This window comes from Xyrauchen texanus, chromosome 22 (assembly GCF_025860055.1).
Source record: "Xyrauchen texanus isolate HMW12.3.18 chromosome 22, RBS_HiC_50CHRs, whole genome shotgun sequence".
NCBI classification, from domain to species: domain Eukaryota; kingdom Metazoa; phylum Chordata; class Actinopteri; order Cypriniformes; family Catostomidae; genus Xyrauchen; species Xyrauchen texanus.
This window is the reverse complement of record NC_068297.1, coordinates 22,167,365-22,311,543: the sequence shown is the minus strand read 5'-3', so window position 1 is coordinate 22,311,543 and position 144,179 is coordinate 22,167,365. Positions and strand designations below refer to the sequence as shown.

General features: G+C 39.5%; 3 protein-coding genes across 3 annotated transcripts; 2 read left to right on the top strand and 1 right to left on the bottom strand.

The window, feature by feature from the left end:
* The first annotated feature begins 31,945 nt into the window (after positions 1-31,945).
* LOC127662632 (tyrosine-protein kinase receptor-like) lies at positions 31,946-112,153 on the top strand. Its single transcript, XM_052153912.1, has 29 exons — positions 31,946-32,133; positions 53,285-53,380; positions 54,211-54,360; positions 54,483-54,708; positions 59,507-59,646; positions 59,835-59,975; positions 62,638-62,787; positions 70,790-70,890; positions 71,914-72,074; positions 72,836-72,930; positions 82,356-82,451; positions 82,623-82,797; positions 88,530-88,680; positions 89,936-90,067; positions 90,306-90,462; positions 92,320-92,502; positions 94,511-94,609; positions 96,139-96,291; positions 96,628-96,744; positions 99,904-100,090; positions 100,698-100,788; positions 100,962-101,026; positions 103,565-103,694; positions 104,757-104,854; positions 105,010-105,102; positions 106,886-106,987; positions 107,170-107,304; positions 107,461-107,551; positions 107,956-112,153. The coding sequence occupies exons 1-29, from the start codon at positions 32,079-32,081 to the stop codon at positions 108,943-108,945; spliced, it is 4,560 nt and encodes a 1,519-aa protein (XP_052009872.1). The 5' UTR covers positions 31,946-32,078; the 3' UTR covers positions 108,946-112,153.
* Positions 112,154-112,223: 70 nt separating this feature from the next.
* On the bottom strand, positions 112,224-132,808 carry LOC127662641 (inositol-trisphosphate 3-kinase A-like). Its single transcript, XM_052153921.1, is given in 8 exon segments — positions 112,224-116,156; positions 116,366-116,437; positions 117,222-117,320; positions 118,551-118,755; positions 125,084-125,297; positions 126,497-126,596; positions 130,868-131,241; positions 131,244-132,808. Coding segments are annotated over 8 exon segments (1,341 nt in total). The 5' UTR covers positions 131,317-132,808; the 3' UTR covers positions 112,224-115,952.
* A 970-nt stretch (positions 132,809-133,778) lies between these two features.
* Positions 133,779-142,418, top strand: LOC127662642 (isovaleryl-CoA dehydrogenase, mitochondrial-like). Its single transcript, XM_052153922.1, has 12 exons — positions 133,779-134,042; positions 135,504-135,593; positions 135,710-135,761; positions 136,244-136,413; positions 137,023-137,116; positions 137,265-137,395; positions 137,537-137,633; positions 137,739-137,832; positions 137,952-138,033; positions 140,982-141,086; positions 141,208-141,280; positions 141,578-142,418. The coding sequence occupies exons 1-12, from the start codon at positions 133,914-133,916 to the stop codon at positions 141,709-141,711; spliced, it is 1,251 nt and encodes a 416-aa protein (XP_052009882.1). The 5' UTR covers positions 133,779-133,913; the 3' UTR covers positions 141,712-142,418.
* Positions 142,419-144,179: the final 1,761 nt, after the last annotated feature.

The following is a 144,179-nucleotide window of genomic DNA, read 5'->3' as shown; positions in this document are numbered from 1 at the left end:
GATTTCACCCCACTCTTTAGATGCTAATGCTAGGCCGCCAAGTGACCTTCTAAATTACATTAATTCTCCTCATTTGTCAACTAGAACATGAATTAATCCAAACTCTGAGTTACACTGATAGTGTAACTCAGATAGACGGGGCAATACTAACAGTATTCATATAAAAAGGCCTTGATATTTTAGACCTCAGAGGAATATCTGAAACATCTATTTTACTTAAATATACCAGCTAATTAACTAAATAATTATGTTGTTCAGAATTGGTTATGTTGATAAATTCCTTTTGAAAGTTTAACTCTTGGGGCTACCGATGGCTCACAGATCAAATACATGAAGCATCATGCTGGCTATATTGATGTTTTTTTTCATTAAACACATTTTTAACAGGTCACTGCACTGAATAACATGCTCTAAACAGCTAATTAGCAACCATTGATGTAATTATCTGACTTAGTTAAAAGGATGTTAAGAGATGGAAAAGCTGAACACATATCCATCAATCACTGGCCATTTCCACCAGAACATTGTGAATGTTAATTACCACAGGTCACAGGTTTATTTAGTACATAAAAAATATTAGGGGGAGAGAGAGGGGATGGCATTTGTTTCAAAGGTGGGCATGAACCAAAAAAATTTAGGACCACTGGCTTATGCTGTTACTGTTAGACGTTTGATTCTAGACTGATATACTGGCAAAACTGAGCAGAATATGTGATACTGTCGAAATTGTTATTAATAGGATCTTTAATTAGGAGAAAAATGAATGGGAGATTAAACTAAAGTTTCAATTTGCCATCCATTTATCTTCATTGCTCTCTAGGATGAAAAATTTAAATCATTTGTAATTTGATTACTCACCTTTTTCTGCATGTATTATTTAGAAATATATTATTGAATTAGAAGTCTAGTTAAATAGTGATAATGGAATAAATAAACAGTATTTACAGCACTGCTGTAAAGTATTTCAGTACAAGGCGATCAACACGTGAATTATCACTTGTGTAATCTTCCATAAACTAGTGGATTGTATGAATTCAACCTGGGCAGTGTCATTCTAGAGAGTTGTTTAAATAGTTTAAAACGTGATTTCTTTGGCATTCAAAGCAAGCTATTCATTTTGAAAAGAACATATAGGCAGTCTTCCATGCACATCAGCTGCAGATTCATTGCTGCGTGTGGCAGAATGTTTGTTTGCATTTAAAAAAAAACTTTATGTTCTAGGTATGTGGAGAATGTCTTTGAATTTGATGGATTTGTCTAAGGAAACTATAATTCAACATTATAAAAGTATCTGCATGAGTTTGCAAAGTGCTGAATAAAGTATGTGTGACTTTGTAATGTGCTGAGTAAAGCATGAGGATGAGCTTGTAAGGTCAATCAATGTGGAGGGACACATATCTGAGGAGACGTGGACACATTTCCACAGACAGCTACCCATGAGTTCTACATTTAATTATTCATAAAGAGCCAAACTGACAAAGACATCCTCTAAAACCTGGAACAGGACCGCCTGCCTAATTAATTACAGTATCTGTGAGATGTTAAAATATTAGTATCTATATTAGTATAGTATTAGTATCTTTGCAATAATCAATCATTGCCACTATGTCCAATATTCTACTCACACATTACAGGAACATTTGGGTTAAAACACGTTGCTCTATCAACTGCATGGAAATCTATTGGGCAACTTTTGGACACTTACCCCATAGACTTCCATTAAAAATGCATAACTGACTATGCTTATATTTTTTATTTTTTTACAAGGTTCAGGTTGAAGTTACTTTCTGTGGTATTTGACACCAAATCACAGCAGACTGAACTCACAAAAAATTGGAGACAATCATTGGAAGAGGATAATATCTGAGCTGGGAGTAAATGAATCAGTATTATTAAAAACAATCTGTATCATTCAAAATTCTTACTGCTGAATACTTTAGCATAGAGTTAAAATAAGAATATAGAATATGATTGTCATCTGAATTTTCTAGGAGGTGTGACATATTGAAAAACCAGATGGATGACATCAGTTTAATTAAACTTTGATGTCCTGTCATTAGGGCTGGGCTCAGCTTAAAACCTCAAGATGTCCAACACATCTGAGTGAACTTTAACTTATTTATAGACCTATATTTCAGGGTTTGAAAAATAACCTCAAAAATGTCATTTATGCATTGCCATCTTACTCCAGGGCAGATTTCAAAACACAAATTCCCATCTCAAATAGTCCAAAAACGTCTTTCAAATATAGCCTGACAGAGATAAAGAAAAGGAGTTACTGTTAGTTTTATTTAGCAAAGAACGGTTTCGTTAAATATTCCATACAGTCATAAACTGTCACTAATCATCTAGGTTTATCTGGGAAGACAGTTATCAAAACTCTTTCTCAGAGCCAAGTGACTAGTAAATTAATGGCACAGTATATAGGATCTTTATTTATACACCAACAGTATCACATAGCTTAATGTGATTTACCCAAGTGGGACCTGTTCCTGGATCAACAACCAATCATTTATCACTTATTTTAGGGGCAGATTAGGGTTTGGCTAAGGCCTAGGTTTGGGCTATGATTGTTTAAAGGGGTCCTGATAAGCCTTATTATTATTTTAACATGTTCCTCGAGGTTCATTTATTATATTGGTAAAGTTTCTTGCCCCAAAAAACAGTAATATCATTCTTACCCTCTATCAGAAACACTCTGTTTTGCAGAGGTGGGTTGCTAGACTAAATGAAGAAAATGACTTGACATGACATGTGAACGAGCAACTCGAGATTTGACTTGAAATGCATGACTCGACAATGACTTGAATATTTTTTTTTATTATTATTTTTAATACCTTATTATAAACAGTAATGAAAAGTGTTTGAAAAATATTGCGAGACCAATTCATTAATATTAATTAAAGCCTGCCAGCACCACTGATCTGCATCTGTGCAGTTAACGCTGGGCTCACAACATGCCAAAATGACAAATGACTCTCAAGTTCCCAAAATAATCTCCTTTGGATATAAAGATTTCGAATTGGACCATGTGAATAAAAAAAGTATGAAAATATGCAATGCAGAAATATCCAATAAAACCACAAGGAAATTACCCAACATTGCCTCTAAATGTGTGTGTGCCTTTTCTAAACCTTCTCAACAGTCAAATATACCATAACCAATTGTTGGCAATATAAAAACATAACAGGCAGTTTTTTTTTGCCCATAGACTACTCAAAAACAAACAAATATGCAAACATTAATAGGGAACATGTTGCAATATGGAATTGAGTACACGTATTTGTGCAGGTGTCCATAAAATGACTTATTTTACAATTGTTCATGAAAAATATTTTAATAATCATCACATTTAAAATATCAGGATATTCGATTATATGGTGAATATTTTTGCTTGATTGATTTTGCTTTAAAAATGTAATTAATTTATTGAAACACGAAAAACTTCATATTGCACTTTTGAAATGAAAAAATAATTTAAATAATGAAGTGATTAAAGAATCTTATATATAACCATCTCCCTAAATCCAAACATTTACCGTCTCCAACGACCCCATTTACCATCACGCACGCATCAGTCACCAACACCAGGTGCAAAATGACTAATAGCCTACAAATTAAGAACTAAAGACAATTACAACTGTAAAGATAATTATAATAATCATCATAATAAATAAGCCTAATAAATTCCCTTGTGGTCCCAAAAACTGCTGCCAACTGCTGTGTTTGGTAATACAGTTAATGTTGCCTAAAGAAAGTAAAAGAGAACTTAATTTTCTTGTCATGAGTCACTCCAAGACGTCTTACAGGTCATCCACCTGTTGCGGGTAGATGAGCAAAATTACTTGCGCATGAAATACATTTGGAGCTCGTGAACTGGATTGAGCCTCGTCGCATTTTGCGAGTGGCATTTTCCTGGGTGCACATAAAAAATAACGAACATTCATAAAATCGCGCATAGAAAATGCTCTTAACAGCTAAGATCAATAGTTATTGGGAAATGAGGCCCAGAATAATATTAATGTGTGTGTTTTGGAGAAGCGCTTTCATTGCACTCGTGAACAGTGGAGCTCACCGCGCACACATATCAAATCAGACATGCATCGGCAGCTTTTCTTTCGTCTGTTTGTTTTGTCAATCACTATTCATCAAGCACACATCTTTGTGTCTAATTTCTTGTAATATATCACTCCGAGAAGTCTTACAGGTCACCTTCCACAGTGGCTGGTACATCAGCAAAATACTCTGCATGAAAAAGCCGCGTTTGCCGGGTGTTCATTTCAAACCTTGTTCACCAGGAGTAGGCTGTAAAATTCGGGAGAAAGGAAACCATTGTCATTGACTTATCTCTAAATTATCTCTAGAATGTTTTAAAGGTCCATGTGTTGGTGAATGGTGAGACACCCGGAGAGCCACTTGATTTTTTACAAAGAGCTACTTGTGGCTCACGAGCCATAGGTCCCCGTCCCATGGTATAATGCCTAATCAAGTATAGTTTATAAACGCAGGCTGCGTTACCAGAGTAACAGCTATATTTCTGCTGTATAAGCGCTGTCAGAGAGCGAATTTGCATGTTCATTCAGCCCGTCTGATTTTTGTTAGATCAATGTACCAATCTGACCGCATTTTTACACAGCGTACACGCATTGTTATACATTTTAACTCGGATAATAAGATATCTAAATGTATTCACAGTATTTTTAAGTGCCCACGTTACTAAGTTTAAGTAACACATTACTGTTATGCAATTCCTATAAAAAAAATTTTTTTATGTAAACATATGTATATAAGTTCATCTTTTCAGAGCAAAATTAAATATTTATTTAAAAAATGAACCTTTTTATTTTAGTACTGTGGCTTGACTCGACTTGACTTGAAACTCATCAGGACTCGACTAGACTTGCTTGAGGTGAGTCACTGACTTGACTTGGTTGATTTGTCTGTACTGCACTTGAGACTTGACACGAGACTTGATGGTTAAGACTTGAGACTTGCTTGTGACTTGAACATGTGTGACTTGATCCCACCTCTGGTGTTTTGTGCCGCTTCTCCTTTAAGATCTGACAGTTAATGCCCATTGTTATGATTGGCTCTCTGCTCTTGACTGACCTGCTCTCTCTCCTTGTCATCTCACTGCTCACCGCTACTGGGCGGGGCTACAGAAGTGACAAGGAAAACTAGGTGTTGACATGTTGTTGTGGAGGTGGTGAGATGTAAATGTCTACCACAGTGTGATCTCACAATGTTGAGGAAGTAGTGGAAAAGACGTTTGGCAGCTTGGTTTCAACAATTGCTCTTTTTGCAGTGTTTTGAGTTCTGAAACTTACAGTATGTTTTTATAGTACGATGAACTCTTATATGTTAAAAGATCGAGGAAAATCTGATTTCTCATGTCATGACCCCTTTAATAGGAATATTGTTTCAAGATGTTGAGGATTGCATAACATTTCATGGATGGTAATACAGAGGAATACATTTTGTCTAGGATTTTTCAGAGAAGATCATTCAGTCAGCTACATGAAAGCATTAACAATAAACCCTGCTCAAAGTCAAGTCTTGCTGGCTTACTTAGGTCAAATATTAAAGCTGCACTATGAAAAAAAAATAAATAGTTGTTGCAGTTAGCAAAAGTTAATTATTGAGTGAGTATATCAAAATCCATTGTGACAGGGTGGCGGGCGGGGCCGGGTTGTGATTATACACACCCTGTCCCTTATCAGGCTAATTAAGCCTCTGAGAGGGATAAAGACCGACTGCAGAAGGTGGTGTGACGAGAGAGAGAACGTTTACGGTCAGCTGACCATCATGTGTGTTTGTGTCTTGTTTAAGTTTATCATTAAATCTATTAATTATATTGTCAAGCCGGTTCTCGCCTCCTCCTTTCCATTACATCTCTTTACATCCATGTTTAGAACCCTTTCCTTGACTTACCCCTATTCACTACAGTAAGCCTACAATAATTTTTTTTATTTAGAGCTGTTGGGACGGATTTGGCACAAAACCGGCAAAGTTGTTTACCTGCTATAATTGCTTGGATATGTTTTCTGGGAGGGTTGTTGAAGTGTATATTGGTAGTCATGCTTTAATAAATTCAACAATACTCAAGTGTGTACTGATTGCGATGTGCTGTGTGTACTGAGGATTTTATAACTTTGCTGCAGTTTTGAGATTCCCAAAGTGTGTGTGTGCATCACTGTTTTTATGCAATTTTTTTCTACCTCTCTCACAGAAATTCACAAGTTGTTGTCAAAGACCAAATGGTCTAAACAATGCAAGCAAGTGTAAGCAAATAAAGTTGTTTTTGAGCAATAAATCAGTATGCTGACACTTACAATTTGTTTTCCTTTTAACAGATCTAAAAGCCACTATAGGTACAATGTTGTTCCCCGTGAATGTATGCTCATCTCAAGTTGTTTATAAAGTACCAATTTCATAGCACAGTAATGTATATTCATTTGTTTAGTGTGTAGTCATCTCTCTATTATAACTTTACCTCCAAAGAAATTTTAATGTTTGTTATTTTAATTGTTACATTGCATATTTCTGCATATTATTTTCATGTTCAACAAAGTATATCTCATCATTATTAAATTCTCATTTTACGATTTTGTATAACAGTGTTATTGTGTGCAGTGCATAGACTACTATTGTAGTATTACGGTTCACTTGCATTGTCCACTTAGGCTGTATTTTGTAATATAAAATAAAAATAAGTGTATTGAATTGAACTGATTTCAGTCATATCACAACTCACGTAAAATGTTCCTCCGCATGTAACTTACGGTTTTATGCTTCAACCGCTAGAGGGCCAAAAGTAAATCTAATATACAGCATAATAGAATATAAAGCTTTTGCAGCTGCACGCTTTGAATTTTGCTATTTGTTTTTGTTCATAACATTATAAACATTATGAATTAAGGAGAGGTCTGAAAGCCTTATTTTTTCTTTTGGAAAATCTCTCCTTGAGCACTTAATAACTAAATGGCTTGAAGAGGGTCACGTGTGCTTTCAGCAGATATTATACTGCACACACGATACCTCTGAAGCACATTACTGGTGTTATGAGTGAGCTGTTTAATGTCTTTGAAAAGGCACTATGATTTAATCTTCCACATGATGATGAATGCTGAATGTGGAACCATATGTTAACTTTGCACTTTTAATTATGAATTCTGTCAAATTCTACGTGAATTCTATGAATCACATTGTTCGAAAAGCAGGAATGCACACACATTAGGCCTGTCTTAAGCCATGTACTGTATATACGTTTATTGAGGACAAACAATAGATCTAAGAAGCTTTCATGTTATCTATTATTTGTAATTTTCATTTATTATATGCATTTTCTGTGTTATTTGATGTTTTGATCCTGCAGATCCATTTACTTTGTAGTAAGATTATAAGAGACATTTTTAGAAAAAGAAGTCTCAGCCTCAGTTGACAATTTCTGGGAGTCTTTTCCCCCCTGTAAAACTCAGAGATGACCACAGAGTTATTTAATTAATATTTTTCACACCAACCTATTTCAGATAAACCCGCCCCTAAACAGCATGTAAACACAAAAACTGTGGTTGGTCGCTTTACTGTACATGTCAGATCTTATCCTATCTAATGCCGAGTTTACACTACACGATTTTAGGCCCGATTTTCCCTCACTGACAGTTTTGTGGAGATCGCAGACAAAAGCCTGAAATCATTGGCAAATCAGAGCTTGCTCCCGTGAGCGACAAATGCAATGTATGAACTATCAAAGACACGACCTGAGAGAAGTTCCGACGCGTCGCCGATGCCAGTGAGATATCTAGGATTTTAAACATCTGGACCCGTCTGCGATTCCAAATCGTGCAATGTGAAATGTGTTTTGACTGAATACAACTGACCTACAGCCAATGAGAGAACATTTGTAATGTGTTCACCCCTGTCGCCGATTCCTCGTGTAATTTGAAAACCCTACGACTTCCATTACAAGAAAGACAGATGTGTAATATCAACGGTTCCACAATCCGACGTCTTTGAAAGGAGGCATAAGTAGGCAGTTCTTGGCCAGAATTTTTGCCAGATAGTAAAAGGTGTGGCTATATGAGATGAGGGACTAAGCATATTGGGATAAACCTTCTCTATTTCTCACATTCAGGTGACATTACAAGGTGTACTGAATAACCAGGTGCAAGCAGAAGCATTTGTTACCAAATCTAAATACAATTCTTCCACTTAGGAGCCCCTTAAACAACAGCTTTGGTTTCTGTGTACTCCTTTACTGTTTTCTCCATTATCTGCTGAAATAAATAAGACTAAAATAATTTTTCCATTGTTTTTAATATATAATTTCCTAAATATAGATTATAGAGTATACAGACTTCATCGGTAATGGACTGGAGAGCCATTCCATGGATCTCCTGTATTCTCTAATCATAACGGCTCTGTTATTCTGTTGGGTTGCCTTTTTAAAATTTGTATTGTTGAGCTCTATAATTTCTTGGAATTATGCCATCCAACATCAAACCATAGACCTCAGTAGACATGGGTTGAACTACTGGCAGACACTCATTTTCAATCCTTTCTATTTAATGTAAAGGAGAGTTTGAGGGGGAGCCATGAAATCTAAAATGAATCCCAAAACAAAGGTTTAATTCTGAGTACAATTTAAAGTAATGATGGTTGAGCTAATTTGATTAGCTGATTGAATTTGTGATCATCCTCAAATGGTCGGATACTGTCAGATGGAGGTCACATTACCAGTGCAGTGAGGACCCCTCTCCCAACGCAGGCATCTCAAAATGGATCATACTGGAATTTAAAAAAATATTGTTTTATCACTGACAGCTATCACAGCCTCCACAATGACACTAAAAAGGACACTTAACATAATTTAGTTGTTGGTTTGTCTGTTTCATGTTCCTTTTTAAGTAGTATACCACAAATAATTCATAGCCTATTCACTTTTACAGTTGAAGAACATACTTTACTGTATTTTCATACATAACTTCTACTCTATTCTAAAATATTAGGTAATTTCAAAATGTGTTTTGGTTGGTGTTTATCAGATCCTAATCTAACACAGAAATGCAAAACGCAAACAAAACATGTCATGAGGTTGCAAAGACAATGGTGAATGGCTTTGATATAAAGACAACAAGAGCTTCAAAGGCAGGAAGCAAACTATTTGCTGAAAGGTTAAATGCCAGCCATCTCATCATTACTCTGAGAGATGACAAGCGAATCTAAAGTCTATATTAGAAACTCATGTCACACACATGCTGTGTCACATGACTTAGAGAAACACAATAGCCCCAATTCTGGCAACAACACTTGCTGTGAACATGAAACATCTTAAATAACAGTATTGTGAGCTCTAAACATTTATGATTGCTTTAGATTTTGAGGTAACGACACACACTGATAATCATAGTTTTACTGTTAAGACTTCACTTTCTTATACTTTAATATTTTCTCACTGTAAAGAAAGATAAAACAAAACGAGATAAGGTTGTATTAGGATTGTGTTTTCAACACATAAAGAGGGGAACATGTGCATATGTATTCCAGATGAACCCAGTTCTTTTTTCTTTTTTTTAAAACAAATCTAGTCATTTAAAAATGAGCCGCTGTATTGCTGACAGCACATGTGCACTTTTTCTTTATGAAAAATAAAACAGGTGTGAGAAAGGGAAGAATGGTTAGAATCCATGGACTTTAGAGCGGATATTGAAATCCACACTGTGTCTTAGTGTCGGATGCTTTACATTAATCTCCTTAATGAGCAAGGTAGAAAGTAAAAAATATGCAATCATTGGGATGCAAAAAGATGTGTATCTTTTACTATCTGTGCACAATTCCCATGTTTCCTAAGAAGCATTATCACATTTGATTGTATTCACACTTTTACATTTTTAAGTAACAGTTTCAGCTTGTGGTCAATTTAATATTGCTGTTAAAAAGTAACAAGTTGGATCATAGATTAATCATAGATTAAAATCTTTTCAGGTTTCTTTTGACGATTTGCATTATGCAGAGATGCAATACAAACTCTTGCTGTGTTCCAATTCGAAGGGTCCCTATGCAGTGTTAACTGCTCCATATACTCACTGAGCACAACATATCTGTTGAAGTTCACTTCACCTGACATAATTTGTTAATTTAGAATATCCTGCAATGCAGGCCCGGATCTGGAAATGTAGCATAAGGGGGGCAATGTGCGCGCAATCCCCCAGCCCTCTCCCAGCACCACCCTAGATCGTGAAACACAAACATTGCTTGAGTCACACAGATTTTGGGTTTGAATTAAGATGACACATCATACTTGTGTAAATGTAATATACTGTAAATAACCTTACATTCATATATAGGCTATCCAAATACAGGGTTGGGGAGTAATGGAATACATTTAATGGGAGTACGCATTTAAAATACAAAATATAAGTAACTTTATTCCACTTTACATTTTAAATAATTGGTATTTAGAATACTTCAAAAAGTATTTTGATTACTGAAGAGATTACTTTGCATTTTATTCTCATTTGTTTCATTTAATATTTAGTCCTTTCAGATGGAAAACATTTATACATATAAATGATGCGATCAAAAGTGCATTTGAACAGCGGTGAAACACTTTCTTATGATGTGTAACATTCATACGAGCAGACAGAGAAGTAAGTTTGAAGTAAGTTAAGAGCTGAAGATACAGAAATAAACCTTGTGTAAATTGTCAGCTTTATGCTAAGCTAAAATTATATTTCTAGCCATTTTACATGCACATGTTACCAGCACGATCATATTTTTTTATCAAGAAATTTCACGTTAGATCATAATTTTTTTTTATATTTGGGCAAAAATCTATTTTATTTATCTTGTTTTAGAAACAACACTGCATAAGATATTTAGGTTTTTCAGAGAATTAATTTTTAACAATAACAGTTTTTATTGTCAAAATAAGTGAAAAATCTACCAGTGCTGAAGAAGTAATCCAAATTATTTAGAATACGTTACTGACATTGAGTAATCTAATGAAATACATTACAAATTACATTTTACAGCATGTATTCTGTAATCTGTAGTGGAATACATTTCAAAAATAACCCTCCCAAACCTGTCCAAATGAATAGAATTCATAAATTTATAAAACATGTGCATTCTTATAAAAAATGGGTTGTTACATATTTAATTCAATATATTTCTTCAGACTGTTGCTGTTTAGCATTAAAATATGACTACTCATATAGCACTACAGGAGTGGGCAAGAGAGAGAGAAGAGGCGCATAATTGATAAGCCTTGTTTGGGCAACGGGTTGGAACGAGGCACACCTGATGTGTGTTTGGCCTCGTCACCGCTGCCAAATAAACAGAGAGAATGCCTCTTCTCAGGAAGTCGGCTTCAATTCTATATGTGTGCACTTTCTACCCAGGACAAGAGCAGGGAGGGTTCGAGCTAGATGTGTCGCCAGACCCGCTCCACGGAGTTGAGTGGGAATGGATTTGTTGCAATGGAGGTCCACCACAACTGACTACTCCACACCACAATAGAGATACTAACATTATAGCTCCAAAATGTACACAGTAGTCTACCTTTCCTAAAAGCTGAATAAGAGTTGTTGCAAAATACTTGACGTTATGGAATGACAGAGACTTTTCATAAAATCTTCCATAAAAGAGTTGTAAGCCATTAACCAAACCAACCAGCTCAGATATTAATCACAACATTATAAACTTTTTTGAAACAAAAAAGTATTTGAAAATCGGACAAAAAGAAAGGACAACAAGACTGAGTATTTGCCTTTTTACGAAGGCACGAACCACAATCCCATGAAGCATTGCGAATGATGTAATAAAGCAATATCACACAAGCAAGAGTCCGATATGGCCCTACATCAGCATGGCTGTGATTCCGCCGCAGACCTGAGGCAACAGCCTGAGTGCCGCAGGTAATCACAGTCTTTCTGATTTTGGGCCAAACAGCAAGATTGTGATATTGCTTTTATGCAACAGTTCATAGAACAAGAAAAAAAAAATAGAAAATTTTAAGGGCTATCACAAAAAAACGCATTTGTGTGAGGAACTACTTAGGTTACGGATCAGGATCTGCCGTTGCTAGTTCAAAAGATGTGCACAAGCCTCTGTATCTCATTCGAAAATGTCACTTTAGAACTAGTAATGATGGCTTGGTCTGTTCCTAAACAGTAAGGGTGTGTGTGTGTGTCTATGTGTGTCGGTGTGTTTGAGAGAAAGAGAGCGAGATTGAGCTTGTGTGACTACCTGCGTCTGTCGTGACTCCAGTCCCGAACAGTCGTGTAGTGTTAGCAGAGACTATTTAGCAGAGACGGGTCACTTCTATCAAAATGAATGGGAGCATTTGGAATGCCCAAAGGTCAATGGATGTAGAAAGGAAGTCCAGCCTTACATGTAAAAGAGCCAATCACCTTTCAGATACAGACATCACCTGCCAATCAACTTGAGAACATTCATGTGTATTAGCTGCAGACTGAGGTAAAGAAGCACAATTTATGATACCAGTGTTGTTTACTGCTGCTTTGAAATATGTTTTTTGATCTTGACCAACCGTTTTGGAGATTTCCAAAATGGTTGATCTGGCATTGAGTCTGATCTGATCTGTTGTGTTATGATTCTTGCTCTCCATGTGTTTCTCTGTGTTTGCTTACAGGTGCAACGTGCTCACCAATTTTTGCAGGACTTTCCTTGTGGGGTCGATGGGCTCGTTAGCCAGATCAGCGACACACGTTCCTTATTCCTTTTCCCTTATTTAACATCTTTGTGTTTGCCGTCTTATGCCATATTGTCTTGTGCATTCAGCATAGTAGTCAGCCATTCTGAGCTCCAAGTTTTCTGTCGGTCTGCTTATTGGATTTTTTTGTCTCTGTCGGTGTGTTGGTCTGTGTGTTTGTTCCCAGAATATCCTCAATATTTCCAGTGACTCACCCAGTTTCTATCTTCAACATCTCCCGCATAAGTCATTACTTCTCCGTGCTCAGTGGATTACGCTCTCCAGCCTGAAACTCCCGCTCATCTCCCAGCTCACAACTGGGAATTGCCGTACTTCACTGGTCATGTACTATTTCCCCTCAGCCCCTCTCTAGCTGCCGCTCACTCATCTTACTGACCTCCAGTTGTTTCTCCATTGCCCTGCTTTCTGGCTTTTGCTTCTGAGAGTTTCATTAAACATTGTGAACATTACTCACCTAGTTTGGGCCTTGCTTGATTGGTTACTATGCCACGAACACAAGCAAAGTGAAACAAACATTAAAGTGCCGAGTGCTGATGTTCTGGCATATCAGTACTCATGGAACGTGTCTTGATCAATCAGATTCGAGGATCAGAACTAACTGTTGTATGATGAAATATAAAGCGATGAAAATATATAAAACTATTGATTTTACAGGTAGATTGTTGATTTTAATTATATAAACAATATTGTTTATGTTTATTGCAAAATATTCAGATATATACAAATATATTTAGTTTGAGGGTGAAGGGAGACTGACTCATTTGCATCATCCACAGTACATCATGGAAGTGGACGGTCTCTTCCAGACTTGTTAGGCAGGATTTATTTGATGCAGTTCTCTGATTAGTGGATATTTCTCTGCTGGACCACAGGTAGTGTAGTTGTGCACCTGGAACTCCACTATACACAATATCCTCAACAAGTCCACTGTATTTTGCTAGGTGGGTGAAATTTCCTGTTGGCTAGCAGAAGTGTGATTGGTTGGCGTTGTGTGAAGCCGGTCACTGCTTTCTTGCATGTCGTGTGGTAAGATTCTTGCTTTTTAAATGTTGTAAGATGTCTTTAAAATTTCCTGAACAATGTGTGCAGTTAATGGTTATCCGAATAATCAAGTGAAAAGTTTTTTCTAAAACAGCAATGTTATGATCAGAAACCACTTGCAAAGCACAGCGCTCCTGTCCCAGATGCTGCATCCATCGGCTGCCTAAAGAAGGATTGACATAGGAACATCTGTTTGAAAAGGATTTGGAATAATTAGCTTGAGTGCTCTTTTCACTTTATTGGCAAGATGTCCAGAATACAATGATAAACACGACCATCACCCCTGGTGAGACAAAACCGTGACTAGTCAGTGAAGAGCACATGGTCACATGATTACTTAGACACGATAAACTTCCAGAAACCTAGCTCAATGAATTGCATATAAACGATACCATTATTGTGCTAACAGGTGTGTTTACATGCGCTGAATTTCAGTAGACATTTTGAGAGTTTGTTCATTTATATTCTACAATGGCCTTTGCGAATGCTTCACATGTTTTGTTTTGGCATTATTATGAGTATAAAAATGAACAGTGTTTTTCCTGAACTATCTCTGAGTAGTGACAGTGTTTTCAACTGTTTTAATGCTGATGCTAAATGAATAAATTCTAAAGTGGAAGACAATAATTATTAGATGAGACATGCACAGTAGTGAGATGTTTTATCACCTTTGATATGAATTGTATTATGATTTTCCTCTTTCCTGCATTTTTCTTGCTTGCAAATCACTTTCTTTTGAGTGTCTTTGCAGAATGTACATGTCTTCCCTTATGGTGAAAAGGTGATTTGGAAAACAGTGTGGACATTAATTCAGTATCAATTAAACATATTTGTACAGTGCTTTTAATAATACATACTATTTTATAGTTGCTTTACAGAGAACATGAACTTTTGTGTCCAATATTTGCAATGTACAGTGTTGTGCAAATATTTTGCACTTAAGATGTTTCACAAAAACATTTGTCTTAAGATGGTAATTAATATTTTCAGCTTTACTGTGTCAATAGGAAAAAAAAAATTTTAGACTCCAAAACATTCCTTTTACAAATAGAAAAGATTAGAATAGAAGAACAGGGCACTTTGCGAGAGATGGCATTGCCCCACAGAGCCCACTAAACATCGAGTCAGTCTGAGATTACATGAAGAGACAGAAGCAACTGAGACAGCCGAAATAAAACTCAGCAAAAAAAAAGAAATGTCAGTTTTTCAGGACACTATTTAAAGATTATTTTGTCAAAATCCAAATAACTTTACACATCTTTATTGTAAAGGGTTTAAACAATATTTTCCATGCTTGTTCAATGAACCATAAACTATTAATGAACCTGTGGATCGTCTAGGTTACGTATGTAACCTCCGTTCCCCGATGGAGGGAACGAGACGTTGTGTCAGAGAAGCGACACTAGGGGTCTCTCTTGAGCGCCGATATTCACCTCTGATCTATGAAAAAAGGCCAATGAGAGTTGGCAACCAGTATTTGCATGTCCTGCCCCCGGACATACGGGTATTTAAGCTGCGCAAATACGGGAGTTCATTCAGGATTTTCTGAGGAGCCAGAAATGGTCCGGCCACAACAGTGGCTCGGCTCAGCGACGTGGCAGGGGAGACACAACGTCTCGCTCCCTCCATCGGGGAACGGAGGTTACATACGTAACCTAGACGTTCCCCTTCTGTAGCTCTCTCCACGCTGTGTCAGAGAAGCGACACTAGGGGTCTACTTATAAAAGTGCCATGCGCTGAGCCGTGTACGTGAACTGCTGATACAGGAGCGAGCAGGTATTCTTACGTACAGGACGACCAACTGTATCAGGCTGCACGTACCCTTCCCCAATGCCCCATTTAAGCCATCAGGATTCCTTATCGTTACCCTGGGGGGGACAAGGTGCTGGCCGCCAACCTGGGAACGGGCCAAGCCTGGCCGGGCCTCTTTTCTCTCTATGTTTCTCGCATAGAGCAACTAAGGCCGGGGCCCTTACATGCATTGAGGGAAGGGGGTCTTAGCCCTTATTCAGGGCAGAGAAGACCCTGCGGAGGCCATGCCTACCCGAGAGGGGAGGCAAGTTTAAGTGGCAAAACCATCAGAGGCCTGACTTATGCCTATGTGGAAAAGTTGGTGCGGTGGTGGATCCAGCCTCATAGAGGGGGACATGCAGCACGGCAACCAAGGCAGCCGTGACTGCCTAAGGGAAACACGGAGTCCGCTCGCCAGAGGGGACAGAACCGTGGTGTTACACACATGGGGAGTCCGAAGGAGGCCTTACCTGTGGAGCACCTATACCAGTACAGGGTAGCTTGCGGTACCCGCAGTGGCTTGGGTCGGCGAGTTCCTCCGCTGAACTGCGACCCACGAGGGCTAGGGAGGAATCAACCAGTGTCCCAAACCTGGGATCTCCTGGGAATGAAGGCGCACTGGTTTCCCCTGGTTAGGGGGAAGGGCACTAGGTGCAAGCGATTCACCCGGTCAAATCGTGGGCGTGCTACCGAGTTCTACCGGCTCGGTACCTGAGAAAACACGGGACGATACTGACTCAACTCGGAGATTGTAGCATCTCGCAAAAGTGTTAGGTGTTGCCCAGCCCGCTGCTCTACAAATGTCTGCTAGGGCAGTGCCCCTAGCCAGTGCCCATGAGGACGAAACACTCCTGGTGGAGTGGGCTCGGACCCGCGGGGGGGGGGCACGGCCTGGGTGTGATAAGCCAGGGAAATGGCGTCGACAACCCAGTGGGCGAGTCTCTGCTTGGAGACAGCATTCCCTTTCTGCTGTCCCCCAAAGCAGACGAAGAGCTGCTCAGAGCGTCTGGTGCTCTGTGTGCGGTCCAAATAAATACGCAAAGCGTGTACTGGACACAGCAGTGAAAGGGCTGGGTCTGCCTCCTCCCGGGGCAGCGCTTGCAGGTTCACCACCTGATCCCTGAAGGGTGTGGTAGGAACCTTGGGCACGTAGCCCGGTCGCGGTCTTAGGATCACAAAAGTGTCTGCTGGACCGAACTCCAGGCAAGCGTCGCTAACAGAGAACGCATGCAGGTCCCCGACCCTCTTGATGGAAGTGAGCGCGATCAGCAGGGCGGTCTTGAGAGAGAGGGCCCTGAGTCCAACTGAGTCAAGCAGCTCGAAGGGGGGTCTCTGGAGTCCCGTAAGGATGACCGAGAGATCCCAGGAGGGGAACAGGTTAGGCCGGGAGGGAGTTATCCTCCGGGCACCTTTTAGGAACCTGACGATTAAGTCGTGCTTACCAAGAGACTTGCCGTCTACCGTGTCGTGGTGGGCCGCGATAGCGGCGACATACACCTTGAGGGTGGAGGGGGACAGCCTCCTCTCCAGCCTCTCCTGAAGAAACACGAGCACTGACCTAACTGCGCACTTCGAAGGGGGGCGGAGACCTGGCAAACTGAATTGCGTAACCGAGTCGAATGGTCCGGTGCAGCCAGCGTGACGGGTTGGGCAGTGAAAGCCACGCCTCTAAACTCCGTGCTAGGGGCACCAAGGGGACGAGTTTTTTTGGACGTACCCGGCGGGGCTTCGCAGTGGTGCGGAACAGGTAATGCGGCGTCGGGAGGCAACGTGGCATCCCGAGGCTCTGGTGCTGAGAATAAACTCAAAGCACTTACCTTGCTCCGCGCATCCGGCAGGGGGCGGGTTCGTGATTGAGGAGGAGGTCTGATGCTGGCGTCCTCTGTACTCGTCTGAACTGGCCGGCCGGGGAACAGTTGTGGGGCTGAAGGCGGGGACACCGCGTCCATCAACCCGGGACTGTTGAGGCCTGAAAGCAGAGTGCAGTGAGAACGGCATTTGCGGGCCATGTGCCCCAGAGACAAAGGAAATAGCTCTTTTATTGAGAATTTGGGTACCGCAGCCCTTGTTAGGGGGTGCGGCAAATGAAAAACAAAGGATTCTCCTCCCGGCCCTCTACCGGGGGACTAACGTCTTGGGCTCTGGGTGCGTTGTCTCAGGAGCGCCTGGGAGCCTTCCGTGTCCTCGAGGGGGTCCATGAGACAGGGGGCGTGCGCTTCCCGTGGTTTGCTCGACGCTGGGGCTGAGAGCTGGGCCCGGGTTGAGGCGGAGCAGGAGCTTGTCTTCTGGCCGCAGGAGGACGCCCTCGGCGAGCAGACGGGGCATGGGGCGTGGCGGCAGGCTTGCAGCGAGGCATGATGTGAGAGATGGCCTCCGTCTGCTTCTTTACCGTGGAGAACTGCTGGGCAAAGTCCTCGACGGTGTCACCGAAGAGGCCGAACTGGGAGACAGGGCCATTGAGGAAGCGAGTCTTGTCGGCTTCACGCATCTCGACCATGTTCAGCCACAGTTGACATTCCTGGACCACTAGCGTGGCCATCACCTCCCCGAGCGCTTGCGCTGTGACCTTCGTCGCTCTCAGGGCGAGGTTGGTCGCTGAGCGCAGTTCCTGCAGCGCGTCGGGATCAGGGCCACCCCCGTGCATGTCGCATAGTGCCTTGGCTTGGTGGACCTGCAGGAGAGCCATGGCATGCAGGGCGGAAGCGGCGCGTCCGGTGGCGCTGTAGGCCTTCGCTGTCAGAGAGGAGGTTGCTCTACAGGTCTGGGAACGGAGTACGGGGCGACCTCGCCAGTTGGTAGGGGTTCCGGGGCATAGATGGATCGCAACCACCCTATCCAACTGGGGAATCACCTCGTACCCTTGGCGTGCTCCGCCGTTGAGGGTGGCGAGGGCGGACGAGCCTGTGGTGGTGTGATGAGTGGAGAGGGGTGCTCTCCACGAAGACGTCAGCTCGTCATGCACTTCCGGGAAAAACGGAACCGTGGGGGCGAGGCTTTGAGCGGCGCCCAGACCCCAGGAACCAGTTGTGGGGAGGATGGAGGGTTCCAATCCAAGCCCACACTGTTGGCTGCCCGGGAAAGCATGTCGGTCATCTGTGCGTTGGCCTCAGCCTGGGCGTGCAGGCCCGAAAGCAGCAGCCCAGGGGAGTCCTCAGCATCAGATACCATGACTTCTGATGCCCAAAAAACTACTACAAAATGGCGCCCGAACAGGGACAGAAGAGAGCAGAGTCATTACATCGTGGGCTGGCTGGAAAGGCAACACAAACAGGTGGCCACCATTAAAAGGTAAGCAACTTATGCTTATATATAAAAGTTTGTGTTGCTTGCCAGTTTGCCTGTGGTGGTAAGAACGCTCAAAAAGCTCTTCTAAACCAATAAGAAAAATAAAATAAATAGAGGGTTTTGATTCCAGAAGAAATAATTGCATGCAATGATCTGTTTTCTACTGTTAAGTGGGCCTTGATGGATAACAGTAAAACAAAAAATAAAAAAAATTTAAATAGAAATTAAATATATTCCTCATAAGTTAAGGAACTAATATATATTCCTCATAGGCTGAGGAAAGATTTCACTCATTGGCTGAGAAAACTATGACTCATAGGTTGAGAACTTAAATATATTCCTGATAAGTTAAGGAACTAATATATATTCCTCATTGGCTGAGGAAAGATTTTGCTCATTGGTTGAGAAAAATATGACTCATAGGTTGAGAACTTAAATATATTCCTCACAAGTTAAGGAACTAATATATATTTCTCATAGGTTGAGGAAAGATTCCACTCATTGGTTGAGAAAAATATGACTCATAGGTTAAGGAACTAAAAATAAATCCTGCAGGTCACCTAAGAGGGGTGAAAAGTTGTCATTCACTGTGTTGAGGAAGTGTATCCGTGATGATAAAATAGTTGTGTTTTAGAATTTTAGTGTAACTTTTGAGAGCTCTGTGTTTATAAAGGCCTTGTGTTTGTAAAAAGTGTGGTCATTTCTGTGGTTTGTGAGAGTATCTGTATTTGTGTTTGAAAGTGTGTAAAGAGCAAGTGTGTATGGAAGTGTATGACTGAGTACAGATATAAGCCCAGTACAAAGATTGGAATGAAAGCCTGTCGTGAGAAACTTTGGAATAATTAACTTTGTTAAAATATAGAAAACTAAAAATGTTCCAAAATATAAGCCTGTGCTGCATAAATGGTAAGGTGTATATATGCAATTTACAGCAGAGAATATATATTTGGACTATTTTCAACCTTCCATCAATATATGGAGGCAGAAGAGAGCTGATAATTGCAGGCAGAAAAAGCACCTAATAAATATTCTGGTTGTAAAGTGGAGATAAAACCAATGATAAAGATATAGATAGAAAAATAGAGTATAAACAAACAATAAGAAAAATAATAAAAACAGTGAGATAATATAGATGTAAAATGAAATTAGGAAAAAAGAAATCAAAAAGTTAACTCAAAACTGGCTGGAAAACATTTAGTCTTGGCTGTTCTTAGTCTAGCAGCTGTTGATTGGAATGGGCTAGAACATAACTCCTAAACTAGACTGTAGCATAGAAATGTATTTGACTTCATGCAGAGAATCTATACATTCAAGAGATATTGTAGGGTGTATGACCAAGTTAGAGAGACTCAGCTTTGCTGCGTAGACAGAAAGTTAACTCTTAGCTTGTGAGGTTTTTTTTTTTAGACTAGCAGCTGAAAAATATGCCAGACCTCTGAACGAGTCTGTAACATAAAAGTAATGGACTTCATACAGAGAATTGGTGCAGTCAAAAGATATATCTGTGCTAAAAGTTTAATATTTAAAGCACAGGGACAAGTAACAATAAAAAATTAGAAATTGAAATAAAATTAAACAACTTTAAAGTAATTAAAATCAGTTTGAAAAATTAAAAATAGCTAGGAGAAAAATAAAATAATAAGAATAAGAATTAAAGCTTTGAGTCCAGTGTATTGCATTAAACTGAAGTCAACTAAGAAATTGGAATTTAAACAAAGGTTGTAGTTAAGATAAGTGTTGTTATATCACATAAGGTAAAACTCCAGTGGAAATACTAAAATCTAGAAATCCACGGTGTAAAATCTCAAAGAAATGAGAAAGCAAAATAAATAAATAAATAAATAATAAAGAGACGTGAATGAACTTTGTGTATTAAAAAGGTGAAAGAAGTTGGAAAAATAGTTTAAATATTGCCGTTGAAGACTAGTGTAGAAGGAATTGATTTATCTAAATTAATGCTGCTAAAATAATTTTTCATTTTTATATGGCAAGTAAAAATTAAGAAAGAACCAGTGGAGAAATAAAAACTAAGATCAGGATGAAAACTGATCCTAAAAAGTAAATTGACAAACCTATAGGAAATGTTTTCATGTATGGGGTATAATAATTCATATATTAGAAGAAGATAAGGAAATTGATTTAGAAAGACATTTAGATTAAAATGTTAAAAAATAAATAAATAAAAAGATAAGAGTAAAAACTAAAAACAGGAAAAATAAAAAGATGTAAGAGCTATGTCCAGTTCAATGAGAAATATGAAGCATGCAGAGGAGGGTAAAATGACAGGATCCTTTTTAAAAATACCTCCCTATGTGACCCCAAAGGTCAGCTCCCAAAGGTCAGCTCCAAATACTTAAGATAATGTGGATGTCATTTCTTGTAGTGAGGCCAGTAGTTATCAAAGCCACGGAAAATGGGAAAGGGAGATTAAAAAGAAGGATTTTGAAATTGGAATATGAAAAGTAAATCTTAAATGTGAAAATTTCCCATTCATTCACTGTTTTATGTTCTGTCTAATCTAATATGAGAGAATACAATTTTTAACAATATTAAATTAAACTATAATGTCTTGATATATACATTTAAAAACCCAGGATTATATGTTTTATTTTTGATGTGTTTAAATATGTCTGGAGAACAATGTACATGTGTGTGCAACTTTATTGGTGTAAATTTGATCAACCAAGAAAAATAAGACAGATAGTGTTTATTATTTTTGCTAGGGAATGTCTGACTGGAGAGATTGAGTGAGACCTGATAGTGCTCTAAATAGAAACAGATCCTGCGCTCTGTAAGGAGAGAGAGCAGGAGGGGTTAAACCCTGTGTCTCTCTCTTGATGTCACCACTCATGCAAATGGGGCCCCAAATTTAGGAAAGAGAGATAGCTTTTAAGATTAGATATTTTTCTTTTATTTCTTGTTTTATATATACAGTGTAGGCATTGGTTGATCATGGGTACACTGAAAGTTGTCACTGAGACTAGAATTAAAGAAAATAAATTTAAGAATAATTTAGATCATTTCATGTTCTCTAATTTTCAAATTTGCTCAGAGAAGTTTTTTCTTGGGTTTGTTCTATGACCAGTCATGCCAGATAAAATTGAAATAAGTCCCAATATGTGGTGTATTTGATTGAAAAATATTGATAATGCTAAGGAAAAACTGGAAATTGGTACTGGGTGAAACCCATAGAGAAACATTAAGATTAAATTGAATATCATAAATAATTTCATGTTCATGTATCTATTCTGTGTGAAATTGATGCTAACTATGTTTTACTCTCTCTGTTGTCAGCATTGTGAAAGTCATTTCAATAACTCATTCTGGAACCAGTCTCTCACCATTGCAGATTGCTGAGCCAGATGATTTATTGAAGAAGCTTATATTACAGGAGACAGTCCGGAGAAAAGAAAAAATACTGAGAAATACAGTTTCTGTTCTGTTATATGATTGGCCCTCCTAATATCATGAATGCTGGTAATCATTACTGAATTGACATTTCAATTGTGGATTCAAATTTCTCTTGATAAGTTGATTTCAGTCATATATGACTAATTGGATGTTTGATTCTCCAAATGCCATCCATGGGTGCAATATCCATGTCTAAATTGTTCTGAGGGTCTAAATTGAAATCCAGCATCTAATTGCTAATTTGTTGGCAAAGTAAGAGTTACATATTGGACTGTTTACTCCCCTAAATTTTCCAAATACTACCCTCACTTTAAAGAAAAAGATTAATCAGTGCTGCAAGGAGTTAATTAAGTGTCTATTTCTAGTAAGCTATTTTTAATTTGAGTTAAATCCATGACAATACAATGTTAGAGGTATACAGTTTATGCACAGTGACATCTGTCTCTGCTATTTAACTGAATAACTGATCATGAAATACTGATAAGTATAAGACGATAATAACTGAAAAATCATATTATTAAAGGATGATAACATTAGGATATAAAAAATGAGACTTGTAAGAAATTCAAAGGACATAATGTATTTTACTGATCAATTATTGCAAAACACAAGATATTTGTCTGAATTTCCATTGTGCCATTTTACTATTTTATTTTGTTTAAAATCTTTAATTTATTTTCTGTTAATTTAAAAAGGTGATTTATGTTGGTTTATTAGACATAATGAAAGTTCCTTCTCCTGAGAAAGAGTAAGACAAGGGAGAATAAATGTAGGTTCTAAAACTACCTAGAAATTATTAAATTAAAGTGATGATTTAAATTAAGCATCTTAGAAGCTTGACAGAGGCGATCCTGTATTTTGATTTGTTCTGATGGTTAGTCTTCACCAAGAGACAAGGTATTTTGTGACTTTTGCTAAAGGAAAAAACATAACAACTTGAATGGAAATTAGTGAACTGTAAATGAGTTCAATTGTTGCATTTTACTGTTAATTTGGACAATTTCAATAGATTGTTGAACTTTGAATAATGCTTTGTGAATTAAACCATGTTTTGGACTGTCTAAATGTTTGAGCAGTTGTAGATGGCTCCATTGGCTGTGACGGTTCTCAGGTGATGCTCCCTGAAGCAAGCGAAAATAGCTGATTGCTGATACCAGATTATTAAAGATTGGATAATAGGACTGAGCGGTGCCAGAAGTTGTGAGTTCCACTCAACCCGACTGTGTCTTAATAACTGCTTTATTAAAATATTTTATCACAGCAATGAATAACAAGCATTCTATCACTGTGTTAACAGGGGATCACACCCTGTGTAGAAGATCAATTATAGATTGATTTTGGAGGTAAAGCTTTGAGAACCGTTGCATACAAAGAAGTGCCTAAATTATTAAAGAAGTATTAAGCAAATCTGGGATTGTTTGCATGATGAAGAATTACGATTGAAAAATTATTTTTGTTTATGCTTTTATTGAACTCATGTACATTTTTAATAATAATGAAGGGAAAAAGAAAACATGGTGGTGACTAAAAATTAACATGGCCTGATTGCCAAAAGAATGGGGTGCACAATTAACTAAAAATAATATAATATGTGGATAATAACATTGTGGAAGGAATAAGATTCTGTTGTGTGTGATCAAACAATATAATTTTGGATTCGAGCAACAGTAAAGCAGATGATTTTGATAGATGTGAATGGCCCAAGGCAATGGCATCTACCCTGAATGGACAGAAAGACCAACTTTGGAGGAAATTGATTCCTTCAATGAATATATAAGAAGATATGAAGAACCACGCCCTGGGTGTAAGTGCTGGCTAACCTCTCCCCAAAGGGTGACCCTCTACGATGCGCAAAGTATCTGGGTTGAAGACATCTACACTACAAGCAAGAACTCTTAAAATTATGATGAATAATTTGTTTAATACACTCTACATAACTGTGACAACCAAAAACAAGACCAAACCAGGAGCACGCACATGCTTAAATATGTTAATTTGTGACTATAAAAAGTCACAGAGGAGGGAATATGTAGTATATTTTTATCAAGTTAATCAGGAGTAATCAATGAAAACATTGTTGATTTGTACCACAGTTATGTCTGACGGGCAAACATGCAGTTTACTGTGTGTCAGGGCCGTGCAGAGACCTTTGGAGGGGCAGGTGCTCAAAGTATAAAAGGGGCACATGGAACAAGGCTTTAAATAGCGCGGTGCTCAAAATATCAATACAGTAATATATCGTGACACATTCCTTGCTGATTCGCGTATCGATACGGATGATTCTGTATTGATGCGGCAGCAAATGCTGTGATGCAGTTTTGGAAAAGAAACAGAACAGAAAAGACAATTTTAAGTTTAAAAGTTAAAAAAATATTTTCTGTCCAGAATAATTAGAAACTGAAGTGTCTTAAGTTGTACCAACCTGATGGCTTTTTCTTCTCTGTTATACAAAATAATTAAGAACAGCCGTTATAGTAAAAACTATAGTAAACGTTATAGTAAAATCAACGTGGCCCATGTTTCGTACAGTAGAGTATAGTTTTATTTAATGCCATGTCAGCATTTGTGGCTATTTTGATGGCAAAAACTGAATTACAAAAATACAAGAGTTCCATTAATATAATAAAAACAAAGCAAACAGAAAAAATACAGCAATTTATTTTACAGCAAATACAACAGATTTTTTACATTAATGTGATACCTGTTCTGGTAAAATCTTACTCAATTTCTTGAGTGAGTATGCTGCCTTTGCTGTTGTTGTTGCTGCTGCTAATACTGGAGTTGATCTGAGAGACTGTAGACATTAAAACAACAAACATATAGGAGATATATTAGCTGATTAAACAATTGTTATGTTACCATGACAAGATGTAAAGATTGCTGAGAGTGTTTGGAACTGGCTCACTGACCTGCCAAGGCTGACTGCTCCAAGAAAATAAGAGGGAGATGCTCACAGAGGCTGCTGCACACCAAGAGCTGCAGGTAGAGAAAATAAGATACCAGATTCAAAAAAGTAAAATTATCTGAGAAAAAAAAAAAAAAACATTAATGGGGGATAGGATGATGGTGGCCATGGTAGGGGTGAGACACAAACATCTATAGAGACAGAGGTGTGTGTGCTTGTCTGTCTACAGTACACAATACTGTGATCATGATTTCAAGTTGCATTGTGACTCTGAGATGTAGTTGGATTTTGATTGATTATGTCTAATCAAAAATATAAATAAAGAAACTAAAATGTGTATGTGTGTGTTCATTCTGTTGGCACCTACTAAAAATCACAGTGTAGCATTAATCTTACCAATAAGTGGAGGATGAGTTGTTGTAGACTTTTATAACAGAAATTTCCTGTTGGCCATGTCCCTAAAAATGTTAATGAGATTATTGTCATTTATTGGAATGTCCTTCTCAATGGCCAACAGAAGAAAGTCAGACAATCTCTCCTCTTTGCAAAGGCTGCAAAGTTTGGTTTTCACAAGCTTCAGTTTTGAGAAGGAACGTTCCACAGTTGCTGTGGACACCGGAATTGTGCCATATGTCTTCAGCAGCAGAGTCATGTTGGGGAAAACTAGATGTGCATTGTTTTCCTTGACCACTGACAGAATAGAAGACACATTGGCTGGTGGTGGGCATGAGTATGACGTATGGAAGACCTTCAATTCTGTCTGCAATTTGTCTTCATCTTCAATATTGTAGAACTGGCACAGTTTCTTCACAGCTTGGAGTGCTGCTGTTGGAATGCTAGCTGTTTTCCAGTTCTCTGGGACTGTTAGGCAATGGAAGGCATGAAATATTTCCCATTTGGAATTATCTCCTCCTTTAAAGGGTCTCTGAATAGTGGTCTTTGCTGTTGTAGAAAGAAAATATTTTTGTCATTTAAAATATAATTATATTTTAATCCTGTTCTGAATTGTTTTATTTTTATAATGATAATTCAGAGAATGAGAACATCAGTATAAGCCTTATCAGTGTTGTTGTGATAATTATTTTAAGGCACTCTACATTTTTTTAAAATAAACACTGAAATAATAATAATAATTTAGTCAAAAGGCATAAAAAAGACAAGACCCCTCGACGCCTGTGAGTGAAACTTTTCTCCCTCAAACAGCAAGCTAACGTAACGTTACTTCTACAGGCTACACACAGCAATACAACATATCTGCATGCTCTCTTCACGTCGTTCTTGTAAAATAATAATAATAAGTAAATAAACATCAAAATCTCTTCACTGGGAATGAATCCCCACTTACCAGCTGCCGCGGTCGCGGTGTTGAAGATATCTTCTGATAATTAAAAAATGCGCGTGCTGCGGCCGTGCGGCTTGAGGAATAGTCCCGGTCGGATGAGGTCGTCGTCAGGTGAAAGGTCATCATCTGGATCATTTTATTTAAGGCTAAATTATTAATCATACATTTTACTAATATTTAGATTTGGCATAGGCAGGCATTCACAAAAGAGCCTTTAATAAATAAAAAAAATGAGAGGAATTTTTTCTTTGACAAAAGGGCACTTTGGGCACCAAGGGGCAAAGGGGCAGGTGCTCAATGGCAGTGAGTGCACTATATCTCAGCAATGAGTGAACAAAATGAGTGAGTGAATTCAAGACAGAGACACACTTTCTCCTTCACTGTGAGAAATTTAAACTCTCAAACCTCAAAATTCATTTTTGAGATGCACACCCTCAGAAACAAATGATTGCCTTAATGTACTTACATTTTTTTGATGTTCATAATGTCATGTTAAATGCTTTATTTATTTTATTTTATATTGTATAGTGTAAATTGTTATTATAGTTTTTATTTTATTTTATTCATAACCTGGCACCTTATTTTAATTATATTTTAACTATTATTTGTCTTGTCATTATCTGTTTTGTGTATTAATGCTTTGGCAATATTGTATGTAAAAACAATCATGCCAATAAAGTACTTTAAAATTGAATTTGAAATTGAGAGAGAGAGAGAGAGAGAGAGAGAGAGAGAGAGAGAGAGAGAGAGAGAGAGAGAGAGAGAGAGAGAGAGAGAGAGAGAGAGAGGTGAACGCTGAGAAGAGTCCCCTCATTCAGCTGGTCCTGAGGCTCCACACACACGACTAACACTACTAACAATAATCAGCCTCAGGACACGGACACCCTCATCCACAGAATCCGGCCCAACCAAATGATTAATGCACAAAAAGAAAACTACCTAACTTATTGGAATGAAACAACACAAAAATAAAGCAAACACATTTTTTTATTTGGCCCTAAAGAGAGATTACACAACAGCAGAATACCTGAGCACAGTCAGAGACCTCAAACTGAGGAAAAACATGACGAGGTACAGACTGAGTGACCACAGCCTTGCGATAGAGAAGGGCAGATACAGACTGAGCTGGATGACCAGAGAGAGCTGTTATGCCCGTACTGTAGCCAAGGACAAATAGAAACAGAGCTGCAAGTCTTAACCAACTGCCCCAATTATAATGAAATTTGAAAACACTTCTTTCCCAAATATGAAATTATTTGTCCCAACTTCAAAAATGTGAAGAATGATGTACAAGCTCAATATTAACAAAGAGACTTTATTTCACTAGCAGCAAAGTACATAAATTCCTACCACAAAAGAGGGAAGAGTCAACCAAAGAGTGATGCGCTCTTTTACTTACACACACACACACACACACACACACACACACACACACACTTGTTGTGTTTCCATGTTTTATGGGGACTTTCCATAGACATAATGGTTTTTATACTGTACAAACTTTATATTCTATCCCCTAAACCTAACCCTACCCCTAAACCTAACCCTCACAGAAAACTTTCTGCATTTTTACATTTTCAAAAAACATAATTTAGTATGATTTATAAGCTGTTTTCCTCATGGGGACCAACAAAATGTCCCCACAAGGTCAAAAATTTCGGGTTTTACTATCCTTATGGGGACATTTGGTCCCCACAAAGTGATAAATACACGCTCACACACACACACACACACACACACACAAAAAGACATGTGAACTCACACAAACTCTTGTACACACACATACATATATATGAAAACACACACACCACTGAAAGCAAATACACTGTTTTTTTTTTGGTTTTCCTGTTTTTCCACACTTGTTCAATACAGAATTTGTTCTAATTTATTTGAAAAAAATGTTTTGTGAAGAATTCACAAAAAACTTCACAAAGATCAACAGCTAGAAGGTTCCAAATGTGTTTGTAAAACTCTGATGTCAAACCATCAACACCAGGGGAAAGCCCTGAGCAGAGCTGATAACTGCAGATGTGAGCACCTCAAAAGATAAAAAAAGAGTCCAAAGTAGTCTTTGAATCAGAGTCCAATTTAAGAAGACCTTGAAAAAACTGCTCAGCCCAGTCCGAGGCACAATGTTCTGCAGTATATAAAAAGGAATAAAAATCCACTGCATGATGACGCATCTATACAATGTTACTGGTAACCCTTCCATCAGGCAGACGGAGGCAAAACATTTGTTTGTGCTGTGCTACTGAACGTTCCAAATAAAAAAAATATCCATGTCCATATCGTTAACTGAAATAAAACGAGACCTCACGAGGTGCTCCTTTCACCCTTTCATTTAAGAAGGACCCCAACTCACTCTTTTTTGTTGTTGTAAACTGTAAAACAAACCAGGATTATATCTGTCCAACAATTCTTTCTCAATTGAATCTATAGGTCATTCAAGAGTTTGAATGGCTTTTTGTTTTCCTATTTTTAGAATTTACTGTATATTGCTGACAAAACATTTGTATTTGTGTTTTCTCAATATCCCATCACTGGCCCGCAAATGCCGTTCTCACGGCACTCTGCCGCCAGATTTCAACAGTCCCGGCACACTGGATACGGACCACCGCCCACGACAGTTCCCTGGCTGGCCGGTTCTGACGAGTCTAGAGGACGCCTGCACTGGACCTCCTCCTCAGTCACGAATCCGCCCCCTGCCGGGTGTGCGGAGCAAGGTAAGTGCTTTGAGTTGGTTCTCAGCACCAAAGCCTCGGGACGCACCCTTGCCTCCCGACACCACACTACCTGCTCCGACCCGCTGCAAAGCTCCGCCAGGTACGTCCAAAATACTCTTCCCCTTGGTGCCCCTAGCACAGAGTTTAGAGGCGTGGCTTTTACTGCCCAACCCGTCACGCTGGCTGCACCGGACCATTCGACTCAGTTACGCAATTCAGTTTGCCAGGCCCCCGCCCTCCTTCGTGGGCGTCCGTTTTTCCGCAGTACACGGCGAACATGCCAACTCCCTGCGCACGGAAATCGCCACTCTTTTACTCAAAGATGCGATAGAGCCTGTCCCTCAAACCGAAATGAAGAAGGGTTTCTACAGCCCTTACTTCATTGTAACCAAGAAAGGCGGCGAAGTGGAACGCTGTCTCCAAACAGAGGCTCTCCCACTAGGTTGTCGACGCCATTTCATTGGCTTATCACACCCAGGCCGTGCCCCCCCTTGCGGGTTCGAGCGCACTCAACCAGAAGTGTTGCGTCCTCATGGGCACTGGCCAGGGGCACCTCCCTAGCAGACATCTGTAGAGCAGCAGGGTGGGCAACACCTAATACCTTCGAGAGATTTTACAATCTCCGGGTTAAGTCGGTATCGTCCCGTGTTCTCTCAGGTCCAAGCCCGTAGAACTCGGTAACACGCTGACGAACTGGCCGGGTGAATCACTTGCGCCTAGCGCCCTTTCCCTCAGCCGAGGTAAAATAGTGTGCCTTTTTTCCCAGGAGATTCCATCTCTCGGATCCCTAGTTGATTCCTCCCTAGCCCTCATGGGTCCGCAGTTCAGCGGAGGAACTCGCCGACCCAATCCACTACGGGTACTTAATCTACCCTGTACTGGAATAGGGGCTCCAAGGGTAAAAGGCCTCCTACGTGGACTCCCCCTGTGTGTAATCTCCGCGGTACTGTCCCCTCACGAGTGGACTCCCATGTCTCCCTTAGGCAGTTCCAGCTGCCTCGGTCGCCGTGCTATAGCAACCTCTACGAGGCTGGATCTACCACCGCGCCAACTTTCTCACATAGGTCCTAAGCGGCCATGTGATGTATTCGCCACCTTTACCTCCCCTGCAGGGTAGGTGTGGTCTCCGCAGGGTCTTCTCCCCTGAAAGAATAGGAAACTGGGTAAGACCCCCTTCCCTTAATGCATGTAAGGGCCCTGGCTGTGATTGCTCTATGCGAGAAACATAGAGAGAAAAGAGGCCCAGCCAGGCTTGGCCCGTTCCCAGGTTGGCAAGCATCACCTTGTTCCCCTCACTAGGGTAACCAGAAGGATTCTGATGACTTTAATGGGGCATTGGGGAAGGGTACGTGCAGCCTGTTACAGCTGGTCGCATTTGCACATAAGAATACCTGCCCGCTTCTGTATCAGCAGTTCACGTACACTGCCCAGTGCATGGCATGATTTAAGTGGGACCCCTAGTGTCGCTTCTCCGACATAACGTGGAGAGAGCGACAGAAGGGGAACGTCTAGGTTACGTATGTAACCTCCGTTCCCCGATGGAGGGAACGAGACGTTGTGTCTTCCCCGCCATGTCGCTGAGCCGAGCCACTGTTGTGGCCGGACCATTTCCGGCTCCTCAGAAAAATCCTGAATGAACTCCCATATTTGCCAGCTTATTTGGCAAATTATTTGCATACCCCGCCCCCGGACATATTTGCCGTATGTCCGGGGGCGGGGTATGCAAATACCGTCTGCCAACTTCTCATTGGCCTTTTTTCATAGATTAGAGGCATATATCGGCGCTCAAGAGAGACCCCTAGTGTCAGTCGGTAAAATTTTCAGTGCAATTAATCCCCAATAATCACATTGCCATTATTGTAACACTGTCTCAATAGTCCACATAAAGTACTGAAAAATTTGATTCTCTCATGCCCCACATTCGGTGCATACACATTTGTAAAACAAAAAAGAAAACCTTAAATTTCAGCTTTTACTAAAACAAGACTACCTTGTATTACTTCTGAACTTAAAATATTAACGCTAGTTTCTGGTGAACTACAGTATGAGAGACAGAGACATTTACAGAGGTGAGAGAGAAATACCTCCACAAACTCTCAAACCATCCAGTTCAGCAGAAACAGATCAGATGCTGGTGTTACTGGGGGAGGACAATCATGCATCAGTTGCAGCTAAATTCATGTTTGAGATGCACCTCCTCAGAAACCAATTATTGCCTTAATGTACTTCAGTCACAGTACTTTAATTTTCTTATGTTAATAATGTCATGTTAAAGGCTTATTTTATTTTATATTGTATAGTGTATATTGTTATTTTATTAATTACCTGGCACCTTATTTGAATTCTATTTGATTGTTATTTGTTACTATTTTATTATTATTATTTGTCTTGTCATTATCTGTTTTGTGTATTAATGCTTTGGCAGTATTGTATGTGTGAAAACAATCATGCCAATAAAGTATTTAAATTAAAATTGACTACAGTATGAGAGAGTGAGACTATGTGTGTGAGAGAGAGAGAGACTATAGTATGTGTGTGTGTGTGTGTGTGTGTGTGTGTGTGTGCGTGCGTGAGAGAGAGAGCGTGTGTGTGTGTGTGTGTGTGTGTGTGTGAGAGAGAGAGAGAGAGAGAGAGAGAGAGAGAGAGAGAGAGAGAGAGAGGCTGCAGCATCATAATGAATCACAGTAGCTCTGAGGCGCGAGACGCAGGAACCGAGCTGACGGAACTGGATGCTTAGGGAAAGATTTTATTTGTTATAATTGATCTTTTTTCCGCGCCAGGAATAAAAGAGGACACAGAGCAGGCTAACAATACTTTATCTCCAGGATCCTTTTTTAAGGAGCCATGGATTATCTTCCTGGACAAACTTTTCTAAATCTCGCCTTTCTCATCTTTACAGGTAAGTGTTAGAAAACAAATGCAGACGGGCGATGTTGAACGCGCTGCCCTTGAAATATTGTTAGAAATGAATTCAGACTTTAAAAGTTTTATATGAAAAGCCAATCGATCTCTTGGGATGCTAAATGAAAGCACTTAATAGGCCTATGTGTGATATTCATCATGAACTTGGCATTAGTTTTATTTCGTTTGGGAACGTGTGATGTTCTCTGCATGACATGTTTCATTTCAACTTCTAAACAATTATAAAATTAATAAACACAAATAGCCCAAATACTTGATCTGATAAGCACTTTGAGAAGCCGCTTCAGTCCACTTGTGCGTCATCGAGCTGCAATGCTTCATACGTCCATCGTTTTCGCTCAGTTAAATTAATTTATTCAGACGCATAAAACCTTTTGACGTCTTTGAACAGGCTGGCCAAATGCGTAATGTCATACTAATTAAACAAAGTACCCTTAAGAGATAGACTATATTCTACTCAATAACTAATGGTCCCATATGAGCAAAGCAGAGGAGATCCAGTTGTTCTTGGCAACCTTTATTATAGACAAACTCTAGTTTTGGATTTACTTTTCACCATATCTTAGCCTACACATTTTTATGTCAGCTCTTTTAAAAATCTTGATGTTACACATCTTCAAGACGATTATTGGCTATTGACTTTCCAAATGTTGATTGTTATAATGTAAAGCTATTGTCTTACCTGTTTTTGTGTGGATGTTGTCACATGGCTTTACATTCCAACAGTATTATGTGACATTGCTCTGAAGATTTACTATTTTCAATTTGCTTCTCAAATACTCAAGAGTATTACATTTCCCCTCTACATCATTTACAGCATAATAGCCAACTCCTAAATAATAAGTAATTAATAATGCACAGTATGTCATTTGTGATGTTGTCCTGAAGAGACTGAGGTGCAGTTCCAGAGTATGTAGACTGAAAACAGATGTGTGGAAAACATATGATTTAAAAAACATTTTTAATTCATTTAGATGTTAATATGTCATTAATGGAAAAACAAATGGGGTAGCACGGTGGTGCAGTGGTTAGCACTGTCTCCTCACAGCAAGAAGGTCATGGGTTCAAACCCTGGATGGATGGATGGAAATACAAATGCAAAGCCATTTGCATCTAAAAATCTATCTATTTGTCTTTCATATTTAGACTTCATATCTAGTCTAGTTCTGTTCTTGAGAAACTAATCTAAACTGCTCTGACAAAATGGCCTTATCAAAACCACATTTGTGGCTTTATTGCATGCCTCAGTGTGCTGTCTTTAATCTCAGACATTGTTTGTTGTCCATTAGGCAGGCATATTTGATTTATTTAAAGAGCATGTTATAATTGTAAGGTCAATTTATCAAACAGCGTACAGACTTCACCTGTAATTAGCAATCAGACGCACATACTGTAGGCATTTTCTGTTCATGTTAGAAAGTAGGTCATTTCTCTTAAATCAGCAACTCTAAACTCTTAAACCACCCATTTAGTATTTCACACTGACATTATGTAGGTCTATGCTGTTTTGTCAATGTTGTTTTTGTTTATTTATTTGTTTGTTTTATTATTATAACTTGTTTGGCACACACATTCAAAGCCTTGGTTTAATTTAGCATTTTATACAGTCATTTTCTATTTGTTGAGCTGTGCTTTTAGCTAAATTGAATGCACATATGTCAGTACTGAGGGAAAACTGAAAGCCATTTTTAAGTTAGTCAGGGCGTATATGTGTGTAGGTGAATACTTTTGGGTTTTTACATTCTCTTTCTTTGTGGTTATTCTCGCCTTATACCATTTTCAGTTTCCATTGATTTATGTAACTTTCCATGAAAATGTTTTTAGACAAATCAAATAACTAATGACCCAGAATACAAACAGCTTTGTAGCACAACTTAAATGGCAATTTATTAACATTATGATAAAAAATAAATATATATGTATATATTTAAAAAAGTTATAACCATCCTCCAATAACATACACATGAAACAAATGTATTATGAGTCTGCCCTGTCAGCTTACAGCCAACTTTAAGGATATTTTGCTATCCAGGGATTGTTAATGGCAGTGCTTTAGAAAAGAAGAGTAATGAGCCAGATTAAAATGTCTTCATTCAGATTTTAATTTATTTTTCATTTGTCTCTCCAACCACAATGACTGTTGTATAGGAACTGAATAAGAAGTGTCAATAGAACATTAGTTTTGCAGAGACAGACCTTTTAATGGCATACATTCTGGTCCACTTCGCAGCTTGTTCTGGCCAAGAACTGCCCACTTAGACAGGAAGAGTTCATACAGCATGACTGACATGTAAAATGACCAAACGCAGCTTCTTTCGTTTTTACGTGCAGTTTGTGGGTTGGTTTATCTGAAATAGTTGATAGCACAAAATAGACTGGTGTGTGGAAAAATCTCATTCAAATCTTTAAGGCCACTGTATGCTTCCTTTGAAATTGAAAAACAAATGTGTGACGTTGTTTAGAATAAAATCTGTTAAAAAAAAAAAAAAAAAGGTGCTAAACACCTTCTTACTGCCATTGGTCCACGTCATTGGTAGGTCCTAACCTGGAGCTCCACCTACTTTGAGGCCGACAGCTAATTACCATTCAGTCAGTTAAGATAAGTCAACATGAACACACTGGCGTGCAGTTATTAGAGGGTTGGTGCTCATAATACGAGACATTTTCCAAGATTTTTTTTTTGTTTGTTTAATTAGTCTTCAAAAGGAATCAAATCTACTCGAGTACTCAAATGCCCATTCACTTAAGAGTTTTAAACTCAAAGAACGAAGAAGAACTTCTAAGTGAGTGTGTTGGGGCCACAATGCAGTTAAATTAGCGGAAACGTTTTTAGATTTTGTAATCGGAATTCATTCAAAAGTAATAAATACTGGTTATTTTGCAGATATAATTCAGAAAACAAAGCCAAGTATACAGTTCTGCTTGTGGATATCTATTTTACTTTCAACTGCATACCTCAATTAAAGTGCTGAAAAGACAAAGATTTATGTAGACAAATCTTTGAAAGCTATTCACAGCTTTGTTTAAGATACAGTATAAATTATAAAAGTGCTTGATACCTGGGCCAAAATTAAGTTGATGTATCAAGTTATAACTGTCTCTTTAGAAGGTCATTTGAACTGTAGGGGGTAAAAATACAAGGCTAATGAATCTAGACAGGTGGCTGTTTAGTTGACTGGTTGCAGCTGATTGCAGCTGAAGCAACATTTTGATTCTAGCAGTTAAGGCAAGCTAGAGGAGGAACCAGAGCAGACTTGTAAGAAAATTCCTGAGCTCAAAAACAAGTCAGGCTGCAGCCGTTTGGATGTGCTCAAAGATGCATCAAGCTGAAGTGAGGAGAATTGCACAAAGGAGCCTTTGGTTGACTGGGGATTTAGGAAATACATTTTATTGTGTTATGGAAGTTGCAGGACAAGGCAGTTACTGCTTTGTAAGCAATGCGTGTGTTTTGGTCATTTTAATTCAATTGAAAACAGATTTCTAACGCAACTTAGACATTTTACACTGGTAAATGATAACTCCTGAATTTGTGCACAGATGGAGTGATACTGAATTGGAAGGTCTTGGCTGGGAGGAAAACAGCTCTGCCTTGTCAAGGTTATAACATTGGCTTCTCACACAACATTTAGGTGTTTGTCCTTTGACACACACATTACTGTACATGGCCAAAAAGATGTGGACACTGCATTCTAATTAGCTGATGTTAATTAGAATAAAATCAAGGTGCATAAAATCGAGCATACCATACAAACTCCTAAGAAAAAAATTTTTATTAGAAGGGGGTATCCCAAAACCCCTTGGTGCACAATGTCTCCTGCATAACGTGAGGTCCCTAAAGAAATGTTTCACTGACTCTGAGAACTTGCATTGCTTATAGCGCTTAACAACACAAGTTATCACATGAACACACAAGCCACTGTGAACTAGCTTCTCTCATTGTGCTAATGAACACACAACTGATGGCAATATTTACACTGTGAAATAGCTGAAATTGCAGACTGTTTTTCACCAAAACCCATCGGTGCTGTCATAAGCCTTGGAATATGATTCACAAGCTGCATAGAAGACTTTTATGATCATTTTGGGTTCTTTTTAAGCTTTTAAATGAGTCCCTATCAACTACCGTTGTATTCAAAAGACGATGAAAAGTACATATTGTGTTCCACAAAAGGATGCACTATTGCTTTATAGGTTCAATAAGCAGGTTTATAAATACTATTGGCCATGTAGTGCACCTCAAACAGGAACTCATGAATCCATAGCAACAATGACAATGTAGCATGTGACATCATTGTGGCAGTTACTTGTGAAATGCTCATGCATAGTTGTGTGCAATGTAAGTGATAATACAATAATACATCTCTGCATTTCATTCTTCCCATACCATTAATTATGGAAATGACAAAATGTCAACTTTAAAGAAGAGTTTGAGTTTGAGGTGAATGTTTGTGTAAGTGCTGCTCAGCACGACTCTTGTAAAGGAACTTTAGATAGCATGTTTGGATAGATGGACTTCCTTTGCCAAGGTAACTGCATTATGGTTCAGTAATTACAGGTCTGAATTTCTAAACACAGATCAAATGATTTGCTTTTAGCATCAAAGATTAAAGGGGTGCAATAAGTGTCTTGCTGAAATGTGTCTGGAGTACTGAAAATGTCACTTGCAACAGAGAAGTTGTACTCCGCCTATGTAAGCTGACAAATCCATGGTTCAAAGACACTGAGGACTTGTTTACACCTGGTATTAAGATCACAGGGCACATCATTGTTTACAGCTAGTTACATGTCTCAAACCAATTTCCTGTGACCACTTGTGTTCATATCTAACCCTTGTTTAAGTACAATCTAACATATCTAACCATTGTTTAAATACATGGTTTATTGATTGGTGAGTAGGCCGTCCTTTGATGTTGTCTGGTACACATCAGAACAGCTTTTACACTACAAATGTCATCAGATGCATTTTTGACTACCTCCAAAAGTTTTTTGGGTGATCTGATTAAAAAGTATTTGAATTTAGTGCTGTCTACCTGTGATCAGCTCACCCAAAATGGCATAAACAGGGCCAGGTGTTGAAACTGTTAGGATTTATTTTTTCCACTGTGGTGCTGCAAAATCAGGATTATAATGGACTGACTGGGCAAGTGACCAATCGCGAGTTGCCTCATCAATACAGGCGTTCCACCAGTTCTCACCTGAATACGGTTAGCTAACCATGCTGAGAAATTTGATACAGTGAACGGTTCATAATCACACCGTACCAAATCATAGTCAAGTGGAAATGCTAATGGAACTGTCTCACCGCGCTCAGAACCATTCAGCCCGATGGTGAAAAGTGCTTTATGATGCTTTGTTGCGACGTATCCAAAGAGATGTGTCAATTGTTTGTTCATCTATTGACCATGTGGATACTTGTAACAAAACAGTCTCATGAGGGCTTGCCACACACAACAATTACCCTGTAATTATTTTGTTCCCTCTAAATGTCTCTCACACCTACTATATAATAAAACACTTTGAATTCAAAGGCAGAGTATGACCAGATGGGCTTGTGTATTGAAAAATAAAACCTGATGCTGTCTGGCAGCTGTTTTGACTTTGTCATGTTGACATTTAGTTATGACATTATCTCAATATAAAGTGGGTTTTACAGATCTATAGCTCCTTAAGAGCAGCAGTTGCACTGATGTAGTTTGTTCATCACTCTTTTTCAAAATAGACAGTTGTGAGCCTGTACATATTAAGTACATGCTTGACTCAGACTTGGTAACCTGATATTGCAAGTCAATGAATCATTGTGTGTTTTTGACATCTGGCAGTGAAGATTGTTATCAGCAACTCAGATATGGTTTAGTTAATGATTGAATGATTATAAGGAACACTCTATGTTAAGTGATATTCTCTTAATGGCATTGAATCTGATAAGGATAACCAAAGATGACCTTTTGCTAAGTTCCACGCCCCTTTGTTACACTTGCTCGCTCAGACAAGCGTTGCAACAACTCTAATAGGATTTAATTGGAGGTTGCTGTGGATGTGAGTTTTTTTTTGGCAGAATATGGTCATAAGGGATTGAATATTATTCTTATGTGTGCTGTTATGAAGAGTGACATTTTGCAGAGTGTTTTAATCTGCCTTGTTTCTTGAATGAAATTGTGAAATTAAGCAATTAAAGTGTAAAAATTGCAGAGACTGGCGAAACAGACATGCCAGTGCAAAGTGAGAAAACGTCATGAACATGACGTTTACTGCAACGTTTGAAGGCAGCAGTTGAGTTATCAATGATTTTTTTTTAAAAGTGAATCTGGACTTTCAGACCAAACCAGACACAAAGCTCTTTAGTAAGCATTTGAGTATGAAAATGTAAGAGTTTATATTAATGAGAAAGAAATACAAACATACATTTGTCCAGTTTACGACAGGACTTATTTACCTTTTTATTCACTGTCTGCATCTCTCCTCATGTTGGTTTGGGAAATGGGTTAAATTTGACTTTCCATGCACACCTTTCGGTATATTGAGAAATCCTGAGAGCTTGGACTGGGGATGCAATGAATAAGGAGAGGTTACACAAATGTAAGTACATATCCAGTTTATAGTTTAATAGAACAAAGAAAAGGTAAATTAACTTTTAAGGCAGATTTTTAACTATATAAATGTGTTCTAAGAATACTTAATGGTTAGGAAGCAAAACTTGGGCTAAAATGTGTCCCTAGACTTTCAGGCCCAGAGCGGCCCACTACACCCGGCCAGCAACACACCACACATAACACTTCGGCACATGATGTTTTTGCAGATGAATTGCTCATATTTTTTGGCATTTTTATGTTGACATTGTCTGAATTCCTTACCCAGATTATTCTTGAGAAAACGTGAAATGCCCTAACGATTTGATGAGCGCTGTTTCAGCTATCACTTAAACTAAGTAAGGTTTAAGTAAGACTTAAATAGGCACTAAGTAATATTTTTCATGACTTTGTCTCTTCGCTTCTGTCAAACATGAGCATTAGCAAAGTGTTTAATGACATTTAATGAAAGGCTCTGCATGATAAAATCAACATCAAAATAAAAGTCTGTTAATTAACATTAATAATGTCATTATATGCTTATTGACCATTTTAATATAGATGTTGTCCAAATGTGCATTTAGCTGCCATTGGCAGCTGTATGTGTTGGACGGTTGACAATGATAAAAATTTCTTGGCAAAATGGGCCATCCGCTCCCATGCGAGTGGCCCACCAGGAAAACTCCCGTTGCTTCAGATGGCCATTCACCTTTGCAAACATACATACATCGTTACAGGATAGAGCACAAAGTCCTTACCTTCCCTCTATTCACTACGGTAAACCTACAAAAAAGATTTTTATTTTGAGCTGTCGAGTCAGATTTGTTGTTCATCCTTACGTCATGTCCGTAAACACAGAAAAGAAGTACCGACTGTCGCACTTTCCAGCTGGGGTAACTATGCTGGGATGCGTTTCCCAAAAGCATTGCAATCTTAAGTAGATTGTAGAGACCATTGTGGCCAATTTCTGATGATTTTGGGAAATGCAGCCCTGTTCAGTTCACTCAGTCACTGTCACACATTTCATGACAGCATCGCTGCAGTCTGGATGTACAGTGATGAGCGATTTTTCCAACAATTGTTTACAGACAGATTGTTTCACTTTTAATTGACTATATCACAATTCCAGTGGGTCAGAAGTTTACATACACAACTGTACCTTTAAGCAGCTTGGAAAATTCCAAAAAATGATTTCCAGCCTTTAGACAATTAGCTTTTGATAGGCTAATTGGAGTCAATTGGAGGTGTACCTGTGGAAGTATTTTAAGGCCTACCTTCAAACTCAGTGCCTTTATGCTTTACATCATGGGAAAATCAAAGAAATCAGCAAATACCTCAGACAAAATAATTACGGACCTCCACAAGTCTGGTTCATCCTTGAAGGTACCACATTCATCTGTACAAACAATAATACGCAAGTATAAACACCATGGGACCATGCAGCCATCATATCGCTCAGGAAGGAGACACATTCTCTGTCCTAGAGATAAACGTAGTTTGGTGTGAAAAGTGCAAATCAATCCCAGAACAACAGCTAAGGGACTTTGTGAAGATGCTGGAGGAAACAGGTAGACAAGTAAATATATCCACAGTAAAACTCTATGGTGTATGTAAACTTCTGACTTCAACTGCATGTGAATCGGTTAACTGTTTGGATTCGTTTTTACTTGCTATATGCTTGGATATGTTGTCTGGTAGGGTTATTGAAGCTTATGTTGCCTGTCATGCATGAGTGAATCAAAGATTACTCCTGTGTTAACCGAACACAAAGTATCTACATTGTCTGGTGAAGTTACTGTAACATGTCTGCTAATATTCATAACTTCTGAGTATTTTATAGCATTGCTGTAGCTGTTCCCTAAGAGTGCGTGCCTCACTTAGTCTTTTTAGCAGATCATCTGTTAGTAGCCTAGAAGTTACTAGGCAGTTCCGAATGAAATCTATAATCATCTCAAGTTGCTGATAATGTACAGAATTCATAGCACTGTGTGCTGTAACACTGTAAATGTACATATATAACTATTTATCTATTATAACTTTACTTCAAGGCAAGGCAATAAATCCATCTGCCATGGGATCCAGCTTGTCTGTCATGGGATCCAGCTTGTCTGTCATGGGATCCCATGCAGAAGAACAGTGCCAAAACACATCTCATTTAAAGTGTTACATTTCAACCACAGATGTCACTAGAGAGCAAAGTTCTGTAGAGCAGCATTAATATCTGCTAAAACATATTATTCGTTTTATATATGTGCATGTATAACAACATTATGGAGTTAAGAGGTGTGAAGCAATTGAGAAATATCAAGCACACTTCTTTCATCAAAAATAACTAAAATACAAACATTAAAAGAATAAACAATATAGCCTACAAACAGTTGAAAGCACAATAAGTCTATCAGAATGTACTTAACTTCAAAATAATGTGGAGGACATCATTATTTAGTTAAATTACATTAGCGAAATTCTGTGGAATAAATAGCAAGAGCGAGTCTTTTATGTCTAAAAATCACTAATAACATTTATTATTATTATTATTTACTGACCAACGTAGCTAGACAGAGGTCAATAAAAGCTGTTTAAATTGATTGAGCTGGATCCCATGGCAGAAGAATGAAACACAGGCTAAGCCTGAAATTAAATTGTTTTGAGTGGCAAAATTAATTCAGAAATCAATCAGCATCAACGTAAGATATAGTCAATACATAATTTACTGTACATGTTATATTTTGGCTTTAGACTGGCAGAAAAAAAATATTTTGTAATTTTTTCAAAGCATTCCTAGTGCCAGATAAGTCTCTTTTCCTATGAGAATTTATTGCTTGCTTTTAATATTTGGCAAGCTACAGCATTCATGCTAATTGAATCACAATTTTTGCTGTGCTGGTTACATGCACAGGTCCTTCTTTGCAGGGCCCACAATAAACTTATCCTTCGCTTCACTGGGGTATACAAGATAATATTTCCATCTGGTACTAATAAATCTAGACATTTATTAGTGGCCTGTGCAAAATGAAATGAATTTTATTTGTACATAAGAAACAGATATAGAAAGAGCATAACAAAACATCAATTTGATTGTAGAACTGAACTGACAGGAAGTGAATGCGGAGGTTGTAACGGTGGCAAATATGTGCTGAGATGTTGCGCAGGGGCACTGCTTCCAGATATTGTGTTGCATTGTCACCAGAACTAATACAAAGCGATGCGTGTGTGGTTTGTTCTAATGACCCGACGAGGTCAATGCCAATTCTCTTGAAGGGAACCTCAATCAGCGTGAGAGGGCACAATGGGGTTACCGGTGGATTCACCAACTGAGATTCAAGGCACGCCACACACCACTTGCGTATGTCCCCGTAAATGCCTGGCCAAAAAAAAAAAAAATGGGCCATTATTCAGTTCAGTGTTTTCTCGTGACCTAAATGGCCAGCCATTGGATTATAGTGAGCCGCATGGAAGAGGGTTTCCTGAAGGCTCTTCTGTACTAATAACTGGTTTGTTTTTCTTTTGTTTGAGTGTCCTGCATCACTCCACACAACTGATCTTTAATAATCTGAAAATATGGGTATGCAAGTGTGACACCAGGCTGGAGCTGTGGACCATCGATGACTCTCACTTGGTCAAATGTGTGTTTGAGGGACCCGTCACGTGACTGCTTCAGAGGGAAATCCCCCCCAGGGAACCCAGAGGATGGGAATTTCCTCCCTTGCATCATCTTTATGCGGAGCAGACGTAGACGGCCCTAGCACTGCCTCTCCAGCCATAGCTGGTCACACACACAAGATAACATTTTACAGGACTGTTAGGGGTATAACAGTTATGGCCCGGACCAGATATGGAGAAAGAAAACCAGGAGTCGAGAAATTCAATTAAAGAATCAAAATTTACTGAAGAATAGTTTGCAGTGAAATTGGTAGAGCCAGCGACAAAGTCTCACGAGGAGATCGAAAGTTAACTCGTACCTTACACAAAATCTTACATCAATTATACCATTTGCAAGGACGTACATTCCATTATTTTACTCCTGATTGGCTAAAAGAACATAAAGTCACAACATATAGATAGTTAAATGGCCTATCAACATTAATCAGCGCACTTGTCGTCCGCGCCCGAGATTTACGTCTGAAGTGACCTCGCAGATGGTCGCGGGGCTTCTTCGAGTCAGCCTGGTGTGCATCCCTGGTTCAAAACCTAGGTAGAAGGTCAAACGCACACACAAAACAATGACGAATGACAGTCCTTCTCTGGGCACAAGACAGCTAGAGCACACATTATCAGGCCATTTAAACCAAAACAGAGAGATAAAATATTCACTCCTCGGGCAGAGGAGAGGGTTGAAATAACATACATTTCTTCCCTAAAGAAATAATAAGAGAAAATCACACTTCTACTATTCAGGTGTTATTACATAGGGCTTTAAACCATATAATTAGTCATGGAAAGGTAACAATCAAACACAGAATACATCTGGAACACATGTTTAACGCATTCCCCCTGACCCCCTCCCCTGAGAGGCTGGAGAGCGTCACAAATAAGCTTATCCCCCAAAAGACCTTCAGCCGACGTGCAGGACAGAGAGACTCTGGAATGTTCCTAAAAGAGACTAATTAACATTCAACACACATATGATTCAAAGTATACTTCAATTATGCATAAGAAAATAGAATTGATTATGTGATCATGCATATAGTTAATTCATCACTTTATTAAAGAAGTTAAGCAACAGAATACAGATAGATATTGATATAAAAGGATATATATATATATATATATATATATATATATATATATATATATATATATATATATATATATATATGTATTGATATATCTGACGAGCCAAGGGATTTTGACCCTCACCCTTCAGGACCAATCCACACATATTTTTTTCCCCCTGAATATTATCTCAGTGGTAACCACCGGATACATGTGAATATCCCCATGCACACACCGCACCCTCACCCTTTATCCGTGACTAATATATCCGTGCCGTGAATAGAGGTTTAAGGACAGCCTTAATCCACCAATGCTTGGTATGTATCCTTTTAAACTCACCAGTATACAATATATCCGTGCCTGATTGGGGCAGCCTGTTGAGTGTCAGGGATCCAGACCAGTGTTGCCACCTCCATTGCCGAGCACTGATCCCACAGCCCCAACAGACTGGCCCAGGCTTCCCTACCTCACTCATGGAGGTGGTCCCATCAACCTGGGGAGGAGAGTGGTGAGAGACAGGAGACGTGGGGGACAGACACAGGGAAGGTCCCCCTAGATTGGGGAAGGGGTTTGGGCAGGATGAATACAGGATGGAAAGGGGGGTGAGAAGCATGGGGGAGAGTAAGAGAGAGAGAGAGAGGAAAGACAAGGGTGAGCTTCTGGTTCACTGCCTCCCGGAAACGCCACCATGTAGTCTTCCGCCAGCTGGACTGCCTCCTCCAGTGACGCCGGGCAGTGGCACTGGACCCACTCTGCCATCCCAAGAGGAAGCTGGGATATGAGCTTCTCCAGTGTCACCAGATCGATGACCTCTATGGCGTCGGGGGCTCCCTCAGCCAGCACCCATTTCCGGCTGGCATCCCAGAGCTGAAGTACAAAAGCAAATGGGCAGCTGTGTTTCCCAAAACTTAGGGACCTGAAAAGCTGGTGGCTCTGTTCGGGAGTATGGCCAACCCATTGCACGATGGCCCTCTTCAGGTCATTATACCCGAGGAGGCAGGCGTCAGTTAGTAGCTAGGCCGCTAGCTGTGCCTACCCAGAGGGAGGCCACTTCCACAGTTCAGCGGTCTTTTCAAAGAGGTCATTGAAGGCCTCGGGATCATCGCCTGGCCCAATTTTGATGAGGGTCACCGGCGATGTGGGTTCCAGGGCCGCAGCTGTAGCCCACTCTCGGTCCATCCAACCTTTTGGTCCTCTGCTTGAGCAGGAGTTGGAAAGGCTGCTCCTGCTCCAGGCATACCTCCATGAGGGCCTGATGTTGTGTTTGCTGGATACTGGTGAGAGACTTGATGACTTCGCCCAGTGGTGAAGACTCCCATGGTGACATTGTCCTACAATAATTCCCAGGTTTTGGCACCACTGTAGAAGGCTCGTTGTCTGGGTAATGAAGGAGTCAGCGAACTGTCAATAGGAGTACGTTTATTACTCTATTGCGTCATTCACAAAACATAAACTGAAAGGCACTCATTGGCCAAGTAGTCACACACACACACGAACGAACGAACGAACGAACGAACGAACGAGTAAAGACTTCTATCAAGCACACACAGGTACAGTCTCTCTCTCTGGTCTCTCTCTTTCACTCTGACGCCTCATGTGCCTTTTTATGTCTCCCTCCATCATCACTACAATGAGAAACAGGTGTTAAAGATAATGACAACCCAGGTGATGAGCCTTACCGATCTCTCCCGCAGACAGACACAAAATCACACTCCCATCACCACATCCTCTGATGGCATTCCTGTTACTCGCATCAAACGTACAAGATGGCAAACGTTCTCCATACACCAGCACTGCGAACTGCACCCCACACCTGTGACATCTCACTTCATGCTCTTTAACGAGCAGACATTTTATCTTCTCAGATTTGGGTTTGGTTGGGATCCTTAAAGTGGCAGGGCTGATTTTCACAAATGTATTGCTGGCTTTTAACATTTGGCAAGCTACAGCATTCCTGCTAACTTAATCACTGTTTTTGCTCTGCTGGTCACATGCTCAGATCCTGCTTTGCAGGGCCCGCAATAAACTTAATAATAAATTAAATAAAAATAAATCTAGACTGTCTGAGACTTGTGCAAAATCAAATGAATTTTATTGGTATAAACGAATGAAATGAAATGGATATAGACAGAGTATAACAAAACATCTCCTGCTTCTTTAAACATCAATTTGATTGTAGAACTGAACAGAGAGGAAGTGAATGCTGAGGTTTTGGGTCAGAGGAGGGTTTATTGTCAGAAACAAATTCCCAATATGACAAGCTTTTTAAAATACAGTAGCAGATGTACTGTAGGTTCTAAAAGATCATAATTTGACACTAGCTGCAACCAATTACAAGAAAAATTCAATTATGTGAGTTAATTTTTAGGAAATGCCAAAAGTCTGATTCACCGCTAATGAATGGGCTCTCAAAAGTGCAGACTCTTCACTCTTTATTACAGCTGTCTATATTTTCAAATAGCACAAGCTAAATATTTCACAAAAAGAAGTTTGTGAGGTGTTTTGAATTACAGTAAAGCTACACTGTGTATGTATATATATATATATAGCGGGAAAAAATTAAGAGACCACTGCAAAATTATCAGTTTCTCTGGATTTACTATTTGTGTTTGACTAAAATGAATGTTTTAGTCTTCTTCTATAAACTACTGACAACATTTCTCCCAAATAAATATATTGTAATTGGGAGCATTTATTTGCAGAAAATGAGAACTGGTCAAAATAACAAAAAAGATGCAGTGTTTTCAGACCTCGAATAATGCAAAGAAAACAAGTTCATATACATTTTTAAACAACACAGTGATACTAATGTTTTAACTTAAGAAAATAATATTTGGTGGAATAACCCTGATTTTTAATCACAGCTTTCATGCATCTTAGCATGCTCTCTACCAGTCACTCACATTGCTGTTGGGTGACTTTATGACACTCCTGGCACAAAAATGTAAGCAGGTTGGCTTTGTTTGATAGCTTGTGGTCATCCATCTTCCTCTTGATCACATTTCAGAGGTTTTCAATGGGGTTCAAGTCTGGAGATTGGGCTGGTCATAACAGGGTCTTGATCCAGTGGTCCTCCATCCACACCTGGCTGTGTAACAGGGAGCATTATCCAAGCAGAAGGAAGCAAGTTTTCCTCCAGGATAACCTTTTATGTGGCTTGATTCATGCATCCTTCACAACAACGAATGTGTTGTTTTTAATACATTCCAGCCTTGCTGAAGCACCCCTCAGATCATCACAGATCCTAATTTCCAAATCCAAATTTCACAGACAATGCGGCTTGAAGGCCTCTCCAGGTTTCTGTCTAACCTTTAGTTGACCAGGTGGAGGATTGGTGATGATCTGGGGTGCTTCAGCAAGGCTGGAATCGGGCAGAATCGTCTTTTGAAAGATGCATGAATCAAGCCACGTACAAGGTTTTCCTGGGAGAAAACTTGCTTCCTTCTGCTCTGACAATATACTATATATATATATATATATTTAAATGATATGCAATATATACAGTATGTTGTTGAAAATAACAAAGAAAAAAATATTATATTTGGACATTTTGTCAAACTTAAATATTTTGACCTAAAAATATGCCTCATGTGATAACAACTAAAATTAAAGTCAATTATTCAAGGGGTTGGATCAGAAATAGCTCCTTAAAGTAACAATTGCAGGTGACCACTTTTTACAGTGTAGACGAATGTCGTTATGATGACCTACACCTGAGCTAACTTTGTTGGGACACCAGTGTGAACTTTAGGGCAGCTGTGTCCATAAATCCACTAAAATGACCTAGAGTCCAGCTGGTTTACAGTAACTGTAAAAGTCTTTAAAGAAAAGTTAGTTCTGAACTCCTTAGCATCATTTGTCAGGTGCCACTATATTTTGTCATCTAATGCAAGATAGTCATAGTGTGGCTTAAATGTCCAAATACTTTTTGGGACCATGTCTTGTGGCATAGCAATTCTGGATACCATATCATTCAGATTTTGTGTTTTAAATCAAAAGTGGGGCAGTTTGTTTACTAATTGTCTGCTTTGTTAAGATTTATTTCTATAAGAACATTTTGATCAGTCATTTTGGTGAAATTATAACTTGTGGCAGAGGTAAACTTAAATGCTTGTTTGTTATAGCATTAAGACTCAACGTTTTTTTCACAAGTGCATTCTCAACCCATTTCCAATTATCAGTCATGTTGTTGCAATGACCTGTGTTTTCCTTCTCATAGTGTGTGTGGACACTATGTCAGGGCAATCTTTCAATTATCGGTTGTGTTGATTGGTCTCCTCAACTCATCTAAATTGCAATATATTACTCTGTACATCCAGCAGGGCTGGACTGGGAAGAGTAATCGGCCTGAGATTTTACATAGCAACTGGCCCAAAAATTTGTGTCGCTGTCCTTTTCTGCATATCATGCCACTATTTTGTGGTCCATTCTACATTTGCTCTTTTTAGCTTATCGTGGCCCTTTCTGCCCATTTCGCGGCCAACCCACCGGACCCCTCGGTTATCCCAATGGCCAGTTTACCCCTGGTCAACCCCAAAGTGCTTCGGCCAAAACAGGAAATTGCCCGGTACGCCAGATTACCAGTCCAGCCCTGACACCCACAGCACTGTTAGTCCCAGACAAGTCCCAAGCTTGTTATCTTCACTAAGTGTTACAATTAAGCTCTAAATGTATGGTGAAATACATGCTAACAGCCTGGTTTTGTGTTACTCTAGTGGCTTGTGAACCCTGGAACTGTTACTACAAGATCTCCCACTCTCTAAAAGGCTTTAACATTTTAAAAAATCCAGTTGGAGTGTTCACTGTGTGATCACAAGTGTTTGACTATATCAATTTCCCAGTCTCTCTGCTCTTTTTTGCACTGTAGGTCCATAACTGAAGTGAGGTGCTTTTTAAGGGAGTAATATAGAGTTTCGCACATTTAGAGGGACCTGACAGTGTTTAATGATTGATCTAGACTTTGGAGTGCATGTGCTATACTGAATGACTTTGAAGAATCACACCTTCAGAGTATCTCTCTGTATTACTGATGTTCTCATTGCCAATTAGATTTCCCAGTGTTATATTTCAATATCACCCTTATTGTTTGTACATGTTTTTATGAGCTTCTGAAAAGTAGAGAAGATCAAAAGTCAGACTTTGTGATCTTTTTCAAACTTCAATGGCACTGTCTAATATCCACTTGGACTACCCCAAAAATTATTTGGACACTTAAGTTAAACTTTAAATACTTCTTTTTGAAAGTATATTTGTGCTATATTTCTTTAAAATAAATTCAACATGGCTTGATATTATGTTGTATTATGCAAAACAGTCATACATTTAAGTGTCTGGCTTATGTATTCTTAAATTTTTGGTGCCATGTATCAAACAATCTTTTTCATGGTTATTAGACTAGCAAATATCTTTTTATCTTGTGAAATCTTTTTGCTGTGTAACAGCATTGATTTGTTTCTTTGGTACTATTCTTGCCAAGTCTAGTATGCTGTTCTTCTTTAAAAAAATCGAACAAACAAAAAACTCAGTTAATTAATCAGCCAGCTCACTCTAAAAATTTAAACATTTTGCCTGATACTTAAACCCAGACTGAATGTCTGAGCTCCTCCAAAGCATTAGGCACTGGTGGTGAGGATTGCCTCTCAGCTCAAATCGAGAGTATTAAAAATCAACATTATCCTCAAAGGAAGAAAGAAAAGGATCAAGCCTCAGACGTGGGTACTCTCTCAGCAGATGAGTCAGCTGGGTATCGTGAGGACTGCTGGCTCTCCACTGAGAGTGCATTTAACGAAGCCCAGCTGTTAGATTTCCCTCTCTTGCCCTTAACAAAGTGAAACGGGCAGGCCAGATGTCATGTTGCACAATTTGGACACAAATCAGAGTCAGTCACACATGCAGATTCAACCGAGTGTCCTCTCTTGGCAGGGCAAAATAGGTGCAAATCATAGCCATGTGTTTACAATTGAGCTTTGCTCGTGGTGAAGGACAGAACCCCCAGATGAATTCTTCTGTGGGAGATCTAGTCTAGTCCTTGCACATGTTCCTAGTTGCTTTTTAGAGTATTATGTTAACCTGAGGTTAAAGATGAAGTGTTTCATTTCTGCTCCTCTTGCAGAATGCATTTGTTAAAGTCAATGTTGTCAGGCTAATCGGCATGTATGGATAGTGCCACAGTGCCAGTGTTTCCATTTTTGGGGGAAATCAACCTACAAATGGCTTACTTCTAGTGAGTTGTCTGCACTTTAAACTGGGATATAAAAAATATTTAAAGATAAACAAAATTACTCACCATAAATTTGAAAATCCACAGACCAAGTGTCTCTCCCACTATTGATTTACAGAACCAAAATGGTTTATATGGTTCATTGTCTGCTCAAAATAATACAGATTTTCATTCTTTTGTACTGCATTACTTTGGTAAATGAGCAAGCTGCAATAGCAGAGCCAGGCATTTGGTTAATATAGACCTTTTTTTGTGCAAGAAATTTGATGCCAACTGGATGATGTAACCAACTGGAAAGAGCATGTTCATTTGTGGTTGAAATATATGAGGCTTGCCCATTGTCATGATAAACCTACAACTTCTCTTTAAGCATTTGCGGTCTTGCTGTATATTTAGTAGATCACATTGTTTTTTCACAAGACAATTTGCCTGTGGTCCATGGTTGTAATTGAGAATTGTCTGTTGTTGTTGCTTTCATTGAATTTATTTTTTAATATTATCTGTCTGCGATGGACTGGTGACCTGTCCAGGGTGTCCCCCGCCTTTCGCCCAATGTTAGCTGGGATAGGCTCCAGCCCCCCGCGACCCTGTACACAGGATAAGCGGTTGACGATGGATGGATGGATGGATATTATCTGTCCAGCAATTTTTTTTTTCAGTGCTCAGCATGTAGGAGGTAATACTGGTGTCATGGTGTGTTTTTATCCCTTATATGATGTAATATCCCTGAGCCAAACCAAAACAAATAATTCTTCACTCTTGTAACTTGTTAATATAGCATGAGTTTGTGCAGTGTTTTGCTCTTGTGTAAAATATGTACCGTGATTATTGATTGGTCATAGAATTTGTTTTTGGACAAATCAGTGGCTAGCTTAATGTTTTGGAAATAATTTTCATATGTTCATATCAGCTTGATTACAATATATCAACTGTAACGTCTCAGGTTACATGTGTAACCCTTGTTCCCTGAAAAAAGCGGAACGAGATGCTGCGCTGCTAAGCGCTACGGGGAACAACTCTAGCTGTGAACCGAGCTGAAATAGTGTGTGTAACACGTCAATGAACATTGACTGGAATTTATAACCTCGGCTGATGTAATCATTAGATGCAACTGTGGCCAGGCTATAAATGGATACGTCACCAGGTGTTGTCAGATACTTCTTTTTGAAGAGCAGTCCTGGGACGTCCCAGTGCGGCAAAGCAGCGCAGCATCTCGTTCCGCTTTTTTCAGGGAACAAGGGTTACACATGTAACCCGAGACGTTCCCTTTACAAAAAGCTTCACTTTGATGCTGCGCTGCTAAGCGCTACGGGGAACGCAATACCCACGCCGCCGCACTTGGGGCTGTCCGGACCCCTACGGTTGTGCAGTGTACTCACAAAAACGCGAGAGGTCTCAGACATGAGGGGAACACGCAGTGTTTGCGGCTTTCAGTCATTTTCTCTTTTTTTCTTTCTTTTTTTTTTTTTTAGAAATATATATATATATATATATAGAATATTTTCTAAACAAAAGAGAAAAGAGAACAAAGAGAACAACGTTCACTGCACACTGCCTAACTGATTCTAACTCCTAACAGAGGAAAGAAAGTTTTGACAGGGTTTGTGAAACACACAGAAACAGAATCGCTCTGAAAAAAGAGTTTCTGATGACACCTGGTGACGTATCCATTTATAGCCTGGCCACAGGTGCATCTAATGATTACATCAGCCGAGGCTATAAATTCCAGTCAATGTTCATTGACGTGTTACACACACTATTTCAGCTCGGTTCACAGCTAGAGTTGTTCCCCGTAGCGCTTAGCAGTGCAGCATCAAAGTGAAGCTTTTTGTAAAGGGAACACTCTTTTTTTCTTTCACTCAAACTGTAACTGATTTGGGATGTTTGTCACAGCTGTCTCGTAAAAAACAGTTAGTACACGGTCTTGTACCTTTGTCTTTTTTTCCCGATTTTCAAATACTTATTGCTTCAAAACAAAGTTTGTTATGTTGTAATTCACCTCAGAGCTGGTTGGTTTGGTTAATTGCTTAAAACTCTTTTATGAAGGATTTTATTAAAAGTCTGGAATAAATGAATGGGGAAAATACTTCCAGAACCCAGACGGCTGAAAAAGTGAGCAGACACTGTTGTGCTCTATAGCTGAAATGACCAAAGCTGTTAAAGGAATAGTTTACCCAAAACAGTAGTATAGAGTACACAAAATATAAGTCAAAGTTCTGCCTAACATTTCCTTTTGTGCTTTACTAAGGAAATAAAGGGTTTGAAACAACATGAAGGTCAGTAAATAATGACAAATGTGTACTTTTTGGATAATCTGTTCCTTTAGAGGAGCCATTTAGTGTATTTCAAAAAGAATGGGCTCTAAAATGTTCTTAAAAATCTTTATTAATAATCTTTATCTGAACAAAAAAGTCATCAATATTGATTTTCAAATTCTTGCTGTATGGCTTCCTGGCCCCCTTCATTAGCATTCCGTCAGAAGCTTTACTTAACTGGATACAGTTGACACCATTGAGATCAAGGGATTAATTTAGTGGAGTGGTGGGGCATTGTAAGTAGCCCCACTTTAGAGATTCTTGATGATACATCAAATGAATCTGATTTAGAGCCAGGAAATGACAGGAGTGTGGGTCCTAATTGGCAATGCTTATTCATTGCAGTTCTGATTTTGGCATGCTGTAATGAGCTATTGCTGTGATAATGACATTTTCTCAAATATTGTATGTTTTTATAACAGATTATGGACTTTTTTGCTTTGGTAACCTCTTACCTCTCCAAATCTTAAAATCAAATAAATGTGATTCAGTACTAGAAATATTTAATTACATTAAAATGAATATAAGAACACTCTTCCCATTTTCATGCCTGTATAGGGCAAACAAATGTAAATTATTTAAAGGTGTTTTTCCACAAATGTGCCAGTCACTGCAAGACCAAGCACAGTCTCACACTGGGTTATTTCTTTATTTTTGTCTTAACAAGGAAGGCATTAAAAAGATTTGGAGTGCGAAAGCAATAATCATTGAAATACTGTTATAAATTGTATAATTCTGTGCTAATTCAAAGCACAACAGAATGATGACATTTGAAATGTGGCACACTACAGTTAATCACAATCCATTGTTAAACATTTGTTAAAACATCACTGTTGTTGTTTTCAAGTTTGTTAAGTGTCCTTATTTAATATAATGTCTAACATGTATGTTTTTATATAGAAATAGTTATGGGTGCTGATTTGTCATACAATACATTTAATCTGATAAACAGAAAACTACATTATGACTTCAAATTGCACAGCACTGTGTCCAGCTGTTTTGAATGAAATGCCTCATTGATAAAACACAAGGACTGTGCACAATGTCGCCTTTGGGCAAAGCCACTAGGCAGACCTTAAAATATCATAAAGCTTTTCAGGTCCTTTGGGGTACTAACACTGAGATAACAGACCCATATGGTCTTCAGTCTAAAACTTTGGTTCTTTGATATGAAAGCTTCATTTGAAGCCTCTGCTAACCAGTAATTATAGTTTATTAAATAATTTTAAAAGAGAACAAAGACTTGATTTATTCCAATTGATGATGTAGTTGACCTTTGGTCTCATCAAGCTTATTTTAGTTGTCTTTCAGTGTTTAGGAGCAGCTGTTCTCTGGTGGAAAGTGCAGCCGAACATCCTCCAGTGCAACCATATCCTCATCAATTCAGTCCAAAAGAAGACATTGAACGTAAGACATTGATTTTTACTTCATCCCCCAACTGGTTCTTATTAGGAAGTGATGAACCATACAAACCACCATGAAAACAGAGGATAACTTGTTTGGTTCCTCCGTCTGAGCCTGATGTTTTAACTGTTCTCTTGTTATTACATAATGATTCTTATGAAGTTTCACTTGCCACATTTTAGCTTAGAAGAAACATTGATTTGGATAAGTGTTCCACCCAAGGCACTTCCCATTGGGACGTTTATTTGGAATCCCAGAGGGGCTTTATGGTTTCCCTTTTTGTGGTCTCTCTTCATCAGTAGCATCATATGATTCCAAGGAAACTTGAAATTCCTGATGACAAATCGAAATGAAAGTGAATGGTGCCTGAGACTAACATTTAGCCTAATATTTAGTTTTTTGTGCCACAAAAGAAAGAAAGTCAAATGGGTTTGCAACAATATGAGGGAGTAAATGATGACAGAATTATAATTTTGCATGAATTAGTCCTTAAAGTGTATAGCAAGATTTATTTTTTCTAATTAGTTTTTTATCTTTGCTTTCTCTTTTAGCTATATAAACAGCGCTGGATCCGATTCAATATTTACTGATATTAATATATTGAGCTGTCAAGAGCATTGTCAAATCAGTTATAATACTGTATATGAGTGATGTCTATAACTTTGTACTGCTACAATTGATGTACTAAACTGTTCTGGTGTTTCCTTAAGAGTATTGCTCAGTGTTTATGCTGGATTAGCTTGTGTGTTCGATGATATATCTAACTCGCCCCACAGTGTGAGTAGTGACTTCCCTTTAACCCTCTGATAAAGTGTTACTTCATCCTTCTACAGATTCTTTCTGTGATTTCGAATCTCCATGTTCTTGGACCTTATCCAATCACAGCACTGGAGGGGACTGGTATGTCATATCGCCACAGCAACACAGATCCAATAGGTGGGGCGTCCAACCAATCAAAGATCATTCCACTGGAAAATCTAAAGGTACGAACAGAAACTCCTCTCATAATTTATATCCCATTATACCCCATCTTTTGGGATAGATTGGCATTATAATGATTAGTTGCAGTCCTGTAATGTTTTAAAGATTTCCTTACTTTCGACAGGCCATTTTCTGATACTAAATCCCAGCTCAGCTCAGTTATCCTCTGGGAGATGTAGTTTCCACATGTCCAGTCCTGTAGAACTTCGCAGTGGGCCACTCTGTCATCTGCGCCTAGCTCGCTTCCAGCCAGAACCACACATAGGAAACTTATCTGCCTTTGTGAAAACCACTGACTCCTCAGTCATCAAGCCGTTAGCTCTTACAATCAAGGAACATGGGATTGGCAGGTGAGCCTTTTGAATTCAACTGTGTTTTTCTAATGGCCTCAAATATAAAGCAATGAGAAAGTAACAAAATAAGTTACATATAGTGGCCCGAAAATTAATGGACACATACGCCGCATTAAAAGGGTTAGTTCACCTAAAAATGAAAATTCTCTCATCATTTACTCACCCTCATGCCATCTCAGATGTGTATGACCGTCTTTTTTCTGCAGAACACAAATTATGATTTTTAGAAGAATGTCTCAGCTCTGTAGGTTCATAGAATGCAAGTGAATGGGTGCCAAACTGTTTACACTCCAAAAAGCACATAAAGGCATCTTAAAAGTAACCCATACAACTCCAGTGTTTTAATCCATATTTTTAGAAGTGATATGATAGGTGTGGTTGAGAAACAGATAAATATTTAAGTCCTTTTTTGATTGTATTTCTTCTCCCTGTCCAGTAGGGTGTGATATGCATGAAGAATGTGATTTACCAAAAACACAAGCAGAAGAATTTGAAAGTGATCTGTTTCTCACCCACTCCAAATGTATCACTTCTGAAGATATTGATTTAACCACTGGAGATTTTTGGAGCTTCAAAATTTTGGCACCCATTCATTTGCATTGTATGGACCAAAAGAGCTGAGAAATTATTAAAAAAATATTCATTTCATTTCAGCAGATGAAAAAAAACACATCTGGGTTGGCATATGGGTGAGTAAATGATGAGAGAATTAAAATTTTGGATGAACTATTCTTTTAAATAATGAATGAATGTCATTCCATTAGATAATAAAATGTCAAATCAAGTGGCTTGTCTCAAAGCAAACGTAACTTTTCTGAGCAATTTTAGCTATTTTTATGCTTTTAAACTACTTTTGCTAAAGGGATTTTTAGGTGATGTATGAACTTCAAGTCAGTTCCCCTTAAGGTTCCCACAGGTACCCTATCAGAGTAACGTCATGGTTACTGTTGTAACCTCCGTTCCCCGAGGGAAGGAACGAGACGTTGTGTCGAATTAAGTGACACAAGGAGTCTCCCTGGGATGCCAAACGTACCACTGAACCTGAGAAAAGGCCAATGTCAAGTTGGCAGACAGAATTTGCATGCCCCGCCCCGGACATACGGGTATAAAGTGAAGCGGGGCAGCGAGTGCCAGTCAGGATTTTGCACTGAGGAGCCGAAAATAAGGTACGGCCATTTACAGTGGTAGGTCTAGTGCTGTGGCAGGAGGGACACAACGGTCGGTTGTGCCGCGTTACCGAGTTCTACCGGCTTGGACCTGACAAAACACTGACGAGACCTACTCAACCCTGAGATTGTAAAATCTGGCAAAGATATTGGGTGTTGCCCAGCCCGCTGCTCTGCAGATGTCTGCTAAGGAGGTGCCATGGGCCAGTGCCCACGAGGATGCCACACTTCTCGTAGAGTGTGCTCGAACCCGCAAGGGGGTGGGCACGGCCTGGGTGTGATAAGCTAAAGAAATAGGATCAACGACCCAGTCAGCTAACCTCTGTTTGGAGACGGCGTTCCCTTTCCGCCGTCCGCCGCGTGCAGTCCAAATATATACGCAAAGCACGTACTGGACACACCAACGAAAGGGCTTGGTCTGCCTCCTACTGGGGCAGCGCTTGCAGGTTCACGACCTGGTCCCTGAAGGGGGCCGTAGGAACCTTGAGCACGTAGCCCGGTCGCGGCCTCAGGATAACTTGAGAATGTGCCAGACCGAACTCCAGGCAGGTGTCGCTGACAGAGAACGCTTGCAGGTCCCCAACCCTCTTGGAGGCTAACGTGATCAGGAGGGCCATCTTCAGAGATAGGGCCTTGAGCTCAACTCGAAGCAGCTCAAAGGGGGGTCTCTGAAGGCCCGAGAGGACCACTGAGAGATCCCAGGAGGAGAACACTCTTTTAACAGTGAAATCGCTGTCAAAGTAGACTGCACAGTGTGCTGAGAGAGAGAACACCAGCTGGAAACGTGCCGTAGATACTGTTGCACAACCGTTCAGCTCCAAAGAAACATTCTGACTGGCACTCGCTGCCCCACTACCCATATGTCCAGGGCAGGGCATGCAAATTCTGTCTGCCAACTTGACATTGGACTTTTCTCAGGTTCAGAGGTATGTTTGGCATCCCCGGAAGACCCCTTGTGTCACTTCATTCGACACAACGTTGAGTGAGTGACAGAAGGGGAACCTTTACTATGGATATTTTTCACTCATGTTTGACAACCAGAAATATTCCAAATACAGAATGTGTGTACAGTATACAGCATGCAGTGGCAATGTTACGATAAAATCTGATTGACATATCATAGGAGAACTGACATATTGCAGAGCCACTTTGCATAAGTGAGAGAGCATTGGCATTTGCTTTACTTACATGCAGGACAGCATTAACCACAAGACAAAGATGTCAACCAAAATAATTTTCTTATGGAGATGTCGTACATATTGATTTTCTTGTGCTAGGCACATCACGACCAAGATGGTTGAAAGCATTTTGTTTCTAAAAGTAGAGCCAGATATTACTTTTGCCCTAATTGGTTCTGACAGAGGGCTAGAAATAGATGGTGATGCAATGCAATTTAGAATGAGCCAGAATAATCATGATGGAACCAATATACATTTACTTTCGGCATTGTACTACGTGGCTCTGAGCCAAATAGACCTGAGTTACAGCATGGAGTGTGGTGTATTATACAAATCAGTTATATACACCAGTTTCGATGTAGACACAGAGACCCACTTTTAGTTTGCATTATATCCCACTGTGTACTTCACAAGCTTCAATACATGCAGTGAAGCACTTACACAAGCGGCTGAGAGACCGCTCTCATGTCATTAAGGGATTTTTTCATGATATGGAATACGAGTACTTCAAGGCCTTTGCAAAGTCTCTCTCAATTTCTCTTTCTCTCTCTCTCTCTCTCTCTCTCTCTCTCTCTCTCTCTCTCTCTCTCTCTCTCTCTCTCTCTCTCTCTCTCTCTCTCTCTCTCTCTCTCGCTCTCATTTAACTAGATATGCTTCCAGTAAGCAAAGATTTGAACTAAAGGAATAGTTTAAAGGAACTTTGCCAAAAATTAAAATTCAGTCAGCCTTTACTTACATTCATGTACTGTTTTTCCAAACCGTATGACTTTCTTTCTTCCATGGAACACAAAAATAACAGTTCTTTTCCCCAAGATGATACAACCTGAATTCCGGAAGAGTTGGGACGTTTTTTAAATTTGAATAAAATGAAAACTAAAAGAAAGACTTTCAAATCACATTAGCCAATATTTTATTCACAATAGAACATAGATAACAGAACAGATGTTTAAACAGAGAAATGTTAAATTTTTTTGCACAAAATGAGCTCATTTCAAATTTGATGCCTGCTACAGGTCTCAAAATAGTTGGGACGGGGGCATGTTTACCATGGTGTAACATCTCTTCTTTTCAAAACAGTTTAAAGACGTCTGTGCATCAAGGTTATGAGTGTCAGGAGTTTTGGTGTTGGAATTTGGTCCCATTCTTGCCTCATATAGGTTTCCAGCTGCTGAAGAGTTTGTGGTCGTCTTTGACGTATTTTTCGTTTAATGATGCGCCAAATGTTCTCTATAGGTGAAAGATCTGGACAACAGGCAGGCCAATTCAGCACCCGCACTCTTCTACGATGAGGCCATGCTGTTATAATAGCTGCAGTATGTGGTTTTGCATTGTCCTGCTGAAATACACAAGGGCTTCCCTGAAATAGACGTTGTCTGGAGAGGAGCATATGTTGCTCTAAAACCTTTATATACCTTTCAGCATTCATAGTGCCTTCCAAAACATGCACGCTGCCCATACTGTATGCACTTATGCACCCCCATACCACATGCTGGCTTTTGAATTGAACACTGATAACACGATGGAAGATCTCCCACCTTGTTTGCCCGGAGGACACGGCGTCCGTGATTTCCAGCAAGAATGTCAAATTTGGACTCGTCGGACCATAGAACAGTTTTCCACTTTGAAATAGGCCATTTTAAATGAGCCTTGGCCCACAGGACACAACGGCGCTTCTGGACCATGTTCACATATGGCTTCCTTTTTGCATGATAGAGCTTTAGTTGGCATCTGCAGATGGCACAGTGGATTGTGTTTACAGACAGTGGTTTCTGGAAGTATTCCTGGGCCCATTTAGTAATGTCATTGACACAATCATGCCGATAAGTGATGCAGTATTGTCTGAGGGCCCGAAGACCGCGGGCATCCAATAAAGGTCTTCGGACTTGTCCCTTACGCATGGTGATTTCTCCAGTTTCTCTGAATCTTTTTATGATGTTATGCACTGTAGATGATGAGATTTGCAAAGCCTTTGCAATTTGACATGGAGGAACATTGTTTTTAAAGTATTCAACAATCTTTTTACACACTCTTTCACAGAATGGAGAGACTCTGCCTCTCTAAGACATCCCTTTTATAGCTAATCATGTTACAGACCTGATATCAATTACCTTAATTAGTTGCTAGATGTTCTCCCAGCTGAATCTTTTCCAAATGTCTTGCTTTTTTAGCCATTTGTTGCCCCTGTGCCAACTTTTTTGAGACCTGTAGCAGGCATCAAATTTGAAATGAGCTCATTTAGTGGATAAAAGTGTAAAATTTCTCAGTTTAAACATTTGTTCTGTTATCTATGTTCTATTGTGAATAACATATTGGCTCATGTGATTTGAAAGTCTTTTAGTTTTCATTTTATTCAAATTTAAAAAACGTCCCAACTTTTCTGGAATTCAGGTTGTAAATGCATAAAACTCGTTGAAAGAATGCATTTAATGCATTTCTTTCTTTGCGGCCCAGGTCCCAATGGGAGGTGATGGAGGCTCTGATTGGTCAGTTAGATGAGCCCTTCCAGGTGACAGTGCAGTACTCTACCTGTAGCAGCCATGAAGTCGGAGTTCTGGCATTTGATTCACTGGAGCTAAAGGATTGTGTCATGGGTAAACGCTTTATTATCTATAATGATTGATAACATCTTTAGAGAATATCTACTGAATGACTGTGATATGGAAACTATTTTATTTGCCAACATCATTTTTTGCTTAATGCACTAAATCAATTCTTCTGTCTCTGTGTATGTGTGGTAATTCTGAACTAAATCTTTCTGATTTTCTATGGTTTTCCACAGGTGATGATGATTTAGATTTGGGTCCAGAATGTGAAAAACTCTCAGCATTTCACTGTAATTTTGGAGGCTGTATAGAGAAAAGACAAGTGTGTGATTTCCATACTGACTGCCCACTAGGGGAGGATGAGGGATTAATATGCGGTTAGTAAAATAAAAGATTACAAATATTTTATGAGCCTTGATGACATGTTGTTTCTGTTTATCAGTCTATGAGTACAGTAATTGTAAACATATTACGCCCGTTTCACACATACTCCGTTTGCAGCGCGTATGCGGTGCGTATGCAGTGCGTATTTTTTTCCGTTCCCATGTTAACAGGTTAGAGCTTTTACACTGCACGCGGATGCAGTCCGTCGATCCGTTCCAGTTGCGGTGCGTATACAGCAGTGCAGCGATCGTTTACGGACCGAGTCTATTTTTGCTGTGCTGCACCGCAGTGAATTAAAGTGACAGCGCATTGTTCACATTAAAATAGACATATATTGTCAAGAAACTGTAATAATTTCATCATATACGCATAATTTCAGTTAATGTGTTCTACAGTTACTAAATTACAGGGTCAAGAAAAACAATAAAGTATGATTATAGTCCCAAAAGTTGCAAAATGGCATCATATATGACTCGATGGATGCACGATACGTTGTGGTTTGCCTTGTGATGTCTGCTCCAACCAGAGAAAGAACATTATCCATCTGTTCGGCACTCATCCGAAAGTACTTTAGGTGCCGGTCACTGTAAAGTCGAAGTTCTGAGACAAGCACCAAACTGTCTCCTGCCTCGTTTGACTGAGTGAACCCAAATGCATCTCGTTCTTCTCCTTCTTAGCAAAAGATATAGCGCGATAGTTTTTCTTCTGTCAACAACTCGAACTACATGTAAAACAAAGAATCACAATGATTAAAATTAATTTTCATACAGTTTCAATGTCTTAATGTCAAAGTTAACGTTTGGATTTAAAATCAAAATTACTAATACATTTTTGATTTTGTGGCACACAGAAACTGCGGATCAGTAGCGCACTGCAAACGCAGCATATGTGAAAGCACTATAGCATGTGCTGCTCCTGTACCGCATACTCACCGCATAAGCACCGCAAACGGAGTATGTGTGAAACGGGCGTTACACTGGTCAAAATTATGCAGTCACCCAGCATGTCTATTTAGAACATTTACAATATGTGAAGCTTTTGTCTCTTAAAGATACAATAGTTTATGTGTTTGAGTAATTTTGAATGTAAAAGAACAGGCTGCATTGCACCTGTCCAATTTTCATCATTTGATTTATGATAATTGAAACATTTCTCTGAAAAGTGGCCTTTAAAACATATATCCTTGTATGATTTGCAAGAACATTGCAAGAAGAGCGTGATAGGGTGATATGCGAGGTGGCCATAGAGTAACTTGCTGGCTGTGTGTTACTCACATTAGCTGTATAAAATCATAAAGCCATAATAAATGGTTAATCCTTTCACCAGAGGCATTGGATTAGCATATAATGCACTGTCCAAGTTTTCCACTTAGTAAAGATGCAAGATTGATATTAATCAATTAGTGTTTAAACTATGCATGGTTGGTAATTAGCTGATTTTAATGAATGTACGTACAAAGAACTTTGTAACTTTTAGCATTTGCCACACATCACTTATACAGTAATCCACTGAGGTGAGAACAACTGTCATATATCTCAGTGGTAAAGAAATGCCTCTATACTGTTGCAATTAAATTAACAGGCAGTCTATTAAAAATTATTTAAAGATTTCTCTGGATACATGCTCAATCATGACATTATTCAGTATTTTTTGGAGGGAAAAATCTACTTAATTTAAGATATACAGCATTAATAACAGGTTTCAGATGGCATTCTCATGAAAATTACCTCCCACAAAGTCTAAGCTTATTAGCATGATCCATTAAAAATTGTCCTCCAGATAATTAATTTGTGCGCTAGTTAAATCTGTCCTCCCCTCTCCACTCAACACCTAATGTCCTGAGAGCATTGGTTTACATTAGTTGGAGTCCTGTCACTTAGTTGTTTCTATTTGCAGGTTATGTTAAGGTGTGTATAATTTTATATTTGTACCTAATTGAGCATCTAGAAAAGTGAATAGGCTCAACATTGCTTGAGTTTATTCATTCCTCCTTTTAAACCTTTTAAATCATCTCTAGTCATTACCTCCTAAAATGATATGTGGTCTATTACAAATATGTATAAGCACACCATAATTTAGCATATGCACACACAGAAAGAAATTGGTATTTCCAGTCAGAAATGAAATTACTGCTGTTGGATTCTTAAATGTTTGGGTTGTGGGCCTCTGGAGAGTAATATTTGGAAAACAGTTGACCTACCCCTGTTCCATATCACCACAACTCTGGTTAGTTTATTGCTGGAAGTGAATACAATGGTGTGAACAGTATTTTATATTGTGGTGTCTTTAGTAATGTAAAGTAACCATGTTGTATTGCTTGAATACAGCCATGCAAATTGTGTTCTTATGGCAAAACAAACTACACCATGAAAAGTGTTAACAGACAGTTGTTACCTTAAGGAACTTTACTTGCTGATTTAATCTTTAAAAGTGACTGAATAAAACACATTAATTTAAAATTTTCCACATGAAGCACATTTTAGGTTACTTGGCAAAAATGTTTTACAGTGTACACAATGTTGGGTAAAAAATAACTTTTAAGGGAAATTTTAATGATGGCTGGGTCTGGGATTTTTTTTTTGTAGACAAATATCAGCTGTATTCTGCACATTTTGATTGGTCAGATGTTTAATCATTTACTAAATCTCTTTGCAGATGCTTTACCCTTGGGTTCACACTGTTCATTTGAGTCAGGCTCCTGTGGATGGTTGGTGTCTAATACACACTCCTCTTGGAAGCTAGTTAGTGGAGAACAGCTAAGTGAAAGTACTGATCTACAGGGCACAGCTTTGCAAAACACTCAAGGTAAAAAGAAAATAAAAGAAATTTTAGTAGTGATGATAAAACATAAACACAGTTTTACAATGTGTCATAATGAGCATGATAATTTCTGGTCCGTGGTCTGTCTGTTTCTCCCTCCCTTTATATTCTCTCTGTCTAGAGCCAAATGTAGCCATGACAGTTCAAGTAGACTGCATGGAATGTTTTTGCACAAACATTAAAAAAGCAAAGTAGCACACAAATTTCCTCAAGACTTGGGATGTCAACATTCATCATCTAAGTCAGGGGTGCCCACACTTTTTTGTGTGATTATCTACATTTAAATTTCCAACTCAATATCCCTACATGGATTTCATCTTCTATTTAATTAACAAAAAATATATAATAATGTTCAATGTTGATATCATTCAGTTTTATCACTAAACTAAACACCTACAGGAAAATATATTGCAATAGCCAGGGCATTTGCCTTATTCTGATGACTTGCACTGAATGGAATCAGGCAGTTTTGCATAATCCGGGCAGCTGCTGGTAGCAGGTTTCAAACAGGCCTCCAAATTGTCATTAGTCATGGTGGACCAGTGATTTGATTTAATAATCTTCATATGACAAAAGGCTGATTCACATAAATAAGTTGAGCCAAACAGTGCAATCAATGAGGTGGCACATTTTTCTGATATTTGGATACTTCTTTCTGCAAGAAGGTTCAAAAACTGTCCAGAAGATGCCCTCCTCTTCACCTGAATGTCAATCTGCAGTGCTAAAATCTCCTCCTCCAATGCTGATGGGTTCATCTGAAACAGCATTCCCATATCTGAGGCCAGGAAATCAACCTCGTGCTCATTTCCAAATAGAAAGCACATGAATGTAGCTTTTGGCTCAAGTAAAGCAATGTCTTGAAAACGTTTGTCAAAGTCTGACCTGACCTTTTCAATTCACTCAATGTAGCACTCACTGTCAAGTTGTGCAGGCTCCTTTCCTTGCTTATGCAGCTCAGATGCAATGTTTTGGAAGTTCCCTCATTCGTGGCGCTGCAGCTTAGATGTGAGTGAATGCAGGTTTTGGCTTTTTGCTCGGTACTGCACTCATTTTCAGATGGTTGGAGTTTATTTTAGATTTATGGTTTGCGGATGAAGGTCATTTGTGTAAGCTACCGATGGTAAACCCATCAGTAAAAAAAAGTAAGTCCTTTAAATACTTTTCCACATATCTCTAAAGACGCATAAATTGGAAACCAATGATCCAGTTATGAATTCTGCTAAAATATATATTTTAATTCCGATTCCAAAATATTCGGTGAAGAAACAATTTGTGTGCTCTGCAAATGGCACCTGGGATTTGAAACTGGGAAAAGTCTGTAATGATTTAAGGGCTGCCGTGGAACACTGTTGTACCTCAGGATGTACTCTGGCTTAGTGTGATGTCTTGGTATTGTGCATCACAAGTTATCTCAGTTCAGTTTATGGTTGATGTGTTGATTTCCAGCTCATTAACCTTCAAAATTATTCAAAGAAATTGACAGGATATTGTTTGTTTTGTGAAACTTAATATCCCATAAGTTAATAAATGAATAGTGCCTCATTTTAAAGCCTGAAAAGGACCCAAAACTATTGCAGTCAATAACTATATGCAGTCCATTCAACCCCCCACTCATTTGAAAGAGGAGACTTTGTTACCAAAAAAACCCACAAAACTCAATATTTGTATTATTTGCTTAATTTGCTCGATGCAACTTCGATGCATTGCATAGTTTTAAAGTTTTGCTAATAAATTCAGCAGGTTTACGCATCATGAATTTGAGACCAAACCTTCCGTTTCTTAAATTTGGAGGGCTACATGGAGGGCTATATCTGGGGCCTATAATATTAAAATGCGAAGACAGAAACTAATAATAAATGTTGTATTCTTATTATATTTCAAAAAGAAAAGAAAAGACCAATAATATTGCATATTTTGACCCATTGAAATGCTCATTCTACATTACAGCATTGATATTGGATTTGAGATTTGGAGATTATTTGAGGATTGGAGTTGGATGTAGATGTTAATTTACTGGTATCAACAACAAGGTTATCTGTGACATCTATAAAAAGTAAAATGATAACACCTAATTTATGTGACTCAATTATTCTAACAGTGTGACTGAGCTGGAACTCCATTCATCAGGTTCTTATTGATTCAAATGAGTCATTGGAATTTCTGAAGGCAAACAAAATCAGTTATATTTTCTTACACGCGAACAAAAACATTGAAGCCTATTTTTTTGGGGATTTAAACATTTCTATTTAATCTTAAAAAATAGTGCATTTTGCATTTGCCCTTATGAACATTTTAATGTATTTATTTATCTATTTTTAGTAGACCTACTCTAAACACATGTAAAAACAATAAATACAAAATACAAATGTATTAGTTGTAAAAAAATAATATTATATATTCCCTCATTCCCCTAATGTAGCCTATGACAAATTTAATAGAGCTGAAGTAGTGATATGAGAATATGCATTATCAATCTATTTCTACATTAAGTAGTTAATGTTACTATAGTAAATTCAAGGGTGGTGATGTAGAATTCTGTGCTGAATTCAAATGGTTTCCGCGTCTGGCGCAATGATCGGAGGTGCACGTTTAAGAGATCGAGACTGGTCTGGGAGTAAAAACGCACCTGTTTTGCGCTCCCACAGCTCTGTCCATTGAGCTGTAACCACCTAAAGAGCCTTACAGGTGCATTAGCGAAGGTTGTGACTTTGCCTGTGTATTTGACTCTGCTAAACCAGATACTGCAGATGAGTTGCTAGACTTCAAAATGAGACGAACTATGGTACAAGTTCATACCAACCCATATAATGGAGTATAGATAATCATTTTAATGCAAACAGGAACTTGATAACTTGATAGTTCCCTTTACAAAAAGCTTCACTTTGATGCTGCGCTGCTAAGCGCTACGGGGAACAACTCTAGCTGTGAACCGAGCTGAAATAATGTGTGGAACACGTCAATGAACATTAACCGGAATTTATAGCCTCGGTTGATGTAATCATTAGATGCACCTGTGGCCAGGCTATAAATGGATACGTCACCAGGTGTCGTCAGAAACTCTTTTTTCAGAGCGATTCTGTTTCTGTGTGTTTCACAAACCCTGTCAAAACTTTCTTTTCTCTGTTAGAAGTTAGAATCAGTTAGGCAGTGTGCAGTGAATGTTGTTCTTTTTGTTCTCTTTTTTCTTCTCTATTCTGTTTAGAAAATATCATATATATATATATTTCTAAAGAAAAGAAAGAAAAAAGAGAGAATGACTGAGAGCCGCAAACGGTGCGTGTTCCCGTCTTCTTGCTCTATAGCTGGAGAGGACACACATCAGTTTTTGCTCTGTTTGTTTGGGGGTAAGAGCACGCTGCTCTCGCGTTGCAGCAGGGCGGGTGCGAGCACTGCGATTTGCTTTAACAGGCAGAGTGCTTCGTGCTCGCCTCGCTTGCTTCCGGGAGTCAGCACTCACGAAAAAAAAAATATATAAAGATCGTTCGTGGGGCTCTTGCATGGATTTGGCTGAGGAGCAAGAGACGGGTTGATCCCTTTCTCTCACTTTCTCCCCAAACCCAGCTGGTCCTTCACATGATCTCGAAGCGCGTTCTGACGCTTCTTCGGATCATGAGGAGGATCGCGATTCTCTTCCCGCCTCCGAGCTTTCCGTCCGCGATATAAAAAAAAATCTACGGAGGAATTGCTCGATGTTGTTACTCAGCGGTTGCCAGATTGGACTGGCCACGCGAAAAGAGACACCAAACCCTCCAAATTAGGGGATAGATTTTATCTTCCAGTCTAAGGAAGGGAACGCCTCATGAGTCCCTTCCCTTCTTTGATAACCTCCATGAAGAGCTTTTTCGGCTCATGGAGGAACCCCTAAAAAATTAAAAAATAAATAAATACATAAATAAATAAATAAATAAATAATATATATATATATATATATATATATATATATATATATATATATATATATATATATATATATATATATATTTTCTTCCCGTGTTCACATACCCTCGACGTCATTATATTTGACCATCGTGGGTGCTGAGGCACGGGGGTATTCAGTGATGCCGCCGGTCGAAGAGACGCTTGCGGGCTATCTCTCGCCGGGCTCGGCATCGTCACTTAAGAAGCCCTCTCTCCCCTCAAAGCCTTGTAGGACAACCTCCACTTTAGTGGGAAGGGCTTATCAAGCAGCAGGTCAGGCTGGTGCTGTTCTGCACACCATGCTGTTTTACAGGCGTACCAGAATGACCTCCCGGACGACCTGAGTGTGGGTTCTGCGCTTGACGAGCAAGCCTCAGACCCGCCTCAGTCCTGTCTGAACGGAGGCTCAAATGCAAAGCGTGGCGATTCGTGCTCCTCCTCCCAGGGATTGGGGACAGTCTCGCCTCCCTCGCCAGCCCCCGAAGCAAGACCTCAGGGCTGTTATTTCTAGTAAGAGAAAACCCTGATGGTCTTGTGCCTAGATTAGGGGGTAGCTCCCCTCGGGACGGGGCGCGTGCTTCACTTCACCCCTCCCGGTACCCCCTCGAAGCCCCTCCATTCCCGCCACCTCTTGTTGTTTCGGGTTGCAGAGGCTTCCGTCAAAATTGGGTGTTTTCGCTGTTCCTGCATTTTATTCAGGACGCGAATCACCCGACAACCCCTCAACAGGAAGTGTTCAAATATAATACCCATCTCAGAGATCCTGGCAGCGTGGAATATATCTGCCGGATATATTCTTTTCTGTGGGTCTTATAAGGGCGTCAGGATTTAATTCACTCGCCGCTTTTCCGTGTTTCAACGGCGTGTTCTCACTACCGTAAACCGGATTTCTTTTTTTGTAAAAACAAAAAAACTCAATCTCCTGGTTAAAGGTTCCATGGTATGTGTTCCCCTTCCAGAGAGAGAGTTAGGTTATTACACTAAATACTTCCCATTTCCCATGGAGGGTGAGGGGTGGCGTCTGGCTTAGATCTTAAAGCTTGAACTACCCGTGGGTGTTCAAGTCCAAGATGATGCCTGTCAAGACGGTCGTGTCTCAAGCCCTACAACTCGTTTGGCTGGTCACCATCAATCTTATGACGCACTTCTATACTTCATTTAGAAGTTCTGCCACAACATGGAAAGTTCCTGAGGTTCACTTCCGGGGGTGAGGTCTTCCAGGGTCAGGTTCTTTCACTCAGCCTAGCCCTTTTTACCCGCACATTCACAATGCATGATGTAGCGCTGGCTCCTTGTGACTCCGGGGCATCTGCATTCTGAATTATGTAGACGACTGGCTGATCCTAGCGCAGTTCCAGGAACTGGCAGTTCAGCACAGGGACATCACCTTAGCTCATCTGTTTCTCTGGGGTTGAGGCTCAACGCCAAGAAAAGCGTCCTCTCTCCCACTCAGAACACTGTCTATCGAGGCATCGTATGGAGTTCAATCACAATGCGGGCACAATTGTCTCCCGCTAGTATTGAGTCCATTCAGATCACCCTGAGCAAAGTCAGGCTAGGTCAAGGTTGCACTGTTATCAGTATCAACGATTTCCAGGTCTCAGGGCGAACGCGTCCACGGTGATCCCTCTGGACCTTCTGCTCATGAGACCGTTTTTGTTGTGGCCAAAAGCCAGGGGATTTCTTCCAAGGGCCAAAACCCTTAGGCTAAATAGGGTTACGCGCCTCAGGCTTCTTTCCCTTTCTATGTGGTTCAGACCCCGGTTTTATGCCTTGGGTCCCACTCTAGGTGCGTCTTGTTGTCGCAGGCTGCTAACAACAGACGCCTCCCTGATAGGTGGGGTAGCGGCCTTAAGTGGTCGTCCAGCTTAAGGGGATAGGAGGGTCGTCAGCTCGGTTGTCACAGTCACTGTCTCGGGTTGATGGCTGTATTTCTGACCCTGAAATACCTCCTCCTGAGGCTGCCATGTCTTGGTGCGGGTGGACAATACAGCAGTAGCCTCTTAAATAAATCATCAAGGAGACCCACGTTCTTGTCAGCTGTATTTCTGACACGCTGGGTTCTCCTTAGGGCCCAGGGCAAGCTCCTGTCACTCAGGTCAGTTATATCCCTGGATGCCCGTATATGGGAGCAGATTTACGGTCCAGACAGAAAATACCAACGGGGGAGTTAAGAACTCCACCCAAAGGTAGTAGTTGCCCAGAGTTCGCCAGCAAGGGTTTTTGCCTCTTACTGATAGCACCGCGCTGGCCGAACAGGGCTTGGTTCTCGGAGCTAATCTCTTCCCTCGACGGCTCGCCTTGGGCGATTCCGAAGAGGAAGGATCTTCTATCTCAGGCACAGGGCAATATTTCATCCCTGCCCCAAATTGTGGAATCTTTCATGTTTGGCCCCTAAGGGTACCAACTGAAGGACACAGGGCTCTCTCCTGAGGTTATCGAGACCTTTTTAAATGCCGGGCTTTTTCCACTTGGAACAAGTTTGGGTGAGATCTTAGGGCAGAAGAGGACCTCTTCGCCTCTATGAATAGCGCAATGTCTCCTCTACTTTCCCTGAAATCACCCAGCCCCCTTGGGTCTGGACGTTAAGACACATACATGTTAGGGGTATAACAGTTATGACCCGGACCAGATATGGAGAAAGAAAACCAGGAGTCAGAAGTTCAATCAAAGAATCCAAAATTTACTGAAGAATAGTTTGCAGTGAAATTGGTACCGCCAGAGGCAAAGTCTCACGAGGAGATTGAAAGCTAACTCATACCTTACACAAAATTTTACATCAATTATACCATTTGCAAGGACGTATATTCTATTATTTAACTCCTGATTGGCTAACAGAGCATAAAGTCACAACATATAGATAGCTATAGCACATCAACATTAATCAGCGCAATTGTCGTCCTGGCTCGAGATTTACATCTGAAGTGACCTCGCAGATGGTCTCGGCGTCTTCGAGTCTGCCTGCTGTGTCTCCCTGGGTTCAAAACCTGGGTAGAAGGTCAATACGCACACACGAAACACTGACGAACGACAGTGTTTCTCTCGCACTAAGGGAACCAGAGCACACATTTATCAGGTCATTTTAACCAAAACAGTGAGATAAGAAATATTCACCCCTCAGGCAAAGGAGAGGAAAGAAATAATAAGAGAAAATTTACACTTCTACTTATTCAAGTGCTATTACATAGGATTTTAAATCATATAATTAGTCATGGACAGGTAAAAATCAATGACAGAATACATCTGGAACATATGTTTAACATTCCCCCTGGTGTCTCATCTCAAGCTTATTCCCAAGACGACCTTCAAGTCAGCCTCCGTGCAGAACTGAGAGAGAGGCTTCAAGGAATGTGCATGAAATCAAAAATTAACTCTTAACACACATATGATTCGAAGTATATTTCAGTTATGCATAAGAAAAATGCGAATGCATATAGTTAATTCATCACTTTATTAAAGAAGTTTAAGCAACAGAATATAGATACATAGTGATCAATACATCTTTATATATGTATCGATATAACTGAAGAGACAAGGGATTTCGACCCTCACCCTTCATACATGACCCAGAATGCGTCTGTATGCATTTCTTTCCCCGGTTTCTCTGCTCCCGGGAGTCTTGGCGATGTTCACCAGCAAGGGTCTTGCCTCCTATTAATGGCGCTGCGCTGGCCGAACAAGATATGTTTCTCGGAGCGCAGCATCTCGTTCTGTTTTTTTCAGGGAACAAGGGTTACACATGTAACCCGAGACGATTTCATTAACATGACTGATAAATGGCCCCATTGTAACCTAATGCCCTCCTCTCTAAAATGAGCTTTTATGATTATTTTGGGTCCTTTTTAAGCTTTAAAGTGAGTCACTATCAGCTGCCTATGTATTGAAAATATGGGCCACGATATTCATAGAAACTTTTCCTTTTTTGTTCCATATAAGAAACAAAGTCATGTTTATAATGAAATGAGGGTGAGTAATTATGACAATTTTCTTTTTTGGGTGCACTATTCCTTTAAATCACATTTGAAGATGTTTCCCAAGCACTCTTTTGAGACCTCATTTCTTGCCTCAGGGCAATTCCTTTTCTTAAAGGTCAGAGTTCATGGTGATGAAAGTGAGGCATTGGTTCAAAGCCCAGCTCTCCCTTCAACTATATCCAATCAAGAATGTCAGGTGAGCATTTATCACAGTCAAATTAATGATGAAGACTAGTAATGATGTGCCAGTAAACAGCACACAAATTCTTTTAAGTTCTGAATTTTATATAGCCTTGATCTAGTAAAGTATACTTGGGTTGTGCGCTTCGTACACAGATTGTGTGACACAAAGGGATGCGGTCCTCGTCTGTGCGCATCTTCTGCACATGCGCCTGCCATTGACTGTACTAAAAGAGTATCATAAATCAGCTGTAGTGGACATGTGTTGAACGCTTTCATATTCACTTGCCGTTAGAAGAAAATACTTTGAAAGGCTTACACGGTCGATCGGGTGCGAGCCAATCCGGAAAGTATACCAGGGACTTATATATTTATCAGCAAGCTATATTAACTAGTTTGCTCATGATAATATAACTGTACTTTACTGAAACAGTTAGCTATTTGAATGGACGTTTCATTATAATATATACTGTAGGTTCCTAAAAAATTTGTGTGTTTAAAGAGAATTTGCCTTTTGAGCACCTATGATTTTTATTTTAAAATCTTATTATGAATTCAAATCTCATTCTTATGAGAAACTCCTTTGGAGAATAATATTTAAAAATATGTGCACATTTGTACACTTTAGTGATGTCAGATGCTAAGACAGATGCAACTGTAAAGTGTAAAATGTACCTTGAATGCATTGCGAGTCACTTTGGATAACAATGTCTTCCAATTGCATGAATGTAATGTAAATGTGTGAGATATCAATTGCAAGTCTGACAACAGCAAGATTAGATTGTGTTTTAATAATCTAGGTTTATTAATGAATATGAATTCACTTACTCTAACAGAGTGAATTTCCTGTTGTACAAAAATGTAAAATCTGTTATGGGAAAATTCACTTAATGAGCAGATTTTGTAAAGTTAATTATCCATGAAAAATGGGAACACATTGCATTTCTACAAATACTGTTGATTACACAGAAAAACCTTACACACATTTTTTTATACATGCAAGAATAAGGCAAACAATTGCTGATTTTTTTGTGGGTAGGTGCAATTTTCCCTGTATCTGTATGGAGATTTCAATGGTACAGTTCTACTGTCAGTGGTAGAGAATGGATCTGCAGCACCTCAACTTGTGTGGGAGAGATCTGGACACTGGAAAGATAACTGGCAAGATGTCACCCTGCAGATTACAGAGACCTTAAATGGGTGAGATGATTGGATAGAATAGGGTGGATGTATGGATGAATAGATGAATGTATGATTGATGGATTTGTGGGCAGATGGATGAATGGGTGAATACATGGGTGGTATACCTGGATGGACGATGAATAGGAAAATGGATGGATGGGTGGGTGGATGGCTAGATGGATGAGTAATAGGTGGATGGATGAATGGATGGATGGAGAAATAGGTTAGATGTTTTATGGATAAATGGATGGATTGTTGCATGAATAGGTGAATGCGTAGGTTTGATTAATGATGGATAAATGGATGGATGGATGAATAGGTTAATGGATGGATAGCTGGATGGATGCATGAATAGGTGAATGCATAGATTTGATTAATGATATGAATAAATGGTTAGGTGGGTGAATGGATGGATTGATAAATAGGTGGATTGATGATGTATGTATGGATAAATAGGTGAATAGATGTATGATATACAGGGGGATGGATGGGTTGGTGGGTTAATGGGAGAATGGATAGATGAGTAGGTAAATGGGTGGATGGATAAATAGCTGGCTGGATGGATGGATGGATGAGTGGATGGATGGATGCTTTATTTGATCCCCAAGTTTAGGCTACTTCGCATTATGCAAATAAGGAATTTTATTTCACATCATTGTTGCTTTTTAAGCTTTACTCCATTTGCCATTTTTTCCCATTTTAATGCATACATTTACAAAAACAAATCCAATTTGATATTAGCTCATATTATTACAATTTGTCATTTGTTTTGACCACAGGTTCCATGTTAAAGTGCAGGCTTTCTGGAGTTCTGGTTCTATGGCTGACATTGCTCTAGATGACATTTCATTAAGTGCATCGTGTTTTCACCCAGGTAACCTTTCTGTCTCACACTCACACATACAAACAAGTATGCATGTACAGGACACTCACTTTGCCACTTTTGTTCTGCTTTTAACATGGTTGCTAACTATTAAGTGCAGTTTTAATCAGGGTCTAATAACAGTTCAAGGAACAATTTTTTTTTAGCAGAACGTAACCGAAAACCGGAACAAAGTGATTTGCAATTGTTCCAGAGTGGTAACCGGGTATAACCAGTTAATTTTGTTCCAATAATATTTTCATGAAACTTAAGGCCAAAGGTTTTATCACAGTAATTTGTTTGGAAATACACCACTTCATGTTGCCCCAAAAAATTAAACATGTGATTTGATCCTGAAGGAAACTGCTTCATCACACATTTCTTTACCTAGTTGCCCATTGTGGATGTCGCATTCTCTGAATGAAGAGCTTTTTATCAACTATGTGTGACCGAACGGTTACCGGCAAGATGGAAGTCAGCCTAATCTACGGAAATAATTCTTAATATAATTTTTTAGTTGTCAACTACGCCACCTAGGGACTTGCACCCTAAGAATTACAAGCCACCGGCTTTTATCTACTCAGAGCACACAGGTTCGTTATCAGCAAGTAACCAGGCAGAGTCATGGGTTCTAAAAAATTTAGATTTTATTCCAACAAACCTCAGACGCACTGTAAAACCACCCCTCAACGGAGCATTAGACAAAATACTCAATTCCAAACATACACACAGGAATTTACAAAGAAATAATCCAAGGGTTGAAATGTAAATTACAGCAACAATAAAGTACCAAAGGAAAAATAAATCAAAAAGGACTCATTAATTCAAACACATTCATCAACATGACCATACAGGGCTGGAGGACATCTACTTTGGGCACCTCCGGCTGGAAGTGGCCTACAAGAAAAGCAAAAGAACAACTCACTCAATACTCACGCGCCACCACACCACACAAGTGAAATAGAGCACTCTCAGTGAACGGGAGACCCCACTACCACAGCCCCAGGACACCCGCGTAAGTGGCCCTCAGCTCCTGCATGGGAATATTCAACAAGAAAGAAAATGAGTACAACACAATAAACAATGTCACACCACTGGCACATGTAAATACCAGAAAATAATAAGCACAATAATGAATCTACAAACACAGGAGAATGACTCCTTTTAAATCACTAACACACAAAAACAAAAAAACAAAATATTCAATAAATCAACTTAAATCGCGGACACATAATAACAACAAAACTAAGAAGCAGTGAAACATACAAAAAAAGAAACTCCACACCAATTCAATATTGCGTTCTTAGACAGAAAAACACAAACCAGGTTAACGGAAAACAAAACAAAAGGAAAAGAGGACAATATCATAAAATCTGAGCGAGACAACAGCGCTGACCGGGCCGCTCAGCGCTACTGCCAAATATTGCAGCACATCATGCCCAACCAAGGGTGATGATTTTATTTACATAGGTGAACTGCAGCTGGTGCACAGATGCCACTAAACGACCAACGCCACAGAACGCTGAATAAACAACCAGCCAACCCCAACCAATCCACTCCTGTATTAAGTGGTCCAACCGATTTGCATGCTACCTCCCAGTCTTTTCCCTGCAGCACGTCGAGGCAAAATGACGACACAGAATAGGGCGGGTGTTACAACCGATCACATCACAAAACAAACGCAGCTCATTTAAATACGCACTTCCTAATTTGGCATCACCAATGGGTGACATCTACGTCACCCACACACTACATTCTTCCCCCACATTTTGCATCGTCGTCCCGACGGTGAGAAAAAGCTTTTAATCCCAAGGTCTAAACAAGACAGAAACACTGCTTGTGGCTCCAAGAACCTCAGGAGCCCCAGTCTCCGCCACCACCGCCCTAGGGAGTCGATAAAGATTGGGATGCTGCCCGCTGTAGCCCGTGTAGTACGCCGCACTTCTCTATCTGTACTTTGACTTGGTATTACAGCCACTGGTACTACTGGAAGGCCTAACCCCGTAGTGACACCGACTCCATCCAGTCCAGAGGATGTCAAGCCCTCCTGCCCAGTCACTGACCCACCCACTCTAAGGGGTGTAGGCCGCTTACTGGGGCTGTATTGACCTGTGGGGCATGCGGCACCACAACCCATAGGTCTTCCTCCTCATACCCAGGCAGCTCCTCCGGTTCTATCATGAGACTACCGGTGAGTGAGTCAGAGGAAGAATCTTCAAAAGGGGGTCCCTACACAAGCAAACCTTTAACAATGAACGATGCACCCGTTTTACTTTCCCGAGGTCATCTCTTGGAGCAATAGTATAAACTGTACCATTTTCTCTGGGGGCATGGACAACCCGGTACACCACAGAACTCCAATGGTCCTGGATCTTCTGCCGACCCCTCCGATTATAATCCCTGAGGTATACCAATTGACCCTCCCCCAAAGGGACATCCTTAACACGCTTGTCGTGCTGAGCTTTGCGTTTACCTGCTTCAATCCGCAACCGTTCCGGGCCCCGTCAAAGGCCACCTGCAACCTAGTTTGGTGCTCTAACACCCACTCATGCACTTCCCCTCCCGAGACTTCGGGAACCCTTCCCAACAGAAAATCCACTGGGAGACGTGGCTCCTGGCCAAACATCAAGAAATGCGGCGATACACCTGTAGACTGGTGCGGGGTGGTATTGTAACAAAATAACATCTGGGGCAAGCAGGAGACCCAGTCACGTTTCCTTGAGATAGGCAAGGTACGCAAGAGGTTATGGAGAGTCCGATTAAACCTCTCGCGACTGACCATTGCCAGCGGGGTGATTTGGAGTGGTTCGAGATTTTTCAATTTGATAAAGGCCACAGAGCTGTCGTATCAGAGCAGACTCGAAATTCCGACCCTGATCAGAATGGATCCGAGCCGGTACCCGAACCTAAAGAACCACTCGGCTACCAGCACCTGAGCCACAGTTTCTGCCCGCTGATTTCTTGTGGGCACAGCTAGAGTGTATTTACTAAATACATCGGTCATGACCAGGACATTTTCATGTCCTGAACGAGCTGGCTCCAACACCGTAAAATCAATGGCCACCATTTCATTAGGTCTAGCAGCCAACACATGACCCATAAACCCCCGCACTAATGGCTGAGTGTCTTTAGCCACCTGACAGCGCTCACATTGCCGACACCATTCCACCACCGCTGATGACATACCCGGCCAGTAGCACCTTTGGCGTACCAGTTCCGTTGTCCGCTCAACGCCCTGATGCCCATGTTGCTGATGGAGCTGTGTGAGGACCTCAGTCCTCAAGGCGGCTGGTAAAACCAACTGTAAATTTTCCTCACCCCCATCAGGGCGGAACACCCTACGGTACAGTACCCCATCCCGCTTCACTAGCCGATCTTTCTGACGCTAACAGGATCCTACTTGATCTAGAGAGCTGTTGCCGCTCTTCTCCAGCCAATGGTGCCTCTTGGCCCCAGCACCTAAACACCACTTGAAGATCTGGGTCCTCTTCTTGCAACACACGCAAATCGGTAGCCACATAACCCGGCAAAACCGTAATAGCGGCCAGGCAAGCAGGTGCAATTGGCTCTACCTTTGTGGCAGTTCTTACTAGTGCCGGGATACAACTCCCCACTGTCAGCTGTTCCCCCTCCACACTCCACGTCGGGTTTTGCCTAGAAAGTGCATCGGCGTTTTGGTTACTGCGACCGGAACGATACCTAACCTCAAAGTCAAACGAGGCCAACTGGGCGGCCCACCGCTGTTCCGTGGCCCCCAACTTAGCAGAAGTAAGGTGGCTGAGGGGGTTGTTGTCAGTAAACACAGTGCATCGATTGCCGAGCAGGTATTCTCGAAATGTTTCAGCCATGGCCCACTTGAGCGCCAGAAACTCTAACTTCATAGAGCTATAATTGCTCATATTACGCTCAGTGGGCCTAAGGCTACGGCTGGCATAAGCCACTGGTCGTACCCTCCCTTCCTGTTCCTGAGATAAAACCGCCCCCAACCCCGCATGGCTAGCGTCCACTTCAAGGATAAAGGGGAGAGAAAAATCTGCATAAGCCAGCACTGGGGTTGTAGTGAGCTTAAGTTTTAACCCCTCAAAACTCGCCTGACTCTGCTCTGTCCACGCCTCGCCCAACCCTTGCTTGGCTCGCTTCCCAGGCCCTACCTTAGTACACTCCGCCACCAACCTATGTAGAGGGGCTGCCAACTTGGCAAAACCCTCCACAAACCGGCGATAGTAACTGGCAAAACCTAAAAATGAACGCAGCTCGGTCACAGTTCCTGGTCTCTGCCACTTTACCACAGCCTCAATTTTACCGGGGTCAGTAGAAACCCCCGCGGCTGATATTACATGACCCAGATACTTCACCTCTCGCTGGAAGAACGCACACTTTGACAATTTGACCTTCAGTCCCTCGCGTTCCAAGCGACTCAGCACCACTTCCAAACGCTCCACCTGCTGGGCAACAGAGGAGGAAAACACCACCACGTCATCCAGATACAGAAGCAACGATTGATACTGCTGATCCCCAAACAACCTCTCCATTAACCGCTGGAAAGTGCTTGGGGCGTTACAGAGGCCGAAAGGCATACGGTTCCACTCGAACAACCCAAACGGAGTACAAAAGGCAGTCTTTGGACGATCCCATTCCATGACAGGGACCTGGTTGTACCCACTGGCCAAGTCCAGCGTGGAGAACCAACAGGCCCCTGCCAGAGAATCCAGGGTCTCCTCAATACGGGGCAAAGGGAAAGCGTCCTTCCTGGTCTTTGCATTCAACTGACGGTAGTCCACGCACATGCGGAGACTACCGTCCTTTTTTTTTACCAGTACAATAGGTGATGCATAAGGACTACAGCTTTCCCTTATAACCCGAGCCTCCAGCAGCTGATTGATATGGGACTTGACCACCTCGTACTCCGTTGGGGGAACCCGGCGATGACGTTGACGAACCGGGGTGTCATCCTCGAGAGGTATCTCATGCGAGATCAGATCAGTGCAACCTAGATCCCCATCATGACTAGAAAACAGAGAACTAAAACGGTGGAGCAATGCCCTTACTTGCCCTTGCTCCACAACGGGCAAGCTGGATAAATCCACTGCCTCTATCTGCTCCCATATCCCAAAGCCATTCTCAACACCTTGCGAGTTAACAGTAGCCACCATCGATGGAACCTCTGTAATCCCCGCCGGCCAGCTCACAACGTGAACACCAATCAAGGTACCTATAACAGAGTGGGGATAAAGCATTACATCAATAACACCTACATTCACCATTGGTACATACACTGTCCCTCTCACCACCTGTACTAAGGATGAAGGGGCCAACAGCCCAGCAGGAAGACCCGACTCAGGAGGCTCGAAAAATACTACTTGGTCAGCAAACTGGCCTGAACAGGTGGCTGGAACAAACTTCATAGTACCCCCTGGTATACGACAGGACTGGCGGCCCCGCAATCTTGCCCTTCCTCCATGATCTTTCCCAAGCAGGCGGCAGCGGCGCCTGGCACTCCTGCAATGCTTGTAACAAGAAACAAGGTGCTTCAGACACCTCGGGCAAATCAAAGAGGGCAGGGCCATGCTGTCCGAAGAGCCCCTGATAACACCGGCTTAGGACATTCATCCCCAAAACACCCGGTGCTTGGTCACGTAACCCATCCGGAGGATCTCGCACAACAAGAACCCCGCACCCTGGGACCAATCGCTCGCATAGTACAATATCCAACTCAATATACCCAATATAAGGAATCGGAAGGCCATTGGCTGCTCGAAGCTGCAGCCACTGACAAGACTGCAACTTCTCCCGACCCCATGGCTCAAAGTGCTGCAGGAAACAACTTTCTGTGATGGTAGATACCATAGACCCCGTGTCTATTAGACACGACACTGAAACATCTCCCATTGAAACAACGAGATATGGACATGATGCCATTAGGTGAGATCTTAACACAGGACCACCCAATACTGAGCCAATAAATTCCCTACCCGAGCCTTGACTCCGCGGCTCGGGGGGAATTAGTTTCCCGACGGACCAGAAGGAGGAGGCTGGCTATTCCGATCTACCGATGAACCTAAAGCAATGGAAGGTGGAGTGCGATGGGAAACCCACGCCCCATCACACTCCCTGGCAAAATGGCCAGTAAAGTTTCTCCTTCCTGCTGCCTCCTGGAAAAGAAAGCCTCCTGTAAGGCTATGTATGACGTCGAGCACCCATATAATTCACGTAGCACGCCAATAATCTTATCGGGATCACCACGTTCTTGCTCTGAGCGATACCGAATCTCCTCCCTTGCTTCCCCCTCTAGATGATCGACCAAAAAGAACGCCTGATCAGCTGGGGTAAGGTATCGAGCACGTATACAGGCTTGAGCCTCCTCCACCCACTCATCAATACCTAGGCCGGACTTACCACTAAATTTCGGACATCTCCTATCCCTAGGTACCAAAACAAGACGATCAGTCACCGGGCACTGCCACCAGCCCGGCTCAGGAGGAATGGTGGGGGCCGCAAGATCCCCTGCACTAGCGGCACCCCGCCCATCAGCCACCATTCGATCCTGACGCAGTTTCTCATTATCTGCTTTAAGCTGGGCAATAAGCCCCCTGAGTTCTTGTAACTCTTCCTCCATCACTTACCCGAAAAGAAAAGGAGAGCCCCAACCCAATATCAGGGAGAAGAGACGAATATCCACTCTCTGGCCCGCAGACAGCTGCTGCCTCAGCCTCTATCAAAAAAATAACTCGAAAAACAAGAAAACACTAACAAAGAAAAAAAAACTGTTTTAACACTGAACACTAGAACCCACGTCTCTGCCAAGACTGCCAAATCCTGCCGACTACGCCAAATTGTGACCGAACGGTTACCGGCAAGATGGAAGTCAGCCTAATCTACGGAAATAATTCTTAATATAATTTTTTAGTTGTCAACTACGCCACCTAGGGACTTGCACCCTAAGAATTACAAGCCACCGGCTTTTATCTACTCAGAGCACACAGGTTCGTTATCAGCAAGTAACCAGGCAGAGTCATGGGTTCTAAAAAAATTTAGATTTTATTCCAACAAACCTCAGACGCACTGTAAAACCACCCCTCAACGGAGCATTAGACAAAATACTCAATTCCAAACATACACACAGGAATTTACAAAGAAATAATCCAAGGGTTGAAATGTAAATTACAGCAACAATAAAGTACCAAAGGAAAAATAAATCAAAAAGGACTCATTAATTCAAACACATTCATCAACATGACCATACAGGGCTGGAGGACATCTACTTTGGGCACCTCCGGCTGGAAGTGGCCTACAAGAAAAGCAAAAGAACAACTCACTCAATACTCACGCGCCACCACACCACACAAGTGAAATAGAGCACTCTCAGTGAACGGGAGACCCCACTACCACAGCCCCAGGACACCCGCGTAAGTGGCCCTCAGCTCCTGCATGGGAATATTCAACAAGAAAGAAAATGAGTACAACACAATAAACAATGTCACACCACTGGCACATGTAAATACCAGAAAATAATAAGCACAATAATGAATCTACAAACACAGGAGAATGACTCCTTTTAAATCACTAACACACAAAAACAAAAAAACAAAATATTCAATAAATCAACTTAAATCGCGGACACATAATAACAACAAAACTAAGAAGCAGTGAAACATACAAAAAAAGAAACTCCACACCAATTCAATATTGCGTTCTTAGACAGAAAAACACAAACCAGGTTAACGGAAAACAAAACAAAAGGAAAAGAGGACAATATCATAAAATCTGAGCGAGACAACAGCGCTGACCGGGCCGCTGCGCTACTGCCAAATATTGCAGCACATCATGCCCAACCAAGGGTGATGATTTTATTTACATAGGTGAACTGCAGCTGGTGCACAGATGCCACTAAACGACCAACGCCACAGAACGCTGAATAAACAACCAGCCAACCCCAACCAATCCACTCCTGTATTAAGTGGTCCAACCGATTTGCATGCTACCTCCCAGTCTTTTCCCTGCAGCACGTCGAGGCAAAATGACGACACAGAATAGGGCGGGTGTTACAACCGATCACATCACAAAACAAACGCAGCTCATTTAAATACGCACTTCCTAATTTGGCATCACCAATGGGTGACATCTACGTCACCCACACACTACATTCGTATAATAACTAAATACTAGGGTTGCATGGTAGACCAGTGCTACGGTAGTATAGCAATACTAAAGCTTCAAAATGCTGCCGGTGCTACAGTATTTTTAAACGATAATAGCATCAATATGGTAGTACCGTAAGTTATGTTGTATGTACGGTAGTAAATATAATTTTTGATAAAAATCTTCATTTGAATCAGACCTCATTTTTCAATGAGTGGTTTTCCCATGCTTCAAACACACACGCCTGAATCCCAGCAAGTTAATTTGGCAGTCGTGTCTCCTAATACATAATATGTATTTAAGTAAAACTTTGGAGAGAGAGATGCTTTTTACACAACATAATTCACATTGCGAGATTTGGAAATATTTTGAGTTTTGCCTGATGAAAACGGGAAAACCCATCTGTCTTGAATGTTGACAGATTTCAAGCCAAAGGGGGAAATTCCAGCAACATTATTAAACCCTTTGGACACATCCTACTGCTTCTGCAGAATACACACGAGTTAGTGCCACTTCATTCAACCTAAATGCTTTATCTTAATATTTACAGATTTACCGTTTCTCTGAAAAATGCATGGTGGCTGTAACATTGCAAAGTTAGCTCTTATGATTAGATCACGTCCCTGAGCCATACAATCAAACCGTTGTGTGTGTGTGTGTGTGTGTGTGTGTGTGTGTGTGTGTGTGGCGGGTTTGGGAGGTTTACCAGAAAAACATTTTAGGTTACAAACTGTAATCTAATTATAAGGGTATTATGCTATAAATGTGGTTTATGAGGACATTTCTAGTGTCCTCAATTCAAATTCGCGAGACACCACACGAAGCAGATTAATGATTTTTGTGAACAATGCAATATTACAAAAAACAAATACGATAAACTGGGGGCCGGGGCCGATCAGGGGCGGAATGTCCATCGGGAGAACCAAGTGGGCCGGTGGGTCGGCCGTGAAACTTGCCGAATGGGCTGCGATAAGCAAAAATGAGCCGGCGCGTTATGCGTATGTTTTGTGAACAGTGGTGCGATATGCTGAAAAGTACAGCGAACACTGTGTCGGAACTGTGGCCTAGTAGTTATTACACATATGGATACATTGAGCTATGGTGCTCATCTGGGTGACAGGAGGAGGAATCTGACTTGTGACATTTCCTGATTCCCTTTTATCCCCATTGTTCCCACCAATAAAATTACTAAATGGCCAACAATAAAATAAAAATGCTGTTGTTCGATCCCATTACATTAAACTTTCATTATGTTACTCTCCTTTGTCTTCTTTTTATTTCCACATCTGGTTAATCAGATTTAAATGAACTGCTTCATGAACAAAGACCTCATGATTTGGACTTTATTGGTGATTTGGATTTCTTCAGCCCTCTACCAGAACCCTCACCATCAGGTACATTGTTTTACTATCATGGTCTGATAAAATTCTTCCATAATGAAGTTTCTCTCCTGGATATTTTAAAGACAGACGATTTAGAAGATCCATCTGTAGAACCATCAGTCATTTCACTCATTGGTTTTGAGGTATATGGTGTGGACAGAAACCAATGTCTATTATTTTCAGAGGTGTCCATAATGACATGGTGGTTTACTTCTTGTGGAGCCAGTGGACCTCAAGGCCCTACTCAAGCCCAGTGTGACAGTGCTTACCGCAACACCAACGTCAGCGTGGTGATTGAGAAGGAGGGCCCTCACAAGGGGGTTCAGATGTGGAGGGCCCCAGCTACCAGCATGTACAAGTAAGTTCAGAAGAGTATTATTGTTTCCAAAGGAGCAACTTAGACCAGCATGAACCAACTTGTTAGTTATGGCTTTGTGCTGGTCTAGATGTTGGACCTGCATAGCTATGCTAGTCTCTATCAAACTTAGCATATGAAGCTGCTCAACCAGCATGGTCTTTCTGGTGATGCTGCTTGGCCAAATAATTATTGCTGGTTAAGCTTTTTTATTGCAGAAGCCTGGTGGAGCTCATCCAGTACTGGTGTCAGCATCAAAAAAATAACATATGCTGGTGGCCAGTTATACATTTGAAGTCAAAAGTTTACATACACCTTAGCCAAATACATTTAAACTCAGTTTTTCACAATTCCTGACATTTAATTATAGAAAACATTCCCTGTCTTAAGTCAGTTAGGATCACTACTTTATTTTAATGTGACCCCTAGGGGGCGCTCTATCATACAAGTTAACTATCAAAGCCAGAAAACCCACACAGCGCTCCTCTTTAAACTATTTTAGGCAGGTTATGTCCGATGAAGGAACAGCAATGGGACTGATGTACTCAAATATAAATTTTATTAACCACTAAACACAATAATACACTGATTGGCAATCAGAACAGGCAAATGTTCCACGTAGGTAGCAGTGAACAATTCTACAATAAATACATCACAGTGAATAGAAGTCTCATATTAAATGAGTTACTGGATAAAAAATCTTATAATAAATAGAATACAGTGAGTACATAGATATTGTTCACATACAAACACTCCAAGAAACACTTCAAACCAAATCGGCCGTGCATACACACACACACTAACCTTGCATTTCACACATCACACTAATGAACTTTGCAAAATAAGCACTATACCTAAAGGAGATATTGCACAAGGCCCATAGGCCGAATATTGGAATATGAAAATTGCCAAACAGACACAAAAAGAAACCAAACATTTAAGAACAAGCTACCACTAGCAGGACTCCGCCCTAGTCCCACCTAGGTCCAGGTCATCACAGAATGGTGGCGGTCGAAATCCACGACACACACAAAAAAATAAACCAGAATAGTTGAACCCAGGATAAACAGTGGCTAGTTAGACAGATGAAGGCAATCCTCCTGTAATCACGAGCATACATTTTTCATGAATTTGATGCGACATTTAATAGCATCTTAACAATTTAAAACAATCTTAAATCTCTGATTAAAAGATTATGACAAAAAAAGGAATTAGATGAACTCACGTTTTTTTCTTTAGACACCAGCCTAGATGAATTAGAGCTATATGCCCCGTAGCAATAAAGTTAATCAGTATGAGTGACTAATAACGGTGCACACTCTCACCAGTGTTGCTTCTATTCATAATATATATATATTATGCAATATCAGAAAAAAAGAAACAATCAACGCTCTACATTACACATTAAATTTAAAAGAGAAAAAAAAGAGGTTAGTAAACTTACGTTACTGCAAACCCGCATAAAAATCACTACTCGCTATTATGCAAGCGCGTTTCTATGGACTTGTAACTGTGTGTACCATTTACTGGCCACCATACACGCAGACACAAGGACCGCGCTACAAACAAACAAACAATGGGCCATGTTAGGCGCTTCATGAGTTTAGTGTTAAAAATAGGCATAACCTTTCAAAAAAAGACTCACGTTCTCCCGTTTGCCCAGCTGATACACCAAGAAGCTCACTCTTCAACTCACACCGCACTAATGTTTTTCTGTCCATGTCTCACGACATATTTAAAGGGACACGCCACTTATGCCACCTGATCAAATTAATCAGTGCCAGTGAACAAGTCTTAAAGGCACACTTCCCGTCTCAACCACCCTACCCGCTACATTAAGAATGTGAAATTTCAGAATAATAGTAGAGAGAGTGATTTATTTCAGCTTTTATTTCTTTCATCACATTCCCAGTGGGTCAGAAGTTTACATACACTTTGTTAGAATTTGGTTGCATTGCCATTAAATTGTTTGTTTGTTTGGTCAAAATATTTTTAGTAGCCTTCCACAAGCTTCTCACAATAAATTGCTGGAATTTTGGCTCATTCCTCCAGACAGAACTGGTGTAACTGAGTCAGGTTTTTAGGCCTCCTTGCTCGCAAAGACTTTTTCAGTTCTGCCCAAACTTTTTATATTGGATTGAGGTCAGGGCTTTGTGATGACCACTCCAATACCTTGACTTTATTGTGCTTAAGCCATTTTGCCACAACTTTGGAGGTATGCTTGGGGTCATTGTCCATTTGGAAGACCCATTTGCGACCAAGCTTTAACTTCCTGGCTGATATCTTGAGATGTTGCTTCAATATATCCACATCATTTTCCTTCCTCATGATGCCATCTATTTTGTGAAGTGCAACAGTCCCTCCTGCTGCAAAGCACCCCAACAACATGATGCTGCCACCCCTATGCTTCACGGTTGGGATGGTGATAGACCAGAAGACATTTCTCCAAAAAGTATGATCTTTGACCCCATGTGCACTTGCAAACTGTAGTCTGGATTTTTATGGTGGTTTTGGAGCAGTGGCTTCTTCCTTGCGGAGCAGCCTTTAGTCAGTATAGGACTTGTTTAAATGTGTATATAGATACTTGTCTACCTGTTTCCTCCAACATCTTCACAAGGTCCTTTGCTGTTGTCCTGGGATTGATTTGCACTTTTTGCACCAAACTACGTTTATATCTAGGAGACAGAATTTGACCGGCAAAGTTTAAACCCTTCTTATAGCTCAATGGATGATTGACAGGTGAGTAAGTGGCCCTTTGACATTGTCCAGGACCCATCTGACTACCTCTGAATGAAGTTTGAATGATCAGATTACAAAACAATTTAGATGCCATTTTCACCTGTATGTGGACAATGCTGTCCACTTGACAGTCTTTCTGTCTTTTTCTTGTAGAAAAACAGCAAGAGGTATGACTCACTGGCTGTAGGCATAGATAAATATCTTCCTGTACTACGCTAAATCTGGCCCCTGTGTGGTGGAGCCTTTGAACTGATTTATATTGATTACAGAGTTAAGTCATGGGAGCTCATTAAAAACAACTTCAAAACTGTTTTCGAAAGAGAGACATGCGGGAGAGAAAAAAATAGGCGAACATGTGGAAGATAATCTAGATGAACATACTGTACGTGCAGGTGTGGGGAGTAACGAAATACATGTGGCGGGAATACATATGTAAAATACAAAGTATAAGTAACCGTATTCCACTACAGTTACAATTTAAATCATTTGTATTTAGAATAAAGTTACATTCAAAAAGTATTTTGATTACTGAAGAGATTACTTTACATTTTATTGTCATTTGTTTCATTTAATATTTAGTCCTTTCAGATGGAAAACATTTATACATACAAATGATGCGATCAAAAGTGCATTTGAACAGCAGTGAAACACTTTCTCATGATGTGTAACATTCATACGAGCAGACAGAGAAGTAAGTTTGAAGCAGAAGAAATAGAAATATACCTTGTGTAAATTGTCAGCTTTACGCTAAGCTACAGTACTATTTCTAGCCATTTTACATGCACATGTTACCAGCACGATCCCAAAAAAAATTTTCACATTGGATCATAATGAATTTTTTCTAGTCAGACCATTGATATTAGGGAAAAAATCATATTCTTAATAATAATTTTTGTATTGTTTTCCTGTAAAAATATCTAAAAATCCTTAAAACAAGATGCATTTTATTGTTTTAGAAACAATGCTGCATAAGATATTTAGATTTTCAGAGGATGTATTTTTAACATGTGTATTTTGTCTTACTGTACTGACAGAGTTAGTCAAAACGAGTGAAATAATCTACCAATGCTGAAGAAGTAATCCAAAGTATTTAGAATATGTTACTGACCATGAGTAAATCACAGTTTACAGCATGTCTTCTTTAATCTGTAGTGGAATACATTTCAAAAGTAGCCTCCCAACCCTGTGTTCATGTAACTACGGTATATTGTCTTACCATTCCATTTAGCATGACATATGGCACTTTTCCACTGCACATTACGGTTCGACTCACTTCAACTCTACTCGCTTTACTTTTCTGAGCTTGGCAGTTTAGTGCCACCTCAATGTGGATGGGATTATAGGTTGATCTTCATAGTTTCGCTGCCTCTACTGCCATGACACCATCTTAAACACGACCCAAACTGACCAAAACAATAACACAACCCCTAGCTGTTAGCTACTAGCTAATTTAGCTGCATAAAGCAGCTGTTGCATTGTGATTTTACACAATTGTAACAGCTAAATTGGCCTGGTGTTTTTAGAAGCAAGCTTCCAGTAACTGGTCAACTAAATAAAGTGAAGCATTCAAGCAGAGTATAGAGTTAACATAACAAAATGTACCATCCTCCATCGTGGCTGAGTCCAGGGCGCTCTCCCTCCCATTGCTCGCCGGTTTTGATAGCGTCCATTTGGTCGAACCATCCTTGATGGTTCTGTAGTTACTTTTAAGGTTTTTTTTGTTGGTTTTTTTTACTTTTCCCTACACTGTTGATAGGTCTGTTGGTAGCCGTGTGCGGGTAACAGCTGAGACACTTCCTGAGAGACTTTTTCGTTTCGTTCATCACTAACGAGTGGACCGTCTGCACCTCGTTTATTGACCAAGGCGTGGTTTTGCACACAGCCATTTCTTTTTTTCACAATTCGAAAGTCACGTGAACAAATGATACTGTTATCGCTGTTGCTAACTTTAAAACTAGCGGTTGATGTCGTGTGTTGGAAATCCAGTGACGCTGGTAGTGACGATTCTCCCTGACCAATCAGTGATCTGCAGGATTTTGACGTCACATTTAGTATCGGATCGGCTTGCTTGGACTGAGCTGGTATTAAAAAAAGTATCAGTACCAGGTACTATCCACAGTGGAAAACCCTAAAAAAGTGAGCAGAGTCGAGTTGATTCGAATTGTACCATGCAATGGAAAATGCACTTTAGTGGGCATGAAAAACAGAGATCCAGCCCAGGCTATTCCTCATTCTTTAACTGAATTATTTGATATTGTCTTTTTGTTTTTGTGCCCTGAGCACTGGCTGGTTTTCATAACAGTTTCATTTCCCTGGAGATAGGAAGTTTTATCTTCCTTAACTGATGTGAGGGAATTAAAGCCTTTCCTTTTACAGCAGCATCTTTGTATAAAAGCTGAAATGTGTAATTTTTTTGCTAAAATTCTTTCTCCTATCCCAGTTTAATATTCAGAGAAAGCTATAAGGAAGCCATTTATAGGTTGATTTCCATGAGAAGTGTAAACACGGTGACACTGTGGTGCTATAAAACACTGCCAGCCAGACATATTAACAACCAATGGCAAGAGTTTGGAGCAGGACTTGATCATTTTGCAATTTCATTTGGCATTGCTGATGGAAAATTACATCCTTCAGCATTGACTCATCTTAATTAGGATTTACTCAAGGAAACGGTATATTCAGAATATTAAAGTGATTGCGTATTATAATATCAAGCCTAATGTTGATGATTTAGGATTACACTTATGGGTCAATTAATGTTTAAATACTTAAAATGCTTTGTGGTTATGATGAATGGTATGATAAAATGGAGAATTCCCTTTCAAATTAGACCACTGTGAGGCTTAATTTATATTCTTTATTTAGTGTTTAATGTGAATATTTAAGCTACATTTATTTTATGCTCTTTTTACTGCTAATAGTATCTGGAGATGGCGGGAGCATCCTCTGTTTGTTAATTACATTCCTGGGGAACACTGACAATACTAATTTTCCAGGATTTCTGCCTATGGAGCCGCAGGAGGCAAAGGAGCAAAGAACCATAACAGGCGTTCGCATGGTGTCATAATCACAGCTATCTTCCCACTGGAGAAAGGGGATATAATCTACATCCTAATTGGTCACCAAGGAGAAGACGCCTGTCCAGGGGTGAGTGATGAATTTCTTTAAAATGGGAAGTCAGGCATAGCCATTCAGAATTGAATTGAGAATGCTTTTAAATTTGTGAATTTTTTAAAATTTGAATTGAGGTAATAAACAGAATGCAGAATATTAGTTTGAATTTGAATTTAGGGAAGTCAAATTCAAATGGAACCACTCAAAGAAATTAATTGAACAGCTGTACGTTTTTAATAATACATAACATTTATTCCTTTATGAATTCCCCTTTAACATGCTATTAGCACATATTAACATTAACATTAACACCTTATCATACACATATATGGGGTATTTCCAGGAATATTAGATCACATTAATTATACATTTTTCATTTCCTATAGAAATTTGTATTGAATTTATATAGAATATATTGTTACATTTACAGTATTAAATTAATGTAATTTATTTGGACCATGGCGGGAGAAGAGAACATTCCCATAATGCTTTAATTTACCCCAAAGTCTTCAAAATGAAGCCAAACAACACAAAGCAATTTTACAAGATGGAAAGCTTTAAACAGACCACCTATGAAGTTATCTGTTCTTGACCATTGTGTTGCTGTGTTGATGTAATAAAACTCTCCTTGTGTGAGTGTGTAATTACTTTGAATTTGCTTTCTGTAAATTTAAATACCTGTCATTCAAATCGACCTTTTTCAAATACTTTGATGACACTTTTCCGCCTTAATTTAGCTGTTATTTAATGTAAATTTCACAACATTATTCTTTGTGTTATATTGACCTGCCATTAAATTATAAATACTATGTGAATTTATAAAATTGAACTAATACTATAAAACAAAATTAGAATTCATAAATATTAAGTTATAAAATAAAAATTCTGCAATGGGGTTTCAAATACAGCTGCCAAGGGAGTAACAATAAATTTGGCATCTTTCTCTGTTCTGACTGTCATATTCCATCTCTGTTTTTCCCTCTTTTTAAAAGTCATGGAAACGTACTATTGAATTTTTTTGTTTTGCTTTTAGAGCAAATGGGAATGCAAAAATAATATTTGCTGTGGTGTCCCATTCACCACTATAGAAGTTTACCCCGCTATAGTTGACTTCCGCATTCCCAGACAGGAAATGTGAAAAGGGTTCTTTCAAATTCCAATTCAACATCCTAAGCGGCATAGCCAATTTCGTTTAAATTCAGACTCATAAACTGAAAAGGAGACAATTCTTAAGTTCAGAATTTTGCCCAACCAATATATTACTCTCTCTCTATCTGTGTGTTTACAGCGTAACCCCCTGACCCATAACATCTGTCTTGGCGAGTCTTCTGTGATTGAAGATGGTTTTGACATTGATGGTTCAGCTTTGGAGTGGGCAGGGGGTGGAGGTGGTGGTGGGGGAGCCACATACATTTATCGGGTAAGATATTTATTTTTTCCTCTGTTGTCTTATCTCAAACTCAACTTTAAGCATGTTAATCACAGTCTTGTGAGCTCCCTTAAGGAGAGACATGTGGAAAGCACACGTCTGATAGTGTCTGTCTAGACAAGCATTTTTGAGACATCCTGAAATAATTTAAAGTTGGAACACAGATGGAAGAGAGTGCTTGAATTGAATTGTAAAAAGTGACTGTTTTTTGGGGTATGTTTGGGGGCAGATGGAGAATGGGGAACCAGTTCCTTTGCTGATTGCAGCCGGTGGGGGAGGGAAGGCCTATATGGAGGACCCTGAAATCAGCCTGGACCAGATTTTCCTAGAACAGTATGAGAATGACACTGCAGCTTCTGGTGTCAATGGCAAATCGGGAGCAGCAGGTCTCTTTTAAGCACACCTCATTTCAATATGAGTTTAGAAATGATCTCATTCTACCAATGAAAAAGAAGCTAATTATTTCTTTTTTTTTTTTTTTGACCAAATGACACCAAAACACTGGTGAAAAAAGTTACAAGACATAACCCAGCTGTAAACCATTCTGGTCAAGCAAAGTGGCCTTTCAACTGGCCATTCAAACCTTAAAGTGTAGTTTTGACTTAAATTATAGTATCATGTATTACTGATGTCTCTGAAACATTATAAATATTATAAGTGAGAAAAGAAAAAAGCATAGCCCTAACAGTCAAACTTATGCTCAGCTGGATCAAAATATGTCACTTGCTGTATTTAATTAGGCAGAAGCTATTTGTACCCTGGTGCAAATAATGGTATATGCTATTTACACCCAGTGCAAATAGTGGCATATATTATTTTCACCCCAACCCTGGTGCAAATAATGGTAGATACTAATAATACCCTGGTGCAAATAGTTTCATATTCTTTTTGCACCCATTTTAAATACTAACATAAGGTCTGGGCATCACTGCAGTGTTTATTGTGTTTATTTAGAGACCAACAGACACACTGCATTAACCTCTACCCCTAAACCTAATCTTAGCCTTATTTTAGAAAAAATAACCTTGGTTTTTACTACAAAAACCATGGTTTCACGTGGGAATGAGTGTGATCAACAGACTCTGCCTCTGGATGAAACCCTTCCCTACAATTCCCGACATTCACCGTGACCAAATCACCGTGATTGAATAAAGTATATAATGTTTTTATCTATTATTTTAAGTAGTATTACAGGAAATATTAAGAGTGTAAACAAGAAATCAGTTTGGAAAAAGTGTGACTAAACGCAGATTCGAACCACAGTCACAAGGACAAATTTACACCGTCATTACACCACACGACACTGCAGTGACATCTATTGTGTAGTTTGTTGTATATTCCTATGGTTTCGCCAGACTATTGTACTGCAAATAGCTGTGCTGTGTGGCAGATGCTTTTTACACTGGGGTGCACTCCGATTTAATTATGCCTTACTCTTTGCTTAACAATATGTAACCTGGTCCATCAATTTGTGTCACTTTGACCCAGAAACCCATTTTGAGTTGTTCGCTTTAAAGTAAAAGGGAACATCTCAGCTAACATTGAAATTATTATATCTCAGCAAAGGTTTAGAGTAGAAATATAAATTAGCTATTTCATTAGAAGGCTAAAAGCTCAAAATATGTTTCTGGGTCAAAGTGACTCAAAATGATGGAACAATATATAAATGTATATATACAATGGACTCAAAAAAGCAAGTTCTGTGAATCACCAATATACGTCAAGTCAAAATATACAAGGGTCAGTTGTTGGTCTTCGTCACTGGTTGTTTATCGTGATTTGAAATAGTTTTCTTTGAATGCTAACAATTATGCTGTGGTGTAGATTTGGATGTAGGTCAACTACTATTCCCCGAAACCAGCTTATCCCACATTTGTGAATATTTTATTGGGATTTCTAATTGCATTAGCTACCAACCAGACTTAAAAAAATAAATTAAAAAAATCTTGCTGCTCTCTTAGTTTAACCATCAGGATTGCATTATCTTTTGACAATCCTCTAAATTATGAAGGATTTTTGTGGGTTTGGTGTCTGGGAAATGCTTTATATGCTAAGTGGCCATATGAAAGAAGTTCTGAGCTCTCTCTGCTTTAAAGACAAATTTGTCCACCAATAATAATAATACTCTAAAGAATAATCTTCAAACATACTGAACATTACTTTCTCAAACCAAAGGAATTTGTTAGTGGAACTTCTTTAGACTAATATCTTTATTGTGTTTGTTTGTATTTGTGTGTGTTTAGGTGGAGGAGGTGGCTGGAGCGACTCATCCTCTCTCCCCCAAGCAGGGAAATCTCTCGTTGAAGGAGGGCAGGGAGGCTCATCCTGTCCTCGGGCTCTGTCTAAGCTTGGATGGGCTACATTTGGGGGGTTTGGAGGAGGAGGGGGTGCTTGCACTGCCGGAGGGGGTGGAGGAGGTTACAGAGGTGAATGTTAAAAACACTTGAACAGACAGTAGCCCCAAATAGAATTTGGGCACTTAAGCTACAATTGTCTTTCCATTATATAACAAAATATCAAACAAACCATAAGTATTGTAATGACATATATCACAAACACACTTATCAATCAAAACTTTTTCAAGTTTCAAATGATAAAACAATGGATATACTTTTCAAATTGAAAACAAATGAATCTGGATACTTTCTGGTTGTCAAACTTTGTTAAACATGTCCAGAGCTAACGTATTGGGCTACTCTGCAAACGGCACCTGTGTTAACTTAAAGGAATATTATGGGTTCAATACAAGTTAAGCTCAATCAACAGCATTTGTGGCATAATGTTGATTACCACAAAATGTATTTCAATTCATCCATCCTTTTATTTTTTTCAAAACCGAGGTTACGGTGAGGCACTTATAATGGAAGTGAATGGGGCAAATGTTTGGAGGTTTTAAACAGAATTGTGAAGCTTATTGTCAGGAACGCCGGTGAAGGCGCCTCCTCAACCGGCCACCGGAGATCTAACTCACCCGAGTTCTAACCCTGAACCACACTTCCCATAACTTCACATACCTGGTCTGATTGCCTGCAGCTGTTCCCCATTACCTCCACTCTATTTAAATCACGCGTGTCTGTGCCATCACTGCGAAGTCTTGTTTGCCCCGGCTGCATTACTGAGCATTTACGAATCAACCTTCTACTAGATCTCCTGTGTATTTACCTTGCCTGTCTACGACCACGATTACCTGACGCCTGCCCTTGTTACCTTAACGCCTCTCTACCCGTCTACGATATCTGCTGCCTGCCTCGATCCACTGCCTATCTGACCACGAACTCGATTGCCTATTACATTCCCGTCTGCCCTATATCCGAACCTTGCCTGTTTTTGACCTGAACCCTGTCTCTAAATAAAGACTGCTTATGGATCCCAACCAACCTGAGTCTGCGTTACACTTATACATGCATTAATTCTTCTGTTAAAACTCAGGTATTATTTTAGCTGTAAAGCTGTTTCAATCATAATTTTTATAGTCGTTTTAGGGTTTAAGGGTTTGTCGATATTACATCGTTATGGTAACAAAGTTGTAATATTGGATATAATTTTACACAGAGAGGTTAGTAAGAGACATTATCACACTAAAATCATGTTTGCACACATATCCTTTGTCTTGTGGCTATACTTAAAAATTGTTAGTGCCTCATAGGAACCAAGATTTTTGCTTTTTTTTTTTTTTTTTAAGTAGGAGCAATTCCAAATAATTTTTATGGTAATCAATATTATTCCACAAATGCTGTTGATTGAGCTTAACTTGTATTGAACTCTGAATAATCCTTTAAGGGCAACTTACTTCAAATACCCACTAAAAATGATCCATTGCAGTAAAATGTTAATTGCTAAATTATTGCAAAGTAATGAAAAATTGGCTTAGAACAGTAAAGTTAGTTATGAGGAAGGATCTAGCATCATTACGTCGCTGATACTTCTTGGTTTAATATTTTAGTATTCAACGGTATGAAATTCATACCTTTTTAATTTAAGGGGCCACCTTATGTGAAAATCACAAACAAGCAAACACATACACTATCCTACACTAGATTTTTTATATTACTCTGACCCTTGTACTACACTCTGTATACATTGTGTTGCAGAGCACTGGCTTGTGAAGCACTGAATTGTAGGGGAATCATAAAGGCTAGAAGGCATACAGTAGATCCTAGTTTAAAATTAACAAAGTTATAGATTCATTATTGAGACTGAATCTTTCCTGAAGCATAAACTATGAAACTAAGATTTGCTGTGTTCAAAGAAAGGCTTACTTTTTGAAGCAGTCAGATGTTTCATTTTGAAAGTTAGTGTCATTGTTAAATCATCACTCAAGCTTTGGCAGCTAGTGAAATCCAAAAGTCTGTTTGATGTTTTGTATCCAGTATGAGGAAGTGGATAGGTTGATTTAACGATGGAATCTTGATATTTCATATCACCTCTGATTAGGTGGTGATGTGCCCCCTTTTGATGGCATCACAGCAGATGGACGAGATGGAATCTCTTTTGTCCACCCAATGGGAAAGATATTTCTGCAACCACTGGCAGGTGTGACTTTATTTTTACTCAAAGTCAAAGTTTCTTATAACTTATTTGAGTACTGTACTTATACAGTGTTGTTTTTATTTTATTTCAATCAACAATAAGATCTTAGGTTAAAATGTATGTGTTCATTATACAGGTAAATGTATATGTTAGATGCCATGACTGGTTACCATTTCTCTTAAAAGTATAGTTCATAAAAAAATTCTCCATTCACTTTCATTGCATCTTTTCTCCATGCACTGAACAGAAATGGTGAATGGGGCTAACATTCTACCTTTTATCTAATTTTATATGTAATGAAAAAAAGAATGCCATAAGGGTTTTAAACAACATGAGGGTGAGTAAACAATGTCACAACTTTTATTTTTGGGTGAACTATCCCTTTAAATTCTCCTCCATTTTTAATGACCCTATTGCCTTCGCTAGTTTATTTTTAATGATGAGGCATGAGTGTGACAAACGATTGTTAAAAGTGCAAATATGCCATTATAGGATCTCAATACTGAATGGTCATAAAAACAGCATGCATGATAATTGCAAAATAATTAGCAAAATGCTTTTTATAGTAGTTTTAGGTGGAGTTTAGTATGTCAAATCACAGGGCATCAACTTCCCAATTTATTTAATTGTCAACTAAAGGAACATGCATGTTGTCACTCTAAAATAACTTGCAAAACATTTGTTAAATACTTTTGCATTATTCCAAATATGAGCTTGCAATCTTTGTTTGTCTCAGAGGGTTGTATTGATAGAATAGGTCACATATAAGGATGCCCACTATCGCACACACTGATTTAGTAATGGACGTGTAAATAAGAAAATGCAACTCGTGGTAGATAATAGAAGACCTTATGTGACTTATAGAAGTTGGCGCCACAATTCATTACTACAACTGTGTTTACAGTTAAAGATCCAGACTGACTAACAAATCTATTCCTCCCATGTAAGAAAAAAAATGTGTTTAATAGGGGCCTTTAGCCCCTGCAACAGAGGGGCTTTTTACCCCAAATACTAGACTTTTTCTTATTGGACAGTTATTGAAAAAAAAAATTGATTTAATGATCTTGAACAAAACTGAAAATGATAAATAAGTATTTTGTCTGAAAATAAATTTGTCAATTTCAGAGATTTTCATTAGTTACATAAATGTGCAACATTTAAAAAAATATTACAAATTAGATAAAATTGCCTTAAAATCAACCACAAGCAAAGATCTCATGGAAGAGGAAACTTTTCCAGTGTTTGAGTTTTGAGAGAAATTTAAATAAATGGAGCATTTTTCCCCATGGAGTCTTTAGCCCTGTTGTACCCTACTAATACAAGTTTGCATTGTTCTCAATCACATTCCTGATCATTTTACTTGTTTAGATGCCAGATCAGTTTTCTTGATACTTTATGGTCCCCCAGAATTTTGCATTCAATTGAAAGTTAGCAGGTACATAAAGCTTAAAAGACAAGAAGACTTCCTAGCTTTAACGCAGTTCTGTACCAGCACTGTGCAATATTTATGTGTTGTTTTTGCTGTGTTGTAGCTATGGAGAGTCACGGGGAAGCTGTCATCCAGGTGTTTCTGAACTGCAGCCACTGTCAGACCCAGAGCTGTAATCGAGATAAAAATACCAGACTCATCTTCTGTTTGTGTGACAATGACGAGGTGCTTGCACCAGACAATGTCACCTGCACAGGTAGCTAAACAATCTATACATTCCCTAGAGCAAAAATGTATTGCTCACAGCTTATGAACTTGAGTCTCAGATGTTTTTCCTAAAATTCCTTTGGAGAAATAAAAATTGGTTAAAAATTCATATTGAGATTATCTCTGACTTTAGATTGCAGACATTGGCATTTTGGCAAATCTATTGATGTGATCTGTAAATCTAAAAATGACAAATTATAAATTATGACAGAATTTTCATTTTTGAGTGAACAGTTCTTTTAAAAAGATCTCATTTGTATTTTTTCTTACAGTCTATAAATGTAATTATGATGATTTTAAATGTATCACTGTCTATCTCGTCCAGCAGTTGTTCCCCTGGGCTCCCTGGAAGATGGGCCACCATCCCTAATTTTTATCCTGGCAGTGATCGCATCCACAATAATTACAGGTGTCGTTCTGACATGCGCCAGCCTCACTCTCAGTAAGAGACTCTTCCAGTTCTGCGTTGACTCTGTGCCTTCAACCTTCCATCGGCTATGACATGCTCCATTTATCTTCCTGTGACACTACAGCACATATTTAGCCATGCTGAATTTTACTTCTCAGAAGAACAAGTTCATGAGAGAGCCGCATCAGTGCTTTCAGAGCTGCTAGGAACAGTAATTGAGAGGAGGAAAGGAAAGACAGTGGAAAGTTTTCATACCCCAATTATTTTAGACTTAAAAAAACTAAACAAAAAGGAAAGAGGGCCGTTGTATGTGCCATTGGGCATTAGTGATTTATCATAAAGAAACTATAAAAAGTTTAGAGTTAAATGTGAACAAAACTGTGATGGGACAATTATGTGAAACCAGACCAAATTTTATTCTGCACTTTAATACTGTGAACAATAATCGGTCAATAAATGTGTCCCTTCACCAGGGTGTGTGGGTCACAAAATAGTGACAATTGACAAACATACAGGTTGATATGGATGATTTTAACCCCCCTCAACCCACTTAAAACACAATTATGCCAAATGCTTGTCATGTGTAGTATTACGGAACCGTTAAATCAAGCTGATCTCTAACTGCCAATTAAATCTGCTGAAATTCATTTTGTTTAAAATGTTTGACATTCTGTGGTTGCCGTTTAGTTCAGCTGATACAAAGAAAATGAACAAAAATATTTTAGGTTATTTCTAATGTCATTTAAATTGTGTATTTTTCCATATTTGTGTTCAAAAACTGATGGAGAATCTGATTCCAATTGCTTGCTTGTTTTCATCACCTAACTTTGTAGAGTTGCACCCTAAAGTATTGAGTAAGAAACTAACAAAAGGACTGCTATTAACCTTACAACATGATGTACATAAACAAATGAGCCCAGTTATTTCTGAATTAACTTTAGTCTCACCATGGGCTTTTTTAGCAAACGTTCGCTGATCAGTATCTTAAGTATATTTGCTGCTACGTATTTAACAGTGTGTGTTGTACTTGCAACATTTTATTCAAGGGCTTTGAGAAAAAAGACATATTTTCCAACATAGGACATTGAGGGAATTTTGAGGGTGTTTTGATACACTGTCCCTAAAAATGTGAGGATCTTGTAGGATGAATGAGGGTGTCCTTATTTTTATTTTTTATTATAGTTTAGATGCGTAATATCTTTTATAATGCGTAATATCATTGCACTGGTGGCTGTCCCAACATACTGACTTTTAAAATTAGGTCAATCAATAGGAAACTCTAACAAAATTTTGAGAAATAGTGATGTCAAAAGTTAAGGAATGACTAAGGATGCACTTATATAGATTTTGGGAATAATTCCAAAAAACTGATAATTACAAATAACTTGAGAACCAATAAGATAAATCTATAAAAGTGTAAATCTATACTGTTTTTTTATTTACAGCATTCACACAAATTTTCCAATCTGGAATTTTACATATTTCTTATGAAGTTAAGACATCAAATCATATTAATGTGAAAAGCCAATTTTGATCATTAAAAAACCCTAATATATCAGATACCAATATTTTTACTGATATATTGTGCATCTCTAGAAATGACTTTTTACAGTAGTTCATATCTAGCTCAGTTCTTCTCTCTGATGTGAAAAATGTGATTGTAACTATCTGGGTGCTTAAATCCTCTATGAATAGATATTTTGTTGGAATGTGACATTTTAAGTGTAACATACTCTCGCTTCTTCAGACATTATGTAAAATACTGTATTGATGCAAACAAATCATATCACCGATCTGGACTTATGCCTTTTATTCTTTAGCCCCAGTGCACTAAATTTACCAAACCCTTCCAATATGACTGAGTATACCTTAAACGAATCGTTTATCAGGGTGCTCGATGGACTCTTACACTATGATGGCAGTAATCATTATAAATGCTTTATTTTTGTATCGACTACGCTTGTCTGATGGAAAAAACCTATATTGTCTTTTTGACTTGTGCACTAACTGTAGAATTCTGTGCCATGACATGTGTTTGTCTTTGTAAGAGAAATAAAGACTTGCTATAACACAACACAAAGAGAAGTATGTATTAGATTTAAAATTCCTCATAATTTTAAATCAATATGATTATATAAAAAAGTAACTCTTAAGAATAATTAGTGCCTTTTGTTACAAATTGCTCATAAATAAAAAAGACATAGTTTTACAGCTTGTATAAGATTTCTTTTAGTCAACAGTCTTTGTCATGGACATGTACTGTGGTAATACCATAGTATTCTTAGACAAGAACCTGGAGTACCATGTAACTACCATGTTATATGAATGAAATCATCATGGTACTCATTCAGTACAATGTTTCCACCACAGTAAATTTTTATGAGGGTATTCCACCATGATCCGTTTTAATCCGGTAACTTTGTAATGAAATTATCTGCACACTCCTAATATCAATGCACAGCATATTTCATTATCTGCATAATATTCAAACATAATTCTGTACCGTACACACAAGACCATCTCAAAGGTACACTCAGGTCAACCTAAATAGCCGAGCGAGATCTCTGGGTCCTCACTTTGCAGTGCTCCAATGGATGCTAACTGTGTCTCTTCCCTTGAGCTCTCCCCCATGCAGGTTGGTAGTCTTTGCTTGGGCCTCCCCTCCCTCACCCCAATCCCTGGTCAACTTCCTGCCGGCTTCGCTTCGCGCCACTGCGCCAGCAGCCCGACGGCAAAAGGGGACCTCTCACCTCCACGCAGCGCCCTCCCCAGTAGACTACCAACCTGCATTGGGGACATGGGCAGCCTCCGTTGAGGGTGAGTCCACCCTGCCCAATTGCCATCTGAAACGTCCAGAGCTTCAGCTGAGGGTCTATCTTTTATTTTAAAATGCAAAAAGCACAATTTTCTGATCTTGATAGAGTTCCGTAGGGAGAAATAAGTGCACTTGGCTGTTCTGTTTCTTTGGGAGAATTGCCATTATGTTGAAAGCCTATTTAAACTTTTAGGACAAAAAATTTACTTCTTATCCACATCAGAGTCTACCATTTCACTCTTAGACCAATAATTATGTAAATGAAACTGGTGGATTAATTCCTAAATTGAGCAACCTCAAAAATCTCAAAAGCACTCAACAATCACTCAACAATCTTTTTTTTTTTCTAATTACTGGTATGTTTTGTCTCTTTGCAGTTTATTATCGTAAGAAGAACCACTTGCATGCGGTCAGGATTTGTCTGCAGAGCCCAGAGTACAAGCTTAGCAAAATTCGGTCCTCCACCATAATGACTGACTACAACCCCAACTACTGCTTTGCCGGCAAGGCGGCCTCGCTGAGTGAGCTTAAGGAGGTGCCACGTAAGAACATCACACTCCTCAGGTACCAAATCTATACTGTGTGCCACTTCTATCTTCATAACAGAAGCCATGTTTTTTTAGGGTTCCCACAGTCATGAAAAACCAGCAAATATCTAATAATATATTTTACTGTAAAACGGTGTTTTCCAGTTCAGAAAAATAGAAAATAAATAATGAAAAAGTCATGAACATTTTCTGGACATAACAGGAAAAAATACTGTAGAATTTTGATTTCCAGGCCCAGAAAAATGTGTGGGAACCCTGTTGTTTATTACATTTATTAGGCTAATTTGATTATGCTTTCAGCTACCAATAAGAATGTAGTTCTCTCAGCACAAAGCAATGCACCTTACCCCAGGTTTCTCCAGAGAGACTGTCCCTGTTTTATATTAAACAAATGTTCCAGGTTAAATACAAGTTAATACAAAAAATGTGTTGACAGTTATGCATTTAATGTACAATGTTAGCAATATATCTTACATATAACTTGTTTAATATTCCTTTAATGCACTGTTTATGTCAACATCATATGTAAGTTGTAGAAAGGACTTGGATATGGTTGTGTTAAAATAAATTAAGATTTCATTATTCATGCCAAGAACTGTCTATCTGGGATCTTTTGACCATAGGGCTTTGGGGCACGGTGCCTTTGGGGAAGTGTATGAAGGACAGGTTTTAGGTATGAATGGAGACAACACATCCATGCAGGTCGCTATAAAGGTGAGTGTGACTGAGGCTGTCAGTCCCTAACATTAAGCCTAACATCTCCTTTTGTGTTTGATGGAAGCAAGAATGTAATATATATTGGGAAAACATGAGGGTAAGTAATTTTGTGTTTAGGTGAACTATCATTATAATGTTTTCTGTGTTGTCTCTCTTTGTATCTATGACAGACACTTCCAGAAATCTGTTCAGAGCAGGATGAGATGGATTTCCTTATGGAGGCCTTGATAATGAGGTATGCTTGACTAAAACACACACGTCTCCCCCGAATGCACACACACATATGTTGGACAGACAGAGAGTGGGGGATAAAACATTGTCATTCCAATCTTCTGCTCTCAGTCAACTGACTTCAGGCAATGAAATCTGTTCTTTCCATTTAAAATTTAGTTTTAATTACCAGGTTCACATCTGTTGTTTGTTTTGGAGGGTCAGGTAGAGTGTCCTCTTTAGTCAGGCAACAGATGTTTTGCAGAGATTCTCTTTCTTAATCATTTATGTACTGTTAAATGTAGTTTGTGAGGTTAATTACAACATCGAATTCTCCTTGCAAACTGGCAACCTCCGTGACTTGGGATGGTGAGAGGTGGTCTGCATAAGTGACCGGGGTGACTCAATCAGTAGCTTTTAGTTCACCTCCGGTCCTCCCTCTCTGGAACCACCATCGCCAAAGTCACAGGGACCACCTCTTTCCATGGTTTTAGGAGGTTGAAGTGGTAAATCTGACATGCTCTGCCTCTATCTGTTCATTTAACCTCATAATCGATTTCCCCAACTCGCCATGTGACCTCAAAGGGTCCTTGCCACTTGGCGAGTAATTTAGAGCTCAGTGTGGGGAGTAATACAAGGACTTTATTTCCCAGTGTAAATTTCCATAGCTGAGTACCCCAATTACACAGCTGGCTTTGATGTTCTAGAGCCTGGAGCAAATTCTCCTGTGTTAATTTCCCCAGTGCGTGGAGTTCAAGAACTTATTGAATATAGGTTTTGCTGTTTGAAGTTCTCTCCTCCCAATTTTCTGTAGTATGTCGAGCATGTTGTGCGGTTGACGCCCGTACAATAATTCAAATGAGGAGAACACAGTGGAGGCTTGCGTGTCCTCTCGTATTGCAAATAATAGGGGCTCGAGCCACTTATACCAATTTCGAGCATCTTCGTGGACGAACTTCCGAATCAAATCATCCCCACTTGGGAAATAAATGTGAAAAGTTCCTCCGCAACACTTCAGACTGAAATGTTGCGCAGAGGCACTGCTTCCGGATATCGCGTTACGTAGTTCACCAGAACCAGCAAAAAGCGATGCCCGTGTACCATCCATTCTTATGGCCCGACGAGGTCCATACCAATTCTTTCGAAAGGGACTGCGATTAATAGAAGCGTGGCGCAATGGCGCTCTTGGTGTGGCCGGCAGATTCATTAGCTGACATTCATGGCATGCTGCACACCACCTGCAAACATCCCTGTGACTACCTGGCCAATAGAAACGATTGATAATTGAAAAATACAGATATGTGAGTGCAATGTCTGGCTGGAGGTGTTGACCATCAATCACTTTCATTTGGTCAAAGGCATGCCTAAGGGTCCCGTCTCGCATCTGCTCCAAAGAACGGTCCACAGGACCAGGGAACCGGTTTTGGGGACATGATTCCCCATTTTCGGGGAACCGGAACAGGATGGGAGGGGGAGAGAGAGAGAGAGAGAGAGAGAGAGAGAGAGGAAAGAAGAGGGCTAGCCGGCCTCCAAATACAACACCATATGGTCCTCAGCCAGCTGGACCACCTCATCCAGCAATGCTTGGTGGTAGCAATGGACCTACTCTGCCATTCCTTTTGGGAGCCGGGCAGTGAACTGTTCCAGTACCAATAGATCAAGCTCTTCCTCTGTGTCGTGTTCTTCAGCCAGCAGCAACCTATGGCAGGTGTCACAGAGCGGGGTGAATTCGAACGGGCGGCCGTGCTTGCCAAGCGTCTGCAAGCAGAAGTGTTGCCGATGTTGTTCTGGGCTGCGGCCGACCCATTGCAGGATGGCCTTCTTAAGGTCCTCGTACTCCTCACAGGAAGTTGTTGGGCCATGAGGAAGTTGTCGGCTGTTTGCTCAAAGAGCTCGATTATAGCCTCTGGGTCGTCCTGAAGTCCCATCTTGGTCAGTGTGACATGTGGCACAGCCATGGCTAGGCGGCTGAAGACCCCTCCTGGTGTACCAAACTCTGTAACACCTGCCGGTCCTCCGCTTGAGCCTGGAACAGCGCCTGGAACCGCTGCTCCTGTTCCATGCATAGCTTAAGCAGAGCCTGATGTTGGGCTTTGTGGATGCCGGCGAGGGTCTTGATTACTTCGGCCAATGGTGAGGACTCCATGACGACATTTCTTCCTCTCTAGTTCTCTTCATGGAGCAGGAAGCGGGTGCCGGATAAACAATCCACATAGTCTTTTATTAACACACTTTTCAGTGTCACATAAAGCTTTCCTTTTAAACATAACACAAAACACACATCAACACTGCTGCGTGCATCCCTCTCCTCCAGCAATCTGGATTGCCCTTTTATCCCTCTCCAGCTCACACAAAACAGCTGTTAGAGATAATTTCCCACAGGTGTCAGTCCTTACTAATCTTCCTCTCTCAGTCTTGCTCTCCACAGATGTCTCTCGGCCACGCCCACATCACCACAGACATGTAATGAGGTGTGAGATTGTTTGTGATCCTGTTGTAGTCAAGATGACCTGTACCTGCAGAAAACATTGAGGTCTGGTGCTCTATTCATTTGTGTCTGCAGTAAGTTCAGCCATCAGAACATTGTGCGCTGTATTGGAGTCAGTCTGCAGATCCTGCCTCGCTTCATCTTGCTGGAGCTCATGACGGGAGGAGACATGAAGAGCTTCCTGAGATTAAACCGTCCCCGAACTGTGAGTGTGTGTAGTGTACATAGTGTACATGTAGTTTGTTGACAAGTTTGTTCCCAGAAGTGAGCTAAATCTGACAAAACGTCCCTTTCGGTACATTTATGGACATCCTCATGTGAAAAACCAAACTATACATCAATTAAATGTAAACTTATATTTAAATTCTAAAAATGCCAAAAGGTTTCTTTTATGGTTAGATTTAGAGTTAGTCTATATATTACAATTACCCTATAGTGTGTGAATTTGTATTGCATGTTTGAACCTCTTTGCAGTGGGGACTTAAGGGAATGTTCTGGGTTCAATTAAGTTAAGTTCAGTTAAGTTCAATCGACAGCATTTGTGGTATAATATTCATTACCACGAAAATTATTTTGACTTGCCTCTCCTTTTCTTTTAAAAAAGTACAAATCTGGGTCACAGTGAGACACTTGAGCCACAAGATGTAAATGATAGGTGTGTAAACATGATTTTAGTGTGATAAAATCACTTACATTTGACCCATTTTCTGTGTAAAATTATTTCCAATTTTTCAACCTTGTTGCCTTGAAATGTAATATTAAAAAACCCTCAAACCCTAAAATGACTGTAAAAATTACTACTTCGCGTCTGAGACTGTCAATCCGCACATCTTATCACGTGGCTTGTTGAGCGTGTTACCGCGGAGACGTAGAGTATATGGAGGCCCATGCTATTCTCCATGCCATCCACGCACAAATCACCACATGCCCCACCAAGAGAGAGATCCACATATTATAGCGACCACAAGGTTACCCCATGTGACTCTACTCTCCCTAGCAAGCAGGTCAATTTGGTTGCTTAGGAGACCTGGCTGGAGTCACTCAGCATGCCCTGGATTCAAACTTGCGACTCCAGGGGTGGTAGTCAGCATCAATACTCACTTTTTACCTTTTTTTAAAGAAAATGAGTGACGAGTCAAAATTATTTTTTGTGGTAATCAACATTAAGTCACAAATGCTGTCGACTGAGCTTAACTGGTTTTGGACCTGGAATATTCCTTTATTTCACTTTTGACAATGTTACATTTCTTATTATCTGATCCAACAGAACCATTCCTCTTCTCTGACCATGCTGGAGCTGCTGCAGATGGCCAGAGACATTGCACTTGGTTGTCGCTACCTAGAAGAGAACCACTTCATTCATAGGTGAACTTTGTCTTAAAGCAGCCTTCACTGCTTCACTGTCTCGAATTGGTGAATATGCAGATTTCTCCAATCCCTTGATGTGATAAATATGTATAATTAATGTAGATACAGTACCATCAGAAAGCCAAACCTGTATTTCTGATGCTCTGTTTCAGAGACATTGCAGCACGCAACTGCCTTTTGACCTGTCCTGGTCCAGATAGAGTGGCTAAAATTGGAGATTTTGGGATGGCTCGTGACATTTATAGGTAATATTATATAGTGTGGCCTGGGGACGTGGTCATGTGTTGGTCTGTGGGAGAGAGAGAGAGAGAGCGTGGTAAGGCCTGATTAGCCTGATAAGGGACCGGGTGTGTAGAATCACCACCCAGCCCCACCCTCCGCTCTGTCACATATAGTGATATACAGGTGAAACTCGAAAAATTAGAATATCGTGCAAAAGTTCATTAATTTCAGTAATTCAACTTAAAAGGTGAAACTAATATATTATATAGACTCATTACAAGCAAAGTAAGATATTTCAAGCCTTTATTTGATATAATTTTGATGATTATGGCTTACAGCTTATGAAAACCCCAAATTCAGAATCTCAGAAAATTAGAATATTACATGAAATCAATAAAAAAAGGATTTTAAATTTTAAATACAGAAATGTCGGCCCTCTGAAAAGTATAATCATGCATATGTACTCAGTACTTGGTTTGGGCCCCTTTTGCATTAATTACTGCCTCAATGCGGCGTGGCATGGATGCTATCAGCCTGTGGCACTGCTGAGGTGTTATGGAAGACCAAGATGCTTCAATAGCGGCCTTCAGCTCTTCTGCATTGTTTGGTCTCATGTCTCTCATCTTTCTCTTGGCAATGCCCCATAGATTCTCTATGGGGTTCAGGTCAGGCGAGTTTGCTGGCCAATCAAGCACAGTAATACCATGGTCATTGAACCAGGTTTTGGTACTTTTGGCAGTGTGGGCAGGTGCCAAGTCCTGCTGGAAAATGAAGTCAGCATCTCCATAAAGCTTGTCTGCTGAAGGAAGCATGAAGTGCTCTAAAATGTCCCGGTAGATGGCTGCGTTGACTCTGGACTTAATAAAGCACAGTGGACCAACACCAGCCGATGACATGGCTCCCCAAACCAACACAGACTGTGGAAACTTCACACTGGACTTCAAGCATCTTGGATTGTGTGCCTCTCCATTCTTCCTCCAGACTCTGGGACCTTGGTTTCCAAATGAGATGCAAAATTTGCTCTCATCAGAAAAGAGGACTTTGGACCACTGAGCAACAGACCAGTTCTTTTTTCTTTAGCCCAGGTAAGACGTTTGACATTTGAAGCCCATGTCTAGGACCCGTCTGTGTGTGGTGGCTCTTGATGCAGTAACTCCAGCCTCAGTCCACTCCTTGTGAAGCTCCCCACACATTTGAATGGCCTTTTCCTGACAATCCTCTCCAGGCTACGGTCAATCCTGCTGCTTGTGCACCTTTTCTTCCACACTTTTCCCTTCCACTTAACTTTCTATTAATGTGCTTTGATACAGCACTTTGAGAACATCCAACTTCTTTTGCAATTACCTTTTGAGGCTTTCCCTCCTTGTGGAGGGTGTCAATGATGGTTTTCTGCACAACTGTCAGGTCAGCAGTCTTCCCCATGATTGTGAATTCAACTGAACCAGACTGAGAGACCATTTAAAGGCTCAGGAACCCTTTGCAGGTGTTTAGCTGATTAGAGTGTGACACTTTGAGCCTACAATACTGAACCTTTTCACAATATTCTAATTTTCTGAGATTCTGAATTTGGGGTTTTCATAAGCTGTAAGTCATAATCATCAAAATTATATCAAATAAAGGCTTGAAATATCTTACTTTGCTTGTAATGAGTCTATATAATATAATAGTTTCACCTTTTAAGTTGAATTACTGAAATTAATGAACTTTTGCACTATATTCTAATTTTTCGAGTTTCACCTGTATAATAACAAGTATGAATGAACACAGGTATTCTGTTTTTGACAAAGGAATGCATTTGCATTGCAGGGCAAGTTACTATAGGAAGGGTGGTTGTGCCATGTTGCCAGTGAAGTGGATGCCACCTGAAGCATTCTTGGAAGGCATTTTTACCTGCAAGACTGACACCTGGTAATAACATTTGTGGTTCATAGAAATACTTTCTTTTTGTTAGCAATGGTTAAAAAACACTTACAGTAGTAATTAGCACATTGGATTGTTATTTCTGATATTCAGGTTAAATATGATACCAGAACATGTTTGTCTAGTTCTACTCTAGTTTTAGTCATTATGGAATTTGTCTCCATCTGTAGGTCTTTTGGGGTACTGCTGTGGGAGATTTTCTCTCTTGGATACATGCCTTACCCCTGCAAGACCAATCAGGAAGTATTGGAATTTGTAACAGGCGGAGGTCGCATGGACCCTCCTAAAAGCTGCCCAGGGCCTGTGTAAGTAAATTTCATATGTGATATTTCAGATTGAGAATAAAATATTGGGTCTTGGGTCTAACTTTAACAAAATTATTTACCAATAGGGGAAATACAGTGATATATGCTTGATCTGGTCTAGTAATTCACTAGTATTTCTCATTTGTCCTGTTTTAGTTATCGGATCATGACACAGTGTTGGCAACACTGTCCAGAACACCGACCAAACTTCACCACCATTTTAGAGCGGATCAACTATTGTACACAGGTATAGCAGAGCTACCTCATGGAAATTTACCACATTATGGTTTCTGTTGAAATTTAGGCAGTACGAAAAGGGTGAATTCCAATCACTAGTGAGCATCTCTTTTCTCTACTCACTCCGAAGGGCATAGCCCTTCAAGTGTGTACTATGAAACGAGCATGGCATTACTTTATGAATGTACCCTTCACTTTACAGTATTGTGGAAGGTTTGTTCTTGAAGGGATTCAGTTGGTCACTTTTGTTTGGACTGACCCTTCGAGTTGAGTCCCCTTCACAGGGCCCTTTAAGGGTGCATAAACAAAGTTTGGAATTCGCCCTAATTTGAATAACTTCTAATTTCTACACTTTTTGCCTTTTCTGCCCCTTTCCTCTCCATTTCAACCATCCTGCATCTTTTGACCCATCAGGACCCTGATGTCATAAACACCCCTCTTCCAGTGGAGTATGGTCCTTCAATGGAGGAAGAAGGTGGAATTGTCATCCGTCCAGAAGGATCTGGCAGCATGACACCTTTTCTAGTGTCCCACTCTATGTCACAGGAAGCCTCCCTTCGTCCCGGGATCTCGGGCTTGACCCCACAGGCCCAAAAACCCCATTTGCAGCTACAAAAACCAGTCCAGCTTGCACAGGACGTGGGCACATACCGTGAAACATTGGAACAATGTCGGGCTGAGCCCGTTCCAGCTCCGGGGGTTTGTCCTGGGCAATGGCTTCAAGTTCCAGACCACCGACCATGCTCCAGAACTAGCTCATCGTCAGGCAGCCAGAAGCTCAAGAACAAGACGAAAAACCTTTGGAACCCCACCTACGGTTCCTGGGTTCTAGAGAGCTTTGGCCGGGGAAAATCAGCCCTGTGCCACACCCAATCCATGCCGCTGTCATGTAACTCCACTTCCCTGTCTGCGTCGGCTTCTACCTCAGAGCCCATTGACCCTGGAGTAGAAGTTACTAATACAGCTGTTTCTACGTCCACATCCCCACCTCCATCTGCAACATCCTCTCAGACCACTGGAAGTTCCACAGGGCCTCTGAGTCTTGTATGGAAGGGTCCAACAACAGGGGCTACAGGGGTCACGCAGGATTCGATTATGGACTTGGCGAAACTTCAGAGCTTCCCATGTGGTAAAGTAAACTATGCTTACGATGAACAGAGCTATGAGACCGAAAGCTTGCCTGTATTTATGGCCAAGTCTGTGGAGCCCTGCACCAGCACTGCGGCAACTTCTTCACTCGCTGCTCTTGGTCTGGCCACAACCATTACTCAAAAACCTCTGGTCAAGCGCCATGCTAGCTATGGACATGAGGATGTTAGGAGGTATACGCAGCCTGAGAAACCCGCGAGGGACAGGGATTCTGGCTTTTCACTGTCTGAAGACCTTAGTGTCACCCCTGTGTAGTATTATAGAAGGTTCTAAGAGGTACTAAAATGGTAGTATATAGGAAAATACCCAATATTTCCTTTTGTTTGGCTTCAAACATTGATTTTGGTGTTAATTCGTTTTTAGAACTAAGGTATTTTATTACGCTTTGACACTAATTGCAGTATATTAGTAAGAGGCTGAATGTCAGGTTAGTTACTGCCAGTAGACTACTTCAGTATAAGACTCTAACTATAAGAGAGAGAATACATGATTATTGTGAGGTACCAAAATGCCAAAGACATGGAGATTTTGAGGTGTAACAGATTTTCCATTAACTGGAAGATCTCTTCTAAATGGCTGATGATTTCTATTAAAAATTCCACTTGGCTAATCGCAGCCCATGTACACTGAATTCACTGGATTCTTATCTACTGTCAACACTGTGAAAATACATTACGCTCACTTTAAGGACTACATGAATGGAGAAGTCCTATGTGTTTCTGTTTTCTATTGATTAATCATAATTCGCAATTATTATATATGTAAGTTTAGGTCACCTTTTCCATTTCAGCCTGGTATTAGGAGAAAAATACAGTAGGATCTAAAGCACGTTTAAACCTCACACAATGGACAGTTGTAGACTAATTTGAACTGAATTGAAATATTTTGGAGAAAACAATTAAAGGAATATTCTGGGTTCAATACAAGTTAAGCTCAAGCGAAAGCATTTGCGGCATAATGTTGCTTTCCACAGATAATTTAGACTTGTACGTACCTCCTTTACATAAACAAAAGCAAAAAATGCTGTTACAGTAAGGCACTTACAATGGAAGTGAATGGGGCCAACAAATATATGCTAATATTCACACCGTTTCAAAAAATAGCCACAAGACTATAAATCTCCACATTCAAACAGCTCTCCTAAGTGCTCTTCTCTCCTAAGATATAATCTTTTGTTTTTTCCCTGATTTGCATTCTTCATGCATATCGCCACCTACAGGGCAGGGAGGAGAATTTATAGTAAAAAAGGAATTTAATATTTCTTCTCACCCACACCTGTCATATCACTTTTGAAGACATGAATTTAACCGCTTTTTCAAACTTCAAAGTTTTGGACCTTATATACTTGCATTGAATAGACCAACATAGTAGAGATATTCTTTAAAAATCTTAGTCTATGTTCAGTAGAAGAAAGTCATACACATCTGAGATGGCATGAGGAAAAGTCAATTATGAGAGAATTGTCTTTTTTTTTTTGGGTGATCTTTCCCGTTAAACTGAATCCGGAACATTCTTTTAACTTTTTCTTTAGGTCCACTCAGTGGACATTTCACATTGGAACTGCCGCCATATTTGTAATGAACCACGTAATATGATTTTTTTGTAAATGCCTCCATAATTAAGGAATTTATTTTTGTTTATGTTGCACAAGCCGATATGAAAGTTATCCAACTGCCGAGAATACGGCAAAGGCAACAGTTTTTAGTTAGCACTGTCATTGTAGAAATGTGCTATTTGCAGTCAGCCATGATTGTTCTGTGTTAATAATTTCATTAATAAGGGAATTATAAGTTAAAATAAGTATTCGGCTGGTCACGTGACCATTTAAAACAAAACATTATATTAGGCCCCTGATATGACTAAAGTCTTCAGTCTTGCTGTAGAAAAGAACAAATTACTGATTACAACTTTAAAAGAGGTTAAAAATGTCACAAATGACCAGATGAATACTACTCACTTAATCTTCAGTAACCGTCTCCTTCACTCTTGGATTAAAATGTATCATGGCTGATTGTGAATAGTGAATTTCTACAATGGCAACTGTAACTGAAAACTACTTGATTTTGAATGATGCTGCATCCACACCACTAGGTGTCACTGTAAGTCAAAGATTACATGAGCAAAAATGTACTGAATGTATCTTTTTTAAACCTCATTTTACTAAATTAAAATGGTGACATGCGTTAAAATTAATAAATGTTGAAAAACACTGCTAAACAAAGATTTAAACTCCGATTAAAACATCAGGTTGACTTTACAGGGTGATTTGACTTGAAAAAATGCATCAAAGATCAGAAGTTTTTAGACTAGGCTTGATGTTTTGTCCTGTATTTAGTCTGGTGTTAGTTTTGAAAAACAGAACATTTATAAACAGTGTGTTGTCTTTTCAAAGAGGGCATGTATTGTGTGTAAAACACTGAGATAATTGTGAAGGCTTGACAAAAGGTGTTGCGACAGAATGTGTTGGAAGTCAGTGAGCCATGTGACACTTTGTGAGATTGTTGTGGCTGCTGCAGAGAACGTACTGATTTCCACTTTAATGCACTCTTCTAGAGAGCTGCTAAAAGACACCCATCTCTCTTGTGATATTTTTGCAATCTCTTTTTACATTCAAAATGTTTACTTTAGCTAGCACACAGCTAAATTGTTCTTACTGTGATTTAATTTTTCTGCAGATGTACATATATTAGTTTTATTACAGCATACACACAAACCACACAACACCTCAGTGTATGTAATATGATGCATGAGAAGTTAAATGTTTTTTCTTATTGTTTGAGGTAATTCTTTTAGTGCTAATTTGTTAGCCAATTGTACATTAGTTAACAACAATGAAAAATGTTTAGTCAGGGACTGCTGATAATCTATCTTTATGCAAGACAGATGAGAGTAAACTGTTTAAGCACAATATGTTGGTGTTTTGCAAAGTTAATTTTACCTTGTCTTACATTTTAATTAAAAAAAATGTAATAACTGCCATTTTAAAGTGCTTAAAGTTCATCATGTTTTGTTTTTTTTGTAGCCTTATAACTGTTGATTATAAATCGATAGAAGTGTAGAAATAGTCTTACTTTACTTAGGAAAATGAATGCTGTATTCTTAGATTACATTTTATTTCACTTTAAACTAACCCCTTTAATATATAGCTATAATATTTTTTAATCTAATTTTTTAATAATTTTTTTATTATTATTTGTTTGATTCTGTTGAGGTTATCACTGCCAATGTTCTGCATACGTCTTGCTGTTTATGGAAGGCTTTGCAGTATCACACAGCGGCTCGTTTAGAAAGCCAAATTAGAAATGTATCATCACATAAAGTGAATTTTAATGTAAAGCTTCTTTATGTATTTTCTATGTTAAAAGGATGTTGCTGTGTAATAGCAAACCTTAAATAAATAGTTTTGGACTATAATCTTGGTATTAATGACCGTACTTTAATGACTTTGGAATTGCAGAAATATATTATGTTGTATGTTTACCTAAAGTTTCTTCATTTAATTCCATTTATTTCCCTGGGGAAAAGAGAACACAGAATTATTTGAGCTGATGTTTTATTTGCAATAAACATACTGCACAGGGAACACTGTAACAAACCTCACCTGCCCCAAAAAACAAAATAGTGTCACAAGGTTAAGTTGGTCTGATCCATAATGAAAACACTTGAAGTGATGTGCAGGTATGGAAAATTGCAACGCAGATCCTTCAAAATAACACCAATAAAATATGTCCCTGCAAACATCAAAAGAATAATCTATAACACCACCTTTGATTGATCACTGCGGTCAAAGAACAAAATATTCCCAAACATTACTAGAAATACACGAGTGCATTATTCACACTGTATCTTTGCGTACATGTACCACTTAGCACACAAGATGGATAGTTCGCCCAAATAATGTATTCTATATACAAGTCTACCATCATTCACACTCTCATCTTGCCCAAACTCGTTACATTCTTCTGTGTTAGGCAGAATGTTAGGGATGGACAGACTCAGTCACCATTAACTTTAATTGTACAGAAACATATGCAACAAAAGAAAATGGTGAATTGTCTATGAGTCCCTAACATACTGCCTAACACCTCCTTTTGTGTTCCATGAAAGAAAGTAAATCATACTGGTTTGGAACAATGTTAGTAAATGATGACAGAATTTAAAGGGATAGTTCCCCAAAAAATAAAAATTCTCTCATAATTTACTCATCCTCATGCCATACCAGATGTGTATGACTTTCTTTCTTCTACTGAATACAAACAAAGATTTTTAGAAGAATATTTCAGCTCTGTTGGTCCTCACAATGCAAGTGAATGTGTGCCAACATTTTGAAGCTCTAAAATGCGCATAAACACAGTAACTGTCTATAAAGTTCCATTAGTTAAATCCATATACTCTGAAGTGATATGACAGGTGTGGGTGAGAAACAGTTTAATATTTAATTCCTTCTTCTTTTGTTTTTGGCAATTCACATTCTTCATGCATATCACCCCCTACTGGGCAGGGAGGAGAATGTATGGTAAAAACATACTTAAATATTGAACTGTTTCTCACCCACACATATCATATCTCTTCAGAAGATATGGATTTAACCACTGGAATTTTATGGATTACTTTTATGCTGACTTTGTGCATTTTGGAGATTCATAATTTTGGCACTCATTTGCATTGTATGGACCTACAGAGCTTTGTCTGTGTTCTACAGAAGAAAGAAAGTCATACACATCTGGGATGGCATGAGGGTAAATTAAAGATGAATTTTCATTTTTAGGTGAAATATTAATTTAATGGCATAGACTTTAAAAGGTAACCCTATAATTGTTGCATAATGGTTCTACACATTAGTTTAATGGCACAAGTTTAGAAAATATTCAGTTGTGCAATGTCAACAGACATTATTCATGCTACCATCGTCTTTGTTTTTTAATGGGAATGACAACGAGGCTGTGACGATAGACTTACCATCTCTACAATGGCACAAACTATATAAAGTTGTTTAAAGCTCCTAGATCACATCTGATTTTCCACAACTCATGTTGTCTGGAGTTCTTTGTATACTGATTGTTCTTGGACAGACATTTTATCGATGTTTTGTCTGCGGAACGATCCAAAAATTATTTAAACTGCAGTAAAGCCCATTGAAGAGACTGTAAGTCTTTCCTTCACAGCCTCAAAGTCATTCCTATTAAAAATTAAAGATGGAGCAAGCGTGAATAAGGTCTATTGTTTGACTAGTGTTTGTTGGTCCTAGACATGTAGCAATGTTGCTAACAACCAAATATTAATGCGAGTTTATCCTTTATGAAATGTGCAGAAATAATATTGTAACAGGTAAAGGTGGGCAAGGAGGAGGCGGGAACCAGCTGAACAGTCAACGTAAAGTTTAATCAGAAACTTAACTAAAAACAAACATAGACAAACACAGACACATATGCATATCTCTCTCTCGAAGTGGCGCCTCCGGCCCCACTTTATTTCGCTCTCCCACTGATCAGCTGATTAAGTGCGTGGCCTGGCCACGCTCTCCTCCTCCTCGTCACAAATATATATAAATACATTTGAAGTCAGAAGTTTACATACACCATAGCCAAGTACATTTAAACTCAGTTTTTCACAATTCCTGACATTTAATCGTAGAAAATATTCCCCGTCTTAGGTCAGTTAGGATCACTATTTTAATAATGTGAAACATCAGAATAATAGTAGAGAGAATTATGTATTTCAGCTTTAATTTCATCACATTCCCAGTGGGTCAGAGGTTTACATATACTTTGTTAGTATTTGGTAGCATTACCTTTAAATTGTTTAACTTGGGTCAAATGTTTTGGGTAGCCTTCCACAAACCTCTTACAATAAGTTGTTGGAATTGTGTCCCATTCCTCCAGACAGAACTGGTGTAATTTTCTATCGGATTGTGGTCAGGGCTTTGTGATGGCCACTCCAATACCTTGACTTTGGTGTCCGTAAGCCATTTTGCCACAACTTTGGAGGTATGCTTGGGGTCAATGTCCATTTGGAAGACCCATTTGTGACCGAGCTTTAACTTCCTGGCTGATGTCTTGAGATTTTGATTCAATATAATTCTCCTTCCTCATGATGCCATCTATTTTGTGAAGTGCATCTGTCCCTCCTGCAGCATTGGCCAAACTGCTAAATTTTTGTTTCATCAGACCAGAGGACATTTCTCCAAAAAGTAAGATCTTTGTCCCCATGTGCACTTGCAAACTGTAGTCTGGCTATTCTATGGTTTCTTCCTTGCAGAGCAGCCTTTCAGTTTATGTCGATATAGGACTCGTTTTACTGTGGATATAGATACTTGTCTATCTGTTTCCTCCAGCATCTTTACAAGGTCATTTGCTGTTACCCTGGGATTGATTTACACTTTTCGCACCAAACTACGTTGATCTCTAGGAGGCAGAATGCGTCTCCATCCTGAGTGGTATGATGGCTGTGTTGTCCCATGGGGTTTATGCTTGAGTACTATTGTTTGTACAGATGAACGAGGCACCTTTAGGTGTTTGGAAATTGTTCCAAAGGATTAACCATACCTTTTTTCTGAGGTCTTGGCTGATTTCTTTAGATTTTCCCATGATGTCAATCAAAGAGGCGCTGAGTTTGTAGATAGGCCTTAAAATACATCCACACGTACACCTCCAATTGACTCCAATTAGCCTATCATAAGCTAATTGGCTAATTGCCAAAGGCTTGACAATCTGTTCTGGATTAAATGCACAGTTAACTTAGTGAATGTAAACTTCTGATCCACTGTAATTGTGTGATAGTCAATTGACAGTGAAACAATCTGTCTGTAAATAATTGTTGGAAAAATGACTTGTATCATGCACAAAAGTTGCCAAAACTATAGATTGCTAATATAAAATCTGTGGAGTGGTTAAAATATTGGTTTTAATGACTTCAACCAATGTGTATGTAAGATTCTGAATTCAACCCTACATATACATATATAAAACAACTGATTATGATAGGTGCCAGTATGTACATAAAATACACACAACACAAAGGGTCTTGGGGAGGAGGAACTGTATGATGCATAATGACAGACATTAAATCAAAGATCAGTTTGAAATAAAAAAAAATTTAAAACTGGTCTGACAATGGGATGCTTTTACAGCTTAATACTGTAAAGTAATTAATTATTTCACCGGTAGCCTCCCTATAATGCACTGCAAAAAATGTATTGTCTATCAGCATCCATCCCGTTGCTGTCACTCACAAAAAAAAGTTCTCAAAAAGAAGTCAAAAGGTCACTCCCTGGCAAGTGAGGTAAGGGTCTGCAGCAGGTTGTCAAGGCCCAATAGGTATCCATCCTCTCGGTTGCCCTCTTCCCAGGGTCTGTAGTGATCCACGCTCTGTCCATCCGGAAGAGGTGTTGTCTTCCCAAAGTCAATGAGCCAGATTTCAGCTCTCTCTGTGTGATTGTGAATGAAGAGAAGTGAACTCCCAATGACCTTAAAGACACAAATAAATGTTCTAATGACTTTTGAGATGGAACAAACCATTTGAAAAACATTAGTAAAACATAATGTATAGTATGCCACAGTATTGCATATAAAACATTAATAAATATTATATTTCAATTATTTTTAGACTTCTACCACTGTAGAACAAAGATGTCTTCAAAAAATAATTTCACAAAATTTGTAAAAAAAATGTTTACCTCGTGTTTCTTGAAGAACTCTGAAGTCATCAGAACATGTTTAATATCCTTAAGCCTTGTTATATAGGAGTTCTTTAAGGTAGGTGAAGGAGAAAAGCACAAGATTAATTAATAATTCTACTGAAGTTATTTTTTAAGTATTTATTAACAAAAAGCACAGTGAAGTTCCTGTTTAGGTTAATTTATTCATGACCTTAAACCTCAGTCTGAACTGGCTGAATCTGCTTTTCTAACTCAGTTCTAGTTCCTCAATTTCTTAAATGCACCATATCCTTGATGTGAAGTAACATTTAAAGGGATTGTTATACAGCATTAAAGGGATTGTTAACCCAAAAATTTAAATTCTGTCATTGCTTCCCAACATGTTGTTCTAAACCTGACATTCTTCTTTGAAACACAAAAGGTCTGTTTTGAAGGTTGTTTACACTGAATCATAGGAGCTGTCAATCTCCAAAACGTGCAAAAACATCATAAAAAGTGGCAAAAAAGCACTATATTCCAAGCCAAGTCAAACGATAATGCAAGTACCATTAACTTACATTGTACGAAAAAGAGCAGCTTGGACATAATGCTATAATATGGTAACTTCTTGATGACTGAATTTTTAGGTGAACTATTCCTTTAAGACTGGCTTTCATGATACTGTTTAACTGCCATGTTGGTGTGGCACTGTGAGAAAAGATATGGCCTACAAACATCTGTCCTTGATTAATCAAAGTAATATATCCTGGATAGAAATACTCAAGGTCTAATTTTCATTCATTTGTAGCTTATAAAGAATATTGTTATAGGCAAATGATGCTGTGTATGCAATGGGTAACATAACAGTTCGATCTAGTTCGAAGAAGTCACTCACAATTATGTTTTTGTTGCCTCCAACAAAATCCTTGAAGACCTGAGTGATGTCCTCCATTGAGCGGGTCCTTTTAAAGTCTGTGTTGCAGGTTTCACCACTCTGAGAAAATAAAACAATGAATTACTAATTGATATGCAATCCAAACAAAAACATATGCCCAGAAATAATGCTTGGTTTAAGTTTCTGCAGCTGGTTGCAAAAAACCTCTTAAGGTAAGAAAACCCCTAGTGACAAATCCTTACAATAATAACTTAATAATAATAATATTATTATAATATTTGTGCAACTGGGCACTGAAACTTTTATAGACCTTAACAGCAGGATGAGGATAATATGTGATTTATACCAATTAAGAAAATTATCAAAAGTATAACAGATGTACGTGAAGACTTAAAAACTCAATCCTTGACAATTACATTAAATGACCAAAGGTACATGGACACCCCTTCTAATTAAGGTCTTAGACAAGGCCCATTAATTCCAGTGAAGACAAATCTTTTTTTATTTTATTTTACTAATTTAAAATACTTTTGGCTTTTTAATGGGATAGGGAAAGTAGAGAGGTGACATGAAATGAGAGGCAGAAGAGTGGGAATGGGATCGGGAAAGGAACTCACAAGCCGGGACTCGAATTCGGGTTACCTGCGATGCATCAGCACCACATGTCACGAGCACAGCCCGCTAGGCTATGGCTCTGTCCAGTGAAGACAAATCTTAATACTACGGCATACAATGACATTCTATGACAGCAGTTTGGGGAGGGCCATCACAGCCATGTTCCAACATTTAGTGGAAAGTCTTTCCAGAAGAGTGGAAGCTGTTGGGGATGACGAACTCCCTCCAAGTGTAAATGCCTGGTATTTAAAATGACTACTTATGCAATGTTTAGGTATCCACATGTTTTTTTCCATACAGTGTACGTTAAGGTGCTCAAAATGATTTGTAAAAGAGCTCCATATATGCTAGATGTTTGTAACAAAACAACAGTAATTTGAGAGGTGGGGGTTTGCTGAACATTCCCATTACATTTCAAAATGATGTTGCATAAGTGCAGGTTTTAATTGCTTTGTTGCTGTATTTTTGTAACTGGCTCTAAATTGCTTTAGTGATGTACACATGTGCCTCAATTCTCCTTACAATCATGTATTCATTAGGCAATTAAATGGTAATGTCATTCAAAAGAGGAAAGCTCTGAGCCCAGATACCTCTAAAGTTTACAAAAAAAAAAACCTTAGTGGCAATACACTTACCCGGTACAATTATAAAAGGGTTTTCTTGACTTTAAGGGTTTCTTTCAACTGGGCCCTGATTTTCAAGCACTGCGTTTACCTTGATACCCTCGATGCGGAAGCCCAGATTGTTAGTAGAGCTAAGACTTTCCCTCCACTGCATGTAGCGTGGTTTAGTAACAGCCTGTTGCTTCTGTTCCTCAGTTGTAGGAGCCTCACTGTCCACCTCCAGCATCTTTTTATATAAGTCTCTGCGTAGCTTAGGCTTGACCCTCGCCCGCACTAGCTCGTCCTCCAGATACGTCCTGAATGAAAGAAAGAGAGAGAAAGAAACAAACAAAAGAAAAAGATTATGGTGCTTGCTCAAAAACAATGGTACAATCACTATAAATCTATCTAAAAATATACACTTTATGGCCAAAATTATATGGACCATTGTTCTGGGACTAGATGTTGGAACATGGTTGCAGGGATTTGCAGGATCTCAAATGTGGGGTTCAGTGGGGTTCAGATCTGGGCTTTGTGCTGGCCAGTCAAATTTTTCCACACCAGACTCAGTTTTCTTTATGGAGTGTACCATGGTTTGTGCACTGTGTGATTTTCATGCCAGAACAGAAAAGGGCCTCCCTAAACTGTTGCAACAAATTTGTATGCAAACAATTCTATAGAATGTTGTTGTCCTCCGAATCATTAGGATTTGTCTTCACTGGAATTATTGGAATAGTCAAACAAAGTGTCCACATACTATATATTATACTAAGTATGCATATGCAGATGTGAACACTTGGCCAGCACGCTCCAGTTGAACATACAGAACGTGTGTACTTGCGTTGCTCATGCCATCCTAGATCTATATGACTTTCTTTCTTCTGCTAAACACAAACAAAGATTTTTAGAAGAATATCTCAGCTCTGTAGGTCCATACAATGCAAGTGAATGTTATCAGAACGCAGAAGGTCCAAACAGCACATAAAGGCAGCATAAAAATAATCCACGCAACTCCAGTGGTTAAACCCATATCTTCAGAAGTGATTTGATAAGTGTGGGTGAAAACAGATAAATATTTAAGTCCTTTATTTTTGTCATGTTCACTGTTGTCTTTTGTTTTGTGCTTTTATGTTGAAGCTTAGTTTAGTTCCTGTTTCCTGTTTTGGTGTTTGTAGTCCTTTGTAGTTTCTTCTATTACCTTGTCTTGTTTCACTGTTGCCCTTTGTTTGTCATTTTTGTCACTTTTGTAATTCCTTAGTTTTGCACTTTTGTCACCCTTGTACTTCCATAGTTTTCTTGTTAGCGTTCGTGTTCTCCGTTCATTGTTTTCACCTGCCCTCGTTAATTTGCCATTGGATTCTGTTCATCACCTTGTTACCTTGTTTGAGTTCTGTTTGTTCATTGGCCCCTTTTTCCCTTGTTCATGTATTTAACCCTGTCTGTTTGTTCAGTCTCTGTCGGTCATTGTCTGTGAATGGATGTATCTGTTAGCTCCCTGTTTCCAGCCCGAGTTCCCTGTGACTACTCTCCCGTTCGTGGTTCCTGTTCCCCTTGTTGATGTCCCCGTGTCCTTCCAAGGTTTTGTCTCTGTTTTCCCATTGTGGACCTTTCCTTTGTTCCCGTGTTTTGTTAATTTATGGTTTTCAATAAAGCCGCGTTTGGATCCTACCTTCTGTCTGCCTTCTCCTGATTTCCCAGATCGTGACAGAACGACCGACCAACAATGGATCCAGCGGCCCAACAGGCCAACTACCAGCTGCTCTGCTTGAAGCAGGGGGACCGACCGATTGAGGACCACGTCCAGGACTTCCTCGAGCTGGTGTTTGTCTCCGACTTCCCGGACCGAATCCTGGCATCTTTCTTCCAGGGAAACCTGAATGCCTCACTAAGGGAGCGGTTGCCACCGGCGACGCTCGGCTGGACTTTGGAGGAGATGGTGGAAGAGGCTCTGCTGGTCAGCGGTTCGTCACTCACGGTGTACGTGGCAGAGGAGAATCCTGCCTCACCTCCCGCGGTGGCGACCTTCAGCTCGCCCTTGGCTCTTCCTGTCATGCCAGTCCCACCTGTCAACGAGGTCACCCTCACGCCAGTCGCCTTCCATGAGCCAGCGCGGCCCACTTCGTCTGCCCAGAGGAGGGAGAGAAGACGGGCTGCCGCCTCCCGGTCTGCGCCAGCCACAGTGAGCGAGCCAGAGCCCACGCATGTCACGATGAGCGAGCCAGAGCCCACGCATGTCACGGTGAGCGAGCCTGAGCCCTCGTCAGCCACGGTGAGCGAGCCTGAGCCCTCGACCGTCCCCGAGCCAGCGCCTGTGGCCTCAGACGTCAGTGAGCCAGTGCCCGTAGCCTCGACCGTCCCTGAGCCAGCGCCCGTAGCCTCGACCGTCCCTGAGCCAGCGCCCGTACCCTCGACCGTCCCTGAGCCAGCGCCCATACCCTCGACCGTCCCTGAGCCAGCGCCCGTAGCCTCGACCGTCCCTGAGCCAGCGCCCGTAGCCTCGACCGTCCCTGAGCCAGCGCCCGTAGCCTCGACCGTCCCTGAGCCAGCGCCCGTAGACTCGACAGTCCAAGAGCCAGTGCCAGTAGCCATGACCGTCCAAAAGCCAGCGCCAGTGGTCGTGCCTGTCCAAGAGTCAGCGTCTTCCGAGCCTCCTGAGCTTTCCAGAGCTCCGCCTTCCGAGCTTTCCAGAGCTCCGCTTTCCAGAGGTCCGCCCTCCGAGCTTTCCAGAGCTTCGCCTACCAAGTCTTCCAGGGCTCCTCTCGAGCCTCCCAGAGCTCCGCCTCCTGAGTCTTCCAGGACTCCGCCTCTCAAGTCTCTCGAGCTTCCCAGAGCTCCGCCTCTCGAGCTTCCCAGAGCTCCGCCTCTCGAGCCTCTCGAGCCTCCCAGGGCTCCGCCTTCCGAGCCTCCCAGGGCTCCGCCTTCCGAGCTTTCCAGAGCTCCGCCTTCCGAGCTTTCCAGAGCTTCGCCTACCGAGTCTTCCAGGGCCCCTCTCGAGCCTCCCAGAGCTCGGCCTCTCGAGCCTTCCAGGACTCCGCCTCTCAAGCCTCCCAGGGCTCCGCCCCTCAAGCCTCCCGAGCCTCCCAGGGCTCCGCCTCCCGAGCCTCCCAGGGCTCCACCCCTCAAGCCTCCCGAGCCTTCCACGGCTCCGCCTCCCGAGCCTTCCACGGCTCCGCCTCTAGAGCTGCTTACGGCGCCACCGCCCTCGGCTCCACCTCCTGAACCATCCTCGGCTCCGCCTCCTAGGCCTTCCTCAGTTCCGTCTCCTGAGCCTCCTTCGGCTCCACCTCCAGAGCCTTCCAGGCCTTCGCCTCTGGAGCCCCCTACGACGCCACCTCCATTGGCTCCACCTCCTGAGCCTTCCAGGCCTCCGCCTCTAGAGCCTCATACGGCGCCACCTCCATCGGCTCCGCCGCCAAAGCCTTCCAGGTCGTCGCCTCTAGAGCCTCTAGAGCCTCCTGCGGCGCCACCTCCCTTTGCCCTGTCTCCTGGGCCTCCCACGGCTCTGCCCCTGAGCCTCCCACGGCTCTGCCCCCTGAGCCTCCCACGGCTCTGCCCCCTGAGCCTCCCTCTGCTCGGCCTCTTGAGCCTCCCACGGCTCCGCCCCTGATCCTCCAGAGCTTTCCATGGTTCTGCCTCCTGAGCCTCCAGAGCCTCCCACAGCTTCGCCTCCAGAGCCCCTCTCAGCTCCGCCTCCGGGACCTGTCCCTGTCCGATGGCCACCTCCCAGGTCCCCTGAACCGGCCCTTGCCAAGTGGCCAGCCCCCAGGCCATCTAAACCGGCCTCTGTCCTGTGGCCACCTCCCAGGCCCCCTGAACCGGCCCCTGCTCTGCGGCCATCTCCCAGACCACCTAAACCTGTCCCTATCCGGTGGATGCCCCCCAGGCCACCCGACCTGGTTCCCTGCACACACCCCCAGAGACTGCTTACCTGCCCTCTCGGCCTCCCTGGTCTGCCTGTCTGCCCTTTGTGCCCCCGTGGACTGTCTCATTTCCCCTTTTGCCCCCGTGGACTGCCTATTTGCCCCTTTTGCCTCCTCGGACTGCCTGATTGCCCCTTGTGCCCCCTTTGGTCTGTCTGTTTGCCCCTGGGTCCCTCACTTTGTTTCTTGTGGGGGGTTTTTTTGTCATTTATTTTTTTTAGGATCGTCTGGAATCCGATCCTTTGAGGGGGGTTCTGTCATGTTCACTGTTGTCTTTTGTTTTGTGCTTTTATGTTGAAGCTTAGTTTAGTTCCTGTTTCCTGTTTTGGTGTTTGTAGTCCTTTGTAGTTTCTTCTATTACCTTGTCTTGTTTCACTGTTGCCCTTTGTTTGTCATTTTTGTCACTTTTGTAATTCCTTAGTTTTGTACTTTTGTCACCCTTGTACTTCCATAGTTTTCTTGTTAGCATTCGTGTTCTCCGTTCATTGTTTTCACCTGCCCTCATTAATTTGCCATTGGATTCTGTTCATCACCTTGTTACCTTGTTTAAGTTCTGTTTGTTCATTGGCCCCTTTTTCCCTTGTTCATGTATTTAACCCTGTCTGTTTGTTCAGTCTCTGTCGGTCATTGTTTGTGACTGGATGTATCTGTTAGCTCCCTGTTTCCAGCCCGAGTTCCCTGTGACTACTCTCCCGTTCGTGGTTCCTGTTCCCCTTGTTGCTGTCCCCGTGTCCTTCCAAGGTTTTGTCTCTGTTTTCCCATTGTGGACCTTTCCTTTGTTCCCGTGTTTTGTTAATTTATGGTTTTCAATAAAGCCGCGTTTGGATCCTACCTTCTGTCTGCCTTCTCCTGATTTCCCAGATCGTGACAATTTTACTGTAAATCCACACTTTCACTTTCATAGAAGTGACTTCTACTTTCACATTCAGCCACCTACTGGTTTGGGCTGCTCAAAGGTGGAGATTTATAGTAAAGTAATACATAAATATGGATCTGTTTCTCACCCACACTTATCATAGCACTTCAGAAGACATGGATTTAACCACTAGATTTGTATGGATTACTTTATACTGCCTTAATATGATTTTTAGACCTTCTAAATTTTGGAATTTGGAATTCACTTGCAATGTGTGGACCTACAGAGGTGAAATATTCTTCTAAAACAATCTTAATTTGTGTTCTGCAGAAGAAAGGAAGCCATTCACATCTGGTATGGCATGAGGGTGATTAAATGATGAGAGAATTTTCATTTTTGGGTGAACTATCCCTTTAAATTTGATATGTTAATTATTATTCAAGTTGCTAAATGTATCGACTTTAACTTACTGGCTCAGCAATATTCTCTTGAAACTGTTATTGTGCTGTGGCAGTAGTTGACTTGAAAGAGAACTCAATGTAGAAGCATAGAGTTCAGTTCACACTAATGTTCACAATAGCTCCCTGTTGACAATGCTAAGAATGCAATACTGACACATATTGGGTGTGCAACTATGCATGAAATAAAGCTCACGTAGCTAGAAGCTTATGCATTCATGTATTAGTGTAGAGTATGTTTCGGCCATAACAGATGTACTGAATTTCAGCACGGATGTGATTTGACCAGTAATGGAAATAGTTCCAACTAAGAATAAAGTTTAAAAATAAGCCAAAGCAGAATCAACCACAGTGTGTCGGCAAGCAACGTACAGACTGACAGAATTATCAGCACTCTTAAAAAGCCACTTGTCCAATCAGGTTAGAGGACCAGATTACAACCTTTTCATGTAAATTGTGGGTCATGTGATTACAGTGTCAATTAAACTCAATTAAATTGACACTCGATTAAAGGTCATGTGTGCCCGTTCTGCGGACAATTAATAGCCTAGTGGAGGTTGTTTGTGTAGACGAGACCAGTAATATTCTGATTTCGGTTTCAGTCTTAAACCTTACTTGACTTCCTGTGTGTGAGAAGAGGAAGTAACCAAGGGACTCCTTTTAAAAAATCTCTCTCAGTGTGAAGAAAGAATACATGAAGTGTATGTGAGAAGGAAGCCCTCAGGGACGCCCCGTGTCTGCCTTTGTAAATGTGCATGTTGTTTTCACTGCATATGCACAGGAAGTGGTTATTATTGTTGTTCACTGTGAGATGGCCTCTCTCTACATGAGACTCAGCTCCACCCCTAGCCCTGACAGGAAGCAGAACAGCTGTTTTAGCAGGCCAAACTTCCCACCACACACAGTGTAAACTTGTAGTGCACAAGTGTACATGCAAGTTAGCATGACTATGAAAAGGAGAGAATTAACCTTAGTAAATGAGGAGTGTTATACAGTATTTGCCTGCAGTAGAAATCAGTCTCTAGAGTCTGTGAGCTGCTCTAATGTTGGGAATATGTAACTAAAGTTTTATGTTTAGGACAGGATTCTTTAATATTAGGTTATTAAAGTTTAAAGTGATTGGCTTCATTAATGTGCTCTCATTGTTTAGAACTGCATAATCATGGAATACTTTTATGCTTTTATATAATTACTGTTATATAATTAGGGGTCTTTTTAAAGCTTTAAAGTGAAGCATTATTAACTGGCATTCTATTAAAAAGACTCCATTGTGTTATGCATGAGAAAAAAAGCTATTTAAGTTTGGAATGACATTTCAGAATTTTCACTTTTAGGGTGAACTATTCTTTAAATCATAATATATGCTAAATATGGCCCAGTAAACAACCTTCTAACAATCTTATTAATCTACCTCACTCCCATTTTGCAGTCCATGACATTTGGAGTATCAAAACTGGCCAATAGGTCTTTCATTTTCAGAAAGAGTTCTCCATCTCTCTCTACCACTCCATTGTAGACTGGCACGAAGGAATTTAAAGCATCCTCTTTCAGCCTCTCAAAACACTGCTTCTCATTCTCTGAGAACTTCTTCAATATGGAGCCCTTATCTCCTGCTTTGAAGCTGCCTGGACAGAAAAACAAACACAGACAAATGATGACTAGAGTCAGTGGAGCACAAATAATTAACACTGAACCTCCCAGAGATTTGTCAGTCCATAACTTTACACTCAAGACAGAAAACTAGATCTGAGTCAGAATATCAAGGAACTGCTGTAGTCATCTATTAGTAAATATCAATATATTTTTCATATCTACATGCATTTCCCATAGCTTAATTGAATAGTCTAGTTAACCCAAAAATAATGTTTTACCATTTACTTTACCCTCACTTACCCTTTTGCCTTGTTATAAACCTGTATGATTTATTTATTTATTTTGTTCCATAGAACACTAAAGGTGATTTTTTTTTAAAATATCCTAGACACTCTTTTCCATAAAAAGAAAGTGAATGTAGGTTAGGCTGGCAAGTTCCAACATTTCAAAAAAGCACCATGAAAGTACCATAATAGTGGTTTGTGGAACTTTTACAATATATTTGAAATCTTTTGAAGCCATATGATTGGTTACTGTGACAAACATACCGAAGTTTAAGTCGCTATTAAATTATTGTCTTCCCCAAATTGAAATATGTCTCCATTAAAACATGCTATGTCAAGACATGCATGAAACAATGGTGTCAAATGTTGTCCAAATGGCATTAACGGCACATTATTATTGTAATCCATACGACTTTTGTGCTCCATTTCAGAGCCTCAGCAGAGGGGAAGATCAGTGAATAATGACTTACATCTCTGGCTATGTATCACACAGAGCTATCATATTGCTTCAGATTACTTCTTGAAATATAGGGCATAAGTTGTCAACATTTATGATACTTATATGGTGCCTTTTTTGCCATTTTAGAGATTGACAGCCCCAGTCCCCATTCATTCTCATTTTATGAAATAAATGTAATCAGGATATTCTTTAAAAAAAAAAAATCACATCATATGGGTTTGAACAATTTTCTTCACAAATTCAAAGTCATGTGTTTGGAACAACGGGAGGGTAAATCGTGATGTTTACTTTTTATTTTATTTTTTTATTTTTTTATAAACTAATCCTTTAAAATATAACATAACATCATAATGATCATAGGGTCAAACAAATCATATTATCATTTCCCTAAAAAAAGGTATCAAATGACAATACTTCCTCATGTATTAATATAAAAAAACACAATCAGAAGACATGGGCCAAATATTGTGTGTCGTTTATGTCTTACCTTTATGGCCTGCTAACTGAACCCAGGAAAGTCGTTTTCGTTGTGAGGCTACCAAAGGACAATGGACAATAGTTTTCAGTTTCCACCAAGCATTGGTTTGCTGAGACACATTGAAGTGAAACATAATCAGACATGACAGACCATCAGCTCTGAATGAAACACATTAGATATTTCAAACACTCTGTATAAGGCAGTATTTCTATAAATTATATCTAAAATAGCATTACTCCACTTGGAACAAAGTTTCATAAAGTGTTGGCTAATTAAAAAAAGCCTGAAAATGACACTTGAACTTATCTCTGTACCCGCAATAAGCTGCAAGAAATTAGGCTGGTCTCTAAACAGTACAGTGACCAAAAGCAACTAACAATGTTTCTAAACACTGCACAATGTTCTTTAACTGTGCGAGTCTGACTCACGCACACATGGTCTCAGTTTGAGCTGTGAAGCACAAAAAGCTTTAGCACTTCAGCCTATAACATCGAAATGCTTGATTTGTTGCCCATTACAAATGAGCAGTCTGGAAAACATTTCTACTCATTTTGGGAGTTACATTTAAAAAGCATGGCTGTCTTTTAACAACCTATGCTTTTACTGCATTTAAGTTTCTATATGAAAACATTTGAAAAGATGCATCATGCGTTTGTAATTCAGACTTAGCATGTAGCTTATTGAGATGCAATTTCCTTTTATACTGTGCTATATTATATTATGTAACTTTGTTAGTACGTTATACTTAAACAATAAACGATTGGGTCTTTTATTGCATGATATGCCAGAGTTCAAGGACAGTCTAAGGAAAAGCCCTAAATTGTAACTCTTTATTTCAACAGGAAGCAATATTCCAGATAAATGTTCCAGAGATTGATTCGCATACACAAGATATGCTCTGTGAAGTGTGTGAAAACATTGAACAAAACAATCTCTGATTTTCTCAGTCGCACATTAAAATTGTTAAGGGTTATGATTGGTGAAACAATTGTATTGTCCATATGCTGAATCAAAGTATTGCAGCTATTGCTTGTACAAACAAGAATCTTCTCAAATATCGAGTATAAGAGCTTAAGGCCCCTACATAAATTATCATTTGTGAACATTTTGACACAATGCTACACCCTTAATTATTGACTCTGAGACAACAGGTTTTACTGAATCATAATGGAAACTTAGTGTTGAAATCGTAAGGGTGTATATATCTGAAGTGCAGGATAGTCTTTGTTCTTTCAACTGATTTGGACAAAAAGACTATAGACTAATTCGTGTTTGTTATTTACCCTCAAGGAAAAGCAGATTTTAACTTTTGTTAAAATAACAATCATGATTAGCAGCAGCATTTAATTAAAACTCTATTACTGAGTATTCAACTGGAAGTAGAGTAGTACTTGAAAACTGCTTTTGAGGTTGGACAAGATAGAGAGTACATCATGTTTAAAGTCAAGGAGACTGAGTACAGCCCTGTATACATACTGAAAAAAGCCATAAACCAAACGCTATTTCTTGCACTTTAAAGAGCTGTGCACACACACATTTCTAGCACGCCCATAACTAAATACTGAACTGGACTGTCATGCAGACATTACAAACGTTATGGTGCCCACTCAAACAACTACCAATCAGGTTTTAAAATGTTATGTTTCTACTTAATGACAAAAAGCTTTACCTTCAATAAACATATCACACACTGCATCATAAAAAACTGTTAAACATTTAAATGTTTAAAAAGTTCACTGTAAGCCAAGCATTTGAAAGCCAACCATTTTCTTGCTACAAGCTACTGTAAGTATATATATATAAAAAAACAACATTACACATGTCTCAATTATGGCATGAAATTATGAGCAAAATATCTCAAGCAAAAAATATATTTTTGAAATGATATTTAGACAAGTAGAATTAGCCAATAAAATTGGTGAAAAATAGGCTCCTAACTCCTAAAATTTGATTTCTATTTCTATAAAACACACCAAATGAGGAGGTCTTAGTTTGGCCGTACATTTTAAGAATCTCTATTGTAATCAACGTGACACTGCGGTGAATTAGAGATTTACAAAACTAAACTGAAGTTGCTCTGCCTTCAAGCAGTGGATGGAAATGTTTGTGGCACAGTGTGGCTTCAGCTTAAATGTCAAATGGCATTTTGTTTTGATATACAGTAGGCTGATTAAATGAAGTATTTGCCACTTTGTGTCATTGTCTATGGTTCATTTTGCTTTTCAGAATAGGTGTCTGGAACTGGCCTGCTCAAACATTCTTTTTAAAACCTCTAAAGGCTTTTTTTCATGGAATGTGACTCTTCGTGCGACTAAAAAGATCAACATAGATCAGTTAATTCAGCGCAAGGTGTGTAACTTTCCAAATAGTTAAAGGATAGATACTATGCAGACGTGACTTTCAGTCTTACATAGGCAGAGTGTGTTTAAAGTACAGTGACAGAGAACACCTTCTATGGCAGTGAATTAGCCAATATGTAACACATCCATTCAAAATAATTACAGACACGCCAGTAGTGAGAAACAAAGCATTAGAGAGGGATGATCAAAATTAGTGATTCGATTTATTGAGATTCTTTTAGATTTATTACAATTCTTAGTTTGGGCCCATTTATTTGTACATTTGTGTTGTGTATAATTATTCTCTTATCTTCTTTAAGCTCCATTAATGTCTCCTGAATTTTGTTTTGCTTATTTGTGTGTGTATGTACCACTTACTCAAAAGCTATTATCTGTAAATAATGAGTAATTCAGAAATCCTCTACATTGTTTGTCTCGTCCACAAACAGGACTATTTTAGAAACATTTTTACTTCTGTGCATGAATATTACAGGTTCAATATAAGTTAAACTCAGTCGACAGCATTTGTGGCATAACATTGATTACCACAAAAAACAATTTAGACTTTTATAATTACTTTCATTTAACAAATACAAATAAAATAAAATCTTGGTTCCAGTGAAGCACTTACAATGGATGTGAATGGGTCCAATCCATAAATGTTCAAATAATCACTTAAAAGTTATAGCCACAAGACGTAAACAATATGCATGTTAACATTTAACATGTAAGCAATTTAAGTGAAAATTGCTTACTAACTATGTTAAGTTATTTCTGATTTCACAACTTTGTTGCCATGGTGATGAAACAGTGATTTAAACTTTACATCTCAAATAATGCATGTGTTTTTAGAATTATTGTAAGTGCTTTAATAAAAGTATAAACTTCACATTTCTGACTTTAAACCCTCCATAAATTACCCCATTCAATCCATAGCAAGTGCCTCACTGTACATTGTTTTCTGTAATGCTACAAGTCTCTTCCTACTTCAAAATTCACCTCTAAAATGAATTACGTGCGAGCATGCATATGGCAGGTTAAGCCTGTTGAGCTTGTTGTTAGAACAACTCCAGGTGCCGAGAAGTTAATAAAGCTGCACGTTTAACATATTTGCTCAAACTATATTGAAATAGCTGAATGCAAACAAAAAATAAAGAATTCAGGTAAAAACTCTGAACAGCCTACTTTGTAAACAATTCCGGAGAAACATTTCAAGGCTTGACATTTTTTGTTATATTTTTTCAAAGTGCCGTACTATTTATCATTATATGTTCTTGACTCCCATTAATGCAAATATTACATCAGAAGGAACATGCAAGGATCACCTGATAAGGATCTACTGTACGCACCTAATGCCATGTGTAACAGCAAATACAGTGCAATTTTGAATTGCCAATATGGTGAACAAACCATGTGTTAACCAGTCCAGGCAGACACTACACCCACACAAACATACCATTATGATGATCCTGCCTGAACAAATGTCAGTGCAACACAATAACACACGATGCAAGTCTTATTCAGTGCATCGTGTGTTATTGTTGTCTCAACTGTCATGATGAGAAACATGCAGATCTTGATTAGATAGTTTTCTCATGCCTTATCAATACTGAGACATTCCTCAAGATACATTTACAAATAGCCTATCAAATAAAAGCCTCATCTGCAACTTCAGCAGACCAAAAGATTGCATAACTCAAAAAAAAAAAAAAACAACAACAGTTCCGCATTATTAGTATGGTGTTCTTATGAAAGATTTTACTGTTATTTCAAGAAAGGATCAACATATGTGCCCATAATTTAACTAACCCTGTCTATATTCTAAATATACCAAACAATACAAAAGATTATTTATAGGTATTTTCCTTAAATATGTTCTGTATCTTACATACTTTATACAGTATATATATAGTATATATAATTATAGAAGGAAAAAAACATTTAAAAAAATTGCCAGCCCCATAACTGAAAGCTCTCCCCAGCTGCAAGTCCCTCTTTAACGAATTATAAAAAGTGAACCACTACTTGCAAAATAACCTACCTCTCCTGTGTCTACCGAGTCCCCCAAATGCTCCAGAGTCACAATGCCTTTGCTCTTGCTCTCGTTGTCACTGAGGATGTCATCCTCCGACTCGTCAAACGCCGTGGAAGAGCCATTGGAAGAGAGGGATGAGTTGGAGAGTTTGCGGCGCAGCCGTCCGTTCACTTCCTCCTCCTCCAGATCCTCCTGCGTGATCTCCCGCGAGTCCCCGTCAGAGGTGATGGTCACCTGCGGCACGAAGCACCCTCGCATCGGACTACTGTCGGGGAGAAAGCCTGCTTGCCTACTGTACTGTTCCGCCATCTGTGTTGGATCATCACAAATCTCTGTGGATGAAAAGTTTCTTGCGCGTTCTCCTCCTCCTCCTCCTCCTTCCCTGATCCGTCGCAAATAGGAGACAAACGGGGGAACACCGCCTCTCGGAGTGACCTCCGCCTCTCTTTGGGCATCGAGCCGAGGTTTGGCTTGGGTTTATTCCCCCAGTCCCAGGGTCCACGAGCTGCGACAGTGGGGGCCCCCAAATTGAATCCGTGTTTATCGCCAAGCAAAGTTGATTGAGTTTCACTTCAGTGCATTTATTTCCAGTAAGTTACGTAACACATGATCTGCATCCAGATGGTTTAGTGCCCAGTGTAAGTCGGTGTGTGGGGAACCCCTGTAAACACCTCGGCTCGGTGTAGTACTGCTGCTGTGAACAAAGATCTTCCGCATTTCAACGTTTCACCGCTCTTCCTGACTTTTAATTTGTTTGACTTTTGCTTGATATCTTATTTCCTTATTCAGTGTAGTACCGTGCGTGTGTTTATTGTGTTGTGTCGATAGGTAAACCTTCACTTCGTCAAACGTTGGAACCTGAAGAGAGTTTTTATGAAAATTACAGGTTAACGAATGTGGGCTCTTAAAATTGTTCCTAAAGTGAAAGTTATCTAAAGGTATCTTAATTACTATCATTTCGTGCAATTTGTACAAAGTCATTTCTATCACTGAAACAATATTATAAAAGCATTGTTTAATAGACTACAATTATTTGTACACATTACAGACGTCACAATATGTTAAATTAAAATGATAAGAGAACATTAAACCAACAAAGTTAGGCAAATTATGGATTTAAAAATAGATTATAAAAATACATAGGCTATAATGATCATTTTTAAGGAATGTTCTGGGTTCAAAACAAGGGGATAGTCCATCCAAAATTCTCATATCATTTACTCACCCTCATGCCATCACAGAGGTGTATGACTATTTGTGATGAAATTAAGATTTATTTTTTAAAACACTTCAGCTCTGTAGTTATACGGATCTTCAAAAAGCACATAGTGGCAGCATAAAAGTTATCCATAAGACTCCAGTGATAAAATCCATATCTTCAGAATCGATAAAATAAGTGTGGGTGAGAAACAGTCCAGAAACCATGATTTAAAATATGTACTTAATTATTGAACTTTTTAGCACCAAAATCGATCGTTTCATTAGTTTTACAACTGGAGTCATATGGATTAGGTTTATGCTGATTGTCAGTGATTTTTGGAGCTTTAAAGGTCTGATCCCATCTACTTGCATTTTAAGGACCTACTGAGCTGAGATATTGTTCTATTTTCTTCAAATGTGTTCTGGTGAAGAATGAAAGTCATACACACCTGGGATAACATGATGGTGAGTAAATGATTAGATAATTGTAATTTTAGAGTGAACTATTCCTTTAAGTCCTTTTTACTAGAAATGTCCACCTTTGACCAGCCCCGACCACTAGGTGACGATATGCACAAAGAATGTGAAAGTGAAAGTAAAATTGGAGATTTATAGTACAAGCTTCTCATTCAAATCTATCATATAACTTCAGAAGACATGGATTTAACCACTGTAGTTGTATGGATTGCTTTTATGGTGAGTTTCTATGCTTTTTTGGAGCTTCAAAGTTCTGGACACCATTCACTTGCATTGTGAGGACCTACAGAGCTGAAATATTCTTCTAAAATGTTCTGCAGAAGAAAAAAAAAAGTCATACACATCTGGGGTTTCATGAGGGTGAGTACATGATTAGAATGTTGCACTCAGTAATTTTTTTTCGCCATTAAAAAAGATTTACCCCTAAAGAAATGAATTGTAATTTTGAAACACATGAATAAAATCTTGACCACTCACATGAGATGAGGACTCTAGTCATATCAGTAACCTTATAAAAGCTGTGTTATTCTACATGGGGTGGGGGCGCCCTCATGGGGGCTGCCATTTTATTATCACATGACCAGCTGTATACTCACTTAATTTCAGTCTTGTTATTGGACACTTTGACTCTTGAATTAAATTAATCATGGCTTGATAATAGAAAAGTACATTTCTACAATGGCATCTGTAACTGAAAACTATTGATTTTAAATTATGCTGCATCCACACCACTAGGTGTCACTCTAAGTCCAAGATGATACGAGCAAAGCGATACTGGTTGCACCTTAAAGGTCGCATCCTTGTAGCCTACCGGACCTGCGTACGGTAAATGCCGTAAAGCACTAAATCACTGATTTTATTAAACTATAGTCATGTTTACATGTATAATGCGCATGTCTTGTCACTATACTTTTGAAACTAAGTGTATTTAAGCGTTTCTGGACTGGCCACATTAACGTCCATTGTACGTGCTTTAATTACTGTAGACTGCGATTTCTGCTTTTTCTTTTAAATAAATGAGGGATGAGTCTAAATATTTGTTGTGTATTAATCAACATTATGCCTTAAATGTTGTCGATTGGGATTACATTGTATCGAGCCCGGAATATTCCTTTAACTGAAGAAAAAATCGTCTTTTACATTCTGAACAGTCGTTGCTGATGTTCTCGTAACGTTGGGCTGTAGTTTGTACCTCCTCGCAGTAGATGGCAGTAAAGCAGTAGAGCCTAAAGTAGGTTGAGGTTACTTACAAAACAGAAGAGAAGGAGAGCAGAATTCCTTCCACAGAGACTTTCGTGATTTACCCTCCAACTGCCCCAGCTTGATTGCGCATATTTGTCTTTTGCCTCTGTTCTTATCTGGCAACCACTGAGATATGTTCGCCGCCAGGAGAGCTTTGCGTCTTTGCCAAAGCGTGGCAAATTTAAGTGTCTCGCGACGTGGATGCGCTGGTGCTGTTCAAGTAGACGACATCGTGAACGGTCTTACCGAGGAGCAGATGCAGGTATCCGACACAACGGGTTATGTTTCCGCCAGTCGAAGTTTGTGAAATGTCACCGCTTCTTGTTTAAGTCACACTAAACCACAATGTTTTGAAGGGATGAGACGCGCGGGCTTGATCACATGATGACGTATGATAGATTAATTCGTTTAGTCGCTAGTCATTTATCAGTAGATGCAATATTCAAAGACAATTAGTGCGTCATGCATATTGTCCAAAAAAATGTCAAACACACACGTTGTGTTCTTGACCTTGCACTACATAGCCAGCATATACACACACACACACACGCGAACTACAAGAAACATTGTTTTAAACCAAGCTTACGCTTAAACTTGCATATTTCCGGTCAGTCAATGTTTTAATGTAAGATAGTCTGTCGTTTATTTCTCCGATGCTTGTTTATATATTAATAAAACTTGGTGGAAGGGGTGTGAATGAAAGGCGTCTTTTGATTGGACAGAATATATTCTGACGTCTTTATTTTTTATTTATTTCACCATTGCGGCCCATTGTGATGATTTATTTTGAAAGAAAGATTTGAGTTCAGCATCCTCTTCCCTGCAAAAAAAAAAAAAAAAAAACTAAACAAGTCAAACCAGCCTTGTTGGACGGTCTTAACTGGTTGTCCAGGGGTTTTGGGCACTTTTAGCTGGTCAGGCAGGGGTGGTTCTAGATTATTTTGACTGGGGTGCTGGGTGGGGTCAGGTGTGTTTGTATGGGGGCAACTGTATTATACCTTAAATGTCTCCTGTACACAAATAAAACATAATTTGCTGTTTTAATATTTGCAGCCATGCCATTGTTTTTTAAATACTATCAAAGATTCCCAAAATGAGGGATGAGTCTAAATATTTGTTGTGTATGTAACAATTTGCAATTGTTAGAATGTGTAAAAAAAAAAAAACATTTAACAAGTGTTTAAGGCAGAACTTGCAAGGCAGTTGCATTGAACACTTGGACACCAGTGCCATTTTATCACAGTGTGTGGACTTTTCAGACAAACACTTATGAACCATAAGTGAATATTTAATAAATATTTAACTTAAACTTTACTTGCTAAATGTTATTTTGCAGTCATAATGCATTCATGTTCTATTTATTATGATGTGGGGTCACTGAACTCACAGTAGGATGGAAAATCATAATACCACTCTTGCCATTCTCCACTCTAAGGGAGCCTCTGGGTGGGCCATGCCTGTTGACATGGAGGCACTAGCCTACTTAGAACTGCCCCTGCATGGAAGGAGACCTTCTTAAACCAGCTTAAGCTGTTTTTGGCTGTTTTTATAAAAAAAATATTATTGTTATTTCAGCAGTGTTAAACCGGATGCTCTAATTAGATGCTAAATCTCCAAACATGCTCTCAATACATAAGTAATTTTTTAAAGTTTTTGGTAGCTCCCATGCGGTTTGTGGATAAGCTGACCTGTGTTTGTCATATAAACTTATTTTCAAATCCAGCTCAGACAAACAGTCCAGAGATTCTGCCAAGAGAAGCTTGCCCCCCATGCTGATGAGATTGACAAGACAAACGAGTTTCCTCGTATGAGGGTAAGTTCCTGAACATGTCAACTATTTTGTATTCCAAGGTATCTCAGTAGTCTCTCTTTGGCAGTCATGATTATGTAATAATTCAAGAGAGTGTTCTTTTCTTTATTTCACTGTAGGAGTTTTGGAAGGAGATGGGTGATCTTGGACTACTTGGAATCACAGCTCCAGGTTGGACCATTTACTTAGCTGCTTTTAGATATAATATTCTTGCTATAAACTGTTAATGAAGAAATATTAAGCATAATCGCAGATTTTACACCATTGGGCCGAAAGGTACTCATTGTAGAACCATGACGTTCCGTGCCGACTCGTCGGCACAGTTACAGTTTTTATTTTCCACTGTGGTGCTGCAAAATCAGGATTTGAATGCAATGACTGAACAAGTGACCAATCTCGAGTCGCAACGTCACTACAGGCATTTAATCAGAATGGTCATTTGAACTTATTCCAGATAGCTTGGGAAAGCTATCTGGAAGTGCAGAAATCTGGGCTGGACACGGTTTGTTATCGAATAGTACCGAACTCTGTTTAAGTGGAAATGCTACTGCAACTGTTCGGCCTGATGGTGGAACAAAACTTAATCTGATGGGGAATGTTAGTGTCTAGTGTCTTTGTCAAGATATTTTTATTTTCTTTATTGATGTGTGCAGCGGAGTATGGCGGAACGGGATTGGGCTATCTCGATCATGTGATTGTTATGGAGGAGATGTCTAGAGTGTCAGCCGCTATCGCACTCAGCTATGGAGCACACTCTAACTTGTGTGTAAATCAGATGGTTCGACATGCAAACCTGAAACAGAAAGAGAAGTACATGCCCAAGGTGCGAGTTAAAACAAAGTATTTTCATTCACATGTCCTTTACATTTTTTTTAAAAAATGGGCATTTAGTAGAAATGTTGTAATTGAGTACTCTAACTCACAAAAAAACGATATTAATAATAATTAATATAATAATTAAGTAATTAATTGCTCGTAAATAAAAAATGTATTGATAAAAAAATATGATCGTGCTGGTAACGTGCATGTAAAATGGCTAGAAATAGCATTTTAGCTTAGTGTAAAGTTGACAATTTACACAAGGTTTATTTCTGTACCTTCAGTTCCAACTTCTCTGTCTGCTCGTATGAATGTAACACATCATAAGAAAGTGTTTCTCTGCTGTTCAGAAGCACTTTGGATCACATCATTTATATGTATAAATGTTTTCATCTGAACGGACTAAATATTAAACTAAACAAATGACAATAAAATGCAAAGTAATCTCTTTAGTAATCAAAATACTTTTTGAATGTAACTTTATTCTAAATACAAATGATTTAAATTGTAACTGTAGTGGAATACAGTTACTTATACTTTGTATTTTACATAACGTACTCCCGTTACATGTATTCTGTTACTCACCAACACTGACAGTATGTATGTACTTCAGTTGATGACAGGGGAATATGTGGGTGCCTTGGCCATGAGTGAGCCCAACTCTGGCTCTGACGTGGTGTCCATGAGACTGACAGCGAGAAAAGAAGGTGACTGGCCTTATTATTCATCACTGTGTGATATTATAATAAGCACTTTTACATCAGTTCCATGGAGAAGTCTTGAGTGGTTGGATATGCATGTATGTATTTAGCATTGGCAATCTTATCCTTCTCGTTTTGATCTGTCATCATTAAGGGCACCACTATGTGTTAAACGGTAATAAGTTCTGGATTACGAACGGGCCTGATGCAGATGTTCTGATTGTGTATGCAAAGACAAACCCAGAGGCAGCGGCTCGCGGGATCACTGCTTTCATCGTAGAGAAGGTTAGAGAAACTGATCCGATTCATATTGGTTAATTATATAATTGATTTGTTTTTAATAGTAAGTAATAGATTTGATTGACATATTTTGGAAGACATATTCAATGCATAAGCATATAATAATCATCTTGCTGTTTCTTAAAGGGTATGCCAGGATTCAGCACTGCACAGAAGCTGGATAAACTGGGAATGAGAGGATCCAGTACCTGTGAACTGATCTTTGAGGATTGCAAGGTTCCAGGTGCGTGATTGTGCATTCATCTATTATCCCTGTATATGAGTTTTGATTTTGTTAAGGCCCAACCACATTTTAAAATGTTCTTTTCATTCTTCTCAAATGTTTCAGAGGAAAACATATTGGGCCCTTTGAATAAAGGCGTATATGTCATGATGAGTGGACTGGACCTGGAGAGACTCGTTCTGGCTTCTGGACCCGTTGGGTAAATGTTGCTCAGTTTATTTCTAGTAGCATGTTGAGAAATATATGTTGAGCTATGAACAGTTCATTAGTTTATATAGTTTATTATTGTTTATCATTCATATGTTGAATTTTTTTCAGCATCATGCAAGCTGTGCTTGACCATGCAATTCCCTATTTACATGTTCGGGAAGCATTTGGGCAGAAAATTGGCCACTTCCAGGTATGCTTTTCAGTCTATAAAAGGCAATTTTGAAAATGTTTATGGTTGTCAAATCGCAGCAATCGCTGATTTATGATGGTGCAACACATACTTTCTATTTTGTAAGCTGGACTCTTCAAAGTCAATTTCAAAGTTTCAAATTTTTGTCTGGATCTATTAAGGTATTACAAAATACATAAAAAATGCCTTCAATTTCTGAGTATATAGTCATTTTCTGGGGAAAGTAAAAAATGTGGTGTAACTGTAAGAAATCGTATATGATACATGATTTTCTAAGGCCTCTACATCAAAATGATCAAAACTTTATGCAGTGTACTAGATGTCTACTGCCTCCTGGTGGAAGTTTCTGTGCTCTTCTGAAAGTACATTAGAAGACCTTGGAATATGATTTCCAAAATGTCCGTCTTCGTATTCTGACGCACATGTAGCTTTTTTTTATGTGAAATATTTGCAGATTATGATCCAAGTAAATGTGACTATTAGTATTGTTACTGATATTTCAAAATAAGCATCTGCTGAATTGAAGCAGCTTGCGCTTGCTTAAATTTACGAACATTATTTATTTGATAGAAAAGTCATGTTGAAATTCATGTATCAAATGTGAGACAACAGGCTTTTGATGTACATCTTTCCACCATTCCATTTATGCTCACCACCACCACCACCACAAAAAAAAACAATATAGAGTTTCAAAAATACCAAAATCTAATTTTAAGATATTAAGTGTGAACTGTTAAGTATTTTTATACATGCAGACTGATCTGTCATTATATGATCTCATTGTTTTTCATTATAACAATCATGATAACATCTAACTATAATCTCCTGAGACAGAAAAATAAAAAGTTTAAAATTTTGCTATTTTAAATGTCAATGTAGTATCTCTTAAAAGCTCATTGTGTCCTCTTAAGATACCCCAAGATTTACTACTGTGGCAAGTTTGGGCTTAGAGAAACTACAAAAAAGTCTAATAAAAACAATAAATTACTTTGCATCAGGAAGATAATGACCTTTAAAGAGCCCATATTATGCTAATTTACAGGTTCATAATTTTATTTTGGGGGTCTACTAGAATAGGTTTACATGCTTTAATGTTCAAAAAGCAGATTATTTTTCTCATTCTGTAGATTTCTTTTGCCCGCTCTTCATACTCTGGCCGAAATACTCTGAATTACATCCTGTCTCTTTAAAGCCCCCTCTTTCCGAAAAGCCCAGTCTGCATTGATTGGTCAGCTGGCCTAGTCTGTTGTGATTGGTCAACCGCGTAGTGTGTCGGAAATGTAACGCCCCTCACCATAACCAAGTTTCAGCTACAGAGTCTTCCTAGGCAGCTCTGTAAACACTACTTTCACTATGGTAAGTGTGACGTCGTTTTTTGCCGTACAAGCTCTAGTCCGATAATGAAAGTTCGGAAGAAAAAGCTGATCGACCGAGCTACCTTCGCAAGCATGACTTGAGCAGGACGTTTCATAGTGGTAAGTTTTAATTTTGAAGCTTTCTTACAAGTACACTGATTATTGTAACCTAACAAAGCTTCAAGTAAATGACATGTAGTCCATCTAAGTCATCTTTTGCTGGACTGGGTGTATCCAAAAGATTTTCGCTCAAGATATGAACCGAGAACAGGGGCTTACTCCTGGTTGGACATTTACGGGGGTATTAGAGATTTAGTGAGCAAGTTAACCGTGGACTACCAATAGCGGCCGTAACATTACAGCATGTAATTATATAAGACTCTTGAGATTGTTACACAGTTTTAAGTAAAAGCCGGCCCACAGCTGAATAGTAAACCCTTACCAAAACAATAACATTGGATAGCAAGATAGCCGAGCACTACTGTGGATTGCAGATGTAAAATTACCATTTGTAAAAATAAATTAATCGATCTCCACATTTGATCACTATTCACGATAGTAAGAATGAAAAACAATCTGTATAGTTTTGCACAGTTGTAGGTAAAAGTGGGCACGCAGCTGATTAGCAAAACTATTTCAACACAATAGCATTAGCTAGCAGATTTGTAGAGGCCTACAGCTGTGCACAGTGTAATCAAGCATACTTACAGGTTGTGATCTGGCAGTGCCAAATTGTCCCACCAAAGTGGGAATGCACCATATTTCATGGCTAACCGACTTGAAAATCCAGCATTGATTGTGGTTGTACTGCTGAGGAATAGTGGTCAAATAAATTATAACCACAGCTACTTCAATTCATCTGCCTTTGGAAGTCCAAACAAAGAGGTTTTGCTTTTGCAGTGATGAAAACGGCGTCTTCTCGACATGGCGACAACACTAACCCGACTCATCCTGGCATCGGCTATAACTACCTTTGTTTGAAGGCCGGCCAAAGTAGCCTTTAGGCGGGCATTATGCAAACGTGTTACATATTGACGTAGGATACTTTACGGATGAAATGGCTGGACTACAATCAAGCAGTTTCTTGTAGTTCTTGAGCAGTGTTGCTTATGGGAGAGAATAACTCCCTTTTGCAAGGACTTTGTGCTTTGTACCTCACTTATGCTTAAGGATTTTGTCTTTCATTTAAAGCATAATAGGGCCTCTTTAAAGCCTGATGTATCAAATGTGAAAAAAAAATAATGTATTAAAAAAAATATTTTGAAAAGAAATTTGAAAAAAAAAAAATTTTTTTTTATTATTATCGTTATTTGTTTGTTTTATTACGAGAAACAAGCCGTGCAATGTGCTTTTTATGAAAAAGCTAATTTTGTAATAATTATTTACTTTGAAAATTATGTTTGGGTGATGGATTTAAATGGTGGGGAAAGCTAGTTGTGGTGAAACAAAAAAAGATGAATGAAAAATTATTTCAATGTTGTACAGAACAGAAAGGCTTTAACAATGACAGAATTGCTAATAATGCATTAACTAACTTCTGTTTATAAGACTTTGTCTTAGCAATAAAATGAATTATTTCTGTCAATTCACAAGCTCATGCAAGGGAAGATGGCTGATATGTACACACGGCTTAGTTCTTGTCGGCAGTATTTATACAATGTTGCCCGTGCTTGTGACAAAGGCCATTTCAGTGCAAAGGTAAGTGTTTTTTAAACAGTTTTCTTTTTATCTGCTTTGTTTCATGTTTTGTGTCGGGAACTGATGCAAGCACCCATTCCAGATTGCGTACTAGCAGTATTGATTTGTGATGTTGTTGTAGGACTGTGCTGGGGTAATCCTTTATTGTGCTGAGAATGCAACTCAAGTTGCCTTGGATGGGATTCAATGCCTTGGTGAGTACGTAGTAGATAGCACAGCAAAAATTTAAATTGCTCCTGATGTACTTTACAGAGAAGTCATGTAAAACCCTTCCATCCACAATCATTCTAATTTCAGCATTATATTACTGCGTGAATAAGCAGCAGAGAAGTCAAACTTGTACCAGTTGATATTTGAGTAGATGCTTTGTTCTAACTAGTCTTTACCAGCACATAAATGTAGTTTACCTGGGTTAAAATGTAGTTTTATTTGTAGTTGAAATGGTTTTCATGTTTTAAGACCTAGTTGACCTCACTTGTTTGTTTCCACAGGTGGAAACGGTTACATTAATGACTACCCAATGGGCCGCTTCCTAAGGGATGCTAAACTGTATGAGATTGGAGCTGGCACTAGTGAGGTCAGAAGGATAATCATTGGCAGGGCCTTCAATGCCATGTTCAAATAGGAGTCGCCGATGCTAAATTCTACAGAATATAGGGCTGTGAAATATACTGTCATGAAATTACCTCGTTGAATGCATTTTAATTCACATGATGATTAATGTGTTTAGTCAAGAGGGATGAATCAAAACTACAATATATACTTGTGTATGTTTTCTTTGGACTCTCTGTCCATACATGATACAGTGGTCACACACAAGAACAAATGCACAAAATAACATTGCATTAACTGGACTTTTACTGCTCAACCTGTAAGTGATTTTCAAAAGACAGATCCTGAATTATTCATAACAGACTAATTGCACTTTGTGAAAAGATCTTATGATGACACACACACCCAGGACAATTAAAGTTTTTCCCCAGAAGTCTTTGTCATGTGTCTGGGGTGTTTCTGAAGTACATGTGCAGGTTATTGTATTGTTACTGTTTTTTTCTCAAAACATTGTCACTCTTAACATGTAAACTGTTTTGCATTTATCCCCTGCCCTCCTGTATTCACATTTTTGGGGGGCTTTTTCTTTTGTGATGAAAAGTGCTTAGAGCATATTTATTGCAGTGAATGTAATTTAAGCATTATTTTCCAGTCAATGTAGGCTAAACTTCAAAAAACTTGTATCCACATATCAAAAGATTTTCAGAAACCTGCCTTGTGAAATGCATCAGATGTTTGTTAGTTTATTTTAATAATGTTTAGAATAAATAACTCAAATCCTCTGTCTATAGGGTGGTTTCTATTCTGTTGTATTTCAAGGTGTCACATACAGTACTCTAACCATAGTAAATCCACACTCTCAATTACTTTTTGAAGACATTTTTACCCCCCAATGATTTTAAGGAACACCAGGGTTCAGGAAAATTTAAATTAAATTTCAAATTATTAAAATTATATTTGAATTTAATTAGGCAATTTAATTTTGTGACAAAACATAATTTTTTTTATTTACTTATGCCTATTTATCATCTGCACTCATAATAATTTTAAGATTAACACATTTCAATTTCATGAGGAAATTCCATCAAATTGAGTTGTGTAATCTTTAACAAATCTAAAACAAAAATTTAATATTTTAAGTTTTTCATTAATTTTAAGTGATTATTAAATTTGATTAAAATTTGTAATGAAATTGAAGAGCATACATCTTAAAAATAACACTAAACCTTTATTTTTGAGTGTGAAATGTAAAATGTTTACCTCAACTGTATTTGTATGTACTTTTGTATTTAGATGCACCAATACCACTTTTTATCTTCCAATCCGATTCCGATACCTGAAATCTCAATATCAGCTGATATCTATACCAATCCGATACCAGTGTTGTTTTTCATAATCAGCTTATTTTTATTACATAATTGGATTTATTACCTTTAACTACACTTTATTTAATTATCAATTAATAGCCTATGAGAACAAACTTTATTGTTATCTAGTCTACTGGATAATGTAGCAGCAAAAATGAACAGTAATTCCAGTGAAAGTTTTCAGTAGAAAAGAAGCAACTTGTATCTGGACTTCAAAAGATTCAGATCTCTTTTTTTGTTCACGTAAGTTCTAAGACATCAGTCCACGTTTCGTACACCGTTATTTTTTGGAACTCAGTCAATTTATATATTCCACATGCATACAATAATTTTACTTATTAAACTCAGTCTTGTGATTCACAAAGCTATTGCATGTCTTCAAGTGGCTTTGAATAAAACGCACGAGTCATATGGAGTACTTTAATGGTGCCTCTATGGTTTGACAGTAACAAACACTTGACAGAGGTCAAACATGACTAACACACTGTGATAAGTTCTTTAGCTCGCCTGTGAAGGAAGAAGCGGGGGCCAGGTTAACAATCAACATGAGTCGATTATTTCCTATACTTTTCAGTATATACACAAATGGTTCTGCCTTTCAGCAACACATAAACACATGCATACACACCAACTCTCTCTCCACAGACATCGCTCGGCCATGCCCACATCACCACACACAATAACGTATTTGAATTGGGCTCCTCAGACCGATACCCAATTCCTCTAAAAACGTAAGTGTGGCAAGGAAGAGGGTGGGGCCGGGCCATGATGATGCGCACCTGGCCCCTAATCAGGCTAATCAATCCAATGAGAGGGATGAAGGTCGAGAGAGAGCTACAGGCAGCTGCCCTCTATGTGTTTATGTCTGTCTTTTTGTTTCATTAAATATTACTTTGATACTTCATCCGGTTCTCGCCTCATTTCATTTTTACCATGTCACTGTCCGTATCGAAGATGATACCGATCCGGGTATTGGACTGGTGCATCCTTACCCTTCTTTTATTGTAATTTTTTCAAAATACATGAAAAATTGGGATAAATTTGCATTCTGTCATTAGTATTCTGTGATTTTAAGTGTTTACCATGGTCCATAAAACGAATGTTAATTTATTATATATAATTAAATATAAGCAATTTAGATACACATCTTAAGAGATATACTTCATAAAATTAG

What these genes read in the sequence shown, in the direction of transcription:
- LOC127662642 (XM_052153922.1), top strand. Translation starts at nt 133,914, where the DNA reads ATGTTCGCCGCCAGGAGAGCTTTGCGTCTTTGCCAAAGCGTGGCAAAT. An exon ending in AAGAGAAGTACATGCCCAAG is followed by an intron (nt 136,414 to 137,022) that starts GTGCGAGTTAAA and finishes TATGTACTTCAG; the next exon opens with TTGATGACAGGGGAATATGT. An exon ending in AGAAAATTGGCCACTTCCAG is followed by an intron (nt 138,034 to 140,981) that starts GTATGCTTTTCA and finishes TCAATTCACAAG; the next exon opens with CTCATGCAAGGGAAGATGGC.
- LOC127662632 (XM_052153912.1), top strand. Translation starts at nt 32,079, where the DNA reads ATGGATTATCTTCCTGGACAAACTTTTCTAAATCTCGCCTTTCTCATC. An exon ending in CGCCTTTCTCATCTTTACAG is followed by an intron (nt 32,134 to 53,284) that starts GTAAGTGTTAGA and finishes GTTGTCTTTCAG; the next exon opens with TGTTTAGGAGCAGCTGTTCT. An exon ending in TTCCACTGGAAAATCTAAAG is followed by an intron (nt 54,361 to 54,482) that starts GTACGAACAGAA and finishes TACTTTCGACAG; the next exon opens with GCCATTTTCTGATACTAAAT.